The sequence below is a fragment of the Aphidius gifuensis genome, linkage group LG1, assembly GCF_014905175.1.
Source record: "Aphidius gifuensis isolate YNYX2018 linkage group LG1, ASM1490517v1, whole genome shotgun sequence".
Lineage (NCBI taxonomy): Eukaryota > Metazoa > Arthropoda > Insecta > Hymenoptera > Braconidae > Aphidius > Aphidius gifuensis.
The window spans coordinates 18,530,957-18,675,135 of NC_057788.1; the positions used below are offsets into that span (position 1 = coordinate 18,530,957).

General features: G+C 28.7%; 1 protein-coding gene and 1 pseudogene across 5 annotated transcripts; both read left to right on the top strand.

Moving 5' to 3' along the window:
- Positions 1–17,784: 17,784 nt before the first annotated feature.
- On the top strand, positions 17,785–88,038 carry LOC122850405 (low-density lipoprotein receptor-related protein 4). Of its 5 annotated transcripts, none has more exons than XM_044149567.1 (18): positions 17,785–18,189; positions 18,253–18,364; positions 19,093–19,284; positions 19,370–19,615; positions 19,721–19,944; positions 20,030–20,343; positions 26,600–26,709; positions 26,810–26,972; positions 27,065–27,218; positions 27,332–27,566; positions 27,645–29,231; positions 31,535–32,052; positions 32,129–32,422; positions 32,482–32,979; positions 33,856–34,650; positions 34,720–34,975; positions 35,084–35,490; positions 86,761–88,038. In XM_044149567.1, exons 2-18 carry the CDS (start codon positions 18,268–18,270, stop codon positions 87,193–87,195), a joined length of 6,525 nt encoding a protein of 2,174 aa, XP_044005502.1. In that variant the 5' UTR covers positions 17,785–18,189; positions 18,253–18,267; the 3' UTR covers positions 87,196–88,038. The 5 variants fall into 5 exon arrangements, with proteins under 5 accessions (XP_044005502.1, XP_044005496.1, XP_044005509.1 ...); XM_044149561.1 differs by having other exon boundaries at positions 18,266–18,364; XM_044149574.1 differs by lacking the exon at positions 86,761–88,038 and adding an exon at positions 36,528–37,194 and having other exon boundaries at positions 18,266–18,364.
- On the top strand, positions 46,653–48,194 carry LOC122850439 (annotated as a pseudogene).
- Positions 88,039–144,179: the final 56,141 nt, after the last annotated feature.

The following is a 144,179-nucleotide window of genomic DNA, read 5'->3' on the forward strand; positions in this document are numbered from 1 at the left end:
CCTGGATTATTGCTAGTATTTCAGGCAATGTCTATGAATATTTTGGAAATTTTTATCTGAGATTTTTATGGGAACAAAAAAATGCAGCCATTCGATTTTTTTTTTTTTTAACCGAGAAAACCTCACAGAAAATTTTTCAAAAAATTCATAGACATCGCTCAAAATATCTACAATTTTTTAGACTAAACAACTTAAATAGTACAAGACTTTGAACATTCTATATTCCAGTTTATTGATAAAACAGTTTTTTTTTTAACGATTGTAACGAACACGACTTTTTTACATTTACTTTAGGCGAATAAATCAAAATCGCGTTAGGCAGGTTCAGGGAACATCGAGTTTCCAGAGGAATTCGTCAGAAGAATCAGCAGCAAGTAATGGTAAAGTAAGTAATAGTAGAATTTTATTTAAAATACGTGATGAATCATCAGCATTGCAAAATGTTGATGAAGCGAAAAATGTTGCTTTTGAAAATGAAAGTAATAATGGTGAAATTACAATATCATTGAATACTCCAACTATTGATTATTCAATAGAAAATCAAGTAGCTGTATAAACCTTTGTACATGCGACGAAAAACATAATTTAAATAGTTACAAAGCATCTCTAAAAGATGAAAGTGTCAACATTAAATCAATGTCGAGCATTGAGAATAATATCAATATTTCAATGGGAATCAAATGTTTTTGTATAAACGTTTGCAGATGTGATGAAAAACAAAATTCAAATTGTTATGAAGCATCACTAAAAAATGAAAGTAATAATACCGTCAATATAAAATCAATGTTAAGCATTGAAAGCGACATTATACACATGAAACCGAGTGATATAGTCGAAAATAATAACGTCGAAACATGTATACATAAATCTTCAAATTTGGAGCAATCAGTCATTTTTGATTCATCTTCCAATAATAACTCGAATAAAATATCAAACAGTAATCATTCTAATCAATGTACAAAGACCATTGATGACTGTGTAAACGTATTATCAAATGATACATGTAGTGACTTGAATACATCTCGTGATGTTTTTGATAACGAAAGTAGTTTTGATTCATTAGTTTCACCATTACCGTATGATTTTGATAATTACGATAACTCGAGAAAAGTAAAAGAAAGCTTTAATTTATCAGAAAAAACAGTACCAGACGATATTAATTTTTGTACTGTTGATAAATTCGATAATGATGTGAATACTGTAAAAGAATGCAAGGATGTATTGATAGAAGATAGAAAACTAATTGACATCAACTATTTTATGACTGAGTTGCACCAAAAATTTGATAATCATGATAATGAGTGCCCATGCTCATTTAAAGATATGCGAATATATAGATATTATGACAAAGGCTTACGATCAAGACTTTATATACAGTGCAACCATTGCGGATATACAGATGATGCTTGGACTGATTCGCTTGATGATACAAAAATTCCACTCGATGAAAGTGCTGTTTTAGCAACTGTAACATCAGGGATCGGTTATAATACACTGCAAGAATTTTTATCAGGCATAGGTGTACGACCTATGTCCCATAAAACTTATGAAAGTATTCGTATAAAGCGAATCAATGATCTTATTCATAAAGCATCAGCAGCTAGCATGGAAGCAGCCATTGCTGAAGAAATTGAATGGGCAAGAAAAACGAAAAGTGTTACTGCTGAAGGTATTCCATGCCTAACCGTGGAAATCGACGGATCATGGTCAAAAAGATCATACAGAGGAGGAAGATACGATGCTTTGTCTGGAATGGCAATTATTGTAGGCGCTCATACCAAAAAAGTACTTTTTATCGGTATACGCAATAAGTACTGCTCAGTATGTGAAAGTCGAAAACGCCGCAACGTCGAATCTGATCAACTTCATAAAAAGTACTGTTGGCAAAATTTCGATAGGAATCGTCCTTCGACTGCAATGGAAATGGATATTCTCACAGAAGGTTTTAGGTCAAGTTATGCTACTTATGGTGTAATTTATAAAACAGTAATTGGTGATGGTGACAGCAACACTTTCCCGAAAATTCAAGAAATGGATCCTTATGGCCATTTAGGAATTCATGTTAGAAAATCGAATGTAAGAATCATTTATTTAGAAATTTTTGTAGGCACATGTTCGAAGTATCACTATTAAAAGTCGAACCTGAAATTAGAAAAAAATTGATAACATGTACCATTATGCAACTTCGAGACAAAGTTTCCACAATTGGAAAACAAATGCGAACTTTGATTGAAGACAAAATCAAAGAGCTCAATGCTGCAGAGGATATTGACAATATAAAAAAACTCGAAAAGTTATCGGCATTTATATCAGCAGTTCTACCCCATCTATTTGGTAACCATAAAAATTGTGAGTCTGTGGAAATAATTAACTGTACCAACGATGATGACGATATGGTCAATGACCTTATAACTGTCGGTATGTATACCGAACTTGCTAAGTACTTAAATGTCCTAAGAAAACACTCAAAGAGTCTTTTACATAATAAAACAACTAACCACGCTGAATCCATGAATTCAATTGCAAACAAAGTGTTAGGAGGACAAAGAATTAATAAAAGTATGCGCAATGGCTATGAAGTTGGAATTATGAGTGCAGTTGTACAATATAATAGCCTAGATGTATTAAGCCAACTTCATAAAATTGAAGGTAAAATAGTCCCTCGCCAAATTTTGAAAATGGAAGCTAGTAGGCAAGCTGCAGTTAGAGCTACGCAAGCATATAGAGCACGAAACAACTTTAAAAGACACAAATATCATAGCAAAACAGACACAAATTATGGTACTAATTGTGAAAAACCTGATATTCCACAAGATGAATATCAAATCTTCGTGAAACAACATTTTTTAAAAATGAAAGATAATCAAATCGATAGAATAAAAATCGAAGAAAACACAAGACCTCAAGCTTCATCTCTTTTATGGAAAGAGTATCGTAAAAACTTAATAACTGCATCAGTTATTGAAAAAATATTCCACTTACAACCAACTACATCTTGCACAAATATCGTTAAAAAAATCTGCTATGGGTTAAATCAACAAACGATTGAAATGAAACTTGGATCAGATTTTGAGAAAGATGCCATTCAAAAGCTGTCTGTTTTAATAAATAAAAAAGTGACTGCATGTGGTTTGATTATTGATAAAGACTGCTCTTATATTGGTGCTTCTCCTGACGGTCTAGTAGAAGGTGAAGATAGTTGTGCTGAAGTAAAATGCTTTGCGTCATCAGTTGCAATCGGTAAAACTGTAGATGAAGCAATATCAACTCCAAAAAGTTCCTATCGCCGTATCTTTGACAAAAAAGATATTAGTAAAATGAATAAAAATCATAATTACTATTATCAAGTTCAAATCCAAATGCATATAGCCGGAAAAAAATTCTGTTACTTTGTAGTATATACTTTGAACTGGAAAAACGAAAGTAACGACTCCAAAGATTATGAAAACATGGAAATATATGATTTAAAATATATCAAAGTCATGGAAGATCGTAGCTCCTGGATAATAGTACAACCTGTACTTGAAAAATTTTATATGCACTGTCTCCTTCCTGAGATAATAGATCCTCGAAATACGAGAAATTTACCAATCAGAGATCCACAGTATATCATGGAAGCACAGCAGAGAGTAGATGACAAAGAAAAAAAACCTAAAAAAAAATGTAAAAAACGAAGAGTAGAAGACGAAGATATCAGTGAAGTAATTCCTTCAAAAACTCTAAAATCAAGGAACGAGAAAGCATACTATCAATCTGAACTCAACAGATTGACGAAAGGCTATAATGTTTTCATACGTGATATATTACTGGGTAAAGAAAAGAAAAGAATCATTGACAATATTCTCAACGAAAAGGCGTACATATTTGATGATGCGATACAATGTTTTTTGATGATATTAGCAAAATATTCTGATTTTAACATATATCCCGTTTACTGGTTTATGAGTATTGAATATGTGCAGCCTTCTGCCACTAAGCGTGATATACAGATCATGGGTGGTACAAATGAATTTCGACATTGGGCATGCATGCACTACAATGGTACGGAAATTTTCATTTATGACAGTCTCTTACGTGATACATATGAAAAACTGACAGATGTTGAAAAGAAATATATTGCTAAGAGATATCCTAATATCTCCAAAGATAAAATTTTCTTCAAAAAAGTCACACGGCAACCAGATGGAAGTAGTTGTGGTGCGTATTCTGCTGCATTTGCAACAGCGATTGTATTGGGCCACGATCCAAGCATAGATAACATGCGTTTTTCACCAGTTGCGAAAGAAATTCGTGAACACATGGCACAAATAATTACGAACGATAAAATATCGCAATTTCCAATACGTTGAACAAACAAAATGCATATAGAGAATAAGTATCAGAAACAATAAATTCATTATTGACCTTCATTACGTAGCCCAACAAGCTATAAAATCAGATTTTTAAATCTGTAAATTTTCGTGAAAACCATGTTTGAAAATTTTTTTTTCCCTAGAAGTAGAAAAAAATATTAAAAATTCTATTGAAAATCAAAATTTTGAAAAAGTTGGACTCAAGTGCTTTTGAGGATCATGCCAGCTGTCACCAGCCAAAAAATCAGATTTTTAAATCTGTAAACTTTCGTGAAAACCATGTTTGAAATCTTTTTTTTCCCTAGAAGTGAAAAAAAATTTAGAAGTCTTTTAAAAATCGAAATTTTGAAAAAGTTGGACTCAAGTGCTCTTAAGGATCATGCCAGTTGTCACCAGCCAAAAAATCAGATTTTTAAATCTGTAAGTTTTCGTAAAAACCATGTTTGAAAATTTTTTTTTCCCTAGAAGTAGAAAAAAATATTGAAATTTTTTTTGAAAATTAAAATTTTGAAAAAGTTTGACTCAAGTGCCCTCCAGGGGACTATTTTACATTCACTGTCAAATTTTGAGAATTTTCTATTGACTCATTTGGGAAAAAACCATGTTTGAAATTTTTTTTTCCCCTAGAAATGAAAAAAAATATTAAAAATTAAAAAAAAAATGCGAATTTTGAAAAAGTTGGACTCAAGTGCTCTTGAGGATCATGCCAGCTGTCACCAGCCAAAAAATCAGATTTTTGAATCTGTAAGTTTTCGTGAAAACCATGTTTGAAAATTTTTTTTTCCCTAGAAGTAGAAAAAAATATTAAAAATTCTATTGAAAATCAAAATTTTGAAAAAGTTGGACTCAAGTGCTCTTAAGGATCATGCTAGCTGTCACCAGCCAAAAAATCAGATTTTTAAATCTGTAAACTTTCGTGAAAACCATGTTTGAAATTTTTTTTTTCCCGAGAAGTGAAAAAAAATTTAGAAGTCTTTTAAAAATCAAAATTTTGAAAAAATTGGACTCAAGTGCTCTTAAGGATCATGCCAGCTGTCACCAGCCGAAAAATCAGATTTTTAAATCTGTAAGTTTTCGTGAAAACCATGTTTGAAATCTTTTTTTTCCCTAGAAGTAGAAAAAAATATTAAAAATTCTTTTGAAAATCAAAATTTTGAAAAAATTGGACTCAAGTGCTCTTAAGGATCATGCCAGCTGTCACCAGCCAAAAAATCAGATTTTTAAATCTGTAAGTTTTCGTGAAAACCATGTTTGAAAATTTTTTTTTCCCTAGAAGTAGAAAAAACCATCAAAAATTTTTTCAAAAATCGAAATTTTTAAAAAGTTGGACTCAAGTGCTTTTGAGGATCATGCCAGCTGTCACCAGCCAAAAAATCAGATTTTTAAATCTGTAAACTTTCGTGAAAACCATGTTTGAAATCTTTTTTTTCCCTAGAAGTGAAAAAAAATTTAGAAGTCTTTTAAAAATCAAAATTTTGAAAAAGTTGGACTTAAGTGCTCTTGAGGATCATGCCAGCTGTCACCAGCCAAAAAATCAGATTTTTGAATCTGTAAGTTTTCGTGAAAACCATGTTTGAAAATTTTTTTTTCCCTAGAAGTAGAAAAAAATATTAAAAATTCTTTTGAAAATCAAAATTTTGAAAAAGTTGGACTCAAGTGCTCTTAAGGATCATGCCAGCTGTCACCAGCCAAAAAATCAGATTTTTAAATCTGTAAGTTTTCGTGAAAACCATGTTTGAAATCTTTTTTTTCCCTAGAAGTGAAAAAAAATTTAGAAGTCTTTTAAAAATCGAAATTTTGAAAAAGTTGGACTCAAGTGCTCTTAAGGATCATGCCAGTTGTCACCAGCCAAAAAATCAGATTTTTGAATCTGTAAGTTTTCGTGAAAACCATGTTTGAAAATTTTTTTTTCCCTAGAAGTAGAAAAAAATATTAAAAATTCTTTTGAAAATCAAAATTTTGAAAAAATTGGACTCAAGTGCTCTTAAGGATCATGCCAGCTGTCACCAGCCAAAAAATCAGATTTTTAAATCTGTAAATTTTCGTGAAAACCATGATTGAAAATTTTTTTTTCCCTAGAAGTGAAAAAAAATTTAGAAGTCTTTTAAAAATCAAAATTTTGAAAAAGTTGGACTCAAGTGCTCTTAAGGATCATGCCAGCTGTCACCAGCCAAAAAATCAGATTTTTAAATCTGTAAATTTTCGTGAAAACCATGTTTGAAAATTTTTTTTTCCCTAGAAGTAGAAAAAAATATTTAAAATTCTTTTGAAAATTAAAATTTTGAAAGAGTTGGACTCAAGTGCCCTCCAGGGGAGTATTTTACATTCACTGTCAAATTTTGAGAATTTTCTATTGACTCATTTGGGAAAACTATGTTTGAAATTTTTTTTCCCTGAAATGAAAAAAAAATATTAAAATTAAAAAAAAAAAATTTTGAAAAAGTTGGACTCAAGTGCTCTTGAGGATCATGCCAGCTGTCACCAGCCAAAAAATCAGATTTTTGAATCTGTAAGTTTTCGTGAAAACCATGTTTGAAAGTTTTTTTTTCCCTAGAAGTAGAAAAAAATATTAAAAATTCTATTGAAAATCAAAATTTTGAAATTCTAATGCTCTTATATCATGCTTGTGACCAGCCAAAAAATCAGATTTTTAAATCTGTAAGTTTTCGTGAAAACCATGTTTGAAATCTTTCTTTTCCTTAGAAGTGAAAAATAATTTAGAAGTCTTTTAAAATCAAATTTCGAAAAAGTTGGACTCGTGTTTTAAGGATCATGCCAGTTGTCACCAGCCAAGAAATCAGATTTTTGAATCTGTAAGTTTTCGTGAAAACCATGTTTGAAAATTTTTTCCCTAGAAGTAGAAATATTAAAAATTCTTTTGAAAATCGAAATTTTGAAAAAGTTGGACTCAAGTGCTCTTGAGGATCATGCCAGCTGTCACCAGCCAAAAAATCAGATTTTTAAATCTGTAAGTTTTCGTGAAAACCATGTTTGAAAATTTTTTTTTCCCTAGAAGTAGAAAAAACCATCAAAAATTTTTTCAAAAATCAAAATTTTGAAAAAATTGGACTCAAGTGCTCTTAAGGATTATGCCAGCTGTCACCAGCCAAAAAATCAGCTTTTTAAATCTCTAAATTTTCGTGAAAACCATGATTGAAAATTTTTTTTTCCCTAGAAGTGAAAAAAAATTTAGAAGTCTTTTAAAAATCAAAATTTTGAAGAAATTAGACTCAAGTGCTCTTAAGGATCATGCCAGCTGTCACCAGCCAAAAAATCAGATTTTTGAATCTGTAAGTTTTCGTGAAAACCATGTTTGAAAATTTTTTTTTCCCTAGAAGTAGAAAAAAATATTAAAAATTCTATTGAAAATCAAAATTTTGAAAAAGTTGGACTCAAGTGCTCTTAAGGATCATGCTAGCTGTGACCAGCCAAAAAATCAGATTTTTAAATCTGTAAGTTTGCGTGAAAACCATGTTTGAAATCTTTTTTTTCCCTAGAAGTGAAAAAAAATTTAGAAGTCTTTTAAAAATCGAAATTTTGAAAAAGTTGGACTCAAGTGCTCTTAAGGATCATGCCAGTTGTCACCAGCCAAAAAATCAGATTTTTGAATCTGTAAGTTTTCGTGAAAACCATGTTTGAAAATTTTTTTTTCCCTAGAAGTAGAAAAAAATATTAAAAATTCTATTGAAAATCAAAATTTTGAAAAAGTTGGACTCAAGTGCTCTTAAGGATCATGCCAGCTGTCACCAGCCAAAAAATCAGATTTTTAAATCTGTAAGTTTTCGTGAAAACCATGTTTGAAAATTTTTTTTTCCCTAGAAGTAGAAAAAACCATCAAAAATTTTTCTGAAAATCAAAATTTTGGAAAAGTTGGACTCAAGTGCTCTTAAGGATCATGCCAGCTATCACCAGCCAAAAAATCAGATTTTTAAATCTGTAAATTTTCGTGAAAACCATGTTTGAAAATTTTTTTTTCCCTAGAAGTAGAAAAAAATATTGAAATTTTTTTTGAAAATTAAAATTTTGAAAAAGTTTGACTCAAGTGCCCTCCAGGGGACTATTTTACATTCACTGTCAAATTTTGAGAATTTTCTATTGACTCATTTGGGAAAAAACCATGTTTGAAATTTTTTTTTCCCCTAGAAATGAAAAAAAATATTAAAAATTAAAAAAAAAATGCGAATTTTAAAAAAGTTGGACTCAAGTCCTCTTGGGGATATTATCTACATCTCTTGACAAATTTTTAGAATTTTTTATTCACTCATTTCCAAAAAAACCGTGTTTGAAAATTTTTTTCAATTACCGGCAAAAAAAAAAATTTTGAATTTTGAAAAAGTTGGACTCAAGTGCCCTCGGGGGTACTATTGTCTATTCCCTGTTGAATTTTCAGAATTTTATATTCATCCATATTCAAAAAAACCATGTTTGAAAAATTTTTTTTCATTACCGGCGAAAAAAAAAAAATTTCAGAATTTTCAAAAAGTTGGACTCAAGTGCCCTTGGGGGTACCATTCTACATTTCCTGACAAATTTTCAGGATTTTCTATTTACCTATTTCCAAAAAAACCATGTTTGAAAATTCAATTTTATTTATCATCCATGGTAAAACAGGAATCAGTATCATGTCCCCTTAATTCAAGACTTTTTTCTTTCTCTTTACAAAACAATTATAATTTATAAAAAAAAAAAACGATGCAAGTACGCGCGGGGGAAGTGAAACTTATTTTGGAGTGATTGCGGTTATGACTCTATAAGTTTCTTTTATTGATTTTTCTTTTGTTTTTGACTATTGAGGCTCCGGATTCTATAACACGCTGAGCGCTCGGAGACCTATAAAACGCAACGTTGTTCGCTTTATATTTAGGAAAATTTCGAAATAATTTTAAAAAAGAAAAAAAAATACCTTCATGTGAAGAATCAAAAATGACATATTTTCTTTTAAATAAATTATATTCAATTACAATTATTTAATGAATTAAAAAATAAAGTTTAATATTTTTTTTTCGAAAAAAACATTATTTTTCCAGGTCTAACTCGTCATAACTTTGTTAATTATTAAGAATCGACTTAAAGCTTGGCACATAGTTTTGTTATATGTTAGCGATAATAAAAATAACTTGAAAAAAAAGATCTGGTAACGTTTGTTGGGGCGTGTGGCCCGCGTTACCATTGAAAATTCAAAATTTTCAATACTCCGGCTAGGGCCGTATTAAATTTTATCTGTCAAATGATTTCTGAAAGTAACAATACAATAATAGTACATTTTTTTTTAATTTTCTCAAAATCAATTTTTTTTTTTTTTTTTTCGCTCAAATTACTAGCTATAACTTTTGTTAGAATCAACGGAATGACTTCAAATTAGGCTCAAAAAACGTGGTTTTCAAAACTCTATCGCCCCTCAAGAAGTTTATCCTGATTCCATTAATCAATTTTTTTCTATTTTTGAAAAAAAAATTACGAAAATATTTCAAAAATTCTATTTTTTACAATTTTAGAAAAACTATAATTTTTTTTGAAAAAAGTTTCGAGTAAAAGTTGTAGAATTTTACCACACATGCTTTTTAAGTCTTATACAAAGTATCTAGGACGATTTTATCGAAAGTTAGAGCGTTTTTCAGAAATTACTCGAAAATTAGAAAAGCAATAACTTTTGATCAAATTGTAGTAGAGACTTCGTATTAGGCTCAAACAACGCGTCTTTTGAAACTCCATCGCCCTTCATGAGAAAGAGCATTATCTGTTCAGTCAATTTTTTTTTTTCTAAAAACTAAATTTAAAAAAAAAAAAAAAACGGTTTTTTTTTAATTTTTATGAAAAATATAATTCATAGATCAAAATTTTCTCAGAGAGGCGATAGATTTTTTGAATACGCATGTTTTAAGCCTAATATGAAGTCTCTAACACCATTTCATCACGAGTTATGGTTTGCCGAAAAAATGAAAACGGCACAAGCTATAACTCAAAATAGAGTAGTCGCAGAGGTTTTATATTAAGCTTAAAATAATCGTTTTTCAAAATTCTATAACTTTTTCGAGTGAATTTTTATCGTACGAATAGTATTTTTCGGGCAAAAATAAAAAAAAAAAACACAATTTTTTTTTTTTTCGTTTTTTGGAGAAAAAAAAAAATGGCCGGATGGATGATGTTTTTTTTTATTAGGGGCGATAGAATCTCCAAATCCGCGTCTTTTGAGCCAAATCCGAAGTCTTTACGACAATTAGTTTAGAAGTTATGAACGTTTTTTTTTTGGGGGGGATAAATCCAATACTGCGGCTGAGCCTTTCGGCTCCTAGCCTCCGTAATAGTATTTACTTGTATTGTTTTTTCTTTAATTAATTTATTGAGTAATGCCGGTCGGAAAATACGTTTTTCAAACTTCAAGATAAAAAAGTGTCGCGAAAATTTTAGAATTGAAACACTTGTCAGTGGCAACATTGTTTATCTATATATCAAGAAGTTTTTTTCAAATATTCAAATTTTTTTAGCAATAATTAACCAAGTTATTAATTAATCAACATATTGTGAGCTGCCGCTGCGATTGTAGATCCCTAGCGAACGTATGCGCACTCTCCAGTCACTATAAATACTAATCTCTTGCGCATGAAAACATATAAATTGTGGCGGCGGCAGCTCACAATTTGTTAATTAATTCATAACTTGGTTAATTATTTCTAAAAAAATTTATTATTTATTATTTTATTAACTATTTATTATAAATTTTTTTGTTAAAAATTATCGTTGTCTAGAACGATATGGCTGTGAACGTTCAGTACTTCATAAAATGGTAGGTGTTAGTGCTGATATGGCATCGGGATTTTCCTCCAATTTGTTTTCACGTTGCTAGAGCACGGTATTGCCATGAACGTTGAGTGCTTGAAACAGGTGAAGATGTTGAAGCTAACGTTCAGTACTTAATGGTCTCGAATTCTTCGCATGATTTTCCTGGGATTTTCGATCAGTTGAATCAGGATGGGAAACTTGAGCCTCGACGAGTAATAGAGTTAGATCAGTTTTTGTTTTTTCAAGGATACCTATTATACATATTACCCAGGTAGGAGTTCTCGGGCTGCAACAACTGTGCCAGGCTTGTGCGAGGGTCGTGTATCGAGCCTGGGGAGCACAGGCTTGACACAAGCTTGTGCCCATTGTTTTCTCCGGCCTTACACGAGCCTCGTTAACACAGGCTTGACACAAGACTGTCCCCGTTGTCTTTAACCGGCCTCACACAGGCCTCAATAATTCAAGCCGGTGTCAAGCCTGTGTTTTTTGTTTTCCCCGGCCTCACACGAGCCTTGTTAACACAGGCTTGACACAAGACTGTCCCCGTTGTTTTCAACCGGCCTCACACAGGCCTCAATAGTCCGAGCCGGTGTCAAGCCTGTTTTTTTTGTTTTCCCCGGCCTCACACGAGCCTTGTGTCAAGCCCGTTTTACCAAGCCTCACACGGGACTTGACTTGTGCATATATTCAATTAAAAAAAAAAAATTAATTAATTAGATCTATAAATTGTGAATAGACATTTTAAATAAAAATTATTAGGTTTTGACTATCGTGCCAGGCTTTTACAAGGACTGTGTATTGACTCTCGAATAAATTCATCCATATAAAAAAATTTGACTGACTCTTTCATGAATCCCCCGTGGTCGACTTGATAGAGCATTGGAGTTCCACGTGAATGACCTAGGATCGATCCCCCGTTACGCCGTTTATTTTCGTTCATATAATCATCGTTAATTCAAATTGTATCGCGTAAAAAATAATAATGTCAAATTAATAAATTAATAATAATTGTTTATTTATATTTTTTTATAATTTTTTTTGCAAGCCGGTGTCAAGCCTGGGAACACAAGCCTGTGCCAAGCCTGATACACTAGTCCGACACCAGTAAATACATCGTGAACATTCCAGACTTGACACAGGCTTGTGTCACAGGCCTGACACAGGCCCAAGAGCCGGGTAATCAGGCTTGTCCCAGGCTTGTGCCCGTCGTCACTTCCTACCTGGGTAATAATATTTTTGAATCACAATTTAAATCGGGTGTTGAAGATAAGATTTTTCCAATTATCTTCAGGGTTTTTCTTATTAATATATATATATTTTCTAAAAAAGAGGAGATTAAAAATATTGCTTTAGTTTTCGACTTTCCGGTTCACCAGGATGTAAAAATTGGATGTAAAAAATCTCCTGGGTTTTTTTTTGATCAAACGACATATTTTTTGAAATTTAAAATAATTAATCTTAAAAATTACATTGCACCATAGCAAAGAAATGTTTTTTTTTTTTGCTTTGTATATTTATAAAATTTTACTCTGTTGTTGTGGAAAAAATTAAAATGATCCTCTGAAAACTACATTGTACCATAGTAAATATTTGACTTTTTCGAAAATCCTGTAGGTGTCACTAACAAATACAAAGCAACATATTTAAAATTATAATGGTTCATAGCAAAAATTTTTCCATTCAGAAATGTCGAGTGCCGCCACTTATTTTCAAATGGTTAATGTAAAACAAATAAAATATTATTTTCACATGCATTGTCGTGGCGCAGCGAATACCACGTAGGATTTGTATCCGGATGGTATGGGGTGCCAGTCCTGGTGTTAGGCAGTTTTTTGTGATAAATTATTTATTGTAGAAAAAAAACAGAAAAAAAAAAAAAAATGTGTGTGTTAGCAGTACGCGCGAGGGAAGTGAAACTTCTTTCGCAGTCTGTCAAGATATTTGTAACGACTTTAATAATATGAACAATCAATTAATTAGTGATGATATTATTAATATTGATAAAGTTCATAGTATAAATGATATCAATATGATATTTATAATAATAATATCAATCATATCGTTAATATTCAAAATATAAATATTGATAATATTATCAATATTATATCGTTATTGATATTGTTATTATTATTAATACCATTGGTATTATAAATTTTTAATATTATTAAAATTATTATCAATATTATTATTATTTATACAATGAATATATATAAATAATAATAATAATAACAATAATTTAAATAATATTATAAATTATTAACAATGATATTGATATTAATAACAATATCTATAATAATAATATCCGAAATATAAATACTAATAATTACTAATATTTATATTTGAATATTAATCACAGTACTATTATTATTGTTATTATTATTGTTATTATTATGGATACTATGAATGAATATATATATTAATAGTATTATTAATAACAATCACTTCAATAATATTATCCAGAATAATAATGACAATAATAATTTTGATAACATTATAAATTAGAAATAATATCAATATATATTAGTCATAATATAAATGATATTAATAATAACATTTATAATTATTAATATTTATACTTGAATATTAATGTCAGTATTGATCTTATCATTATCAATATTATATCGATATTATTATTATTATCATTAATATGATTCATACCATTGATATTATTACTAATATTATATTGATATTATTATTATCGATGATATTATTGAAATTATTGTTGTTATTTTCATTTATACTATGGTTATAGATATTAATAATATTAATATACTAATAATAATTTTTAATTGAGTATATTCATTTATAATTTTTTGATTCATCATTTTTATAAACGCTGCAAACAAAACAGATCAGCTACACTATTGGCAACGCACACACACACACACACATTTATTCAAAACATATCTTCTTTCTCGCTCATAGCCACTCACTCACTCTCACGAGTAAAATGGGCAAATGCTTGCTCGGTCTGAGCATTCGCTTGCGCCCGAGTGTTCGCTTGCTCCAAGCGGTCGCTTGCACCGAGCGTTACATGGCCGACACACTACTTTTTTTTTCACTACCCTGCGAAAAGAAGTTTCACTTCAAAAATTACAAATGTGTTAACATTTAAAAAAAAAAGCATTTTTTTATAATATTTGTTTACAAGCGTTTATAAACAAAGTAAATTTTGCGTTTAACTATTGCAAGAATTGCTATGACACACCGCGGAAGGTCGCACTGCCAGTATAGGTGGCGTTCTCCAATGAAAATTGCTATGGTCTATCTTAATTGTTAAAATGATGCTCTTATGCACACTGAGAGAATTAAAACTTAACTTTCACGGGGTAAGTTATACGTGATTTTGAGTGGACTTTACAGAACAACCCCGTGAATATTCCAGGGTCTTGCCAGATACGGTATTTACCGTATATATCAATAAAATTTTCGTAAATTATTCCGGTAGACAACGGTATATTCACGTTGTAAGCCGTGAAAAAATGAGTAATACACAGTTATATTCACGGATGCACGTGGAATTTGTGGGATTGATTTAATTCGACGATATAACACATGGAATTTTTCTACATGACAGATTATTTTTCACGTGAAGATCACGTGAAAATAAAAAATAATAAACTCGAGAACTACGTGGTTATCCCGTGAAATTAAATCATGAAAATGGAAAAAAATAAACAAAAAAGGGGGAATTCGAAAACTACGTGGTTATGCCGTGAAAATGAATCAAAACATTTTTGTTTTGTAATTTGATTTATTTTCACGTGGTTTCCCCGTCATGTTTGTCTTCAGACATTAAATTTATTTGAAAGAATTGCATTAATTTTAATTGTTGAACAAATAAATAAAATACCAAGGAAAAGCAGTAGTTAAGAAAAAGATTGCTAAGGAATTAAGGTCGCCAAAGAATTATGTTTCAAGGAAATAATGTTGCTTAAAATATAATTCTTTGGCAACCTTAATTCCTTAGCTACATCTTTTCCTTTGACCTTTTTATTTTTGAAAAAACAAATGACATGTATTTTATTTATTGAATAACTAAAAATGGCTAAGAAAAGCAGTAGCTAAGGAATTAATGTTGCCAAAAAAATTATGTGGTAAGCAACATCAATTCCTTAGCAACATCTTTTCCTCAACTACTGCTTTTCCTTGGTTTTTTATTTATTTGTTTAACGATTAAAATTAATGCAATTTTTTCAAATAAATTTAAATGTCTGAGGACAAACATGACGGGGTAACCACGTGAAAATAAATCAAATTACAAAACAAAAATGTTATGATTTATTTTCACGGGATAACCACGTAGTTTTCAAGTTCCCCCTTTTTTCTTTTTATTTTCATGATTTAATTTCACGGGATAACCACGTAGTTTTCGAGTTTCTTCTTTTCTTTGTTTATTTTTTCTTAATTTCACGTGGTCTTCACGTAAAAATAATCTGGCATGTTCATGGAAACTAAATTTTAAAAACGTACAGCTTGTAAAAATGGTCTCGCGCGTTAGGTCTTAGGCTTAGTAGTTAGGTAGTTGTAGGTTCGAACCCGGTTAGGAAAAAATTATTGTAAAATAATATGTCATCCTGGAAGATACACAGATATATAGATATCAATATGAATTACCATCTTGTTGAATTTTTTTTTTCTCGTTTTTTAATTTAACGTGACACGTAGAAATTTTCACGGGATACCCCGTGAAAGTTACTCAAATTTGAAGAAAAAACAACGGAATAAAGTACAATAATCAACGGTGCATCCCGTGAAAGTCACTTCGTTTATAGGGTCAAAACAAAAGTTTGTTTTTTAATTTAACGTGGCACGTAGAAATTTTCACGGGATACTCCGTGAAAACTACGACATTGTACTCAAGAAATAAACTCATCTTTTTAATGTAATTTCCCATGAAATCTTTGTTGTTTCCCTGTTAAGTTTCCATACTATCACGAGAATATTAAGTTGTAGACCTTAGAACGTAATCTGGCGATGTTACCCCGTGATTATAAAAGTATTTTTAATGATATTTCACGTTTCAATTCTCTCAATGTGGTACCAGCTTTATGTAACACAACACAAAAATTGCTATGGTATTATATTTAAAAAAAATGTAAATTTTTCTCCGTGTAACACCGACGTTCATCTATTCGTCATTAGAACTATTTTTTAAAATTGAATTAGTAACGGCTGCATTATCTTTGAAAATAGAAAATTTTCAAAACATCGGTGGGAGGGCGCGTTAATTGAAATTATAATTTTTATTTATTTTTTAATAATGAATTGTAATATAGTTTATTTATTATATTACAATTATTCATTAAATTAAATTTATTTATAAAACTTTAACCTCAAACTTTCAAAAAACAGGATAAATTCAAAATAAATAAACCAAATTGATTCCTAGAATTGTTGAGTGCTACCATCTGCCATCTTAAAAAAAAAAAATCTAATAGTAAAATCGAGTAGGTGGTATGCTCTACAGTCACAAGTGCGCGTGCGTACGGCAAAAAAAATAATGATTATTTAAGTCTTCAGTAATTGTTTAAATAATTAACTAAAAAATCTCATATTATAGTCAAAAAATTTGTTAGAAAATTTTCTACAAGCTTTTAAGCCAAATAATCTCATTGAATGATTTCTTTGTGGTTCTTTTTATTTTATAAACTACTCACTCTGATATTTTTTATAAACAATCACTAATTATAAAAAAACTAATTGTTGAAAAAATTTCGAGTATGGCTCTGGTGTAGATTTTTTGACGAGAAATCCATTAAATTTAAAATAAAACCTCTTACTTAATTTTTAAAAAAGTTATGTCTGTACCAAAAAAATGTCGTTTCAGTTTTTCTTGAATAAACAAACGAATTCGATTTTTAAAAATATAAATTTTTTTTAATCATCTTTATTTCATCATTTACTGTTATCTGTGAAATTTTCGCATACATGATTCGTTCTTAGTTTTCTTAATATTTCGCTTCGAAGATTTTGTTACATTTTTCTTTCGGCATTTGTAAACTCAATAATTACCCGAAAAATTTTAATTTTATCAGAGGCTCTAGAGCTCGTCAAGATCTTTAATTCAAGCCTAATACGAATAATCTAGCTAAATTATTATAGAAGCTATGAGCGGTATTCATAAAACATATAGTGAAAATAATACTATGGTGGGATGCTTCGCGTCTATCCCACCTCCGTAAAAACAGAAACTTGGAAAACGTAAACTTTACCGTTTCTTCTTTGTAAATTGTACATTTCTTGTCAACATTAGGACATCAATATGACTTGTATTCGTACAAATTTAAATTTCATATTTTTTTGATATCATGTCAAAAATTACAGAAAAAAATGTAAATTAAACTTCTGATTCTGTAATATCTACAGTTTTTTTTTTCCTCCGTGTAAAGTCCGATTAAATCGCCTATCGGATGCACCGGTCTAACGTTGTAACCATCGATTTCAATATTGTTTGAGCGATTGAGAATCGATGTTTGGCAGGTTTTTAGTCCACAGCTAACTTTATCTGGTAAAGTTCAACTTCTTTTCCTGGACCTGTATTATATCTCTCCAGCAGCTCATCCAAAAAAGCGATACGACGCATGAACGCCTGCGCTTGAATTTTCTCTCATAATAACAAAGTTCTAGTACATAGGTGTCAACGAAACTCAGTTTAACAAATATTGTACTCCTGTCTAGAACAGTTATTTAACTTGATAAATCTGGAGCAGTCTATTTTATTTTATAATTAGTAAACTATCGGATCATGAATTTTCTTGATAAAAAGTTGGTAGAACATAAAAGATATTAACAAACCATGTTTTATTTATATATAATACAAAAAAAAAAAATTGTTCAAATCAAGAAATTTTTATGCCTAAAATGAAAAAAAAAAAAACTGTGACATTCATTTGCATTTTCAATTTTCAAAATACACGTATATTTCTGAAATGTACTTATAGCAATAAAATCAAAACAATGAGTAATAATTATGATTAAAAAGTTCGAGATAAGTGTGTTATATATAACTTGAAGTAAGATTATAAAAAATTATTTAAGTTTTTTAAAAATCAAGGTAAAAAAAATTATGGTCCGAATAAATAGATAGTAAATCAAGTTTTCTCTCATTTAATAATAGAAATTTGTCATAGATATGTTCCTGGGAAAGTACTTTAAGAGAATCAATGGATTGAAATACAAAAATATTACAATGAACATTTTAATTCTTGCTGTATTAGTAGCCATCCTAGGTAATTATCGAAATGTCAATTTTGTATTATAGCTATTTTTATTTTTTTACAATAAACTATTTTAAGTATAATCGTGATCAATATTTCAGTTACCCTTAAAACATCTTAAGTCAATCAATACACTTTAATCCATGTGAAAGCTATTTATAATAATTCTACACCAAGTCACTTGCTTTTGCTTTCGAGTTCTATTTTTTCAATCCGGACTTGTTAGAGTCTAAATCACTCATAAGTCTTTCGACGTGGCAATTAAAAATAAAATTATTATAAATTGGTTATATCAAAATATTTGGTAAATTAATCTATGAATTCTATTTATTCATCTGTATTGAAAAGGGTGTGTGTCGCTTGGAGTATATCGATCTAGACAAGTGCGCAAACGTCAACACTGTGAATGAAATTTTATCGCCCACACAAACTCTTGATTCGCAAAAACCATTCATGGACCGGGGAGTATGTGCCCTTTCAAATTATAATCTGACTATATATGAATTCATATATTTATATCAATATATATACATATATGCCAACAATATCTTATAATAGATATGAACGAGAACTATCACAATTCACAGAATTTCATCAATAATTTCAATACGTCCATAAATAAAACCCAGAACAATTTCCATATCAGTGATTATATAATAGATCAATAATAGATTAATTAATCAGTCGAAGATTATAAATTTAGGTGTTTAGTTGATTTTATATTTTTGTTTTAATTTTAGGGTACTCAAATGGACAAGAGAAAACAACTTATCCACCACTTAATCGAGGAGCAGCTAGGCAAATGTTTGGCAGTGGAAAATTGCGTCAACCTGATCGAAATTTTATGCGATCAACACCAGCCACTAATGATACAGAAATTAAAAAATCACAAAAATCAAGAAACGACGTTAGCAAGAATAATAACAACAATGGCAATAATTATTTAAATAATTTATTTAAAAAAATAAAAGTATCATCCAATAATAATAAACATGAAAATTTTCATTTTTTATATAGAAAATCATCGCCTCCATAAATTTCGCGATCATGAATACTCAACTGATAATCACGATTCAATGGAATTTCTCCCACATTTTGATCCTAAGCAACCTCTGTATGTACCTGAAGACATTAGGCCAATTGATAGTCAAAGTTATCGAAATAGTGCATCAGTACCCGGAACGAGATTACCAGGAACAATCAACAATTTTCAACGTCGTGCTTTTGAACGAAGTCGAGATGAACAGAGTGCTGGGCTTTATGGTTATTATTCAGACAGTATATATTATGTAGTAACTAAAATAAAATATTTTTTTATTTGTCAGAAAAACAAGGAATGTATATATTAATATAACTTTCAATGAATAGAATATGATACGAAATTTGAAGACAGATTGAGGATACTACATGAACCAGCTCATGGAGGTGATGCCAAACCAATTGATCAAAAGACACTTATTCATGGCGTCGAGGATGAAAATGATTTCAACCCAATATTGACAACATCTTGCAAATATAGTTGTGGTGGTGATCAGTTTAAATGTATCGATACATGCGATTGTATCGACTTGTATCTTCGTTGTGATGGTTCAGTAAGTAACCAAGTATTAAGATTTTCCTAAAATCAATTGATTAATCATGAATTTTAAAATGGAAATATTTCTTCATTGTAATTAGATTGATTGTGAAAATGGTGAAGACGAACAGTACTGCGATGAAGTATTCGCAGCAAGAAAAAATAACGGTACTTGTCATGGGGAACGAAATCTCCTATGTCCCGAGTCTGGCTATTGTATATCCGAACAATGGTTGTGTGATGGTGACGATGATTGTGGCGATTACTCGGATGAATCTCACTGTGGTACTAAGGAAAATTGTACTAGTGATCAATTTGAATGTCGCAATGGTCTGTGTGTACAAAAATCATGGCAGTGTGATGGTGAAAACGATTGTAGAGATTTTTCTGATGAAGAGTATTGTGCTGAAAATAAGTAAGCGTAAAGTTATTATTGAAATTTTTAGAATCCTTTACTGTTTGATAACAATGTAATATGATAAAATAGAGAATTCGATAGCTATTTTTTTTTTTTTTTTTAAAAAAAGTAAACTGCGAGCTCAGTGAGAATCAAACCTACGATTATTGATTTCCGGTCAACTGCCTTAATCTGTGGGCTACGAAGACACTCATGTTCTGAGTATCTTTCTCAACACACCAGGGACCCATCCGTTCGAAACATTCTCATTCCATAACTTTAAGATGGCGAAAGTTCAGTAGTTATTCAAGTAATTCTTATGGTAGCCATTTGTTTATTAGTGTCCCGAGCTAAAAAATTTCAGTCTTAAAAATGTCGAAGTCTTAAAACAGTCTTTATTTGTCCAACTAGGAAGACTTCGGAAGACTTCCTATTAAAGACTTCAGCCTGAGGTCTTTTGGAGGAAGTCTTCCATTTTAAGACCGTAGGCTTCCGAAGTCTTCCATTTTTTCATTTTTTTTTTTTATTTTGAGCCGTAAAAAAAGCAAAAAAAAAAAACCTACGAAGGACCTATCGTAGGTCTCTGGTGTGAAAGTCAGATAGGCTAACCACTCAGCCATTTGTACAATTGATATTGATAGAGATTATTTACATTATAAACTTTTGACTTGTAATTTTTGTTATTTAAATCAATTTTATATTATAAATACTTGTATAAATATTTAACGTAGAATTTAATTTAGATCTATTAAAATTAGAAGAACTTGATTTTTTTTTCTTAAAAAAAATATATAAATTTTAAAAAATTATGTAATGAAATGAATTAGGTGATAAGAGCAATATGTTAATACGAATTCGTGGGATATAGTTGTTTTGAGATATAAATTAACCGGAAACTTGATAACTTTATATCGGGTAGTTTGAAATTTTTCTAAGTTCCTTAATTTTTGTTAAAATAAATTTTCAAATCTTTAATTTCAAGATCACAGGCTTTCAAAGTCGTTTTTCTTTAAAAATTTATTTTATGTTATTTTAATTTGAGGGTGCGCCCGAAAATAAATCCCGCTGTGATATGAAAAAATTTTAGAAAAGCTGGAGGCTTTCGAAGTCATGCAAATCAAGCGTTAACGATTGATTTGGAAGACTACGGCAGCTAGGGCTGGACACGAACCGAAACGATGCCGAATTTAGACAAGTTCCGTACCGGTTTCGTCTAAACTCAAAAATTGCTGGTTCCGTCCCGGTTCGGCTCCGGTTCCGTCAAACCTTGTTTCGTTTCGGTTCCGGTTTTGAGTGAGCTTCGTAAAATTATAAATTGTCAGTGTCGTTCCGTTTCGGTTTCGTTAGTTTCGTTTTTTTTTTTTTTTTTACTGGAAAAAATTTTTCATTAACAAATTTCAACTCTATAAATAAAATACGTAATAAATAAACAGGCTACAGGTGACTATTTTTTTTACGTTTTTTATTTTTTTAAATCACTGTAAAAAAATTACAAATATTTAAATTATCAAAAAGCCAAAGACATCAATATTTCATCATTTTTTTTTATTATTTATTTATTAGTTTATTATACTCAAAGTATAATGTTTGTTTTCAATATTTTTTTCACCAACTAAACATCGTACCAAGAATGGAGACACAATGTCATTCTTGCCGATTCATCATTCATTGAACTTCTTAACTTTGTCATAATTAAACCAGCAAGAGAAAAAAGTCTTTCTGATTGGACTGATGTAGCCATAATTGAGAACAAATCTCTTGCCATACGTGCTAATGTTGGAAAGGTTGTTCCGTAAGTTTTCATGGTTTTTAAATTATTACCCCATGTAGTAGAAGAAAAAGTCTCCACTTTGTGACGTGGATCAAGAATCAACACAGCACAATAAACCCAGTTGGTTAGATTATAATGTTTCAACATTTTATCACGTGCTGCCTGGAAAGCGAGTATTAAAGTTTCATCGACGTTAGACCTCTCTACTTTTTTATCTAACTGATCAACAATTGTGTCAATTTTATCAAATAACATGTTGATAGCAATAATGACCAATGGCAGAGTGACGTATGTTTGTCCTCCCAATGTTTTTGATACATGTTTAAAGTGTCCCAAAAATTCATGAATCTGATTTAATATATCCCACTCATCTTCACTCAAAGTAAATTTTTGCCATAAACTAACGTCACTAGTCCACATCAAGTTCAACCCTTTTTTTAATTTTAAACTATATTCAATCATATCATATGTTGAATTCCATCTTGTAGATACATCTAGTACTGGCTTCATATATTTAATGTTAACAAATTCACAACTACGATTGAGTGAATTTTGTAAAATCTCAGACCTTTTGATTTTAACCAAAGTCTTTCTTAATTTATAAATGGCTTTTGATGGATTTAATTTGGCAAAAAAATTCTTATCTGGATTGTCTGAATCATCTGTAGTTTCAATTTCAAATACAGAATCATTGTCACTTGAATATTCATCGTCATGTTCATCACTAGACTGCATGGTTGATGCATCATCATTATCATTTACAACTTCATCATCGTCATCATCATCATCATTTTTTACTTTCATAGCTTTTGAGTAGGTCTTGCACACCAAGATTTAACACGTGAGACATACAACGAAAATGTTGATTTTCGTTATCAAAATTAAAACCAGAATTTTCCATCAACGTCACCAATTCGCTCATGAACTTAATATTTGCTGATGCATTATCAAGTGTTATTCCCTCTACTTTGTCTTGGAGTTTATACTCTTTTAAGCAATTAAAAAATAGTTGTGCCATGTCAATACCTTTATGCTTGCCTTTAGAAGGAAGAAAATCTAAAGCAAAAGAATTTATTTTCCAGTTGTCATCAATAAAATGGCATGTTATACCAAAGTACGACTTTCCATTGAAACTAGTCCAACCATCCATTGTAAACGAGAATTTAGATTTATTATTTTGTATAATTGTTTTAATTTTCTCTTGTTGGTTTTTAAATTCAGCAACAAACATTGCTCGAGTTTTTTTTCTACGAGGCAGTTCTTTTTCTGTATTCCAAGACCGGAAAAGCTTTCGTGTAATGTCATCATCAAGAAAATTAAATGGCAATTTTTTTTTTGCCAACCAATTAATAAGAAGAACATCAAGCTCCTGATCTGTCATTTTTTCCTATAAAAAATAAAAAATTACAGAATTTTATAATTGCAATTTTTACTTTTTTTAATTTGTTAAATGTACATGTAAAAATAACAGAAAATAATTTAGAACTTGTATTGTTAATTTGTTACTGGCTAATTATTTTTTAACAATTTTATTTTTGTTCATAACCATTGCATTGCAGTATAAAATAAAAATAATATAAAATTAAAAAAAAAATAACAATCAATTTAATTTATGATTAATATGATTCTAAATTGTTTTCTAATAGTTATTAAAATATATTTTTGTTATTCTCAATAATTTTTAAAATATATTTTTATTATTTTCAATAATATTTTTATACTTTATTGACAATTTTTTTATTTCAATTTCTAAATTTTTTAGTATATCCTTTTATCAATATAAAAAAGAATAAAAAATTTAAATAAAAATACTAGTTAAATACTACACTTGATTACTTGTTTTAAATCATTGTCTAAATCTACTTTTTTACATACACAAGAAAAAAAAAAAATATTACCTTTATTTGGAAAAGTGTTTTCTGACCAGGTGGTGATTCATTTGTTTGGTTTTTTGTCCCATCGAATTCTTTTTGCCAAATCATGGGATGAGCTGATTTTAGGTGTTTTGTAATGCATGATGTACTTCCATCTTTGTGTGAAACGAATTTATCAAACTTTGACTTTTTACACACAAGACATTGGGCCTCTCTTTTATTATCACGCACAACAAAATCAAAAAACTGAGAATATTTAGAATGTTTTTTGCTTTTTTCACTCTGAGATACAATACTTGGTGTCTCACTCTCAGTTGGATTACTTTCGTCCAAACGTCTTTTTTTTGTTAGTTTGCCCTTATCAGACATAATTGTAAAATTTAAATTCACAATTTAAAACACAACGCAATTTATTAAGAAAAAAAAAATAGGTTTGAACTTGTCGACCACCAGCTGGTTTGTGATTTATAAAAACAAAATCGTAACGAGTTGTGGGCATATAACACTCACACCATTGCCGCACTCTCCTACGCTTAAAAGAGTAATAAACAATTGAAAAAAAAATATAGTTTTTTGTTTTGCTTTAAAATTTGAGGAACCATAGCATGATAAACTATTTTTGTTGAGAGCAACGGCTTCATATTTCAATATAATCTCAAAAATGTTTATATAAAATAAAATATATTTTTTAAAATTTTTTTTTATCGTACTAATATTGAATTTCAAAGACATTAAAACCAATAGAAGCATAAATATTTTTATGACCCATAAAATTTAAAAAAAAAAAATAAAAATTATCTATCCGAAGCCGAAACCGCCGAAACTTTCGGCAAGTTTCGGTCTGAAAAGTCGAGTTTTGTAACGGTTCCGTTTCGTGGACTAAAAAGTCAGTGTCGTACCGGTTCCGTCCCGAAAAACGAAACGAAACGGAACCGATACCGAATTGGTTTCGGTGTCGTGTCCAGCCCTAACGGCAGCTTTGAAAATTATCAAAAAAATTGTAATTTTATGTGGAAGACTTCGGAAGACTAATAAAGCGCGTTTTAAGATTTGGAATAGAGTTTAAGTTCAATGAAGCGCGTTTTAGGACTTGGAAGATCTCGGAAGACTGAGATTTTTCAGCTCGGGTGTACAGCAAATATTGGTATTTATCTGGGATAGGGTTAAAGCAGGGATATTGGAAGATACTTCATTTTTCAACTTGGAATCGACTATTTTAAAGCTCATTAATGGAGAGGGAATGAAAAGATCTCATATAGTGTCATCTCGTTAATAAAACATTAGGCCCCCAGGTAGAATCTAATGTCAATTTGACGTCAACTACTACCCGGGTAGGAATTGCCAAGACTCACAACACGGCCAAGTCTTGTCACAATAATGGCATATAACGCTTGGCAGCCAATCGTGCGCCATCCATGGGCTAAGGCTTGGCTGACTCATGGCTGGTTATTTGCTTTCCAAGGCTTGTATTCTAATTCTTTGCCGACCATTGGTTGAAGAAAAGGTGGCCAGGAGTACAAAAAAATGTACAGTGACAATTTAAAGGTATTTTTATGAGCTAAAAAATGAAACTAATATCAACTCTCTAGGATTAAAACTGACTGAGTTATGGAAAGTCAAAGATATACAGCCATACGCGCGCGTGTTAATCAAATGGGAAATACAAAAACCCAATAAGCAGGCTCAAAAAAAATCATAAAAAAAAAAATTTTTTATTTTTTTTTTTGTGTCATCATAAAGAACAAATTTAGACCTCAGGAGGGTACAAAAATAAAAATTCTTTTTTTTTTGGACAGGTCTAATATATATACCTATATATATGTGTATAACAGCTATACTCATTTTTTTCTTACATAACGAAAATTTCAAGAAAAAAAATTTTTTTTTTATAAATTATTAAAAAATATAATGAAACAAATAAAATTCATATATCGGCCGAGTGTCGGTTGATTCTTGGATTGCCATGATTTTAATGTAAATTCAAGTAGAACAAATTTTCCTCATCTCTAATTGTTGCTGACATAGCGTGTCGTCGTATGTAAGTAAGGCTCTGGAGTTTCAACTAGAAGGTAGCGTGTTCAAGTCCTGGTGATGTCAAGTATTTATGGTGTAGTTTTTTCAGTCAAATAAATTATCAATTATATAAATAACAAAATTAAATAGTTTGAACAATTAAAAATTTTTTTTTTTTTATAAAATTATTAAATTTTTAGAAGTCTTGGCCCAGTATTGGTAGCCAAGCTTAAATTGGTGTCAATCCCCGAGCCTGGTGCAACCAATGACCAAGACTGGCAGCCAAGACTTGGCAACATTTTGCCAGGCTTGGCCCAATTCTTGGCCATGTTGTTTTCTCCTTTACGGGTAGACTTCAGAGACATCAATTGACGTCAAATTGACATTAGTTTCTACCTGGGCTATTTTGTTTTAACTTGAAAATTCTAATTTTTCAAGAACCATCATACTCTAGTGGAAAAAATATCCCGGCATATTTAAATGGGCCAATTCTGGATAAAATCCGCAATAATACGAAGTGATTACGGATAATTCGGACAAACTATTTCCACCAGGGTATAAAATATACATGTTTATTCTTATAATCCATATGGTTTCATACATTTATTCATTACAGAAAGTGTGAAGATGATGAGCATACATGTCCAGATGGTACTTGTGTTCTTAAAATTTACATGTGTGACGGAGACCGCGATTGTGATGATGGTTCCGATGAAGATAATTGCCGTAAGCATCACAAAATACTGATAATTGAAATGTTTTTATTTCAAATATTATTTTATTATTCACATAGCTAATACATAAAAACAAAAAAAAAATTATTTAGATGGGCTTCGAGAGGTTCATTGCACTGAAAATTATTTTGAGTGTTCAACACCAAGATGTATTAGAAAAGAATTCAGATGTGATGGTAATGATGATTGCGGTGATGCTAGTGATGAAGAAAATTGCCCAAGTGTATTTGATAATTGTCATGGAAATCAATTCAAGTAATTTTAATTTTGATAATTATTATTTTGATTTGTTCCACTGATTTTATTATCATAAGTAATAAATTAATGGCGGTTTTGCTAAAATTAAGGTGTCGAAATAATCAGTGCATCAGTAAAATACATATTTGTGATGGACAAAATGACTGCAAGGATGGAGAAGATGAGACAAACTGTCAGGATCCAACGAGCCGAAGCTGTTCAGTAACTGATGAATTTATGTGTAACTCGGGAACTTGCGTACCGGTTTGTTCACTAATTATTTAATCCATATATATTTTTAAATGATATCTATCGATTTACAAATTTTCTAGTAACACTCAGTCGTTTTGATGAAGACTATAAATAATGTTTTACAGCGTAAATGGATTTGCGATGGTGTTCCTGATTGTTCAAACGGTGAGGATGAAGAAGGCTGTCCTCTTGCTTGTGATGCAACTCAATTTCTCTGCAAAGCTAAATTGGTATCATTAAATACAACTTCTCCAAGCTCTGTAACACATGACTTTGAAATTCCAACAGCTCACATTCATGCATTCTGCATTAGCAAAAAACATCAATGTGATGGTTTTCCAGATTGTCCATTGAAAGAAGGCAAGTTTTAATTGTTAGACTCATTTCAAAACTTTTCTCTAATTTATTTAAAATTTAATTTTTACAAATAAATTATAGATGAATACAACTGTCCAAAAAAGCGGCCATGTAAAAAAACTGACAAGTGCTCACAACAATGTATATTAACTGTCAATAATAAAAATGCATGTTCGTGTGAATCTGGGTATACACTAGGAAATGATAATGCAACATGTTACGACATCAATGAATGTGAATTTGAAAAAGAACCTGTTTGTAGTCAATTATGCAAAAATACAGTTGGTTCTTTTATGTGCAATTGTATAGTTGGTTACGTATTACGACCAGATTTACGTACTTGTAAAGCAATTGGTGGGAATCCAAGTTTAATATTAACAAATCGAGTTGATATTAGAAAAATAAACATATCACCAGCTACTGATATAAAATATACACCTATATTAAAAAGTCTCCACAATGCCATTGCAATGGATTATCATTATGAAAAAGATGTAATTTACTGGTCTGATGTATCACTCGATGTTATAAAAAAAGTTTATTTGAATGGCTCATCACAAGATGATGTAATACGCTGGGGATTAGAAAGTCCAGGTGGTGTTGCTATTGATTGGATACATGATTTATTATTTTGGACCGATTCTGGTACAAGAAGAGTTGAAGTTATTACTCTAGAATCGAAAATACGTCATGTTTTGATATCAAGTGATCTTGATAAGCCACGAGCAATTGCTGTTCATCCGCATTATGGGTACGTTTTTTGGACAGATTGGGGACCGAATCCTAAAATTGAACGGGCTGATATGGATGGTTCGGGGAGAATTTCCTTAATAACTGATTCAATAACATGGCCAAACGGTTTGACAATTGATTACCCAACTGAAAAAATATATTGGACAGATGCAAAACATCCTGCTATACTGTCTGCTAAACTAGATGGCACGGATAGAAGAAAAATACTTAGCAAAGGACTTCATCATCCTTTTGCAATAACAGTGTTCGAGGATTTAATTTATTGGACTGACTGGCATTTCAAAAGTATATCATCAGCCAACAAAATCACTGGTCGGACATTCAGAACAATTAGATCTGGACTACACTTTCCCATGGATCTACACAGTTATCATAAACAGCGACAGCCATCGTACAGTAATCATTGTGGAAAAAACAATGGAAAGTGTTCACACATGTGTTTGCCGAATAGTGCTGGCTACAGTTGTGTTTGTCCGGTTGGATTAAAGATCGAACACGACGGTAAAAATTGTGCTGCTACAGTAGATAATCTTTTGATATTTGCTAGAAAGAGAGATCTTCGATTGATACCGATTAATCAGTCAACGAGGGTTTTTGATACCGTTATTCCAGTCGATCATGTGCAAAGTGCTGTTGCTCTAACTTGGGACGCTAACGAAGATATGATTTACTGGACGGATGTTGAATCTGATACCATCAGTCGAGCGCATTTAAACGGAACTAATCAGAGCATTATTATTAATCATAATCTGGAATCACCAGCAGGGCTTGCTATGGATTGGGTCACGAAAAAACTATACTGGACTGATGCTGGAATGAGTAGAATTGAGTGTTCTAACATCGATGGAAGCATGAGGTCATTGCTGGTTTATGAAGGACTTGATAAGCCACGAGATATTGTTGTCGATCCAACTGGTAATTATAAATTTACGAGGGCTAGAAGCCAAAAGGCTCAGCCACAAAATTGAATTCTATAATGAAATAAAATAAACGTTCATAACTTTAAGACTAATCAACTGAGTTACTTTGTATACGACTTTAGAAGCATTTTTAAAAACTTTATAGCTCGCGAGACTTTTTTTGTACGTATAATAGTTATCGTGAAAAAAAAAATTACTAATCAATGTTTTTTTTCTTACTAGAAATAAATCGGATCTATCAATCTGAAAGTAATTCGCACTAGGGTGTTTTTATTAGTTATAGAATTACTTTTACATAATACATGTATATGCTGGTAATGATGTTTCAATTATTGGCATATAGAAACTTCAGAAGAAGTAATCATAGAATTTTTTTTTCATTCTATTTTGTAGGAATGAGAAAAAATTAATATGGAATCTTCGTATCAATTCTATCACGAGCTAGAGCTAAATGTTCTACATTGAAAGCCAATGTAAAGTTTTAATAATAATATATTTTTTTTTATATACGTTGACGAAGTAATTTAGCATAGAGAGCTGTTGAAGCTCACGCAATGGAGCAAGCTAGCGCATATTATCACCAGTAACGGCGCTAGTAAGGCGAATGCACAAAGTCACATGTTGTATTTGTTTATTCTTTTTTCCATCAAGTTAATGAGTTTTTTTTTGCATTTATATATATATTATTATTATATATATATAATATATATATATATATATATATATATTCAATTAATTACAGTTGAATTAATTTCTTGGTTAATTCTAATTTTTAAGTTTAAATTATTTTTTTAATTTTCAATTAATATTTATTTCAATTATATTATATTTTCATCACCATCATCATCATCATCAATATCATCTTGATTTTTAAGGCAGCCGAATATTGAGTTTGGAAATCGTTTTAAATGAATACTGCCATTAATGTCTGGCTTTTCTTCTAAATAATATGAGTCTGAATCCGTTGTTACAATGTAGCTGCAATGATTAGGCAAATCAGCACCATGTGTAGCATTAGCATTTATTGATTTTCTGTTATTAACTGATGGTGTTGATAATGAACTTTTTAATTCACTTGATGTAAATGTTTCATTGTTTTTTTTTCACAAACTATTTAATAATTCCGTAAATGTCTCATTATTTTCTATTGACATATTATTCGATAAACATGTATTAACAATTTCGTTATATTTTTTTGATAAAACATCAACTGGTTCAGTAAATGTGGCATTTTTTTTTTTACACAATACATTTAACGATTTAGACGTGATAGTATTATTTTTATTAGTAAGAGTTTTACTGGGAAAACTATTGTCAATTTCATCATTTGAATTATCCAAGTAATCTTTTGAAATCAGATTACTTCCAGAAACATCAGTAAACATACTGATTTGCATAATTGATTCAGTTAAAATTTTTTAATCAGCCATTGCTGAACAATTACCAAAATCTGTTGATGATGAATCTAAAAAAAAATGGTCTTGATGTGTTCATAATCGTTGCATCGTTAAAATCAGTTGTTGAATTGACAAAAGAATTGATACCATTTGATTGTGACATATTTAAAAACGCATCAAGACTTTCTTGACCATTTAATGATGACAATGATGTTAATAACGTGCCTGACACTGATGGTTTCAAAATTGCTGGTATATATTCATTGTCCTCTTGATTTTTATTATCATTTTCATTATTCATTTTTATTGAAGATTCTTGTTGATAATTTACTTTCCAAACATTTGTTGGTCACTAATTTGTTGGTGATGTTTCTTCATTATTGATTCCTAACTCATTCTTCCATTTTTTTCAGTCTCGTAAAAGTTCTTGTATCAATTGTTTTTGTTTTATTTTTACTGTTACGACTTATTTTTACTGGCACGATAACGCTTGTGATACATGTTAATAATATTATAATAAAAAGCGCCTAATTTTTTTTTTTTTTTATCCAGCAAATTATTCAACTTTATACTTCAAAATTTTTCCATTTTTCTTTATATTTCACGTCTTTTGATTATTAATCTTTTTTGATTATGATAAAGAAATAAACAGCTTATGTAAAATTAAGGCTTTTGGGTACATAAATCGTAAATTTATGTTTTGTTTTTATATTGTTGTTTTCTGATATTGTTATTTAAGGAGTCTATTTTCACATGAAAATCTTATTCGTTATAAGAGACAATGTTAAAAATGACTTACTTTTTAATAAGTATAGTGGATCACAAGCCCCAACGAATATTACTAGGTATTTTGTTTTTTTTTTTTTGATTAAATTTGATTCAAGAATTCTTCTGATTTTAGTTGGCTGGATGTACTTTAGTGATTGGGGAATAAAACCAAAAATTGAAAGAGTAGCTATGGACGGCCATAAAAGATCAGTGTTGATTGGTGAAAATGTAATTTGGCCAAATGGTTTAGCAATTGATTTTGAAACGCGACGACTTTACTGGGCAGACGGTGGCATGAAAAGTATTGAATACATCAATATGGATACAAATACTAAACCTACGCGTGTTCGATTGCAATCAGACCTGCCACATCCATTCGGTTTGGTGATTCATCAAAACAAAGTTTACTGGACGGATTGGGATACTAAAAGTATTCATCGTGCCAACAAGGACAATGGCGAAAATTCAACTGTCGTACGATCAAATATATCCGGGCTTATGGATGTTAGAACATTTCATAGGAATCGACCAGTTGTTACAAATCCTTGTGCTCGTGGAAATGGTGGGTGCTCACATTTGTGTCTTCTTGTACCAGATAAATCAGTGGGAAGCTATTCTTGCGGTTGTCCTACTGGTTTAACATTCAATAAAGTTGGTTTTTCTATTTTATATAAATATTAATTTTTTTATTGTTCTTTTTTTCAATTCGACAACATTAATTTTGCAGAATCGGAAACAGTGCCGATCCATGCCAGCTAGTTTTCTTATTTTCGCACATCGAGTGGACATTCGTGTAATATCATTTGATGTTGCCTATAAGGTGGATGTTGTATTGTCTATTGATTTTTTGAAAAATGCAAGTGGTGTAGACGTCGACTGGAAAAAAGGTGATGTTTATTATACTGATCCGGGATCAGATATTATTGCAAAGACAAGTTTTGATGGAAAGTCATCGCAAATTATTATTAATTCAAGTATTGATGCTGTTGACAGTCTTGTGGTAGATGTGATTGGTCGAAAGGTAATTAGTTGAATAAAACTTTTGACATAAATTTTTGATTTTTTCTATTTTTTTTTTAGCTTTACTGGACTGATGCTGGTTTAAACAGCATCGAAGTATCTGAACTTAATGGAACAAACCGAAAGGTTTTAATTTGGTCTGGTCTTGATAATCCTCGAGCAATTGCTTTGTACTACGCAAAAGGTCTTATGTTCTGGACAGACTGGGGTAATAATGCAAGAATAGAACGAGCCAATATGGATGGTGAAGAAAGATCGACCGTCATTACCGAAAATCTTGTCTGGCCAAATGGTCTGACAATCGATATACAAACAAACAGACTCTACTGGAATGATGCCAAGAAAAAAGTCATTGAAACATCTGATCTTGATGGATCAAACAGGAAAGTGCTGATGAAAGGAGTTCAACATCCATATGGTCTTTCTATAATGGGGGATCTTTTGTACTGGAGTGATTGGCAAACAAAATCAATTCATCAGGTCAATAAATATACCGGAAAAGATGCTAGAGTTATTGTTAACAAACTCGATGGAATAATGGATGTCAGAACAATAAATGTGAGTAAAAACGAATTGTATCGAAATAACTTTGAAGAATTAAATTTGAAATAGTACATTGCTTTACACCCGTGTGGAAGGGCGGAACCCCCCCAGAATTAAAAAAAAAACAAAATTGATATGATTTAAATAAACAAAATTATATGATTAAACAAAAAAAATTAATATAATCACTAAAAATAAAATTAACATGAATACAAAAAATAAAATTGATATTAATAAATAACAATTGCTTTGAATAAATAAGAATAACAAATAAATCAGATGGCCTCAATAAAAAAAAAAAAAAATAATAGTATTCTACATTTATAAAATATCTATCTGTTTTGATATATCTCAACAATTTATTAGATGTTTTTTTTTTTTTTTTTTTTTGAATTCCACGTATGCTTTTTTATATAACTCTTTTGATTTTTTTTAGCATTAGTTTCACTGTCACATATGACATTATCACACATTAAAACAGTTTTTGAAATTTTATTTAATTTTTTTTGTTAATATGATATATTTTAATTATTAATTTTTTGTTTAAATAATATTGTATTTTGTTGTTAAACTGTCTCAACTCTCAAGCTGTCACTTATATTCAGACAGAATGTATACAAAGCCATGGTTATGTTTAGTTATGTTCAGCAAGTTTAGTCGTCAGAGGGCTGCACCAGTTTATAAAAAAAAAAAAATCACACCGTCATACAATGTTTAGTTGGGTTGGTAGTTTTCTATTGAAAATTGAAAAACTACACATTATTTTTATTAATGTGTATATTGAAAACTTTACACATGAAAATACGGGTGTAATGTAGTCTTTTTTAAGTACGAATGCCAAAAATCAGTTGTATTTTTACTACACTATCATTTTTTCAAACAATTTTCTAGACACAAGATATAAAAGGTCAAGACGATGTTTGCAAAATAAAAAATGGTCATTGCTCTCACCTCTGTCTCCGTAATCCACGTAATTATAGTTGTGCCTGCCCAACGGGGATTCTTCTCAAAAGTGACCAAAAAACATGTGAAACAGGTCCACTAAATTACCTTCTTTTTGCTGCTCGTAAAACCCTTGCTCGAATGTCATTTGATACTCTAGAAAAATGGGAAGTCAGTCTACCAATTAAAAATATTCACAATGTTTATTCAGCTGATTTTCATTGGAAAAAAAATTTAATTATCTACACGGATATTCATCTTCACGTTATACAAACAGTTAACATGCGTAATTTTTCTGATGTCAGAACAATCATATCAGAGTCTGGTCATGCTGATGCATCACCTTTCAAATTGGCTATTGATTGGCTAGCTGACAATGTTTACTGGACAGTGACAAAAAAAAAAATTATTGAAGTCGCAAAATTAGATGGCAGTTGTCGAAAAATACTCTTAACAGATTTGGATGATCCTTGGTCGATTGCTGTTTTTCCCAAACTTGGATACCTCTTTTGGACTGAATGGGGAAATCATCGAAGTATCCTACGATCTTATCTGGATGGAACAAACAAAAAAACCATCATTTCAACTGATTTGTCTTATCCAAATGGACTTAGTATTGATTTTGATAGTAAAAAGATATATTGGGCTGATACTATGAAGAATAGAATTGAAATGGCAGATTTAAATGGTAACTATCGTGTTCAAATTGTTCCTGTTGCGAACAGACCTTATGGATTGTCACAGGTAAATAATTATTTTAAAATTATTTTAAACCGATCATTATAAGTAACTATTATTATTACTATTTTCTAGTATGGAGAATATATATTTTGGGCTGGATGGGATCAGGACATTATTCAACGAGCTGATAAAGCAACTGGTAATGGCAGAATAAATATGAGGATTTCGATGAAAGAAGTCACTGGAATAAAAGCAGTATCAAAAGATCGTCAAAAAGGATGGAGTCCATGTGTAGTTGATAATGGTGGATGCAGTCACCTCTGTTTGTTCGCTAGAAAAAATTATACGTGTGCTTGTCCAGATGCTATCGATCAAAGTTGTTCAACAAGTAAGGATCAAAAAATTTGATATTAATAGTACATAATTTTCATGAAAAATTCCTTAGTAAGTATTAGTATGGAAAATGAACATTGACTTTTGTAAAAATAATTTATAGAATCTAAAATGCTGGTTCCGATTAGAAAGCCGGGAACTGAAAATGATCGTGAATATGATGAACACATTGAGGAAGATAAACAACAAGAAATAAGTAACAAAGTAACCCATCACGATAGTGATGATAAATTTAAAAAATTTAAAACAAATAAAGAGAAAAGTTACACAACAATAACAATATCAATTATCATTATCGCAATAATTACAATCATAATGATAATTGCCATCGTTTATCTTGTTTGTCAAAGAAAACCAAAACAGGACAAATATATGTATCCTAATCGAAGAAATGTACTGACATTTTCAAATCCTAATTATAGTGCATCAGATCTTGACACTGGAAATAGTAATCCGTTGCCAGAAAAAAAAGCATCAATATGGAAAAGATTTAAATATGATAATTCACAGGTATGTTAATATTTTTTTTTCCAATATCAATTAAAGTTCATTCGATTCATCAGTTTAATTTAAAGATGAATTTGATAAAGAAAAAAAATTGAGAAACACAAAAAAAAAAATTTATTCTTTTTCTAATCATTTTATCAAGTTTGTTTTATAAAGAACTGCTGAACCGTTGAGACTTGATAAAGCTGACTAATAATTTAAATTTGAATATTAACGAAACGCGCTATAATTCTTGCGTTTATCCTTTCTTTTTCATTTTTTTCTCAAACTACCAAAAAAATAAACTAATAAAAAAAAACTAAAATATATAAATAATCAATGACTTTCAATAATTGAATAAAAACGTGTTTAATAATAAACCAAAGAAGAAAGGAAACACGTCAAAAGTTGAATGCCCAATAAAGCTCCAACATCTACCGCTGCATTTTATACAAATAAATGAGACTGAAACAACGTAGTGGCGGCTTGAGGAGGTGAATTTAGACGAGTCGTCAACGTGAGCCTTCTACCAGGAAAAAAAAAACTAATCAATTTTTAAACAAAGATAGTGACAATATTCTAAAAAATCAGCTGAGTTTAAAAAAAATAAGACAAAAAAGATGGATAAAAAATTAAAATGAAATAAAAATTTATTTGAAGAAAAAATTAATTAGAACTTATCGAAAAATTAGTGTACCTGAATTGGGCTATGGGATCGAACAGTAAAAGTCACACCAATGATTAATATGATACTACAAAGACTGACACGTAAACAATAAAAGTATAAAAGTCGTAGATGATAAAAAAAAAACTAATTAAAAACGTCAATATATATATAATATAATCTCTTATATAATTATATATTATATAATCTATATATATTATATATATATACTTATATATGAAAAAATTAATAAATAAATAATTAATTATTGCTTAATGAAATTAATGAATGAATTGTATACATAAAATGAACAAACAAAAATAAGATAACTTAATGGAAATTTAAGGAAAAATAAAAATAAAGAAGTTGAGGGAATGAATTGTTGATTATTTTATAGGAAAATGTGTACGAGAATAATGGTCAGACACCAAGTCCAGAAGTCGTCTCATTGATCTTTCCCTCAGCAACAGCGGATATCAACCGTGCATCCTCAATAATACCAAGGGATTTATTTTGATCGTTTGACAATAAAACTCAACTTGATTTCACTATCGCACGTAATCCTATCATTTTTGATTAATTTTACAATTTAATATTAATGATTTGATTTAAAAGACTCAATAAAAACAAAGAAAGGTTTAAATCATTCAAAATTTATTTTAATATCAATAAGCTCAAATAATTTTAATTACAAAAAACTAAGTTTTTAAGGGAGAACAGCCCCCATTGAAGGAAATTATTAACTTCTTTTTTTATTGTGTTTTTAGATAGTTAAAATTATGATGAATCTATTAAAACAAACTTCTAAGTCGCTTACAGAGTTAGTTTAAGAGTTATAATGTTGAAAAAAAAAAAATTTAACATGGGGTCTTATGGAGTAATGAAAAAATGACCCTCCAAAACAGTAGTTATTGCAAAAAAAAGTATAGACCGGAATTATTTTGTATAGTGTTTTTTTGTAAATATAAGTAAATGAAGTTATTTAGAACAGATTGTCAGTTTTAGTTTTGTCAGTTACTATCTAATTGATTATAAAAAATAGCAATTAAAAAAAAAAAAACTAATTTTATCATTTTTTTTTTCTTGTCAACAAAAATCCGGCTACTACGCATTGGATTCGTGGTTCCCATCCATTTTCCCGAATCTTTTTTCCCGAATGGCCGTTTTCCCGAACGAATTTTTTCCCGAATTTTAAAATCCCGAATTTTTTTTCCTGAACGATTTTTTGCCGAATGAATTTTTAAAAAAATATTTTTTTTATTGAATTTTTATGAAACAATGTTGTGCGCCAATGCTTTTAAAAATTCCATTTCATCGTAATCAGCATATCTCAGTGTAATTGACGTGATACGATCTTGAAATTCGATCTATTTTTTTTTGGGCTCTGCCTTGACCTATCGCCCAAGACTCAATTCTGCTACAATGATTTCTGTATCAGCTTGTTCTTTTTGCAACTCTGTCAGGACTGAATATAAATCAGGATGATGTTTTCCAATAACTAGACGAAATCTATTATGCCATCGTTCACTGACATTGTTGGTTTTGTGCAATTTACTTATATTCTTGATTTAATTTTCTATTTTAAAAAATACTAGAAATTTTAATACAAATTTAAATACAAATAAAAATTTTGCAATAAGCAATAAGCAATTTTGCAATATGCCAAATGATTTTATTTATCTGCCAAATGAATTAACAGTATGAAGCTAGCTCGAACAAAAACAAAACAAAAAATAAAAAATAAACAAAATAAAAAATTTTGAAAAATACCAGAAATTTTAATATTCGGGAAAAAAGTATGCGGGAAAAAGTCTATCGGGAAAATCGTCTTCCGGGAGTAATTATTCGGGAAAAGGTATTCGGGAAAAAAGATTCGGAATTTTAAAATTCGGGAAGAAGGTCAATCGGGAAAAAAGTCATTCGGGAAAAAGACCGGTAATCTATAAATTTGATGGTATATTATCGACTGCGTCTCTAAAACGCGTGTTTACTTAGACCAAACTTTGCCAAATCGCTTTTGTTGTGTAGGTGTGAATTTTTTTTTATTAGATAAATCCAATACTACGGCTGAGCCTTTTCGACTACTACACTGTGAACAATGTTTTTTTTTCCTAAACTTTTTTCGAACCCTCGACCGACGCACCCACACGGAAAAAAAATATCTATAAGGTTAATTTTGTTAACAAGTCAAAAGAAAAATGTTTTGCTTATTTTTTTTTTTACGTATACGAGACTGAGCGCCCACTTGTGTGGTCGTTTTTATTTGAATTGAAAGGTTGGTGTCATATGTTTGGGAATAGTTACGTTTTTTCATATGTTTTTTTATATACATACACTAATTTGATATGCATTTACATACTTTCAGTTTGTTATTGTATCAATGGCCTTTTTCATTTAACTGTACATATATATAAAAACAAAAAGAAATATGATGAATATTCCGATATTCAGTGCAAATATTTTATATCAATTTCATTAATTTTAATTCTAAATGAGTGACAGTATTTTATCTTTCACTTAAATCCAAGCTTAAATCATTAATATCTATAAAGTTCTATTTCAATAGATAATTCCAATAATTGTAATGTTGATCAACATGCGAAAGAAAATCAAAAAATGACGTGTAGATCGTGCTTTTCGGGCACTCAACTTTGACTGTCTATTATTCCTTTTTTAAAAAAAACTATTATGTGGATTCAAGCTTTTTTTGTTCCAAATTGTATTGGTGCTAATGGTGTTATTCAATGATTATCGAATCAATTGATACAATTTGACCATTATTTTGGCTCCGTATGTGTGTAAATATTCATTACTTTCTCATTCATGTTTTTCGACAAATTATAACTTATCTTAATTTTTTATCAACTGATGGCATTACTGATATGTATACCAAACGTTGCTTTAAGTTCACTAAATTATTTATCGATTGTATTTGATTTGATAATATTTGCAATTAAGTTTTGACCATTTTAATGTTGTACATGCTGTTGTTGATGTTTCAATAGTTGGAACAATATGTTTACACCTTATACAATGACACTTGACATTGATTTAATTGTTGCACCTGGTTAATGTTTTAATAATATACTCCAATGGCACTTTTATTGAAAATATTTCATAAATACATCAAATATTAATTAATAACGATAACGCTTGCGATACATGTTAATAATATTATAATAAAAAGTGCCTAATTTTTTTTTTTTTTTTTTTTTTTCATCCAGCAAATTATTCAACTTTATACTTTAAAATTTTGCTATTTTTTTTTATATTTCACTTCTTTTGATTATTAAAGCTATGATAAAAAAATAAACAGCTCATCTAAAATTGAGGCTTCCAGGGACATCAATTGTAAATTTATGTTTTGTTTGTATTAATAAATATTACAGGTTCAATAGAACGTTAGTTTTTTAATTCGAATATGACTTAATCTTTTTTCTTAAATGTCATGCTTTAGGAACCGAAATTTTTGTCCCGTCACGTACATGCGCTCGTGGCTCGCCCGTGTAAGAATTGCCAAGACTCACAACACAGCCAAGTCTTGTCCCAATAATGGCACCCAATGCTTGGCAGCCAATCGTGCGCCATCCATGGGCCAAAGCTTGGCTGACTCATGGCTGGTTATTCGCTTTCCAAGGCTTGTATTCCAATTCTTGGCCGACCATTGGTTGAAGAAGAGGTGGCCAGATCTTATCAAGCCATTTATTGACCGAGTCTTGGTAAATTATTGGGTGGCCAAGACTCGAAACAGATGATTAAGCCAAGGATGATTAAGGGCTGGCCAGCCATTGAACGACCGTTCATTGGCCAAGTCTTGGTTAATTATTGGGCGGCCAAGACTGGGAATATACGAATGAGCCAAGAGTTGGCACATTAAAGATTGGTGAACTTGACTTGCCATCCGTCGGCCGAGTGTCAATTGTTCTTTGGGTCACCAAGATTGATTATTTTTTATTCTTTCGACATATGTGAATATATATCAAGAGCCACTGTTATGTATTTAATTTCCAAAATTTTTTATTGAATTGTATACTGTATAACAGCTACTCATTTCTTTGTTACATAACGAAAATTCCCGAAAAAAAAATTTTTATTTAGAAATTATTCAAATATATTCCAGGGTTAATGAAACAAATGAAATTTATACATTGGCCGAGTGTCGATTAATTCTTGGATTGCCATGATTATAATGTAAATTCAAGTAGAACAAATTTTCCTCGTCTCTAATTGTTGCTGCTATGGTTAAGTAAGTAAGGCGCTGGAGTTTCAGCTGGAAGATACCGTGTTCGAGTCCTGGTGATGTCAAGTATTTAGGGTGTAGTTTTTTCAGTCAAATAAATTATCAATTATATAAATGCTTGGCCCAGTATTGATAGCCAAGCTTAAATTGGTGTTAATCCCCAAGCCTGGTGCAAGCACTGACCAAGACTGGCAGCCAAGACTTGGCAACATTTTGCTAGGCTTGGCCTAATGCCTAGCCATGTTGTTTCTTCCTTCACGGGCGGTAGGAAAGTCGTTAGATTCAAGTTATTTTGGATTATTTCCAAGAAGCCTTGTTCTAAAATTTAGAACTGTCCTGATCAGCAAAAATTGGTTTTTAAAACGCTTTTAATACGTTTCCAAGAACTTTAGATATGTATTTGAATCGTATTTTAATTGCTTACTAAAGCATTTAAACTGGACTTTAGTCAATGAAACGTCTCGTTTCCAAGAACTTTAGATATGTATTTGAATCGTATTTTAATTGCTTACTAAAGCATTTAAACTGGACTTTAGTCAATGAAACGTCTCGCAACGTTCCAGATATCTTCTAGATACGTTTTACGGTGTGTATTGAGAGTGCATCTAAAATATATTCTGATCTGCTTCTAAAAATATAAATAAATATCTTAATAAAACGTTAATAAATAAATAAGTTAACAAATAAATAAAAATGTTAATAAAACGTATGATAAAAATGTTTCCAAGATATTTTCTGAATGCATTAAATTATAGTATTTGTAAAACGTTATGAAAGTCACTCGAGTTTTTAAATAATTTAAAAAAAAATTACGGACAAAAAAAAATATTAAATCCAATTATTTTTTTTGAACTGAAATTTACATTTGATTCGAAAAATGGTGAATTTTGCGTTGAAAATTGATGTTTATGTGTGGACTCGAACCTGTGCACAGACGTTGACCCATTATCTGCAGTCCAGCGCAGTATCATCTTAACCACGTTCAGTTGAACATGTTTTCTGAAAAAAGTTGTTATGAGTGTGATGTCTCTCCGTTGACCAAATTCGTTTTTAAATTCTACTTATTATTTGTTATACGAATAGAAATACATAGCGATTTCGATAAAATCTATTAAATGTTATTGTGAATAAAAAGTTCTATAAATTATGTATGTTTAACTAAACATTAATAATATACAGTAATGCACCGTCTTCTTACAATTATGTGTATCTTAAACGTTTTTTTAAAATGTATCTCAAATATTAATGCATAGACATTTTTGAAACGATGTAATCACGTTTTATGTGTTGAATTGTGTAGTCACTAGAACGCATTGGAAGAGCAATTCGTAGACTGTTATGTCTATTTTTTTGACGTTGACACACACATTTTTATTCTTGTCTATAACAATTATGTCAATTTGGCTCCAATGTATTGAAGACGTTATTTCATGACGTTTTTTTGCTAATCGGGGTTGTTTTTGAAGTGAAAACAAAAAGATTTTTTCGAAGAAGTATGCGTCTCAATTCAAGGCCTTGTTAGCATTTATTTCAAGAAGTTTTTTTGTCATTACAAGATAAATTTTCCTTTTTAAAAAACTAATTAAGTTTCATTTCAAATCTGAATCAGTCATGTTTCAAGAATTTTTTTCTCTTTTAACAAGAAGTTTTCTATTCATAACAAAAACTTTTTTTTCTTCTTTCAACACTAAAAATTTCCTAGAACAAAAGATCTATCTGGTAGAACTTTTTTTTCAGTGTAGCCTCCGTAATATTTTTTATGCAACAAATATTTGAAAGATAACAGAAATTTTTTATAAGCAATCTTCGAGTCAATCGATTTGAAAATAAACGAAAATAAATATAAATTTTCATCAACACAAATTACATAAAGGCAAATTTGGCTATCGCGCTAAGTTTTGAACCTTGTATAGTTGATCTCTGTATTAAATCGTATTGTATAACGCGTTACCATTAGACTTCGAGTCGATTTTGAAAAGGAAAAATATAACAAGAAGTAATCTGAAATGAGGAACAGTGTCTGCAAGACTGAGCACGTAAGCCACTCTTTATCGCATAATTAAAATATCGCATAATTAAGAAATTCACTTCAGAATAGGATCAAAAGTTGATCAGGCAATTCTATCGAAAACTGATAAAAACGTAATGCAAAAAGAGATCAAGACTCGATCAAGGTTTTGGATTCATTTTTCATGAAACATTATCAAAAGTCAATAAAAAAAAATTATTTGTCAGGTAAGGTTTTTTTTTCCTTTTTTTTTATAATTAATTTAATTGCTGATTATTACTGATAAAGCTAACTTACTGATAGAGAGAAATATAAAGAAAGATAAAGGATATAAATCAAATAATTAAAGTGCTCGCATCTATACTGGTTCAAACTTATGATTAACGCGTTACACAATTATGTTTATCGAACCGCACACTGTAAAAAATTTTTAGCTGCAGCAACGAGCTAGATAGTTGTCCCTCCTATCCACGGCTAACTAACCTTTGGATAGTTAGCAGATAATTGTTATTTTGGCAATCCAGGTTACTATTCTTGAGAAAACAGCGCGCCTACTCGTTACATTAGCTATACTTTGGATAGCTGTGGTAGCTATCCAAAGCCTGAAGCTGGTATCACTGTAGTAGCTATTTAGAATTGCGTATATGCATAACTATAAGTATACACACATACGAAGTAAAAACAATATATTAATGTACATTTATTAGTTTTAAAATTATTAAACTGATTAACTTCATACTAAATTTGATGCACCAAATAAACGCCAACTTGAGTAGAAAATCTTATGCTAAATTTTTAATAACTAAATGGATTATTTTATTCATTGTTAATAGTAATTTGGTGCATCAGTTAATAAAGAGAGGTTATGAATACAACAGCTGTTGACATTGAGATTATGTCGAACCTGACGAGCTGGTTAGCCACGCTAGCTATCCAGCCGGCTGAAATAACTAACCGATTGTCTTTTTTAGTATAACGGGCTTGATTATTAAATCAACAATCTTATTTCTTGTATTAACTATCCTTTTTCAACTATCCAATGCCTCGTGGCTACAGCTAAAAATTTTTTTCCGTGCATGCTTTAGCCTGCTCAGCCACCGAACAATCAATGCACAGGATGATTATTTATCCATATATTTTCCGTTCAGTCACAAGGGGAGGAACAAAATTATAGATTTAAAGAAAAATTAATATACGAAAAAAAAAAAATAGGCAAATAATATTTATTCTTCGATATTAATTAAGAGAGTAACTCCGTCGATTAGTTTCCTAAACGATTTTTAAATATTTTGATAGATAAATCTTAAAATTTCTCTGCATCCAACGATCCTAATTTTGTAATTATGTCCGATCTAGTTTTAGAGATAATTAGTTCTAAACAGATGAACTTTTCAAACAGTTTAACATTGCATGTATAGAAATTTTGATGAAGTGAACTTTATTTAAAATGGGTAGTTAGAAAAAAAAAAACAAAAGATGGGTTCAACGAAAGTAACGCAATGAAGGTAGTCAATTATAATTAATTCATTAATTTAATTGTATATTTATCTTTTGTTTCTTCCTATTTAATGTTTATTTCCTTGCCTACAATAGATTGAATTATTTTATTGAACATCAGACAAATATACAGGTCAGCAATACTTCTCTTTTAATGTAAATTATTTTAATCAAAACATTATGGATTCGGTTCAAAATAATTATTCATTACAATTAATGAGAGATAAATTGAAACAATAAAAAAAAAGGTGTGTGTGTTGTTGTACGCACAGGGAAGGGAAACTTCTTCAGTAATTTTATCGAAGAGCGATCAAAGGATTCCTAGTTACATTATTGTATTTCAAATTAACGGTCATTTTCGGTTCCCTTTCAAGTCAACTAACTCGTTCATCTATTCATTATTAATTATCAATCTCAAAAAATATCTGGAAAAACGAGTTTGATTTTCGCATCGTTACAAGGGTAAATAAAAAGACAATCTGGAAGAAAAGTTTAATTAATACATTATAAATAAAACAGCATAATATTCTTTTATAAATATTTATATAAATAGAACATGATTATATTAATAGAACAATTTTTTTTTTTTTTCAATTGAACACGACCTGTTTTTTCATTAACATAACTTGGAAATAAAATATTAAATTGAAAATAACCGTTAAAAACTAATAATTTTAATTTAATTCTAATATTAAATTGTTATTTTTTTTATTGTTGTTGTTGATAATGATGAAATGAATCATAAATAATTTCGACATCAAACTCAAAAGGATCATACAAATCATGGTTTTGCTGTTGTTGTTGTTGTTGTTGTTGTTGTTGTTGTTGTTGTTGTTGTTGTTGTTGTTGTTGTTGTTGTTGTTGTTGTTGTTGTTGCTGTTGCTGTTTTTGTTCTTTAACTGATAATAAAAATCAATATAACATTTATATTATAATATTTGTTATTGATTGTTATTAATTTGTTGTAATTAAAAAAAAAAATAATAATTACTATTTGAGAAATATTGCTCTAATCTTCGATAAATATTTCAAGAATATTGTGTCTTCTCAGTCACTTAAGGATCATCAAAATTTTTATCAGGATGAAAATGCTTGATATTTCCCCTATATATCATTTTCAGATCCATCACGCTTCCGACGTTGTTAAACAATGCTCTTATATCGTTTCTAAAATCATCATGTGACATGTTGAAGCCGGAAGAATATAAATAATTATAATACAAATTTTGATTGAGTACACTAAATTTGTTTCATTTGGTTTCTCAATGACTACTAGAACAACTGAACAGTAACAGGAGCAATACTAATCATATGATTGTGATATAAATCATGGTTCATAACAAATAGTTCACGTATGTATACACCAGATAAATTTGATTGCTTTCAAACACTACTTCTGTACTGGATGAAACAGTTTTTTTAAACATATGTACACTCTAATAGTAACAACTTGGTGCATCATCAACACTTGTATCAAGAAACTCGGTAGAGTCTCGCCTCAATTTAACTCTAGCGCGAGACCTGACTATATAAGTATTTTAAGTCAGCGGTCTGTGACGTCACGATTTTTAATTTCTGTGTTATCTCCATAATTAATGTAAAAAAAAAAAAAAATAGGTTCATCATATATTGATGCCTCTCTTTCCAATAAGCATGCTCTCGATTTTTTCTACTAAATATTAAAAAAGATGTACAACTCAATAAAAGCTAGGTAACAAATCTTAATAAAAAATAAATTTGCAGGTTGAAATGTCCACATTTCTTAGGATACGTCGCACCATACCCCGCGCCTATCCCTTCTACTGGATTTTTCTCTCAATGCATATTCGTGCGTTTATGGAAAGCTATGTGTTGGTTATTTTACCATTGATGGTACAGCAGAATTTTTTTATTTTTTTATTTTTTCTTAGCTATACATATAATATATATAGTAGGGTGTTTTTTTTTTTCGATATTTTTTTTTCTCTTCACCCATCTTTATACAAGTTTATACAAATCTAAATCATGCCCAGAAATAATTTGAAGTCAATTGAAAAATATTTAGAGGTGGTTCAGGGGTCATTTGTTTTTTCCATTCGATTAACATGGGGTTAATACACTTCTTTCACTATTTTGATCATGGAGGCTTTAATTTTCGACCGTTCAAGTTCGCGTTGGTCTCATTTTATAGAGTATTAAATTTTATAGCATATAATATTTATAGTTTTGATCATTTACAATTTTGTTTTTCAGAAAAATTGGAAATACTACCTTTTTGAAGCATTATTTCACTATTTTTTTTAATTGTAAATGATCTAAACTATGAATATTATATGCTATAAAATTTATACCTATGAACAACGCATGCAGCGATTCATGATGTCAAAAAGCAATGATGAAACAACAACCATGGCCTTTGTTCCATAAATATTTTCAATGAATTCAAAATTTTTTTCTGGGCATGCCCAGATTAACAAACTTTATAAAATAATTGGCGAGAAAAAAATATTGAAACACCAATATAGTGTATCCAGCAGGAGCGTGCCACGACAGTTTTCATTTTTTTAGCCGTATTTCCATGTGATGGTTCTGAAGGCACTCTCGCAAATGTAATTTGACGTGTCTGTGTAATTTTTCTATTCAGCTATCGTCGGCAAATAAAAAAAAAAATAAAATGAAAAAAATAAATAAAACATATGCTTTTAGGTTATGTCAAGTTGTTGTTGTTGTTTGTTGTTGTTGCTTTATAAAAAAAAAGTTACAAATAAAATTAAGATAATAATTGAATATTAAATAAACAACTACAAAGTAATGCGATGAAAATATTTATTACTTTAATTAGTATAAAAAAAAAAACAAAAAACTTGTCGGGAATTGTTGAATACTTCCAATGCTCTATGCAGTTGTTAAACAAGCATCTATTTTATTTTTTTTATGAAACAAATATATGAAGTATTTATTGAACTGACAATTAAATATTATGATGTTAGTCCAAAGAAGAATTGGGCAAACAAAAACGATTATTAGCTGAAAAACCAGATATTATTGTTGGTACACCAGGTCGTGTATTTCAACATTTAAAAACAAATAATTTAAAATTAAAAGAAACACTTGAAATACTTGTTATCGATGGAGCAGATTTGGTAATTATATTTTTATTGCTCACAATTAAAGTGTGTTGATAACAAAAGCTTAACTTTTATTGTTACAATTTACAGATGTTTTTATTTGGATAAGTTAAAACAGTTATTGATTATTTACCACAAGTTTATCAAGTTGCATTGGCATCAGCAACATTATCTGAAGATGTTTTGACATTACAAAAATTAGTACTACATGATCCAGCAATATTAAAACTTGATGAAGAACCACTTGCTCCACAATCACAATTATCAGCTAAAGAAAATGATAGAGCTGCTATTTTATATACAATATTGAAATTACATTCGATCAGGTGATTAATTGTTAATAAAAAATGAATAACTGATGCTTATTTTATAGAATTTAATTTATTTCCAGAGATAAAAGTATTATATTTGTTGATGCTGTTGATCGTTGCTATAAATGAAAATTATTTTTGGAACAATTTGGAGTTCCAACATGTGTACTAAATTTAGAATTACCAGCATCATCAAAATCCAGAGCTGTAACACAATTTAATACTGGTACAAAATGAAGGAACAGCATTGAGTTTAATTGCAATTAGAGAAGGACCATTGATGGAAAAAGTTGAAGAAGAATTGAAAAAATATTATGGACGTTCAAATTTATTTAAAACATCAATTCAAAGTCTAAGAAGTTGAAAAATTCATGCAAGCTATTATTACTTTTTAAATATTTATTTAAATTAATTTCAAAATTGTTCTATTTTTGTTTAGATATCGTGCTAAAGATGCTTGAAGAGCAACAACGAGAATAGCTGTACGTGAAGCTACGGAAGCCGGGTAGTGCCACCATGTACGTATGCACGTATGCATGTACGTATGCATGTATACTTGTACGTATTTGTACATGTTTGTCTACATGTCCGTTTATATGTTCGTTTACATGCATACACGGAAAAAAATTTTTAGCTGCAGTCACGAGGCGTTGGATAGTTAAAAAAGGATAGTTAATTTAATAATCAAGCCCGCTATATTAAAAAGACAATCGGTTAGTTATTCCAGCCGACTGGATAGCTAGCGTGGCTAACCAACTTGTCAGGTTCGACATAATCTCAATGTTAACAGCTGTTGTGTTCATAACCTCTCTTTTTTGACAGATGCATCAAATTATTATTAACTATAACTAAAATAATGCATATAGTTATTAAAAATTTAGCATAAGATTTTGTATTCAAGTTGGCGTTTATTTGGTGCATCAAATTAAGTATAAAATTAATCAGATAATAATTTTAAAAATTAGTAAATGTACATTAATATATTGTTTTTACTTCGTATGTCTATATACTTATAGTTATGCATATACGCAATCCTAAATAGCTACTACAGCGATACCAGCTTGTCAGGCTTTGGATAGCTACCACAGCTATCCAAAGTATAGCTAATGTAACGAGTAGACACGCTGTTTTCACAAGAATAGTAACCTGTCAAATGTGGATTGCCAAAATAACAAACCTCTGCTAACTATCCAAAGGTTAGTTAGCCGTGGATAGGAGAGACAGCTATCTAGCTCGTTGCTGCAGCTAAAAATTTTTTTCCGTGTATGCACATGTAATCGAACATGTAAATATTAAACAGCGTTCTTATAAATATAATATATAGCAGAGAGTGAGAGAGACGAAAAGAGGCTGTATTCAAATGTATATCATGTATATTCGCAAGAAAATTGAAAAAAATACAATGGCAAGTCAGGTTCCTTAATTTTATTTTTTATTCAATTAATTAATGTAAATTGCAATGAAATTTGGTTATATTATTTTTCAAATATCGATATTTTTTTTAGTATAGGTATAGTATTTTTTTTTTTATCTAATAACATTTTAAATTTACATAAAGATTACATTTCAGTTTTTTTTCTCAATATATTCAAAAGGATCAGACGAATTTTGATATAACTTGTTATTTATATAAAAAAAGAAATGAAAAAATAAAATGTTGAGTTCATTATTTTGTTGACATTGCTCACCTCACATTTAAATTTATGTCATTAGATAAAAAAATAATACTATATACTAGAAAACATATCGATATTTGAAAAATAAAATACACAAATTTCATTGCAATTTACATTAAGTAATTGTATAAAAAATAAAATAAACGAACCTGACTTGTCATTGTATTTTTTTGCGAATATATATTTAAATATTTTTAAAATAGCCTCCCTTTAGTCTCTCTCACGCCGCTATAGCTATATGTATACATTTTATTAATAAAAACGTGGCTTAATATTTACATGTTCGATTACATGTTCAATTACATGTTCGATTACATGTAAACGGACATGTAGATGAACATGTAGGCACACATGTGCAAATACGTTCATGTATACATGCATACGCACATGCATACGTACATACGTACATGGTGGCACTACCCGGCTTCCGTATGAAGCAAACTTGAAAGAAATAAAACAAGAAGTATTAACAAGTGATGAATTAGAAAGTTACTTTGAAGATAATCCACGTGATTTACAATCAATAAGACAAGATACAGCACTTCATACTGTTAAATTACAAGCTCATTTAAAAGATATACCCGAATATATTGTTCCAGCATCATTAAAGCATTATTAAAACAGCATACAATAAACTTTCTTGAATTAAAAATAAAAACTTAAAAAAATAAATATATATAAAAGCATATTTTACATAAACACCAACAAGTCTATAAAATTTTTAAAAATTAAAAAAAAGTACATCGTATAAAGATGAACAAATAATAATAATAATAATAATAGTTATGTACTGATTATAAATGAAAAAAGAAATATTGTTTCGAAAAATTATTTTTGTTATCTACTTGAGCATAAACTTTATTCTAAAATCATTTTTTTATTATTGACATAAAATAAAAATTCAGAGTGTGTGTGTGTGTGTTTTTTTTTTTTTTTTTTTTTTTATTCAATAAAAATGTTTAATCAGGTGATTGTTTGTTTTTCTGCACGAGCATTAAGTTTAGACTTTTCTTGAAATTTGAAGCATACGTGAAAATCGAAGATATTTTTTTGCATTACGTAAACGGAACAATGTCATTTTTTTTAAATATTCAATTTATTAACAATTTATTTCATCTTATTTTACAGGTATCCAATTAACAGATTTTTCATCAAGTCTTACTTTTTTCTATTAGATTCTTCTCCAGCTTTTCAGTTTTTTAGTATATTATCATTAAAAAATGAATATTTTTTTTATTGTAGTCTCATAAAATTTTTTGCATCAGCAATTGCTACAGTCTTTTTATTGGTGTCATTTACTTATTTATGTCTTTTTTATATTCGATAAATTTTGACAATCGTCATTTATAGATTTTTTATGAAATAGCATTATGCTTGCGAATATTCTATGCTTCAAGTAGAGATTGATTTAATTGATTGTTGACCTGCTCATAATATTGAATATTGTAACGTAGATTACAGAAATTAATTGATTACTATCCCAGGTAGAAAAATTCATTCTGTGTCCGAAGTAACTACTTCGGAATTACTCCGGAACATTACTTCGATTTAATGTATTACGCTACGCCTCCACAGGCTAGAATCAAAGTCAGAGAAATTAAAAAAACAACGATAAATAGTATATTATATAACTAGTACCTGAAGTATGTGATTGTTGCACGATTTTGAAAGTGTCAATACGAGTCACCAGGAGTTGAGAACGATCCGAAGGCGAGTCGAATACGACCTGGTGACGAGTATGACATTTTCAAAGTCCACGTACGAGTTATATACAATACTTTTTGACACGAGGTTTGTAATACAGACGCCATTTTGCGCCAATATGGTGCGTAAGGAAACACTTTTACGCACGATTTCTCGTTAAAAAATGGTGCGTAAGAGTATCTCCTTACGCACTATAATTAGTATGTAATGGCGTCTTTTACAAACAGAGTGTCAAAAAAAATATTTTGATGAATTTATAGAGAACAAAAATAGCTTTATTCAGGTTTTTTTTTTCTAATTCAGTTAATATTATTTATTAATAATAATGTTTATTTAATTTCTTTTAATGATTTTATTTTTGAGGTGGAAATAAATATTACAATTGAGCATTTCTGACAGCCGAATGACCATAATAATTTTCACCATAAAAAAAGTCCTTAGATATTACTGGTATATAACTGGTATCCCGTAATAACATATTACGTGTTGATATGAATCGAAAAATTGTATTTTATTTTAAAATTAATGAATAGTACACGTTCTGGTAGTGCATCATCAAGATCTTCAACTTAAATAAAAATTAAATAATCAAAAAAAAAAAAAATATTCAAAATTAAATGGAACTTTAAAAACTCAGTCGATAAGAAAGAGATACCAGTAATATATCCACGGAAAAATATTTTCGGTAACTTTTACTTATATTTTAGTACTTGAGGCATCCAATTATAATTTGGCAACTTCCATTCCTTATATAATTTTTTCGATAGCTTTTTGTATATTTAAAAAATTAAAAAGCTATAGTAAAAATGTTCTAAGGAATGGAATTGGCCAAATAATAATTTCTATGGAAAAATTATTTTTTTATAAATTAACATTTGGCAACTTCCATTCCTTAGAACATTTTTCCCATAGCTTTTTAATTTTTTAAATCGACAAAAAGCTATCGGAAAATTGTTCTAAGAAATGGAAGTTGCCAAATAATTGGATTCCTCAAGTACTAAAATATAAGTAAAAGTTACTTAAAATATTTTTCCGTGGATATATTACTGGTATCACTTTTTTATCGACTGAGTTTTTAAAGTTCCATTTAATTTTGAATGATTTTTTTTTTTGATTATTTAATTTTTATTTAAGTTGAAGATCTTGATATCACTTTTATATTTTTTTGATCACATTATGTGATTATACTATCAATGTGATCAATATATATAATCATTTCTAATTCAAAATCACATCTGTATTTTTTAACACATTATGTGATTTATTTATTGATCACATTGATAGTATAATCACATAACATCAAAACAAAAATTGTTAATTTTTATACACAAAAGCAACTCATTTTTTCCCTTTTAAATAAACAAAATATGTGAAATAAAAATATAAATAAAAAAAATGAGATGGTTATATCTTACGATAGTTTGTAAGTGTGATTTTGTGATTTTAAAAGAATAACCTAATTTTTTTTATTTATATTATTATTTCGTATATTTTGTTTATTTAAAAGGGAAAAAATAAGTTACTTTTGTATATAAAAATTAACAATTTTTGTTTTGATGTTATTTCACTACTTTTGTTCAATTTTTAAAAGAATAAAATTCTAAAAAATTTCTTAAAAGAAACAAATACGCGCTGAACTATCCCGGCTAATACACATGCGCGTTTATACATGCATATGTGAGAATATGTATATGCATTTTTATATGTTGTACAATATAAGGCGAGAGTAAATTGACACGGTAAACGCAAGAAAGAGAAAAATGCAGAATGTGACAATTTTGATTAAAGATTTATTTTTTAGACAAATCTAGTACCTGGCTTTTACGAATTATCATATCTATTTAACTATACATCGGAAAAATTCGAGACTATGCTCATTGGATAGGGAAATATTGATATTAATAAGGAAAGTAATTTTAGTTTTTATTTATATTCAATAACAAGTAAGTTATTGGGCAATTAAAACTTCGTGACGTCATACCCATGCAACCTATTTATACTCTGTAAGTCTTACGCTGGAAAAAAATGACTTGAGACTCTACCAAGTCTCTTGATAATGTGATCGAAAAAATATAAAAGTGTTCTTAAATTAAAATGTGATCAATAAATAAATCACATTATGTGATCAAAAATATAAATGTGATTTTAAATTAAAAATGATTATTTTGTTATGATTAGTGTGAGTGCTGTGTGTGGGAGTTTGCAACTGCACATTCATCTAGCGAACTTATGATGTAGCTACATTTTGCGTTCGAATTTTGAATCAATTAAAAAAACAAAAACAATTCAATCCATCGCGCGTAAACACACGTGGATTCAGACGCCATGATGATAATAATTTTTGACGCTCGAATCTGATTGGTCAACTTGAAACGTTAATAACTCAGGCACAAACCGTCGTAGACCCAAAATTTAAAAACATTTACTATTTAAAATTTCACATACAATCTCGTAGTATACCTACAGTCCGTGACTTACGGTTTATCCTGTATATGAACGGAATATATATCAGTAGAGTATAGGGAGAGATAGCGGGCAGCGTGCTGTTAAATGGTATACGATCCACGAAAAGACCGGTTTTGGGAGTCGTTTTTTTACCTGCCCCCTTTCCCTCTGTGCCGCTTGCTCGCGTTCCTCTCTCGAGCACCTACAAACTCCGCGGGGCCCATACGCGACTACCCTGATAAACTTCCCTCAAAAAAACTACCCTTAAAAAACCGCCCCTATTATTTTATTTATTTATTATTATTATTTATATTTATTTATATTTACAATTATTATTTTTTTATTATTTATTTATCGTTATTATTATTTATATATGTACGTATGTATATATATGAATAATAATATTATTTTTTAAAGAATTATTCTGTGATGTGTGCGCGCGCATAGGTGCAAGCAGACTGCAAGCAAAAGTCCCAGCAAAAGTTTGAATGGAGAATGTGTGTGAGGCAAGTATGTGTGTCGAGAGAAAGAGAGAGAGAGAGAGAGAAAGAGAGAAAGTCGAATATGTGTGAGTGTACAACCGTGTTCTGTAAAATGTCTATAGCGCTCCAGCGGCAGCAAAAGTCCCAACAGAAGTTTGAATGGAGAATGTATGTAAGCCAAGTATGCGTTAGTGTAGGGCGGCCATGTTTGTAGTGCTAATGTTCAAATCAGACTCTGTGTATTTGTATATACGAACATTATTTCATAAACAACCCTTATGATTATAAACAACTCCTATTATTGAAACATTGATATTAACGGAAAATTATTGAACAACCGTTATTATAAACAACCCTATGATTCGAATATCTTTATTAATTGCACTTGTTATTTCATAAGAAAATTCTTTCATATAACCATGTATTTGAAAATTTAATTAATTTTTTATTATTGAATGACTTTACTGTTTATTTTATTATTGTCATATTATATACTACTCTACATCTGACATAGAAGTTCTAATGGATACTAATATATCTATGTGACATGCAAGCAAAGCAGCAACTGACTTTTAAATTCATGCGCACGCACCCAAAAAAGCATGAACAATATATAGATCTACTGTCACTGTAGTATAAGGCATGGGAACCCATATGGTTTTTTACATATTTTTGAATGTAGAACACAAGTGTTTTAAAATATTTTTATAAGAGTTGAGACATCGGTAAATGACACTTAACATTAATAAAATATTATTCAATGATATTTTAAATACTTATTATTAAGTTTTCCAAACTCTCTCTACTATTTAAATAATATTATTAACATTATTCCTATTATTATTCGATGAATATTATTATAAAAGTTATCTTTTTAACAGGAGCTATAATTTAAATATAACAATTACTATATATGTAATATCATTTCAATATTTTTCAATTTATTATTTTATTATTATTATTATGAATATCGTATTTTCACTTTTATCAATGTAAATATGCATATAAATAATGTTATTTTTATTTTGAATACATTGGAGTTTATTATGATTTAATATTATTATTATCATTATTATTGATAATATTATTATTTATAAGCATCAAAGTGAGCTTTTTATGAACTAAGACTATAATTCAAATATAATAATTATGTTATTATTATTTTGATATTCTGAAATGCTTCATCATTCAATATCATTAAGATGATTATTAATAGAGTTACCTCACCAAACTATATTTTTCATTTAGATAAAATAATTATTACATATCTGATATTTTTTTATTATTTTAATATTTTTAAATTCTTATCATATGACTTTGTGTATATGTGCCATCCCTCAATCAAGTCGGAAGATACTTGTACACACCATGCGACGAAAAACATAATTAAATGTCTATAGTAGTTTATGAGAGGTAAGTGTATAGTGTTCAGGAGTGTATATACTGTGTAGTCAGGGGCGTACATATAGCTGAATGTACAAATTAATGTTTTTCATTATCACTTTCATATAATTCATGTATAGATGTAGCATAGTGAACCACCTTTTAAAAAATATATATTCGGCGCTCGTGTCATATTGTGTCATACGCATTCATTATTGAATTGTTGATTGACGAAATAAGTATATATATATATATGTATAGAGGTATATATATATATGTATATATATATATGTTTATATATATTTTTTTAAACACGCCGGCAAGGTAACAAGATTGTACGCTGCCAGTCCTAAGCCTAGATAAAATGTGAAGGGTATATGTATATAATAATGGATAATTGGAAAATACCATTAACTCTGTTGTCGAGACGTGTGTAGGCTTTAAATTTTATTTGGGAAAACCGGGCGGGGTCAAGTATAAAAATTTTGTCAAAGATTAAGACTTAATTATATGCGTTAAATATTTCCTTCTTGACTTATTTTGGTATTATATCTCTTTGTATCTAAAAAATTAATAAATATCAATATAAAATAAAATTACTATAATCACATAATCAGTGGGGATTTCGAATACTTGACGCTCCTTTTTGTAAAAAAAACTGTGTTTCTTTTTTTGTTTAGATCTGAACATATATTGAAAAAAATTAAAATATATTTATAAATATACCAGCGTAAAAAAAAAAATTATTATACATTTCTATTTATACTACCTTCTATTTGAATTTGTTAAAAAAAAAAAGTCAATAACCGAAATAATGATATGTTAAAGAACTTATGTCGAGCAGCTGTCATTGTTTGATTTAATATCAAACATGTTCCATTATTTTATGATTTTTTAGGTTTATTATTTACAAGTTTAAAATAAAACAATTATTTTATAATTATTATTTAACTTGTATTACTTTATTATCAACAATTGTTCAATTCATGAAATGTTTAATATGTAATTGTTTATTTGTTCAAATATATTCACTTGAAACTTATAATTTTCAAAGTATTAAAAAATTAGAATCAAAACATATTAAGTTTTTAATATTCAACATTGTAAACTTTTATTTTAATTTTGTTCTAACTTTTTTAGTAAAATCGTAAAATATTTATTTTATAATTTTTATAATGAAAAACCATTCACTAATAATTTTTGAAGGAAGAAAGAATTTATTTTATTTATAATTTTTATTTTTACTTTTTCAAAACAATTTTTTAATAATTTTTAGAAAATAAATTTACTATAATTATAATTTTCTTTTTCAATTTTTTAAAACTATCCATTAATATTTTCTAAAGAATGAATTTAATATATTTTTAATTTTTAAAACAATTCAGTAATATTTACCAAAGAATAAATTTAAGATAGTTAAAATTATTATTATTATTAATTTTTCATAAACACTTACTAATATTTCAAAAAAAAAAAAATTGTTACACTTATTATTATTACGTTTTTTATTTATTTATATTAAAAAATATTATTTCCAATATTTTAAAAACATATATTAATATCTTCTCGAAACGATTTACTACAGCGATAATTTTTATATCTTTATTTGATTTGAAAACATTTACTTATATTTTTTGAAGAAATAATTAACTACAATTGTAAGTAATCCAGTTTTACTTTTTTATAAATGAAAAATTTATTTTCAAAATAAAAAAAACTACAAGTAATATTTGAAAAAGAAAACAATTTACTACAGTTATAATCTTTATATCTTTACCTGATGATATCAAAATTATTTTTAATATTTTTAAAACATTATTATTAATATTTTTTCAAAGACAATTGTAAAAATGTTTATTTTTCTTTCTTCACATAAAAAGATATTTAATATTCGAAAAATCATTCACTAACATAATTCCAAAAAAAAAAAATATTATTAAAATAAAAAATAACTAAAATAAAAGTAAACAATTTACTACAGTTAATTTTTATATTTTTTATTTACTTACTATTTTTATTTTTTATTCGCTTAAAACATATTATTAATATTTTTTCAAATTGTGTGTCGTTTACATTAAAAGATATCTAATATTTGAAAAATTAATCTATTACTGTCATATTTTTTAAAAAATATGTCACTAGTTTATTTAAAATAATGAAAAATTTTGTTTACAATTATCAGCTATTGATATTTTATCTGATTATTATTTGACAAATCGCTTCGAGGCTGAGGTGTTTTTCAAAGTTTGTTCTGATTTAATTTTTTAATTTTATAATGTTAAATGAGCAGCTTCTTCATTTTGTTCGAGCCGATGCGTACAGGTATAGTCTTGCTAAAGTCATTTCGATTAAGGGATAACGGATCGGATAAGTTACTTTATTGTAAATACGGGATCATGCTGTGGACCTTCAATATTTAACTGTTTATATTTTAAATGCATTCTATGACAGTATTTGTTCAATACTGAACACCCAGTATCATTTTTATTTTTATTATGTTGATTTCATTTCGCGCACTACATCATTCATCATTGCTTCATTACGCTTGTGCCATTTAAACCATTAGTAATATTTTCCAATGAGTAAACATATGTTTATCTCATCACGCATTGCCGTAATTTCGTTGTTAACAAGCAAAATTCTTAAGTCCCAGCGTTCATTGCCGTTGTTGTTGTTGTTGTTGTTGTTATTGTTGGCTGTTGTTGTTGTTAAAATTATCTATAACAAAATGATAATTAGTACTACGTTCAGTATATTATTGTGATTTTATTATTTTGTTAAATATGCCATCTCATGAAATAACTGTACCGAATCATTACCAAAAAACGCCATTTCAACATTCTACTTATAACTATTGGGATAAATTGTTTTTCATATTTATTGATATGTACGCTCAAAGAAAAATATTTTAAATATTAGCGATTTGTTAAAATATTTCATATATAGTTAAAATGAGTAAATTATTTTTTATAGTTGAAAATATAGGTAGTAAATAAGCTTACTTTTTATATATTTAAGTATAATTACAGAGAAAAAATTATTATTTTATTGTTACTGATGTTTTTTATAAATGTTGATTCAACAATTATTTTTTCAAAGAATATACCTACTGAATCAATAACTATCATAAATATTTTATAATGCAACAACTTTATTATATTATTATACTGAATAGCGTAACATTCAAAGAAGAAATGATTTTGAATGTTACTGTTCTCCATTAATATATTTATATACAATTTATTTAAAATTTTCTTAAATCAAATGATTGACACTTGTAAAAATTTTCAATAGAATTATGAACTAAACGTATATGTATTATAAATAAAAAATATAAATAAAAAAACAATTAATACTTTATTAAAAATAATTCCATTCAACATTCAACTTTAGCTGTAACCAAAATCTCTCTCATTTAACCATGAAGCTTACATTATTGTCTTATAGTAAAGTTTTTTTCGTATGTTTCAAATCTACCTTCCAGCATTTGAATCCTAAAGTATAACTATTATAAGTGGTATACTTCTTTTCATTTTTTATTTCAAATATGATTAAGTTTTTGAATCATTCTATTTTAAAACATTTTTGTCTAAATTATTATATTTTATTAGAGCTATATACTTATAATTATAATTTATCCATTTTTTCTTTCAATTTATTCACATTTTAACGATTCTATTTTTCTTTACTTTTCTATTTTGTTGGTTTAATTTCATGTTTCTTTTGCGGTTTATTCATTTATAATTATAATTTAACTTATAATACTATAAATTTATTTTCATTGCTTTTTATTCAAAATTGCAATAGAAACTTTTATTTTGAAATTTTATAACAATTTTATATTTATAAAATTTTTTTTATGCATGTAATCATAGTATTATTTACAATAAATTATTATGTCATTTGGTAAATTGAAAAAATTATTTTTATTCCTGAAATATTTCATTCAAAAATTTTCTAAACTTTATTTTCAATCGATTAATTATTAATAATACTGATTAGAATTATTTATAATTTATAAAAATTATCTTTTAAAATATTATTTTTATTTTGAGAATTAATATTAGTTTATCTTTATTAATTTATTAATAATGTATAAAAGATTTTGTTGTTATTTATAGATTGAATTTTTATGAATGTAATATTTGAATTATACAAGTGTTTAAAAACTGATAAATTGAAAAAGATTTTGTATCTGTTTTTTTAATGATGGACACATTAATTTATAATATTTTCAGTTGCCTTCGCGAATAAATATCAATTTATATACAATCTACGTTATAGCTACTACATGTTTATTCAGTATATTGATAACAATTTCAAAAGAATGTAAATATCTTTAAATTTATTTAAAGTAGCAACTTCATTCTGTAAAATGCTTTACTAAAAATTATTGACTAAAGAATCTATTTTTATTTGTATTATAACCAAATTAAAATGCAGTGCAAGTTTATTCTCAAATATTTAATTTTTTATTAATTGTTGATAATATTTTCATAAAACAATCGAATAATTTTGTTAATTTTATCTTACCTTCTCTCCCACTTTTTATTATAATTATAATCCTACTATTAAATTTATTATAAATATATAAAAAATACAAAAGAACATTATGGAAAAATATTTTTTATGAAGGTAATACTTTTGTTAATACTACAAAAATTCTTGAATAAAATAGTTTATGTCAAAAACACTAATAGATACACCTCATAAATGTCAAATGTATTATACTTACTTTTGATAATTGAACTTTGTACGATAACACACTGATAACTGATAGTAACTTTTTATAACTGTTAATAGATAAAAAAATATTGATAATAGGATATTTAAAATCTTGAATTTACTGTGATTTCAAGTAAGGATAATATGTGACTACCTTAGAAACAAATACGAAAATGCAATGTAAATTGTGCGGTATAGGTGAGTACGGTGCGGTCTGCTTAGATCAGTTTTATGGAGTATATAATACTTCTCTATGATTGGATGGGATTAACTACACGCCTTCTCACATACGCTTGCCATGTTTTGCAAAATGTTAATTTGGTTTTGATATTTGTCATTGAAATTGTTTAACGTTGAAAATAAGTTGATCCATTTTGCTTTTATTTTATTCTTTTGTTTTATTTTTGTATAAAATATCATAAATTTATATTTAAATTTATATTATAAGTTTTTTATTATATTTAATTATTAGAATATTATGACAATTCATTCTCAACTTTAACTATTTTTTTAACTTTTGGTTGAGTGTTAACTATATCAATACATTTTTTATTTTTTATTTTTTTATTTATAAAATTATTATTTTTTAATATTTTTCTATACAAAATAGTTAAAGTTATAAAATTATTATTTTTTAATATTTTTCTATACAAAATAGTTAAAGTATTTTGTATAGAAAAATATTAAAAAATAATAATTTTATAAATAAAAAAATAAAAAATAAAAAATGTATTGATATAGTTAACACTCAACCAAAAGTTAAAAAAATAGTTAAAGTTGAGAATGAATTGTCATAATAATTCTAATAATTAAATATAATAAAAAAACTTATAATATAAAATTCATATAAAAAATTTTATGATAATTTTTATACAAAAATAAAACAAAAGGTTTAATAAAAATCTATCGGAATGGATCAACTTATTTTCAACGTTAAAATAATTTCAATGACAAATTATCAAAACATAAATTGAACTTATTTTGCGAAAACATGAGAAATATACCAAGCATGTGATGAAGGCGTGTAATTCAATAGTAGATCCCATCCAATCATAGAAAAAAGTATTGTATACTCTCCAATAAAACAGTCTCAATAAGCTAGACCCTTTTCCCATTACTCACCTATCTACCTGCCCTAATTTACATTGCATTTCGTAACTGACCTTTCTAAGGTAGTCACATATTATCCTTACTTGAAATCACACGTAAATTCAAAGTTATTTTAAATTCCTAAATATCAATTAATTTATTTTATATATCTATTAACCTAGTTATAAAAAGTTACTATCAGTTATCAGTGTGTTATCGTACAAAGTTCAATTATCAAAAGTAAGTACTAATTTTTTACATTTGACATTTATTTATGAGTGTATCTATTAGTGTTTTTATTTATAAACTATTTTATTCAAGTTTTTTTGCTGGAAATATTATTTTAAAAAGTATTACCTTCATAAAAATATTTTTCCATAATGTTCTTTTGTATTTTTTTATATATTTATAATAAATTTAATAGTAGGATTATAATTATAATAAAAGTGGGAGAGTATAAGGTATTAGATAAAGATTAACAAAAATTATTCGATTGTTTTATGAAAATATTATCAACAATTAATAAAAAATTAAATATTTGAGAATAAACTTGCACTGCATTTTGTTTGGTTATAATACAAATTAAAAATAGATTCTTTAGTCAATTGTTTTTTGAGTAAAGCATTTTACAGAATGAAATTTTTGTTGCTAGCTTTAAATATAATTTACAAGATATATTTTACATTTACTTTTGAATTGTTATCAATTTATACTGAATAAATTTTCATGTAGTAGCTATAACGTAGATTGTATGTATATTATTAGAAGTATTTATTTATTCGCGAAGGCATAACTGAAAATATTAACTATTATAAATTAATGTGGTCCATCATTAAAACTAAACAGATACAAAATCTTTTTCAATTTATCAGTTTTTTAAACACTTGTATAATTCAAATATTACATTCATAAAAAATTCAATCTATAAATAACAACAAAATCTTTTTACTATAACATTATTAATAAATTAATAAAAGATAACTAAATTATTAATTCTCAAATAAAAATAATATTTTAAAGATAATTTTTTATAAATTATAAATAATTCTAATCAGTATTAACCAAATAATAATTAATCGATTGAAATAAAAGTTTAGAAAATTTTTGAATGAAATATTTCAGAATAAAAAATAATTTTTCAATTTAAAATCAAATGACATAATAATTTATTGTAAATAATACTATGATTACATGCATAAAATAAAATTTTATAAATATAAAATTGTTATAAAATTTCTCAAATAAAAAGTTTCTATTGCAATTTTTGAATCAAAATAATCTACAAGAAAATAAATTTATAGTATTATAATAGTTAAATTATAATTATAAATGAATAAGTACCAAAGGAAATTTTTTATGAAATTAAAACCAATTAAAATAGAAAAAAAAAGTAACAAATAAGAATCGGTTAAAAATATGTGAATAAATTGAAAGAAATAATTATGGATAAATTATAATTATAAGTATATAGCTCTAATAAAATATAATAATTTAGACAAAAATGATTTTAAAATAAAGAATGATAGTCTAAAAAACTTAATCATATTTGAAATAAAAAAAATAAAAGAAAAGTATACCACTTATAATAGTTATACTTTAGAATTCAAATGCTGGAAGGTAGATTTGAAACATACGAAAACTACTATAAGACTTAGTATAGTAGAGCTTCATGGTTAAATGAGAGAGTGTACACTTTGGTTATTTTAGCTAAAGTTTGAATGTAGATAGGTTATTTTTATGTAAAGTATTAATTGTTTTTTTTATTTATATTTTTTTATTTATAATACATATACGTTTAGTTCATAATTCTATTGAAAAATATTTTTTACAAGTGTCAATCATTTGACTTTAAGAATTAATTTTTTTAAATAAATTGTATATGAAATATATTAATGTAAGAACAGTAACATTCAAAATCATTTCTTCTTTGAATGTGTATATTCGAATATAATAATATAATAAAGTTGTTCTCATTATAAAATATTTATGATATAAAAAATTATTGATTCAGTAGGTATATTCTTTGAACTTTAAAAATTAATTGTTGAATCCAACTTTCATTTATAAAAAATATCAATGTAACAATAAAGATAATAATTTTTTTCTCTGAGTAGTTATACTTAAATATATAAAAAAGTAAATATTTTATTTACTACCTATATTTTCAACTATAAAAAAATAATTTACTCATTTTAACTATATATGAAATATATTCATGTTACAATAGAATCGCTAATATTTAAAATATTTTTTCTTTGAGCGTACATATTTAAATAAATATGAAAAAGTAGTTTATCCAATAGTTGTTATAAATTAGAATGTTAAATTGAGCGTAGTTTTTGGTAATGTTTATTTTTCTAGTTCAGTTTACTTGTATATTTTTCATGAGCATGGCATTTGTAAAAATAATAAAATCACTGTAAGCTATACTAAGACGTAGTACTAATTATCATTTTGTTATAGATGAACAACAACAACAACAACAACAACAACAACAACAACAACAACAACAACAACAACAGACGCTGGAACCTATTAAAAGAATTTTGCTTATTCAACAACATTAAATTACGTAAGGAGATTGGTGAAGCAATGCGTGATGGAAGTCAAAAAACTATATGTTTATTACTCATTGGAAAAATAGAAGTTACTGTGGTTGGAAATACAACAGAAGAAGTAATGGAAAAAGCCAGTATAGAGATGATGGATAAAATAAAGATGTTAATTAATAAAGACGAAAATGAAAATCAACACCCAATAAGAAATAAAAATGATAGTTACTTGGGGTATAATCCTGTTTCAGTATTGAACAAATACTGTCATAAAAAAAATTCATTTCCAAAATATGAACAATTAAATTGTGAAGGTCCACAGCATGATCCATTATTTACAATAAAAGTAACTTATCCGATCCGTTATCCACTTAATCAAGTATAGCTCTATTGCATCAGCTCGAACAAAAAATGAAGCAAAAAGAAAAGCTGCTCATTTAGCATTAACAAAAATTAAAAAATTAAATCAAGAACCAAAACCTTGTCCACCTCCAATACCTATCAAGTATTTGAATTCAAATGCATAATCAGATTAAAATGTATCTGCTTGAATGAATTATCGTAAAATGTTTCATTATTTTTTTTCTGTCATTTAAAAATTTTTTATTTTAGTAATATTTTTTTAAAAATATGTTAGTGATAGTTAATGAAAGATTTTTCAAATATTAGATATCTTTTAATGTAAAGAAAGAGAAATAAACATTTTTACAATTATCTTTGAAAAAATATTAATAATAATGTTTTTAAAATATTGAATAAAAAATATAAAAATTAACTGTAGTAAATTGTTTACTTTTATTTTAGTTATTTTTTATTTTAATAATATTTTTTTTTTTTGGAATTATGTTAGTGAATGATTTTTCGAATATTAAATATCTTTTTATGTGAAGAAAGAAAAATAAACATTTTTACAATTGTCTTTGAAAAAATATTAATAATAATGTTTTAAAAATATTAAAAATAATTTTGATATCATCAGGTAAAGATATAAAGATTATAACTGTAGTAAATTGTTTTCTTTTTCAAATATTACTTGTAGTTTTTTTTATTTTGAAAATAAATTTTTCATTTATAAAAAAGTAAAACTGGATTACTTACAATTGTAGTTAATTATTTCTTCAAAAAATATAAGTAAATGTTTTCAAATCAAATAAAGATATAAAAATTATCGCTGTAGTAAATCGTTTCGAGAAGATATTAATATATGTTTTTAAAATATTGGAAATAATATTTTTTAATATAAATAAATAAAAAACGTAATAATAATAAGTGTAACAATTTTTTTTTTTTTGAAATATTAGTAAGTGTTTATGAAAAATTAATAATAATAATAATTTTAACTATCTTAAATTTATTCTTTGGTAAATATTACTGAATTGTTTTAAAAATTAAAAATATATTAAATTCATTCTTTAGAAAATATTAATGGATAGTTTTAAAAAATTGAAAAAGAAAATTATAATTATAGTAAATTTATTTTCTAAAAATTATTAAAAAATTGTTTTGAAAAAGTAAAAATAAAAATTATAAATAAAATAAATTCTTTCTTCCTTCAAAAATTATTAGTGAATGGTTTTTCATTATAAAAATTATAAAATAAATATTTTACGATTTTACTAAAAAAGTTAGAACAAAATTAAAATAAAAGTTTACAATGTTGAATATTAAAAACTTAATATGTTTTGATTCTAATTTTTTAATACTTTGAAAATTATAAGTTTCAAGTGAATATATTTGAACAAATAAACAATTACATATTAAACATTTCATGAATTGAACAATTGTTGATAATAAAGTAATACAAGTTAAATAATAATTATAAAATAATTGTTTTATTTTAAACTTGTAAATAATAAACCTAAAAAATCATAAAATAATGGAACATGTTTGATATTAAATCAAACAATGACAGCTGCTCGACATAAGTTCTTTAACATATCATTATTTCGGTTATTGACTTTTTTTTTTTAACAAATTCAAATAGAAGGTAGTATAAATAGAAATGTATAATAATTTTTTTTTTTACGCTGGTATATTTATAAATATATTTTAATTTTTTTCAATATATGTTCAGATCTAAACAAAAAAAGAAACACAGTTTTTTTTACAAAAAGGAGCGTCAAGTATTCGAAATCCCCACTGATTATGTGATTATAGTAATTTTATTTTATATTGATATTTATTAATTTTTTAGATACAAAGAGATATAATACCAAAATAAGTCAAGAAGGAAATATTTAACGCATATAATTAAGTCTTAATCTTTGACAAAATTTTATACTTGACCCCGCCCGGTTCTTCCCAAATAAAATTTAAAGCCTACACACGTCTCGACAACAGAGTTAATGGTATTTTCCAATTATCCATTATTATATACATATACCCTTCACATTTTATCTAGGCTTAGGACTGGCAGCGTACAATCTTGTTACCTTGCCGGCGTGTTTAAAAAAATATATATAAACATATATATAAATACATATATATATATACCTCTATACATATATATATATATACTTATTTCGTCAATCAACAATTCAATAATGAATGCGTATGACACAATATGACACGAGCGCCGAATATATATTTTACAGTGTAAAAGGTGGTGTCCACTATGCTACATCTATACATGAATTATATGAAAGTGATAATGAAAAACATTAATTTGTACATTCAGCTATATGTACGCCCCCTGACGACACAGTATATACACTCCTGAACACTATACACTTACCTCTCATAAACTACTATAGACATTTAGTTTTGTTTTTCGTCGCATGGTGTGTACAAGTATCTTCCGACTTGATTGAGGGATGGCACATATACACAAAGTCATATGATAAGAATTTAAAAATATTAAAATAATAAAAAAATATCAGATATGTAATAATTATTTTATCTAAATGAAAAATATAGTTTGGTGAGGTAACTCTATTAATAATCATCTTAATGATATTGAATGATGAAGCATTTCAGAATATCAAAATAATAATAACATAATTATTATATTTGAATTATAGTCTTAGTTCATAAAAAGCTCACTTTGATGCTTATAAATAATAATATTATCAATAATAATGATAATAATAATATTAAATCATAATAAACTCCAATGTATTCAAAATAAAAATAACATTATTTATATGCATATTTACATTGATAAAAGTGAAAATACGATATTCATAATAATAATAATAAAATAATAAATTGAAAAATATTGAAATGATATTACATATATAGTAATTGTTATATTTAAATTATAGCTCCTGTTAAAAAGATAACTTCTATAATAATATTCATCGAATAATAATAGGAATAATGTTAATAATATTATTTAAATAGTAGAGAGAGTTTGGAAAACTTAATAATAAGTATTTAAAATATCATTGAATAATATTTTATTAATGTTAAGTGTCATTTACCGATGTCTCAACTCTTATAAAAATATTTTGAAACACTTGTGTTCTACATTCAAAAATATGTAAAAAACCATATGGGTTCCCATGCCTTATACTACAGTGACAGTGGATCTATATATTGTTCATGGTTTTTTGGGTGCGTGCGCATGAATTTAAACTACCGTGCCTCTTGATATTAAAATTGTATTATTTACTATATAGTACCCAGGTAGAATTTAGTGTCGATTTTCGACACGCAGTGTCCATTCGACGTCGAAATTCGAGCTCGAAACGACATCGAAAGGTGACGTTTTTCGACGTCGAACCGATGTCGATCCGACTGTGGCGCGTCATACGGTGATAATATTAACATATTTATGATAGGGCTCAGTAGATGGCAGAGTGAGTGATTTTCATCAGATTTATTTACGTATCATTAATTTGAGCAGGGATGGGCATACTGTGAGTTTTTGAGTTGTTTACAATTATCCAGAAATGAAACGTTTAAAACAGGATAAATTACATGTATTTCATTTGTTAAATAAATAAATGACTGAGGACCAGCAGTAGCTAAGGGAAAGATGTAGCTAAGGAATTAATGTGACTAAGGAATTATTTCCTTGAAACATAATTCTTTGGCAACCTCAATTCCTTAGCTACATCTTTTCCTCAGCTACTGCTTTTTCTTGGACATTTGTATTTTTAAAAAATAAATTTACATGTATTTTATTTATAAAATAAATAAAAAATGTCCAAGAAAAAGCAGTAGCTAAGGGAAAGATATAGCTAAGGAATTAATGTGACTAAGAAATTATTTCTCTGAAACATAATTCTTTGGCAACCTCAATTCCTTAGCTACATCTTTTCCTTAGCTACTGCTTTTCCTTGGACATTTTTTATTTATTTTATAAATAAAATGCATGTGAATTTATTTTTTAAAAATACAAATGTCCAAGATAAAGCAGTAGCTAAGAAAAAGATGTAGCTAAAGAATTGAGGTTGCCAAAGAATTATGTTTCAAGGAAATAATTCCTTAGTCACATTAATTCCTTAGCTACATTTTTTCCTTAGCTACTGTTTTTCCTTGGACATTTTTTATTTATTTTATAAATAAAATGCATGTGAATTTATTTTTTAAAAATACAAATGTCCAAGGAAAAGCAGTAGCTGAGGAAAAGACGTAGCTAAGGAATTAAGGTTGCCAAAGAATTATATTTTAAGCAACATTATTCCCTTGAAACATAATTTTTTGGCAACCTTAATTCGTTAGCTGCATCTTTTTCTTAGCTACTGCTTTTTCTTGGACATTTGTATTTTTAAAAAATAAATTTACATGTATTTTTTTCATAAAATAAATAAAATGTCCAAGGAAAAGCAGTAGCTAAGGAAAAGATGTAGCTAAGGAATTGAGGTTGCCAAAGAATTATGTTTCAAGGAAATAATTCCTTAGTCACATTAATTCCTTAGCTACATCTTTTCCTTAGCTACTCCCTTTTCTTGGACATTTTTTTATTTATTTTATAAATAAAATACATGTAAATTTATTTTTGAATAATACAAATGTCCAAGGAAAAGCAGTAGCTGAGGAAAAGATGTAGCTAAGGAATTAAGGTTGCTAAAGAATTATATTTTAAGTAAATAATATTCCTTAGGAAACAACATAATTCTTTGGCAACCTCAATTCCTTAGCTACACATCTTTTTTCCTCAACTACTGCTTTTCTTGGACATTTGTATTTTTAAAAAATAAATTTACATGTATTTTATTTATAAAATAAATAAAAATGTCCAAGAAAAGCAGTAGCTAAAATAGCAATGATAAAAGTTATTTCTCTGAAACATAATTCTTTGGCAACTCAATTCCTTAGCTATCTTTTCACTTTGCTTTTCATGGACATTTTTATTTATTTTAAAATAAGAAATGCGTAATGAGTATTTTTTAAAAAATACAATGGTAACAATATTTCAGTCTGATGGTAGCTTTATTTTCATTACACTGTTTCGCGGACATTTTTTATTTATTTTATAAATAAAATGCATGTAATTTATAAAATACAAATGTCCAAGGAAAAACGGTAGCTGAAAGAACAGGTAAGGTTATAAGAATAGCAGTATTCGAAACATAATTTTTTTTGACGGCTTAATTCGTTAGCTGCATCTTTTCTTAGCTACTGCTTTTCTTGGACATTTGTATTTTTAAAAATAAATACATGTATTTTTTCATAAAATAAATGTCCAAGGAAAAACTTTCTTAATTATGTTCCAATACATTATAGTCTGATAATTCCTTAACTACATCTTTTTCATAGCTACTCCCTTTTGGACATTTTTTTTTATTTATTTTTTATAATAAAATACATGTAAATTATTTTTTAGAATATAAATGTCCAAGGAAAAGCAGTAGAGGAAAAGATAATGTTAAGGTTGCTAAGAAATTATATTTTAAGCAACATCATTCCCTGAAACATAATTTTTGGCAACCTTAATTCCTTAGCTACATAGCTACATCTTTTCCTTGGACGATTGTATTATTTTAAAGATACATTACATATAATCAAAAGGTCCACTGTGCCTGCATGTTAATTTCTTTGGCAAAATTAATTTCATATAAATTAACATGTGACTACATCCTTTCCTTAGCTACGATTTTTCCTACAGCTTTTTATTTATTTAAATTAATAAAAAGCTATTAAAAAAATTTTAGCTAAGGAAAGGAAGTTGTCTACATTTTACTTCTGTATAAATTAACATGTGGCAACCTCCTTTCCTTAGCTATCCCTTTTCCTATAGCTTTTTATTTATTTAAATTAATAAAAAGCTATGGAAAGGAGGTTGTCTACATGTTAATTTCCATGGCTGAATTAATTCTGCATATATTAACATGTGACAACTGAAAAATTTGAGCTACTGAGAGATCACGTGGGTTTTATCCGTTTTATCCTGTTTCAAACGTTTCATTCATGGATAATTGTAAGCAACTCAAAAACTCTCAGATGCCCATCCCTGCGTATGAGGCATTTTTTTTGAAATTTATTGCTTTTAATGATATTGCTAATGAAAAAAATTGCCTTCTTTACCTATATGTAGAACTTGACTCTACTGCCACCTATCAAAATTCAATGCAAGCGATTATTTTATGAACAAGTCCGAAACGACGTCGATCCGACATCGAATAGCGTCACCCTCCGACATCGTTTCGAGCTCGAATTTCGACGTTGAACGGAGCGTGGGCCTCGGAAATCGAGCGCTATTCGACGTCGAATAGACATTAGATTTCTACATGGGTATAATATATTAATTACCTTGACAGTTGTTATCCAATTTACACCAAATAAATATATAATTATCTAATATTTTTCACATCAATCGAATAATATATTCCAAAAGGCACAAGAAACAAGGGCACGATAAAGACAAAAGGATGTATAAACAAAAGGTTACGTTTATCGGTAAGCATGTGTATGTTGTATATTAGCACACATTAGCACTCCTGATGAGTAGAATTCGCGCCTATATCCCAACGGCATATGGCGCGCGCACCATCGCTGCGATATTGAATACTGTAGCACCAACGATGCGATATTGAATACTGTATATGATATAAATAAAGGTTCTTTCACACCATTCTACTATTATTACTCAATTTTTATTTTATAAGGTTGTGAATTGCTCTGGACTTGGCAGCCATAATGCTTTGATCTGATTTTGGTTTTATAATGTTTATCAGAGTGCGGTAAGGTTTTATAAGAATTTCAAGAAAAGCGCAATTTCTGAAAATGATTTTGAAGTTTAAAAGAAAAGTATACTTCTAAAAAATCTGTTTTTTTTTTTTTATATAAAAAAGTGTGATATTGATTTAATAAAATGATCAGAAGACATAATATATTTATCTGTTCGATCATATTTTAAAATAATTTCCCGAGGAATTGGAGGGTTAGGGTTAGCTTTGTGTCGATAATATATAGGCACGGTTGTTAAATCTCGTTTCTCCCACTTTTTTTTTTTTTCTCATACTTGACGCGAGGCACTACCGTGCCTCTTGATATAGTGAATATCAATGCCTTAAACGTGAATAATTCGGAATACAACGTGAAAAGAGCAGGGTTTCACGTACTAATTTCTACAAAACTAAATAATAAATACTGGAGTATACTTAAAAATTCAAACATAGTCATTTTTATGATATTACAACGTGAATTTCATCAATAAATCATTTATATTATCCCAGATAAATAAGTAATAAATGCGGGGTTTGCATTTTTGTACACTTTAAAAGTGTAATCACGTAAAATTTAATGAAAATTTCTTTCAGTATATGGTTGTTGGCTTCCGAGATAACTAATGTGCCCCCCCCCCCTCCGGTGATTAAAAAGCGGATAGTAAGAAATTCTTGTTTCTAACCTTGGCTGATAGTTCTCGCCGTGCAGGTCAGAAAATCGGCTGCAATATATATATATTTTATGAATCATTATTTAGTTTTACAAAGGAGTGTACGCACAGGTAATTTTAAATTATTTAGATATACTCTACTCTACGCATAATACAAATGCAATAAGTGCTCGTCAACGATGGGCTCGAACTTATGGCTTTAGAACATCTATTGTAAGTCATACACTAACGTTAAGCGAAAAGAAGATATTACAAATGACTTAAAAGAAAGTGAAATAAATAAAAATCGCATTAAACACAACAATCTGCATAATATATTGAAAGAAAATATAAAATTAGATAAAAATCGTTTGTAATATATTGCTTCAGGGGTTCCAGTATCAGATGAAATCGCAAATTTTATTTTTTATGTTGAGATAAAAGGAGATGAATTACGATGCTCTTTTGGTTCTGATATTGCTGAATCAAAAAGTACGTTAAAAACGAAGAAAATAATAAAGAACAAGAAATAATAATGCAACGTGATTCATTTGGACGAATGGTAGGTTTATCATTACAAGAAAATTTACAAAGTGATGAAATTGATGTTGAATGAATTTTTGCATATCCACTAAGCCTACACCTTTGTCAATGTGCCATATGGATAGCGTCAAAATCAGCGAATAAAATAGTACCAATTATTTAAATAGTATTATTATTATTATTATTATTATTATTATTGATGTTGGAGTTATTCATAATTTACAAAATAATAAATCACTATATTTAAGCTAACTTTACAATAAACAAAAAAAATAATAACAAAATAAAAACTTTTCAGTGTGAAGTTAGCTGAAATGAAATGATTTTTTTAAATAGGATAAATCTATTCATTATTTTTTTTTCTGTTTTTATTTTAGAATAAAACAAATGAATTAAAAGAGAACATTGATATTAGAGCAAATAATTTAAAAAAATATGGTTTATCAGCACAAACAATAACAATCGTAGTTGGACAAAGCTGAGAAAACATCAGTCAATTTTTTTTGAAGTGAAACTTCTTTAGAATGGGCAGTAAAAAAAAAAAACAAAAGATGGATGCAACGAAAGTAACGGTATGAAGGTAAGTAATTTTAAATTATTTTTTATTTTGTTTTATTTATTTATTCCCTTGACAACGATACGAAAAAGTTTGTTTAAAATTTGTTTCAAAATTTTAAATAAATAGTTTCATGAAAGATTCAAGAGACAAAGGTGAATATTAAGGTTAAAACTTTTATTATGTAAAATATATAATTTATTATATTATTTTTGATCAAATAATGAGTATTTAAAATTAATCTGTTAAATAAACGAATAATACACAAGATAATGGTTATTCAAGTGCTTGACATAATACGACAGCAACATCATAATCACAATACCAAACAACAATAAACAATATGTGGATGAAATGTGGTACCACGTGAACGTAAAGATAGTAAAGATGGTATTTTAGATTGTATAGGATTTCAAGAAACAATTAATGACATTGAAATATTATCAGAAAAATGTGACAAATGTACTGGTAATCCTAAATCAGTAAAAATTAAAATACGACCAGGTGCTATACCAATGTCTGTTAATTTTCATGAGACTTGTACTGGTGGTTATAATAATATTTTTAAACAAATAATGAGTATCTAAAATAAATCTGTTAAAAAAACAATTAATACACAAGATAGTGGTTATTTAAGTGCTTGACATAATACGACAGCAACATCATAATCACAATACCAAACAACAATAAATAATATGTGGATAAAATGTGGTACCACGTGAACGTAAAGATAGCAAAGATGGTAATTTAGATTGTATAGGATTTCAAGAGACAATTAATGACATTGAAATACTATTAGAAACATGTGATGAATGTACTGGTAATCCTAAATCAGTAAAATTTAAAATACGACTAGATCCTATACCAATGTCTGGTAATTTTCATGAGACTTGTACTGGTGGTTGTAATAATATTTTTAATCAAATAATGAGTAGCGAAAATGAATTTGTCAAATAAACAAATAAAACCCAAGATAGTGGTTGTATCGCACCACGTATCCAAATATACCACGATAATTTCACAAGGGTTGTAAGGCCTTATGTTTGATACAGGGCTATCAAAGGATGTGGAGGATAGGTTGTAACTTGAAATAATAGGAATAACGCTTTAAATAAATCCAAACACTGTGGCTTTAATTCTATTAATATATTCACTTTATTATTTCACTGAAATTATAATTAATTGTATTGTATATTGTATATTGAGTTGACTCTAACAAGTGTTGTCATGGACAGACACTACTATTTTATATTGTAAGTATAAAGAAATCCCGTTGTACGCGAATCAATATTAATTAGAGATGTTACGTAAACGAGTGTTGAAGAGCAACTGATTTCTCAGTTTGTTGAAAATTGTTGAGTCCAAAAAATGGGTGTGTACTTAGTTAAAATTAGTTTTAATTGGTCAAAAATTAGTTCAAGAGAGGGTAAAAAACTAGGCGTAGGTGGTGGGATTTTTAGACATAAAATTGGGCCTTGTGTGGTCCAAAGGGTGACCAAAGTACATAAATTAAATCGTTGTTTAAAATATTTTAGAAAAAATATAAACCAAAATTGTTAGTCATATGTTATTTGAGATTGTATGATCTTGCGAAGTTAAAAATAATTCGAAAAAAATTCAACTATTGAAGAGGTCAAACAAAATATTTGTAGTTTATTCCATGTCTTTACTACTAGTTATGTCGAATTTAATACTGATTATAAACGTATTAAAATAATAAAAAAACAAAAAAATTATATATATCGAGTTGAATTAGTATTAAGATAGTTCCTGGTAAACATCATCAATCCTTAAAACGTTCTTATGATGGTACTTTTTCATCAAATAATATTTCAAAAGTATATTTTTTTCCACTCAATAAAATTTTTAAAACTTTTCTAGAAAACCAGGAGTTTTTTAATACACTCATGAAGTACAAACAAAAATAAGACAATGACACATCAGTAATTAGTAGTTTCATTCAACGTAGATTATGAAAACGAATATCAAGTAATTTTCATTCTAATCAAATTCTACCTTTATTCGTTTATTATGATGATGATAAAACTGTGATGCTCTTAGTAGTAATGCAGAACACAATAAAATAGCTAGGGTGTACGTTTAAACTCTATGTTTTTTTTCTGAATTTTCGTCATCACCCAATACAATTTTTGATGACTTTATATTTAAAACAACGATAAAATTATTCATGGAAATTATGCAGTATATAGACCATTACATTAGCTAGAATTATTAGAGACAAAATGAGTGGTAATAAAGTTACCTCAAACCACTACAACTTTGTACTCTAAACTTGGTTTAATATTAGGTGATAATTTGGGCCTCCATTTAATACTTGGTTTTATTGAAGGTTTTTCTAAAAGTTTTTTATGACGGTTTTGCAATCTGAATAAAATACAACGCTCTCTAGCTACTGCAGAAGATAAATATAGCAGCCACGTGGAATCAATGGTAAATGTATTTTGAATCTCCATTACAAAAAGAATCGTCATTACTTTTAAAAAACTTCGTAGCACAACATCATTACTGAGCAAAAAATCTAACCCAAATTATCGAGTGAATTCTAAAATTTTTCCTTGATTTGGAAATCTATATCTTGCTTCTGATTAACTTGTTCACTTGGCTTAGACTTTTTGAACTTTTTTTTTTCAATTTTTAGATTTGATTGATTTTTAGTTAAGCTTTTTCGGCTAAATTAATTATTTGGAAATTAATTGGGTAGCAACATCCTTTCCTTTGCCATGTTTTCCATCGCTTTCAATTTATTTTAATAAATAAAAAGCAAAATGGCTAAGAGAAAAATGTAGCTGACCAATTAATTTTTTAGCTATTACAATTAATTGCAGATTAATGGGTAAGCAACATCAGTAGAAGGTGGCTCTTCTGGGCGACTTTATGGAATGCGGTTTCCCTCCTTCCCCCTCGAGTGTATGTTGTGCCGGGGTGCGTGGGCCTATAGTACAGGACCCATGTAGAGTAAAAATAAAATAGTAAGGGTGCGAGTAAAAGGTATGTGTGTGTGGGGGTGTGTAGGTTGCATGGAATTGTATAGGAATAGGTTGCATGAGTAAGGGCGCGTAGTAAAAATGCATGGGTGACGTCACGGGGTAACGGTAAAGTACATATAGAGCATAGGCCAAGCGTAGGATAGTATAGAATGAGAATAGAGTATATGCAAGCGTAGTTTTTTTTTTTTTTAATTTTTTTTTTTTGGCTGAAAACAAAACTTAAATATAAAATAAAAATATATTATATTATTCTTAACTTATGGAAATAAATTTCAAGACTTTTTTTTAGATATGAATTAAATTTTTATTTTCTCAAATTTTTTACAATTTTTATTTCAAATATCAGTTTCATCCACACCGTGTATACTTCCCGAATAATCTATTCCAGGCTCACGAGGTACACGTAAATGATTTGTTATAGCAACAGCCTCCTCATAATTTCTTTGTTTAACAAATTCATATCTATTCTTCATCTACTTTTTTATTTGACGCACAACTTGAAGGGCGCATCCTGTTTCTTTCTGAAGCCCATAGTGAATACAGATTGTTGACGGTGGTAATTGAGTGATATATTCAGGCCGAAATCTCTTTTTATCAACATCTCGGATTGCCGTACATAGTACTTTCTCGAGATATTCACAGGATTCATTACCAGAACTCAAAATAATTGTCGCTTTTTGATGCGATGGCCCTCAAAATTTTGATGACTTGTGCTTCCTCAGATTCACAATCGAACCAATTTATTTTCAGTCTACGGATACGTGTCAGGTTTTCATAACGGCCATACGCTGAGAGTGTTGTGAAGTCACAAGGAGGCGTTAATAGCCAATGACCATTTATGGCAACTATTTGTACCATATATGATATATTTATAAATATATATTTCTTCTTCTAGAATTTCACATTAAGCAAACATTATTGTAATTAATTATGGCCAAAGCTAAAGAAGTATCTTGCAACAATCTGTACCAACTACTCGCCACAGATAGAAATGTTATTCAATTACCAAACAAAGCGTGGGAAAGGCTTGTTACATCAGGAAATACTATAATTTATACCAAAGGCCAACGTGATTTTACTTTTCTTAGCTTAGTTGTTTACCCTAATTTAAAAGTAAAAATAACTCATGGTAGAAAGGTTATTGATTGGATGAAATTTGGACCTTTAAAATCACCAAGTGATGTTCAGAAAATTGTAAATATTCTCGATAAAATATCACTATCTTAAGATACTAATATGTGATTCAGGATTACATATCATTCATTAGCTTTTAATTGTCAATAATACGTAAATAAAGTTTATTATAAAATCAATTGTATATTAATTTAGTTTTTAAGTGCACACAAATGGAGTTTATGAAATGAATTGTATATTAATTTAATTTTTAAATGGACACAAATGAAATTCATAAAATCAATCATATATTAACTTAATTTTTAAATACACAAATGTATGACATTATGTACCATAACATATTGAATCAATTGTATATAAATTACGACATTAACAATTATTTAAATAGTTTATGTATCTCAGAATATAAAATAAGATTAAATAAACAATTTTTTATATCATAAGTGAAGATACACTATTTTTTTTTATTTTTCAGTCAATGTTAGTCAAAATTTGATATTGATTAATATTATTAAATTAATATCAAAGTGAGCTTTGATTATTTACTACTTCTCGATGGATTTTTTAATGATATTTTGAACTTTGTTTATTTTTCTTTTTATGGCAGATGTCTTTTTTATTTTTATAATTGTTGGTTTTTTTTTAATACTGTTTTTTTCTTGCATTTTACTTGTACGTAAAAGTTTGACTCTTTTTCGAAGTGCTCTTTCTTCTTTCTTTTTTTGGTCGTATAATTTCCTATACTGTTTGCTAATTATTTGAGCTCTACGTACAGAATAAATATTAATTACAGCTTTTGTCAATGCTTCCCTATGTTTGGGACAACCAACAAATAATGTTTCTTCTTTCAAAATATTTTCAACTATTTCTAAAAAACTATAACAACTCAGTTTGCCTCCAGCAACTATTTTTAATATTGCTTCTTCTACAGAATTAACAAGCTTATACAATGAGTCTGATGGATACTTTAAATAACCATTATTCAACTTATCTCTCTCCAAATTTCCATGATCTTTGGCAGTTGATGCAATGCAAAGTGAGCACGAAGTAATTGCTTTAGTTTTGAAAGCTAAGAATCCAGTCATGTATTTACCAACGCATTCACATAAGTGTCCAATGTTGTAATCATGTTTATTTTGATCATCATTTATCCCAGGTTGATTGTTACCTCTATTAATTATGTCATCTGGTACATCATTCCATTTCAATTTATTTTCGTTCATCTCGTTATTAATTTTTGATGAATCAAACAGAACCCCCCTTCAAATACCCCTATTCCTTCTACATTAGATCCCTTTGGTGGTTTAACAAGTGAGTAAAAACTCAATAATCTGTACACTTGTATAAACAGTAAACTATCAGGGTGATCAGTAGATCCACATGCAGACCGTACCATTCCAAAAAATGCCTGAAATTTTTAATTAAAATATATATATATATAAGTAATTTATAATTTAAAAAAATTTCTATTTAAAAGTATCTAGTGATTTGTGCAACAATTTTATGGAAATAAAATTTACCTCTAAAGCATCTCGATTGAGACGAGTAATCATTAAATGAGTATATCTGCATTCTTCACTTAAAAAATCCATAACACCAATTGTTGTTTGCAACGTTACCAAAAAACCGTCCTATGTACTATCTGATAAAAATTTACAATTATTTTTATTAGCCATTGACTTCCATTGCAGCATGTATTCTCGAAAATCCAGAAGAACCTGTGATGAATATGCAACACAGTTAATATTAATGATAAGTGATAATATATTAATTTTAATACATATATTAAATACAAACATTGTAATGCTCATTGCCATATTCCAATGAATTTTTAATGTTGCGTGAGGTCATTGCAGTAATGACCTTTCGGATTCGTTTTATGAAGTTAGTTGTTGGATCACAGTCATGAAGATCAGGATGTGTTGCCTTATTCATAATCATGACAGCAAGTACTCGTTCTGAAAAAACCTAATTAAAGAAATTTAATTTTTTAGTACTTAGCAATCGAGTTAATTATGAAATTTGCATGAATATACTTTAAAGGCCATGGCAACATTCATTTTTTGCCAGTATTGAGGGTCAATGTGATCAGCAGTTAATTTGTGGGCAGCTTTTGAGCCGAAGTTTTCTTTTCCACCATCCAATTCAATCACTGCTTTCCAGTGTTTTTTCTTTATCTTGCCATCAGGTGTCTTAAATAAAAAATATAAAATTAACAAATTTATAATTATAAAAAAGTAAAAAAGTAAATAACCAAAATAAATATATACCATTGTTTCATCGTCTTTAAATATGAAATTTCTTAATAGTTTATGTAAATGGGAATAATCTGAGCAAAAATATGGACGCTGGTCTTTTTTTGATTTTTGAGTATCTATATTACGACAAGGATGTATGCAGCTATTTTATTTTCATGATCTTTTAGTCCAAAATGTTTCCACATGTACTCCTGTTTCATGTAGCCCCGTCTGTAGTAATAACATCGACAAAAATCCCTGAGTTTTCAAAAAGAATACACTCTAATATCAAGTGGTGTAAAACTGTTCCACTATCACACCCTTTGCTTAAAAAAGCTTCAACAGTTTGGACCCATTTTCCAACAAAAGGTTGAAACATAAATACCAAAGCATGATCTCCTTGTTCTGTTTCCTGGTGTTTAGGAGTGTATTTGCCTAAATCTACTAGGCCTTTAAACTTTAACGAATTGCTATCAAACGAATTGCCCTCACTTACTTTCATTTCGTCAACAATTAAAGTACCTGCACAAATTATTAAGAAAATGTAATACCCAAGAAGACAAAATAAATTTGAAAAATGAAAATAAACTCATAAAAAAAATTTAACAAACCTCGTCTACAATATGGATTCATTTTTAATGCTTTACACTTCAAATAATGATTCCTGAAATCCATATGACGGTTTCATGGAACTCATGTATTTATTTAAGGTATTAATTGTAGGATCTTGTAACATATGATGAGTCCGGATGTGCTCATATGCTCAACGACTTTTTATACGTAGAAGAATGCATTCTAAAATCCATGCATTAGAGTACCTTATGCCAGTTGGGCCACTACAATTAGCTACATCGATACAAGCTTGTACAGCTTCTCGCTGACTTGCAGGTAACTTCGACAAAAATTTTTCAACTGCTTTATCTCCATCAGAAATTAATTTTTCTTTAAATTTTTTCATATCATCTGACATTCTGGTTAACTAAAAAAGAACAGTCAATCAATAATATTGTATACATTGAATATAAAACTATTTATTACAAAAAAATTACTACATAGTTTTAAAAATCCAAAAAATGTTTAAGCAAAAAGTTAATTGAATAAAAAAAATTATCTACATTATTTTTTTAATAAACTAAATACGTAAATTACGAACGTTTCTGTGGGAACGTAAAACTTGTCGTTTCATATTTTTTAATAATTTCTGGGTCTTGACACGTTTTAATTCAGCTCTTTTAACTGCTTTAGATTGTCGGTCCAACTTCTGTTTGCGTTTGAGTTTACAAATTTTATATCGCTTGCTTTTTTGTAATATGTTCCTTTCCATCAATGGATTGTCACAGGGAGTATTGTCATCTACTCCTTGGCACATCTTCAATCCATCAACAGTCGTCATTGCTGACAAAACATCGTTGATTGAGTGTACATATTTGGCTACATCGAGATTTATTATTTCATTCATACCATCTATCTGTACCTGAAAATAAAGTACTTTGATGGTATAATTTATGTAATGGCATTCATTAATAGCTTCACAATTTTAAGAAATAAATCTTCATGCTCATGTCTGGGGCAACGAGTAATAATCGTGAGGACTCAAAAAAATTATCTCCAAAATAACTAATGCGAATAATATTATTTAATTGAACGAACGTCCAATCAAGAGGCATTGATGAAGATACCTTTAATTCAATTAAGTCTTTTCTCAGAGTGAGAAAATCGTAGGGAATAGTTGAATCATGAACCCTTTCGTCTATCTGTACATCTTCATTTAGAGAATTGGAGTTGGTGGCTTCATCCAAATTGTGGTTGTCAACAGTTTTCAAAATGTCAACAACAACCTTTTCCTTAAAATTCTGTAAAATAAAAAGCGATATATATATCATTGTGAACTCAATTGGATATAAATATATTCGTACTGTATAAAAGGTAAGAATGCTACCACGTCGTAAAGTTATGCGTCCCTGAGGAATTTTCGTTATGTTACCACCTCCAAGATCAGTGACATGATAACGTTGAATATCTTCTTATTTAAAATGCAATTCACATACGTGATTTTCTTTGCGACTTTTTCTACCTTGAATATGTGGTAAAATAGTGGCAAGCCATTGCTGTCTCATACTCAGCTCCTGTAATTTTTATTGTTGAGTCATATTAAGTTAACAATTTATTAAAAAATAGAAATTTGTTTTTTTATAACCTAGAAAAACCAATGTGACAACTTACCTTTGGAATGTCAAAAATTGCACATTTAAAGTACGGATGTGGATTTCGAGTGTGACCGGTTAAACAGCCTTTTATACAACATGCACGAGGCATTTTTACTTATTTTGTATGAATAAATAACAGCTAAATATATTTTGTATTCAATAAACTATCAAACATCAAATTTGTATATTGTATATGAAAATAATCAAAATGTAAACACAAATATTATTCATATTATTATTTCAAGTTTGGAAAGCCCGGAAACAACCGAACAATTAGCCGAATTTCTGTCTGGTAGAGTAGAGTGGCTCCACCTGGATCCTGACGTATATGGTCCCACCCCCACTACCGAAGTTTACTCTCCTGGTCTCTAGTCTTCTTGACATAGAATCTTATGGAGAGTCCGGTTGAGTTTTTAGAAACCTGGTTAGCCATTTTATGAAAAATACGGCTAGCTTTATCAAAAACTAATATAGATGGAAGAAACAATAAGGAAACTTTTGATATAAAATTAATAGGGCTTTGAGACTTTTTTATTTTACAACAAATAAAAATAAATTTTTGTCTTTGTCTAAATACTTAAGTGAAAGTGAGAAACGAGATTTTCTCCTTTTTTTTGATCTCGTAGAAATATTATGTTCCTAAATGCCACCTGCAAGAGGTCTCTAGATATGCGCGGGTAACACCTTAATAAAATTTCACTGTTTAACATGAATAATCTTATTTAAGACATATATTAGTCTGATTTTTTTTTGGATGTATAATAATGAGTAAATAATAATAAAAGATGCTAACTTTTGACGTCTTACAAATAGCCAAGATTAGCATTTTATATTTAAAAAAAAACTAATTATTTTAAATTGCTTTATTTACATTATTGTTGTCTATTTGATTGACAATAGGTCCATTCAAAGTTCAACATTTTCTTGTTCCCTCGCTTCTTCAGCATTGTTGTTGCTTATTCCATCAACAATTTCATTTACATGTTCAACATCGTCACGATTTCTTGGTTCTACAGCTGGGGTATAATGTATATTCTACCTATCAGGAATTGATGACACGTCTGATACTAAACCAATAGCTTCTGAATGTAGCGATTTTTGAAGTTCATACACCAACTTTTGAATTAATCCATAATGAACGAAAGGAAATTGTAATTCAAATGTAAAAAATGTATCAATACAATTTTCTCTTTATATCCTTCTGAATTTTGTAAAGAAGCCCAATTGTTAATAAATTTTTCAAGTGGAAATTCTTTACCATTTTCATGTTTTTTTTTTCTTTCTACGGTAGACTATTGGTGTATTGAGCTCTTTCCTACAAATTTCACTGGTTACTATCCAAGAGTACTCCACTCAGTTCCATGGTTCACATTTATTTTCATCAAAGAAGGCTTTGCATTCAGCTACATTTGATTCTACTTCTAGATTGATATTAAATATAAACATTAATTAATAAAATACGTTTTTACAACAAGCAATTTGAAAATTAATTTTGAAGAAGATATTACCATGTGGTACCACAGCAGCTGTCAAGGCTGATGTTATTTTTTTGATTCTTGTAATTGTTTTACAGAAAAATTTGATGAAGTCGATACTCTTTTGACTGTCAAGGACCCTAAATTATTTGGTACAGGTGTAAAGTAGTGTAGGCCTTGAGTACCTTTTATAGTTCTAGACGACGGAGCTCTTGAATCCAATTTTTGTTTTGCTACAGAATATTCTGCGTTGTCGATATAAACAAAATTTATATTTGGCAATGCTTTAATTGCCCATTGAAATAAATCAAGAGGTGTTAAAATTTGATTTTGTATGCCCATTTGATTGAGCCAGCTAAACCATCACAGGCCCCCTTACCATGTGCGGTAGCGAAAAATTCCATTCAGCTTCAATTTTAAAATCATCTTGGTGATAGCAAAGATTGGTAAAAGCATTTTTATATCTTAAATTGTTGTGGTACCCCGTCTGAGAAGTAATGAACTTTGTTCAGATTACTATTGATTTTTTTTTTTAGAAAATTCATTAACTTTTCTTGAAAAAGATGAACTACAGCAAAATCATGCTTTAAGCATTCGGTAATACCCACAAAACTAAGATGTTTAGTTTCATTATTTTCAGAGTAATATACCACTATCGGTAATAATGTAGCTTGATCATTATTGTAATGAAATGCTTGAACAGCTTCCTGCACCACGAATGCAAAGTTCTCCGCAAAATCTAATGTTACTACCATTTCATTTTCCTTTAAATTCTTTTTTAAATTTGAAAAATATTTATTTTGACATGCTTTAAAAGCTTTTCCAATTGCTCAACGAGTAAATCAATAAATTCATCTGCAGGAGAGATCACATTCATTGCAAGAGAACCACTCGCAGCCGCAAGAAAATAACTGGAAACCCCCTGTTAACATTTTTGTCACATGCCCTTCGCCAGAGGATCTCGGAGCTACATCCAGACCACCTGGTGAAGGCCGTGTTCTTACTCCACCTATTCAGAACGCGGCTCAAGGTACTGACCAAGATTCGCCCTCATTAGTCATTACTAATGAGCCCCCTAAAAAGACTGCTACTAAACCACCCCCAAAGCCAGTTACCAAAGACCCTGCAGTCTATCGAAGTACAATTGGGTCTAAGTATTCGCCACCCACAAGAATATTGACCCATTTGCTTTAACCCCTAGCCCTGCAAACGATCACGAGCTTCACGCTGGCGGTGTTTATCGCAGTGATTGCCGCTTATGCGTAACCGTTTTAATAATATATTGCGTACTCGGTATGCAGGTTTAGATAACGATGCCCCGAACCATGAGCCTGCCTCACCCACTCGTGCCAATCTACCTCAGGGAGGATTAAACCTCAATCCACCCACGCGTAATGTAATGTAACCCCGTTATCCGGCACCTAGACGCGTAATTACACCCTCGGTTGAAGATCTTTGGATTTCAGAAAACAGCACCCACAATTACAGCATGCCCAATTTATTACGTATTTTGGGAAGCTGGAGGTTGACTCACTCTGGACATCCAGGCGAGGATGTAGAAGAATTTTTGTATCGAGTGGAACAAGCGAGGTTGTGCACAGGTGCGAGTGACCGTGAACTGTTGCAGACTTTGTCCGTCTGTATGAAAGGTCCGGCCCTGACTTGGTATATGACACATGAAGCTGAGTTTGATTCTTGGTTAGCCGCGAAGGCAGCTTTCGCGCCAGTTTTTCTGACCCTGATTACCAACGAGCATTGCGCGAAGAGATCGACAAGCGCGTTCAAGGCCCAAACGAGTTAGTTCGAAGCTTCATATCATGTATGCGTTGTCTATTTCAAAGAACGGATCCACCTTGGTCGGGATCAGAGCGCGTACATTATACTGTCTGTAATATGTTGCCCATCTTCTAACGCCAAATTTCACCCCGAGATTTCCCAACAATGTGGGAAGTGGAATTGGAAGCGTTGCGTCAGAAAAAGATCACACAATCTGCCCAACAACGCCGATTACCATCTCGACCTGAGCAATCGTTGTGTCCATCATTCCGTTTACACCCAAGCCCCCTTCCACGTCAAGGTGTTCTTCGTTCCTTGGTAGAAGAAGAGTCATCCCTACAAGGAAAAGAGGAGCACGGTTTGTTGATGGAGGATGAATTACTGTCCACCATTGGTGACTTACTCCAGAAAAGGAAGGAAGTCACCTGGCCCAAGGCCCGCAACGTCACATTAGCCACCCGAATCGCGGATTTTCCTGAATTAAGTCCAAGTCCTCCAGTTGCATCTAACTTCCAGCAATTTAATAGAATGTTGGAACTGTAAGCAACCTAGCCACATTTTCAGGGATTGTCAGGAACCCCGAAGAAGATTTTGCTATCGCTGCCGTCGACCGGATGTCACGCTGATTACGTGCCCATTTTGCAATCCGGGAAACGACAGCGGGAGAGCATAACTTCGGCACATGCAGCTCCCGTTTTGAATTCGCCGATTAAACACTCGCCATTAAAATTAACTGAAACTACCCAGGCCCCACGGATATCTAACGCGGTTAAAGTCGATTTATCACCCAAGGAGTTGGTGAAGTTATTGCTTAAACTGTCCGGCCTGGTAGAAACTCCGGCCGAGAGGCTCTCAGCTCCACCAACCCCGATTCCTAAACTCCGCGCCTTTCACCTTAACATCATAGTTGGCCTCAACCCTCGCATGCCCAGATTTTACCCGTCCCTTTACCCTTCAAACAGACGCAAGTAGTGTTGGACTTGGAGCAGTATTAACCTAAGAATTCAATGAGGTCGAAAAAGTAATCGCGTATGCTAGCCGCATGATGTCCGAGACACGTTACTATGTTACCGAAGGAATGTCTAGCGATGATTTGGACCATACGGAAATTTCGGTTTTATTTAGAGGGTTATAAATTCACCGTTATCACAGACCACGGTAGTCTCCGTTGGCTTAACAACTTGCGTAACCCCACCGGTCGATTGTCCTGCTGGGCATTAGAATTGATGCAATACAATTCCGCAATAATTCACCGCAAGGGAGCCCTCCATCATGTCCCAGATGCTCTTTCACGGATTCCCGATCAACAAATTGAGGACCAAAACTTGACTGATGTTGAGGAAAAGTGGTACTGCCAAAGGTATCGCAAGGTAGAGTCATCCCTGAACAGTTACCTCGACTGGCTGATCATTGGTGGCCAACTATATTTTCATAAACCTTTATCTTACATATCAGTTGAGATTCCGGACCTGACTGCCTGGAAATTGGTAATGCCCCGTCATTTTCGCGAACGAGTCGTGTTGGAATGTCATGACCCCCCCCCCCCTCCCCCATATGAGCCACATGGGCATTGATAAAACTTATCGGAAAGTCTCTACCTTGTATTATTGGCCTAATATGTTCGGTGAAGTAGCGTCGATAGTAGCCCGTTGCAAGATTTGTCAAAAGACTAAGTTTGACCAAGGCAAACTACGCGGTTTGATGTGCACTTGCGTTGTACAAAAACCTTAAGGGATTGTAGCTGCCAATATTGTTGGTCCACTTCCCCGTTCTCGAGCCGATTATGTGTAGCTTTTGGTTATGCAAGACCAGATGACCAAGTTCATAGAACTTGTTCCCCTCCGTCAAGCCACCGGAAAGGTTGACCGCGAAAAACTCGAGGACCTCGTTTTATTTGGCCATGGTACTTCCCGGATTTTAATTACTGATAACGGCACAGAATTTGTGAATAAGGGAATTAAATCCTTAGCTAACTGGGCCGGTATCAAGTTACAAAATACCCCCCCATATCACCCCCAAGCAGATCCAGTGGAACCAGTCAACCGTAGCCTCAAGACTATGCTTCGTGCATTTCTTGATGGCAATCACCGTGACTGGGATCATTATTTGCCCGAGTTCAGATTTGATACAGCTTACCATGACTCACCCTTCGTTTGCCAACGCTGGACGCGAACCTTGTCAGCCCCATACCCTTCGTAACGAGGTCAATGATGGCCTGCTTGTCACCCCCATCCCCATAGCCGAATGGAATAAGAGAATGAAAAGACTCAATGTCCTACGCCAAGCCCTAATCTATGACCGAGGCGAGGCTGAACTGAAGCAGTCCACCCAATATAATACCCACCGCCGCAAAGTTGAATTTGACGTTCGAGAATTAGTGCTCAAACGTACCCACCCCTTGTCTAATGGCCCTAAGTTTTATTCAGCCGGCTTAGAAAAGCCATTTGAAAGCCCTTTCATAATCACCCAAAAATTCTCAGCCACCCGTTATGAAATTTTCGATTTTTCTGGTGTCATCTGAGAAGAAGTATCCATATCAGACTTGAAGCCTTGGGTGAAGGCAGTAGATCGGAAAGTAGTTAAAGGCCCACCCGCACCTAGTAAATAACCCTGTTATACCCCGCTTTGGGAAACCCAGTAGGAGACATCCCGGGTGACCCATGAAACCTGATTATGCAATTTACTAATTTCTATTGTTGATGAAATGTAGATAGAACAAGCTAAAGAGGGAGTATTGGAACCAGTAGTACTCGCCATACTTGAGACCACAACACCAGCACCACTGGTTGATGAGATGCACCATCAAAAAAAGACCACATCACCAACTTTGTCATCTGCAGAGGGTTTGATGCTGCACGAGGTGGTCACATCAGCTGATATGGATACTGTCACAGCGTCTACCATCACATCACGTCAGCTAGTTGCTGGCAAAGATTTAGCAAGGCTTGCAGACAGCGGAGCTGGTATCCTCAGTGACATTAGTGAGTCGGAGTTTAGTTTTAGTGACGAAGAGGTAGAGGATATTGCGTTCGAACATAGCAATGATGAATTGATGTGGCCCAGTAATCCACCCCTTCCTAAAGCGGTTGTGGAGTCATCCCCTGCAGGCCTTCAGCCAACCCCCCCACATCTCACCAGACACTGATTGTCTTGACCTCGACCTTGTATTTGAAAAGGATTTCAAGGAGTTGTTAAGTTCGGAGCCATCCGCTACCCAAATGCCTGCCTTGAAATTCGATTTGATGGACCCACGACCAGGTGATAACTACCATTTTACCTTTGGTAGATTCGATAAGCCCCTCGATTTTGGAACCGCCCGTCGACTCAATGATCCCGAATTTTATTTGGATGAGAATCTCAAGATCGTCCGTAGAGTCTAAACCCGTTACTGTGTGGAGTCATCCCCAGTAAGTTCCCCCGAAAAACACTCAGAACCCCATAACAGTGTTCCTACTCTTACTGTGGAGCAGTTACCAGCTGCGAGTTTATCCACTGGTGATGGTTCTCAAGGAACTTGTAGTGCTGTTAGTCACCCTTCTGGTGCGATTCCCAAAGTTTAACCCCTACCCCCCATCAAAACCAAGAGGAAACGTATCCGCTGCAGCTTGTGTTACGGCCGTAGCCACCTCCGCAACAATTGCCCTAACCGTCCAGCACTTGAGCTTATTGATGAGGTAAGCTCACCCCGATCAGTCGACTCAGGTGTGGACGCCCGTTCGGTCCTCTCAGACAAAACATCATCAAGCCCCACTCCCCCTGCAATCCAAGCCCTAATGAGCTTGAAATTACCATCAATTTTGCTCAACCTTTTCGTAGCCAAGTCATTGTTGCCTTCAAACGTACGAAAAGGGTCAGGACGAGGTTATCATTCAGGACGTTGGCGTCCAACCGAAAGATCTGATAATCCAAGGGCATATGAACCCAAATGCAGGGATTTCGATTGCCTTTGGAGAAATCCAAAGTATCCAGGGCCTGGACCAGATGATCTCGCTCCGTGTCGGGACCCCAAGTGTAGATTGCGTCGTCACTAAGGATATCCTTATATATATATATTTATTTGTTCAGTCAGTATTGTGATAAAGGTGATACGTGGTTGGTCCACGTATGAAAAAAAAAAGTACAAATATTGAATAATAATAATATATAAAAATAAAAAAAAAAAAAAAAAAAACAACAAACAAATATGTAAGACTGATAGGCGTCAAGGGGGAGGGAAAAGGGAGAAATTAAGGTGGATGCTGTGACGAGTTGCACTCGCCCACCTTAAAATCATACTTTATTATTATTATTTTATGTTTTATTATTACATTATTAACGAGTGGGGCTGGCCAAATAAGAAGGGGAATGTTGCTGGGGAAAGGGAAACCTCTCAAGCTATTTAAGTTGGCGATCCAGCTGGATACACACACTTCGGTTTCTGCCTTCAGACTTGTAGGTTCGAGGTTCTTGAGAAGTTATCCCAGAATCTCGAATAGTCTTCTCCCCACCCCGGTATTGGAGTCATCCATAACCAAACCCAAGGAGCAGGAGTCATTCTCTCCTGAAAATCCCCCTCAATTTATGTATAGTTGTTGGTCAGTCTTGACTCATTTTTCTTTAACTATTATATTATTAGTTCCTTAATTACTTTTTGTATTATTATTTTTCTTGTTTGTTCCATGACTTAAAGTCAGAACTCATAATTTTTATATTTGTGTTCAATTTAATAATATTTAATTATTTTTGATAAAACTCAACTTCGTGCCTAGTAATAATTTTGATACTTAAACTGATTATTTAATAGATAATCTTGTTAATTGTGTGCCATAATTATTGTCTTGTTGAGTACTTTATTGTGTTTCCCTTGATTTTACATTTTCAGTGACTAAATTTTAACATTCTTTACTCGGCCCTCTCTCCACGAACCAGCATACTGAACCCAGGCGAACCCATCAACTTAATTTTTAGAGTTATATTTTCAGGTCCGGATTGATGTCAATGGATTAGTTGGATTAATTGGATTATTCGGATTGTCGTGATCTCCGTGATTTTTGTGATTATTTGGCTATTTGGTTATTTGGTTATGTGGTCAGTTTTAAGTGACGTTTTTGGTAAGTTTTAGCGTCGTAGAATAAAATTTTCCGTCCCCCCTTTGTCGGTAAAGCTCGTTGATCCGCGACCCGAATTAAATTCTAAGATTGAGTGAGAAGGTAACATGCCACGTTACAATACATATCTTGGATACATTTCTAATCCAGCATCTCCAGCACAGCATGTTTGGCACATAACTTTGACAATATCCAGATTCTCAATCATTGTTACTGACTCTTCACGAGAGTATTGATAAAATTGCATATTGATGTGATCATCTATATCTTGATCACTATTGTCAGGATTCGTTCGATCATTATCTGCCTATTTGTATACAAAAAAATTACAAGATATTATATTGCAACGTTAATAAACTTCAAATACCTTATGCTGTGGTCAATGAAAATTTTTTTTATGTAAAATCTTAAAAAATAAAAAATAAAAACGGTTTCACGGCAATTGATTGTAAGTTCTAAAAGACAACGTTTGCAAATGGTAATATAATAGTAGTAATATCATAGTAGAATAATATAAGTTGGATAATTAAGTAATGAACATCATATTGATAAAAATAATATTGAAAAATAAGTTGATGAAATAAAAAATCTTTTGTTTATACATAATGACTTTTTTTTCATCTCTTTCATTATTAATTTAATGTTCAAAATAATAATTATATAAGATAAAAAATAAAGTGCGCTTTATAATAATTAATTGTAAATTATAAAAGATAATATCAGGAAAATGTATATATTGAGATATACAGATTTTTAAATCGAATAATAAATAATATATTAATAAAAAATATATTGATAAAAATCAAAAACTAACGATTATTTTGTTTACACATAATTAACCGTTTTTCGAACTGTTTTTCTTGAATTTTTCACATTTATATTAATTTAGGTACTTAAATATAAAAGTATATAAAAAAAACCACTTACCATTTTGTTATTTGCAAAAACTCGTTGTTCGTAAAACTATTTTAAGAATAGACCTGAACGCTTTTATTTCTTGTGTCGCACTTATGATGCGGTTTAACTCAGTTTGTTGTCTTACAAGATTAAACTTGTCTCAAGTGCTATGATACCAATATAATAACATTACTCACACAACTATAAATTTATATTTTTTTGGTATTTTTAATATCCAAGATTTTGAAAGTTTTTGATTAGTTAAAGTTCAAAAGTAATTTAGAAAAACTTAAAAATAGTTATTTTATTAATACAATTATTCTATCGATAAAGTAATAAATATAAAAAGAAAAGATATTTTTTTGAATATTTAATAAAATACACGACTGCATGCATATTATATATGTGTATGTATACGGTTGATGCGCTGATAAAACCATATTCAACACAAAGACGCGCATTTGAGCCTTAGATTTTCTATCACTTGTGTTAAAAAAAAAACTAAAATATATAAACTAATGTTATTTTTTCAATAAATTTAAATAAAATGTTGAGTCATTTTGACGATATTGAGATTGAAAAGAAATCACTTCATGAAAAAAAGTTCAAAGAACATAAATCAAGACGAAAAAAAAACAGTAAGTTTTTTGTTTTACAAGTGTTAAAAATACAATAATTTTCAGTAAAATAATTATATCAAGAAAAAAAAAATTAAACAACAAATAATTTGAAGGGTAATCAATCTTATATTTTTAAGAGATGTTTCATTATGGGTTACAACAAATTTTTCATTGAAAGGAAAAATCATATATACAGTTCATGTAAGATCAACATGTGAGTTGAAGTAGGTTAGAAAATCACTAAACCTGTCAACTGGGGATCCAAATAATAATTTTTATAATTATTTTCTAAAATAACGTAAACATGTCAAGTAGAGACACTAATTTTTTTTACTTTTTTAGAAATCGAATGATATAATCATTGTTATTTGCCTGACGCTGTTGTTGTACCATCAACAATTATCAAAACTGTTGCTGATTCAATGTCTATTATTTGTCTACATAAAAGAGTATTTGACATATTTATTCATTTATTTATCTATTTATTTTTTTATTATGGCACAGAAGTATGTAAAATACTAATATTGGGCTCAGGTTAAAATTGCATGAGCAATTTAGCACAATTTACAATAAAATTTACATTAGTAGTTATGAATTAAAACTAATATGATATAATACATAACAAAGTTCTCTTTGAATAATTTTTATACTTCAACAATCAACAATCAACTTCGTTGATATATTTTTAAATGACATGATAATATTGAAAAGCGAGGTGTTTCTAGACTCACGATTAGTTACGTTTAACATACCGTTTAGGGGCGTAATTAATTTACAATCAATATTATTTTTTTGAATAAATAGGAGAGGCCTTTCGGAGTTTAGTGGCCAGAGTATTGAATCTGACATCAGAAATGAAGTCAGGACAATCAATCTGGCCATATAACAATTTAGTGAAAAAGACGATTAACAAAACATCACGTCGAATTGATGTAGGTACCATGTCGGTCATACTATTAAGGGCAAGATCATCACAACCTTGTATTGCTTCAATGCCTTTAGTTTTAAACAATAAGTATTTTAAAAATTTTCTATGTACTCTATTGATTAGATTATATTTTTTTTTTCGTACGCAGAGGGTATAAAACAGAGGAGTATTCTAATCTAGAGTTAACGTAAGCATAATAAAGACATTTGATTGAATCAGACCCCTTAAAGTACCGACAGCCTAATTACAAGACCAAGTGATATTTTATTAAGACACTCTTATCTTATATAATATTTTTTCAAAGATTTTTGATAATGTTGGAACAATTGATATTTGTCTATATATATCCATATGTAATTTATTACCTTCTTCGTATAACGGAACGACTCTAGATCGCTTCCAGCATGAGAGAAAGACACCTGATTGCAATATCATATTAAACAATATATAAAGTGGATGAACATGTGCATCGGGACATATTTTAATTATGGCAGCTGATAGATTATCCAATCCCATTGTATCAGTATTTTTTAGTGTTATTGATACTTCGGCAATGTCCTCTTCAGAAATAATCGTTTTGCAATCATTGTTACAATTATTCAAAACCACATCATGAAACTTGTTATAATATTTATCATCTAATGGAGTGAAAATATTAGAGAAATAGTCAGCAAACGAATTGCTAATAATACTGGTATCACTGGTTACAGTATCATTAATTAACAATGACGAGATTTTACTAAGATTATTTTTTTCTTACTATTAATGTGGTTCTAGAATTCTCTAAGCTTAGATGTAAGACTATTTTCAATATTATTATTATCAATAGCAAAATCTCTTTTAATGAGTCTTTTAATTTGTTTAGTTATCTCTCTAATTAATAGTAATATTCGTAATTGAAATATTATTGCTATTAATCGACAAGTATTTATTTTTACAAATTATCAGTCTAATAAGCTCTTCGAAAAAACTTCGAAACTTAAATTTACTAGATATATTAATCTTTATTGTGTAATTCTTACTCAATATTGAAAATTTTATGATAAAATGTATCAACCAATTCATCAATATTAACAGTATCCCATTTTAATATATTTGACCATTCAACATTTCTTAAATCTGATTTAAAGTTATCTATATTATTAACATAAAATTTTTTATCATTACGAGTAATGCTTGTAGCAAGAGCTAACTGAGTAGTTGTAACAACATTCATTCTTTTAGCAACATTGAGTAGTTACAGCAATAATGGCGGATGGTGGTGATCTATTTGTGTGATAGATTTACATGAGTTTATATCACTTACAAAAAATAAATCGAGTGCATTATCATTGTTATTTTACAAGTTATCAACTTGTCGTAAGCCAAGTGACCGACTTAGTAGTAACAGAAATAGTATCATTTTCTTCACATTAAGCATATTATATACATTATAGTTACAGTAACCACGTAGATTAAAGTCACCAGCCAATATTATTTCACCTTGAATATACATACCATAACATACCGAGAGAGTCAATTTCAGACGTATTAGCAATCCCAGTTGGAAGAATAAGCTATTTCTGTCACTCCTAAAAACAACAAATTGACCACTGTAAAAGTAGTGATAGGAAAATATGTTGTTAGTAAGCCAAGTCTCTGTAATCAAGATAATCTCATAATTCGTTGCCAGAGTGTTTAAATATATATCAGACTTTTTATTTTTTAATAAACTTTTTTTAATAAACTTAACTCATCCAGTCCACCATTTAGTGTCTCTTTTTCATGTCCAGAAACTCCTGGACAAATGAATCTTTGTAATAAGCACTGATGTATTTAATTTTAACCATACGTGGTTTAGTATTAACATTAGTAAAAGGATGAATTCTTGATGACGTATTTTTAATGTTCAAACTGGAATGCTTGCAGTATCATGCACTACAGTATTTACTAAGGCATCAAACTTACCTCTATCACTATCAATACGCTGTTTGTTGTTCAGATTATTATCAGCATCTTCAGGTATATTATATAGTATAATATTATTTGCTCTGACCAATTCAATTCAATTCATGATTGTTACTAGTATTAGTTTAAAACTTAGTTATACATTCAGAGATTTTATTCTGAAGACTTTGAAGCTGATTAATGTTATTACTGTTTTCAGTAATTTGATTTTTGACTAGAAGTAGTTCATTGTCAATGGTCTTAAGTTTTTATTTACAAACGCAGTAAGTGATTAAACATCATTAGAGATTACGTCCAATGCACCTAGTTTACTTTCTACAACAGACACATTGTTAAGTAAAGTTGATTGTTTCGCATCCAAAGCAGTGACATTATCAATTAGTGTTTTTAACATATCAGATATATTGGAGCCACTTGTTGAATCAGATAAAAGAGAGTTTTTGCACGGACGGCCTGGCCCTATTTCATCCTGGCTGACATGATTTTTTATGGGCTGCGTAAGAGCACTAGATGCCATCTCATTTGTGTTTACAAACACTTCATCACCAGAATCCTTATTATTGCTTTATTGATATTGTCATCAGCTGATTTAGACATTGAGCGCTTTATCAGTGAGTGCAACATTGTAAATTAAGAAAAGATGGTAGACAGCATCTATTGACACACTTGAGAACCAATTCGACATAAATAGTAGAAAACACCGTCTGTCGTACACCCAGTAAGTGGTAAATGCGAGAAGTAAAATGTGCGCCAAGTTGAAGAACAGGGGCTCTAAATACAACTCATTTTGAAAATATAATGAAGAGTAATGATGATTATAAATAAGTCCTTTCATAATATTAAATAAGAATGAAGAATTGTATGAGTATAGTTGATCAGTAAACAAAAGGCTGTATAATTTAAAGTGAGCAGATATTGTTGATAATAAAGAGTCTATTACGAGATCGGGAATAAAGGTCATGTGTAATTTACGTAGAACAACATTTTTAAAGAAATAAAAAAAATTGACTTTCTAGATGATGCATCATTAAGGAACTTGAAAATGTATTTTTAAATGATTTTATTGGGCAAAGTTGACATTTTTTTTCTTTTTTCATACGTTAGAAATACTCAGGGAGCCAAAAAGAACAAGTAAAGAATTTTATTTAAAGTTTTATAGCCAGGTTAACAATTTTAGGGACTGAAAAATTGACTTTCTAGATGATGCATCATTGAGGAACTTAAAAATGTATTTTTAAATGATTTTATTGGGCAAAGTTGACATTTTTTTTTATTTTTCATACGTTAGAAATACTCAGGAAGCCAAAAAGAACAAGTAAAGAATTTTATTTAAAGTTTGAGAGCCAGTGTGACGATTTTAGGGACTGAAAAATTGATTTTCTAGATGATGCATCATTAAGGAACTTAAAAATGTAATTATATATGATTTTTTCGGGAAAAGTTGACATTTTTTTTTATTTTTTATACGGTAACAATACTCAAGGAGCCGAAAAGAACCAGTAAAGAATTTTATTTAAAGATTTAGAGCAACGATTCGAGACGATTGAGCTATTGATACATTTTCTAAGGTTCTACATATTCTGAAAATTATATACAAGATTAAACTTTTTTTCTCATTTTATATTTATTTATTCATACTATTTTACATATTTTAGTTTCCTTCAAGCACATTCATATTTCTTCTATTAGTTATGTAGTAACGGAATTACAAACTTTCTTATTCCTTCATTTCCTGAAAAAGTCAGGTCAAATCTTATCAATTTATTTTCCACGACCCTTAAAGGCCACATAAACGTTCCTGGTATTGGATTTTCATTTAGTTCGTGAATGTTTTGATTTGCAGAATTGAATGAATTACCGTTATATATTGAACATTTAGGTGTCCACCTGCATCCAGAAATAAAAATATCATCACCATGTTGAATGATTTCTTTTATTTCTACAATATTACCATCTTTCAATATTATCATGTTGTCTGGACTCTTAGTTGTTAGGCATTTTCTATGGTATTTTATTCGGGTAATATTATTTCCATTTTTTTTTTCTATTTCGAGCTCTGTGATAAGTTTAGCTATTGTATCGAGGTTCACTGCTTCTTTATAGTTTCGCCGACAAATCTGAGCCAACAGACGATATGGTGAACGTAATTTTCGTTTTAATGTACCAAGTTCATTCTCAAAAGAAAAAGCATTTATTTCACTTAAACTTAGTCTTGTATGTTCCACATCATCTGCTACATGATGTAGGTTGTGCATGTTCATTGATGCTGACCTAAAACCATAAATACTCTTACTCAAGCTGAAAAAATCTAGCATCATTTGTCTGGCATAGGTCAATTTTTTGAGTGCAGTCTTCTCACTCCACAATAGACGTGATGCGAAATGGAACAAGATAAAAGGGTTACACTGATTTTCTTTTATAATATTTTTCATAAGAATAGGTCCTGCATAAAATAAAAAGAATTTATTCTCAACAGCTTTGTATTTACTGAAATCACCTATTTCTCGAATTTTGCGTTGAAATTCTCGAGGAATTTGGTTTTTCATTCGTTTCAGTAATTCTGTAACTTGTGTTTTTTGTTGCTGACTAAGTCTAAAAGTTGAAGAAGATGAAAACCAATATTCCAGTAATTTCGATGTTACACCCAAAAACCACAAATGCATCACGTCAAGAACAAATGTTAGGACCATATTGATAGGTGGCATAATATATTGTAATATTGAAACTCCTTTATGATGATTCTCATCGCTGTATTCCCGAAAAGATTCGTCTGTTTTCGCCTCTTGACTTAAACTTGGAAATATTACCTTGGCTTTTTTTTTCCACGTCTTTGGCTTTGTTCGTCTCTTTGACTCAAATTTCTTTGGCTTCCATCTTCCACTAGAACATTTTCTTCAATTTTGTCATCTACTACATCCCGTGTTGATACTCCAAGAGCTGTACATCTTTCACAACCATGCTTTCCCGTGTGACCTTCTATTGATTTTAAAAATGCACGAGCAGGGGTGTCAGCGATTATACACTGTATATGTATTTGGTAATTTCTACCCAAGATATTGACACCGTGTTCGAGTAATTCATTTATTTCCAATACAAAGTCTTCCAAGTATTCATTAACGTTCATTGGCTTCGACTTTCCATGAAACATTGAAACAACAAACGGTTTATATTCAGCTGACTTAGAATAGACCTTACATAAAAGCGGCCAAACATCTGAATTACTCGATTTGGACACGGATAATCCATCGCAGTAAATTTGTAAATCAATATGACCGGTTACGTGAGCTGCTGGGTTAATGCAGCTTTCTAATCCTGATTGAACACCAAGGTAAGTATATTTACCAGTCTTTCCGTTAATATCATTCATTGGTCGAATATCATATTTCGCTCCTGCTGTTTTTGATGATTTTGGCAACATTTCTCCGTCATGCCAATCACGCCTTAGAACAGCAAGCAATGCGTCTAAACTGGCATGTGATATTTTCTATCGGATAGCCTATTCAATCAAACCTATTTTTCGACGGATATTAGCATTTATATCATCATCATCATCATCATCATCATCATCATCATCATCATCATCATCATCATCATCATCATCATCACGATTTCTTAGACGCTTCAATGTCTTTTCCATGGTTAGTGAGTGAATATAATTTAGTCTATATCAAAAAGGCCACTAACCTAATGAATGAAATATTTGACATAATTATACCAACTGTGTTTTTAAACCGGCTGTTTATCACTTTATTGCCTAGTAATTACTATGCAATCACTGCTACCAACTGTTTATCATCAATTTTCTAGTAATAGTTTATAAATGGCGTAATTCAGTCTTACCAACTTCAATAATTAAAATTTAAAAACCCCTGGTGAAAATAATATGGCGGATTATGTCATAATATGCCATAATATGCCATAAAATGACAGGAAAATTATGGCATATTATGACATATTATGGCATAATATGAAATAATCTGACATCTTCTGTCATTATTACTTTTCAGAATTTGTCGGAAAATGCCGGAATTTCTGAGGTTATTTGGACTTCCGACAAATTCCGACAAATTCTTACAAGATTTTTTTTTGGGGATTATGTCATAATATGTCATATTATTACATCATACATCATATTATTACATATTATGACATATTATGACATAATGCGCCATTTTTTAACGTCAATTTATGGTATTTTATGTCATAATATGACATAATTTACCAACTTTTTATGGCATATTATGCCATAATATGCCATAATATGACATAATCCGCCAACTTTTTATAGCAATTTATGGCACATTATTTCTTAATATGGCATATTCCGTCGCAACTTTTTATGGCATTTTATGGCATCTGGCGAATTTCTCATATTTATTAAACATAACTATTTACGTATTATTCATTTTTACTTCTTTCAAACAATTACGGGAAACATTGATTCTTTAAATTTTTGTATTATTATATCGTCATATTTTTTGGATATGAATCCATATCGTATATATAAGAAGTAGTTGTGAGATGACCACATGCGAGAAACTTCGAAAAGCAATGTACAAGAAGAAATGTAAAAAAAATGGTATCACTCAAAAAATTTCTTGCATAATAATTTAATAACAAAGTCACATAATTAAAACAACGACGTGACCGAGAAAAAAATAATATTTACTAAAAAAACTATTATCAAAATGATTTTGCCATTACAAACTTCTTAGATGTCAGAATATGCCATATTCTGACATATTCTGACATATTCTTATATAATTTTTGGATGCCAGAATATGACATTTTCTGGCATATGAATTTTGTCGGAATATGTCAGAATATGCCATATTCTGACATATTCTTACATGATTTTTGGATGCCAGAATATACCATTTTCTGGCAAATGAATTTTTGTCAGATTATGTCATATTATGCTATATTATGACATAATCCGCCAAATTATTTTCACCAGGGACGGTATTAAAATACATTTTTCAATTGCACTTATATTACAACACAAAAATTACGAAAATTTTATTGATATTTATTTTAGTTTATAACAGTGTTCTATGAAGAAAAAAGTGATTCAAAAAAAAATAGAATCACGGAATTGAAGAATTGATACACTACAACGAAGAAAAATAAGCGAAGAAAAAAATACTTTCTTAAATCTTTCTTAAATTTTTATTTCTGTTTTCCTGAATCATATTATCTATAAATAATTTATTAATAAAAAAAAATTGTGATAGTATAACAAAATAAATGATTTAAAAATACAAGTAAAAAGAAAAACAATATAAATTTCTTAAACTTATGCATGTGACGATCCATATCATTCATTATAACTATCATCTAAATCATCTGATAAAGTATTCGATATTTTCATCTGACCCCATTCAGCTGATCTTGTAAAAATATTGTCTAAAAGGCTCAAAACACTGTCTTCTGGAATACTATACTCTTTTTTGATAATACCTATAACGAGAAAAAATTTATTTTTATCACAGTAATAGTTAACGTTTATTTTTCATTAATTGGATAACTTACTTATTATGCATTCAAGAAATTTTGAATGTGTGATTTTCAAAATTTGTTTAAAATTCGTTTGTTTATTATTTAAATTTGTAATTCTTTGTACAACAAAGTTAGACGTTACATCATGTGTCAAAAATTTTTTAGCAATGTGTCTTATGCTTTTTTTCGGATCAGTTATTCCTGTGATTAAACTTTTCATTACAATTTTCTGAAATAAAAGTTAAAAATCCACAAATGAACGATGGACCGATAGAATTAAAAAAAAAAATAATATTATGTTTGAATTTAATATATTAATATTCACCGTTTCTCTGAAGCAAGCCTTGTTTTCTTTTAAAACATTTTCATAATTTTTAAAATTATCTAAAGTCTTTACTGGTATTTCAAACAATTTTTCTTCACTAGAATACTGTTTTACTAACGATTCAGAATTAATTTGACTTGATGAATCTTGTTGATTTTTTTTAAAAATAACCATTAATTTTTTTAAATTGTTAATAATAATCGAATTTTGATCTTTGCACTCAGCTACATCTTTTTTCAGTTCGGACATACCAAGTTTAAGAACTTGAATATCTAAATATAAACAAATAAATATAAATATGATTAAAATTATTATTTTATTGAACACAATATGATAGAGAAAACATTTAACTTTTCTCGACTATGAAAACAATTACCTGCTTTAAGAGATAAAACAACATCTAAAGTCTAGCAGGATCGTTGTTGAATGATGCATCTATGTCAATACTATCATTAACTAAGCTTTGGTAAACAGGCAGTTCTATTTTTGAAAAAACAGTAAAGATATTTTTTTTATGTAATAGTTTTAAATAATTAGTTTTTCATGATATTTATTGAATCATAATACAAGAAATTTATATCTAAATTTGCATACCCTGTGTTTCTGATGTAGCTGGACCATCTGAAGTATTATCAATCACATCATTGTTTAGAATTTTATATATTTTATTGTGAGGTTGATCATGATCTACTGCAGTAGATAAAGCTCTTTTCTTTTGATATTAACGTGTTTTTTCTGTAAAAAAAAAAAACGTCAATAAATTGCAATATTTATAAGAAATAAAAAAATAAAATTAATAAATGAGCATAGTATGACTCACTGTTGAAGTTGGAGGACATTTCTTCTTGTCGTTGTTTTAATTGGTTTCTTTTTATACATGTCTCAAGTTCTGTTCCTTGAGGTCCTAAATCAGATTCACTGAATGATGGAAACGTAAGATCATCAACGTTTTTTTCTTTCAGTTTTTCTAATAATTTAAGTGCGTCATTAATTTATTTAGAAATAGAGAAAAAATATTTATGAAAAAATCTTTAAAAATAATTGTAATTAAATTCAATTTAATTTTATAGAATGACTACATATTGCAGTCTTAAAGGTTAAACGAACTCACCAGCATTTAATAGACACAGAACTGTGTAAGACTTCCATGATTCTTTATCCGGGTCATCTAAATTTTTGATAATATTTTCCAAACCATCATAAGGTGGTGGTGGATAAAAACACTTCATATTTGTGCTCGCGGATTTATCTTCGTAAACCCAAATACATGGCACAATTTCTAATATTTTTATTTTCGCCTGCTTTCCTCGATTTATAAACTGGACAATAACATAGTTTTTCAACGTTTTTTGTACGGACATGATCGGATATTTTTTTTTTTAATTTATAAAAAAAATAATAATTGTTAGTACTTGTAAAAAAGATTATACTTGGGATCACACTGCGAGCAATAGCTTAAGTATACACAGTTAGAACGTAAATAAACAGTGAAACATCCACAACACAGACAAAAATTCAACATAAAAGAATGAAAAGATGCCTGATTGGCTAATACAAGTAACATTTTATAAGGTGGCTGCCTTCATAGAAGAGTATAGCAGAAGAATATGCCCTGCCCTCTGGAGGCTCGAGAATCTAAGTTATAAATTTTCCCACATTAGAATCATTCAGAGATCCAGTTCTAAGTTCCTTAATAATGCATCATCTAGAAAGTCAATTTTTCTATTTCTAAAATTTTAACTCTGGCTCTCAAACTTCAAACAAGATTCTTTACTTGTTCTTTTTGGCTCCCTGAGTATTTTTAACGAATGAAAAATAAAAAAAAATGCCAACTTTGCCCAATAAAATTATATATAATTATATTTTCAAGTTGCTTAATGATGCATCATCTAGAAAGTCAATTTTTCAGTCCCTAAAATCGTTAACTTGGCTTTCGAACTTTAAATAAAATTCTTTACTTGTTCTTTTTGGCTCCCTGAGTATTTTTAACGTATCAAAAATAAAAAAAAATGTCAACTTCGCCCAATAAAATCATATATAAATACATTTTCAAGTTCCTTAATGATGCATCATCTAGAAAGTCAATTTTTCAGTCCCTAAAATCGTTAACCTGGCTCTCAAACTTTAAATAAAATTCTATACTTGTTCTTTTTGGCTCCCTGAGTATTGTTACCGTATAAAAAATGAAAAAAAATGTCAACTTTGCCCAATTAAAATTTATATATAATTACATTTTCAAGTGGCTTCATGATGCATCATCTAGAAAGTCAATTTTTCAGTCCCTAAAATCGTTAACCTGGCTCTCAAACTTCAAATAAAATTCTATACTTGTTCTTTTTGGCTCCCTGAGTATTTTTACCGTATAAAAAATGAAAAAAAATGTCAACTTTGCCCAATGAAATCATATATAAATACATTTTCAAGTTGCTTAATGATGCATCATCTAAAAAGTCAATTTTTCAGTCCCTAAAATTGTCACCCTGGCTCTTAAACTTTTAATAAAATTCTTTACTTGTTCTTTTTGGCTCCCTGAGTATTTTTAACGTATCAAAAATAAAAAATAATGTCAACTTTGCCCAATAAAATCATATATAAATGCATTTTCAAGCTCTTAATGATGCATCATATCGAAAGTCAATTTTTCTATTTCTAAAATTTTAACCCTTGCTCTCAAACTTTAAATAAAATTCTTTACTTGTTCTTTTTGGCTCCCTGAGTATTTTTAACGTATGAAAAATAAAAAAAAATGTCAACTATGCCTAATAAAATCATATATAAATACATTTTCAAGTTCCTTAATGATGCATCATCTAGAAAGTCAATTTTTTTTATTTCTTTAAAAATGTTGTTCTACGTAAATGACACATGACCTTTATTCCCGATCTTGTAATAGACTCTTTACTATCAACAATATGTGCTCACTTTAAATTATACAGCCTTTTGTTTACTGATCAACTATACTCATACAAATCTTTATTCTCATTTAATATTATGAAAGGACTTATTTATAATCATCATTACTCTTCATTATATTTTCAAAATGAGTTGTATTGAGAGCCCTAGTTCTTCAACTTGGCGCACATTTTACTTCTCGTATTTACCACTTACGCCATCTATACTTCTGTGTTTCAATAACCCAAAAAAACGCAGAAACCGTAGACGACGTCCTATGGGCATCTATTAGCGTTACATTTCGATGTCCGATGGATGTCGATTTTCGATGTCTATTGGATATACAATGTCGAATTCCGATTTTAGATTTTTACCTGGGTAAGGTTGTAGGCAATCTTCAAAAATCTCATTCTTCATCATTGTTCTGATCTGTGGTATGTGTGCATCTTTGAAATTACATATTGAATCTTTAACTATATGTAAGGCATACATGCACACATATACACCACAGTTATACTCATTGTTTTGAACTGGTCCACTCTAATTTAAAGAATAAATATGGATATATTAATATGGTGTTGATTCAACAGCAACGTTAAAAAACAAGTTGTTTCAATTCATAAATAAAAGTTAAGATATGTACCTATACATTATGAACAGTCCATTTAGAAATATCCAAAGGAAATTTCTTTTTGCCTTGGTGCTCCAAAGCCAAATAATTAATGATGTCCTAGATATAAATATAAAAATTACTACAGTACAGTGAAAAACTAGTTTATTTATTGATGCATTTTGTACATGACGAATAACTTTATATGTATACTCACATAAACAATGTATGGATCTTCGCCACGCGGACTATCATAATAATATACTCTTTTTCCGTCAAAGCTTATGTAACAGAGCGTCCAGTGTACTTCCAAATGAATTGGTATAAGCACAAAACTTTTCGAAATTATGTCTACCTACGATATTTAAAAAATACTAATAAGAATATCTTAAATGAGTTGAATAAATTTGAACAATAGTTAATAAATTATTAACAATTGTCAAATTTTATTAAACTCATCAATTCAAATATATATTTATTTTATATATACGTACGTTTTTTGTCCACGATTTCACGCCGTTTTCGTATGGCCTGCTCCGCAAATTCTTCAAAAAAAATGAGTTTGTCGAGTAAATCGAGCTTTCACCAGTTTTTTCGATTAATTTGAAATATACATTGATTATCTGAAATAATATTTATATAAACAGTAAATATATACAATTTAAATAAATGTTGTATAGGTTCTTTATAATACAGTATTTTTTGTTCACAATATATGTACATATTTATATGTATACAAACTGTTTCTGATCATTAAGCCACATGGGTGATTCCAAAGTTTTTAAATCGTGTGCTGTCAAGTCAATACCAGAGATTTTTTGAATTATCGATTCTTTTTCTTTGTGACATACCTGTAGATTGAAAATAAAAAAAATAATGTTTACAATACTATGATATGTATAGTCATAAAAAAATTATTCATACCGCTAGTTGTAAAGAAAGAACAAATTCATTTTATTGATAATTTAATTCATTATTGATTTTCAACTCTTCTGGTGGTTCATCATCAGAAATTTCAATAAGCTGTTCATCGATATAACACAACTTTTCATCAACAATTATTTCATCAGCTGGTGGAATGGTGTCAGAGAGATCAACTATCATTTTAACATCACTAATGATGTCAGATGATGTCAGAGATTCAACTGACATTTTATCTAATGATCTTCCTCTAAAAGTTGTAGCTGAATTACATGTTGCTGGTAAAACTAATAGTGTTTGTTGATTGTCCATCTTTTTTTCGTCAACAATCTGCATGAAAAGTAATAGGTGTATCAAAAGTCAATTATATTTTATTCTATTGAAGTTCATTATATTGTATATAAAAAAAAAAATTAAACATTCGTACGATTTTCAATGATGAGTTTTGGAATTCAGATCTTTGAGCACATATCTCTATTTCCACTTCTTCATCCAACCATGGGAAAAGTTTTAAAGCAAATAAATAGGAAATATCATTTGCTTCAACTCTATCGTTGTGAAAGAAATGATATGGTGGCAAACAAACGACTTTGTGGCTTGAAATGTCTTCGACAAATCGATCAATTATAAAATCTTTTGCTTCACACCTGGTTTAGTTAATTTAGGCAATATTCGTCGATTAATAAATTTTATGAAGACTTCGCCATTCATATCAGAATGATAATCACGTGAACAGCCGAATTGTTTTTTGATGAACGCCAAATAAGTTCAGCTCCAGGTACAAATCCTTCTCGCCCTCCAGCATGAGCAATGATGTATCTTGCCACATTTGCATCACTTTCAATAGAACAACATCGAGCGTTTCCAATATTCCACTCCAGTTTTGTGAGACCCACGTTAAAAATCCAGGTTACATCCAAATATATGATATTGTACTCTTTATCATCAAAAAGTTTCACAAAAGTTTTTGAAAATTGTATTCTTTTTTCTTTTATATCCGATCTTTTCATCAAGAGTGGTATAGCAGTTCGTCTTGTCCATACAAAGACTATGTCATGCAGCAACAGTCTTAATGTCTCATTTTCTCCAGTAAAAGGAATTTAGTTAATTCTATAACATTCGATTAGAAATGAATCTATAGTGATATTTTTTTTAAATATATAATAGACAAAATTTTTTTTAAATAAAAATAACACTCACTTAATAAGCTCATGAAGCTTTTTCAGAGTAATAGACTGACCTAAAAAATAATATATACGTCACACATACCCGAAGAAAAATACAAATAAATTATATTTAAAAGATAATAAAGGCCTGTCGTAGCTAAGCTCAATCATACTTGAAAAGTTCGAGTTAATTATAATTGTTCTAGCATTATATTTTAGGATATTCCATGTCAATATATATAATATATATACATACTGTCTATATATATTTATACTTATTAATTTATTTAATTATAGATATAAGTAGAGTATAGGGAGAGATAGCGGGCAGCGTGCTGTTAAATGGTATACGATCCACGAAAAAACCGGTTTTGGGAGTCGTTTTTTTACCTGCCCCCTTTCCCTCTGTGCCGCTTGCTCGCGTTCCCCCCTCGAGCACCTACAAACTCCGCGGGGCCCATACGCGACTACCCTGATAAACTTCCCTCAAAAAAACTACCCTTAAAAAACCGCCCCTATTATTTTATTTATTTATTATTATTATTTATTATTATTATTATTATTTATTATTATTATTATTTATTATTATAATAATTATTTTTTCTATTATTACATATATATAATATATATATATGAGCAAAAATAAAACAACTGAGCCCCCCTCAAAATGCCTTACCCGGGATTATAACAATAAGTACTATTTTTTTATAGTTCTTAAGGATACAAGAATACGTTTTCGTTGTTTTTTGAAAATTTCGATTATTTTAATTGTTATTAATAAATGAATTTTTTGCTAGTGTTAATTGAAAAAAATGATATCTATTGATCTGCTAGAAGGAAATAAATAATTTTTATACAGAATATTGAAAATAAACCGATCTTTTTAAAAAAAATAAAATAATAAATTTAAATCAAAAATTAGCAAAAGTTATTAACAATTTTTATAAACAAATGGAAATTCTACTACTTTCTCCCTCTTTTTTTACATTTTTTCATTTTATCTTTTTTATTCTCCATTTCATTACGCAACTTTTCACGTTAAAAAAACTCATTAACATTAATATTTAAAAAAGTTATCAATATTTTTCTAGTGCGTCGCGCGACAATTAGTAAGAAAAGTACTGCGCGCGAAGCCTTAACGGTGGCTCTCAATTTGTTGTTAAATTAATAACTCAATAGATAATTAATAAAAATACCCAAAAATTTGCATAAAACTTCTTGATATACTGCTCAACAATATTGCCACTGACAAGTTACTCGATTTTAAAATTTCTTCGACTTTTTTTTCATTCGAAGTTAGACAAATTAAATTTTCCATCAGCACAATACAATAAATAAAAAAAGTTAAACAATATAAATAAATAAGTTTTTTAATATCACTATTGCCATCGCTAGCCTATAATAAAGCTACAGTCAAATTTTCAAGTCAATTTATTAATTTTTAAATAAGTTATCACGAGTTAAATGTTTAAAAAAAAAGATTTTTTTGAAAAAAAAAAATTTTGTTTTTATTTTTTATTGCATTAACCAATTATGATACAAAAAAATTTATTTGAATGAAAATGTATATTTTTTAGTTTTATATATCACTGTATTTTTTTTTTTTTTAATTTTCCAATTTTAATTTTTCACCGAAACAACGTCGCGTTTTCATGTCTTCGAGCGCTCAACGTGGTATTGCATCCAGACCCTCAAATGTCGCGCGACGCACTAGAAAAATATTGATAACTTTTTTAAATATTAATGTTAATGAGTTTTTTTAACGTGAAAAGTTGCGTAATGAAATGGAGAATAAAAAAGATAAAATGAAAAAATGTAAAAAAAGAGGGAGAAAGTAGTAGAATTTCCATTTGTTTATAAAAATTGTTAATAACTTTTGCTAATTTTTGATTTAAATTTATTATTTTATTTTTTTTAAAAAGATCGGTTTATTTTCAATATTCTGTATAAAAATTATTTATTTCCTTCTAGCAGATCAATAGATATCATTTTTTTCAATTAACACTAGCAAAAAATTCATTTATTAATAACAATTAAAATAATCGAAATTTTCAAAAAACAACGAAAACGTATTCTTGTATCCTTAAGAACTATAAAAAAATAGTACTTATTATTATAATCCCGGGTAAGGCATTTTGAGGGGGGCTCAGTTGTTTTATTTTTGCTCATATTATTTATAATTATTATTTTTTTAAGAATTATTCTGTGATGTGTGCGCGCGCATAGGTGCAAGCAGACTGCAAGCAAAAGTCCCAGCAAAAGTTTGAATGGAGAATGTGTGTGAGGCAAGTATGTGTGTCGAAAGAAAGAGAGAGAGAGAGATAGAGAGAGAGAGAAAGAGAGAAAGTCGAATATGTGTGAGTGTAGTACAACCATGTTCTGTAAAATGTCTATAGCGCTCCAGCGGCAGCAAAAGTCCCAACAGAAGTTTGAATGGAGAATGTATGTAAGCCAAGTATGCGTTAGTGTAGGGCGGCCATGTTTGTAGTGCTAATGTTCAAATCAGACTCTGTGTATTTGTATATACGAACATTATTTCATAAACAACCCTTATTATTATAAACAACTCCTATTATTGAAACATTGATATTAACGGAAAATTATTGAACAACCGTTATTATAAACAACCCTATGATTCGAATATCTTTATTAATTGCACTTGTTATTTCATAAGAAAATTCTTTCATATAACCATGTATTTGAAAATTTAATTAATTTTTTATTATTGAATGACTTTACTGTTTATTTTAAAAAAAAACAAAACTAAATGTTTATAGTAGTTTATGAGAGGTAAGTGTATAGTGTTCAGGAGTGTATATACTGTGTCGTCAGGGGGCGTACATATAGCTGATTGTACAAATTAATGTTTTTCATTATCACTTTCATATAATTCATGTATAGATGTACTTACACACCTATGGTTAAATATATATTTTTATCCCTTTCAACTAGATTGACTATCAATAATAATATGTATTTACAAGTTATCAAACATGTATTACATAATTTTTAAAAAACTATAATTGATAAATATTTTAATTCAAACTTTACTTTAATATCAAAGTCCAATAAGAAATGAAATTTAATCTGATACTGAAGAATGTGATTGTTATTATATATTTGAATATTCTTAATTATTCTTTTTAACAATTATTTTTTCTTTTCTGATAGATATGTATGGGAAATATTTACAGACACACACACACACACACACAACGTGTATTCACTTGTTTGCATTTTTGAATGAAATAATTTTAACAATTTTTATTTATTACTAATTATTAAAATAAATTGCTGAAAATTTTTTTCAAGTAATTAAAAGGTGAAAATAAAATTCACTACGATTTTGTTTTTGTTATATTATATTTATTGTTATTATTATAATTGAGATATATTTATTATCATATCTATAAAATTCAAAATGAAATTAATTCTTATATTTGGAAAAAGAATTCACTGTTTTTACATCATAAATTTCTTAATTTAAATGCTTTATAAAAACTTGAATAGAAAAAAAAAAAAACATTTGTTATTCTTAAGATGACTCATCTTTACATGAGAGAAATTGATATTATTTTTATGTAATGAAAAATTAAATAAAAAAAAACAATATTCACACTTGAAGGAAATCGATATTATAGACATGATATTTTCATAGATTAATTTAAATTTTGAAAAAAAAAATCAAATGAAGAAAAATATTATCATAAACTACTTGTTAAGAGAAATTGATATTACCAACATAATATTCCATATATTAATTTAAATATTTTACAAAATGAAAAACAATAAATTATTATAAATTATTACTCTCAAGAGAAATTGATCTTACCGACATAATACTTTCATACCCTAATTTAAATGTTGTACGGAATTCAAATGAAAAACAATAAATTTTTATAGATTAATTATCTCAAGAAAAATTGATATTACCGACACACCGATTTATATATATATATATATATAATCAAAAAAGTAATACAAGAACTAAACCAAACACAATTATCATTTGAAAATAAATTCCTTATTTATACGTTAGAAATAAATATAAGCATTTTATCAAGAGGCACGGTAGTGCCTCGCGTCAAGTATGAGAAAAAAAAAAAAAGTGGGAGAAACGAGATTTAACAACCGTGCCTATATATTATCGACACAAAGCTAACCCTAACCCTCCAATTCCTCGGGAAATTATTTTAAAATATGATCGAACAGATAAATATATTATGTCTTCTGATCATTTTATTAAATCAATATCACACTTTTTTATATAAAAAAAAAAAAACAGATTTTTTAGAAGTATACTTTTCTTTTAAACTTCAAAATCATTTTCAGAAATTGGGCTTTTCTTGAAATTCTTATAAAACCTTACCGCACTCTGACAAACATTATAAAACCAAAATCAGATCAAAGCATTATTGCCGCCAAGTCCAGAGCAATTCACAACCTTATAAAATAAAAATTGAGCAATAATAGTAGAATGGTGTGAAAGAACCTTTATTTATATCAGTACAGTACAGTATTCAATATCGCAGCGATGGTGCCTCCGCCATATGCCGTTGGGATATGGGCGCGAATCCTGCTCATCAGGTGTGCTAATGTATTAATATACAACATACACATGCTTGCTGATAAACGTAACCTTTTGTTTATAGATTCTTTTGTCTTTATCGTGCCTTTGTTTCTTGTGCCTTTTGGAATATATTATTTGATTGATGTGAAAAATATTCTGTCTTCTGATCATCTTATAAATTAATTGAATCTTTTTAATAAAAATAAAAACAGATTTTTGAGATGTATACCTTTTTTTTTAAACTTTAAAATCATTTTTAGAAATTGCGTTTTTCTTGAAGATTATTTATAAAACCTTACTGCACTCTGACAAACATTATAAAACCAAATCAGATCAAAGCAATATGGTTTCCGAGTCCAGAGCAATTTGACAACATTATAAAAATGAAATTGTGCAAGGTAGTACACGGAGAAAAAAATACTGTAGATATTACAGTTTTGTCTGTAATTTTTGGTACAATATCGATATGTTGTAAAAAATACTGGAAATATCGTATATTTTGCATGACAAAACTGTAAACTAGAATATTCATTAGTTCTCGTTAAGAATTACAGTTTTTCGCTGTGAATTTAACAAATCAAATTTGTTATGAAAACATTCAAAGATTTACTTCCGAAACAAAGTAAAGAGCAACGTTAAAAACTGTAATTTTTACGTTGTTGAAACATTAAACGGAATTTTACATTTATTTGTTGTAAAAGTAACACATTTTTGCTTAGCTTCTTTTCCCAGAAATCGGGTTAACAAAATCAAGAAAAAAATTTACATTTTTTCGATAAATATTTAACAGTATACTTGACAATAGATTACGGTGTAAATTTTATTATTCTAGAATAACGTACTCGTAGTGTAGATTTTACAGTTTTTGGTGGTAAAAAAAATAAAAAAAAAATGGATGAAAAAAAATGTAAAGTATACAAGAAGGATGATGAAAACACATGATACGACTGAAAATTTTTAAGTGCAATGAAAACATAAAGCATTTACAATAATGATATTTTAATATTTAAATAAATGGGAAAAAATCCCAAGGAAAAGATGTAGCTAAGGGAATGATGTAGCTAAAGAATTGAGGTTGCCAAAAAGTTATATTTCGAGCAACATTATTTCTTTCAAACATAATTCTTTGGCCACCTCAATTCCTTAGCTACATTTTTTCCTTAGCTACTGCTTTTCCTTGGACATTTGTATTTTTTTAAAATAAATTTACATGTATTTTATTTATAAAATAAATAAAAAATGTCCAAGGAAAAGCAGTAGCTAAGGAAAAGATGTAGCTAAGGAATTAATGTGACTAAGGAATTATTTCCTTGAAACACAATTTTTTGACAACATTAATTCCTTAGTCGCATTAATTCCTTAGCTACATCTTTTACTTAGCTACTGCTTTTCTTGGACATTTGTATTTTTTCAAAATAAATTTACATGTATTTTATTTATAAAATAAATAAAATTTCCAAGGAAAAGCAGTAGCTAAGAAAAGATGTAGTTAGGAATTAATGACTAAGGGCTTGAAACATTTTTTGACAACATTATTCCAAGTGCATTAATTTTCCTTAGCTAATTTTTTTAGCTTAGCTACTGTGTTTTCCTTGGACATTTGTATTTTTTCAAAATAAATTTACATGTATTTTATTTATAAAATGAATAAAAAATCTCCAAGGAAAAGCAGTTATAAAGATGTAGCAGTGAATTAATGCGACTGAATTAGTGTTGCCGTTGTGTTTCTTAATCAATTTAGTCGCATTAATTTTAGCTACATCTTTTCCTTAGCTACTGCTTTTCCTTGACATTTTTATTTATTTTATAAATAAATACATGTATTTTATTTTAAAAAATAAAAATGTCCAGGAAAAGCAGTAGCAAGGAAAAGATGTAGCTAAGAATTAATGTGACTAAGGAATTATTTCCTTGAAACACAATTTTTGGCAACATTAATTCCTTACATTAATTTTAGCTACATCTTTTTAGCTACTGCTTTTCTTGGACATTTTATTTATTTTATAAATAAAATACATGTAAATTTATTTTGAAAAAATACAAATGTCCAAGGAAAGCAAGTAGCTAAGTAAAAAGATGTAGCTAAGGAATTAATGACTAATGAATTAATGTTGTCAAAAATTGTGTTTCAAGGAAATAATTCCTTAGTCACATTAATTCCTTAGCTACATCTTTTCCTTAGCTACTGCTTTTCCTTGGACATTTGTATTTTTTCAAAATAAATTTACATGTATTTTATTTAGCAGCTAAGTATTTTATTTAGCAGTAGCTAAGGAAAAGATGTAGCTAAGGAATTAATGCGACTAAGGAATTAATGTTGCCAAAAAATTGTGTTTCAAGGAAATAATTCCTTAGTCACATTAATTCCTTAGCTACATCTTCTCCTTAGCTACTGCTTTTCCTTGGACATTTGTTTTTTATAAATAAAAAATACACAATTATTTTAATAAATAAAAACCATGAGTAGTTAAGGAGATAGAAGAATTAATGTGACTAAGGAATTATTTCCAGAAAAACACAATTTTTTGGCAACATTAATTCCTTAGTCGCATTAATTCCTTAGCTACATCTTTTCCTTAGCTACTGCTTTTCCTTGGACATTTTTTATTTATTTTATAAATAAAATACATGTAAATTTATTTTGAAAAAATACAAATGTCCAAGGAAAAGCAGTAGCTAAGGAAAAGATGTAGCTAAGGAATTAATGCGACTAAGGAATTAATGTTGCCAAAAAATTGTGTTTCAAGGAAATAATTCCTTAGTCGCATTAATTCCTTAGCTACATCTTTTCCTTAGCTACTGCTTTTCCTTGGAGATTTTTTATTCATTTTATAAATAAAATACATGTAAATTTATTTTGAAAAAATACAAATGTAGCTAAGGAATTAATGCGACTAAGGAATTATTTCCTTGAAACACAATTTTTTGGCAACATTAATTCCTTAGTCGCATTAATTCCTTAGCTACATCTTTTCCTTAGCTACTGCTTTTCCTTGGAGATTTTTTATTTATTTTATAAATAAAATACATGTAAATTTATTTTGAAAAAATACAAATGTAGCTAAGGAATTAATGCGACTAAGGAATTAATGTTGCCAAAAAATTGTGTTTCAAGGAAATAATTCCTTAGTCGCATTAATTCCTTAGCTACATCTTTTCCTTAGCTACTGCTTTTCCTTGGACATTTGTATTTTTTCAAAATAAATTTACATGTATTTTATTTATAAAATAAATAAAAAATCTCCAAGGAAAAGCAGTAGCTAAGGAAAAGATGTAGCTAAGGAATTAATGTGACTAAGGAATTATTTCCTTGAAACACAATTTTTTGACAACATTAATTCCTTAGTCGCATTAATTCCTTAGCTACATCTTTTACTTAGCTACTGCTTTTCCTTGGACATTTGTATTTTTTCAAAATAAATTTACATGTATTTTATTACAAAATAAATGAATAATCTCCAAGGAAAAGCAGTAGCTAAGGAAAAGATGTAGCTAAGGAATTAATGCGACTAAGGAATTAATGTTGCCAAAAAATTGTGTTTCAAGGAAATAATTCCTTAGTCGCATTAATTCCTTAGCTACATCTTTTCCTTAGCTACTGCTTTTCCTTGGAGATTTTTTATTTATTTTATAAATAAAATACATGTAAATTTATTTTGAAAAAATACAAATGTAGCTAAGGAATTAATGCGACTAAGGAATTATTTCCTTGAAACACAATTTTTTGGCAACATTAATTCCTTAGTCGCATTAATTCCTTAGCTACATCTTTTCCTTAGCTACTGCTTTTCCTTGGACATTTTTTATTTATTTTATAAATAAAATACATGTAAATTTATTTTGAAAAAATACAAATGTCCAAGGAAAAGCAGTAGCTAAGTAAAAGATGTAGCTAAGGAATTAATGCGACTAAGGAATTAATGTTGTCAAAAAATTGTGTTTCAAGGAAATAATTCCTTAGTCACATTAATTCCTTAGCTACATCTTTTCCTTAGCTACTGCTTTTCCTTGGACATTTGTATTTTTTCAAAATAAATTTACATGTATTTTATTTATAAAATAAATAAAAAATGTCCAAGGAAAAAATGTAGCTAAGAAATTAATGTGACTAAGGAATTAATGTTGCCAAAAAATTGTGTTTCAAGGAATTAATTCCTTAGTCGCATTAATTCCTTAGCTACATCTTTTCCTTAGCTACTGCTTTTCCTTGGACATTTGTATTTTTAAAATAAATTTACATGTATTTTATTTATAAAATAAATAAAAATCTCCATGAAAGTAGTTTTAAGGAAAAGATGTAGCTAAGGAATTAATGTGACTAAGTTTAATTATTTCCTTGAAACACAATTTTTTAGCAACATTAATTCCTTAGTCACATTAATTCCTTAGCTACATCTTTTCCTTAGCTACTGCTTTTCCTTGGACATTTGTATTTTTTCAAAATAAATTTACATGTATTTTATTTATAAAATAAATAAAAAATGTCCAAGGAAAAGCAGTAGCTAAGTAAAAGATGTAGCTAAGGAATTAATGCGACTAAGGAATTAATGTTGTCAAAAAATTGTGTTTCAAGGAAATAATTCCTTAGTCACATTAATTCCTTAGCTACATCTTTTCCTTAGCTACTGCTTTTCCTTGGAGATTTTTTATTTATTTTATAAATAAAATACATGTAAATTTATTTTGAAAAAATACAAATGTCCAAAAGTGAGAGCAGTATAAGCAGGATACTAGTGGGATGACAAGTTGCCAAAAAATTGTGTTTCAAGGAAATAATTCCTTAGTCGCATTAATTCCTTAGCTACATCTTTTCCTTAGCTACTGCTTTTCCTTGGACATTTGTATTTTTTCAAAATAAATTGACATGTATTTTATTTATAAATAAAATACATGTAAATTTATTAATGTAGCTAATTTACATGTATTTTATTTATAAAATAAATAAAAAATCTCCAAGGAAAAGCAGTAGCTAAGGAAAAGATGTAGCTAAGGAATTAATGCGACTAAGGAATTAATGTTGCCAAAAAATTGTGTTTCAAGGAAATAATTCCTTAGTCACATTAATTCCTTAGCTACATCTTTTCCTTAGCTACTGCTTTTCCTTGGACATTTTTTATTTATTTTATAAATAAAATACATGTCAATTTATTTTGAAAAAATAATAAAGCAGTAGTATGAGCTGTAGCGAAATTAATGCGACTAAGGAATTATTTCCTTGAAACACAATTTTTTGGCAACATTAATTCCTTAGTCGCATTAATTCCTTAGCTACATCTTTTCCTTAGCTACTGCTTTTCCTTGGAGATTTTTTATTTATTTTATAAATAAAATACATGTAAATTTATTTTGAAATATAGTCAAGCAGCGATACCATGCGACTAAGGAATTATTTCCTTGAAACACAATTTTTTGGCAACATTAATTCCTTAGTCGCATTAATTCCTTAGCTACATCTTTTCCTTAGCTACTGCTTTTCCTTGGACATTTTTTATTTATTTTATAAATAAAATACATGTAAATTTATTTTGAAAAAATACAAATGTACATGTCAATAATATGTACATGTCATAATGCGACTAAGGAATTAATGTTGTCAAAAAATTGTGTTTCAAGGAAATAATTCCTTAGCTACATCTTTTCCTTAGCTACTGCTTTTCCTTGGAGTTTTTTTATTTATTTTATAAATAAAATACATGTAAATTTATTTTGAAAAAATACAAATGTCCAAGGAAAAGCAGTAGCTAAGGAAAAGATGTAGCTAAGGAATGAAATTGTGACTATGAATTTAAAGTCACATAATTCCTTAGTTGTTATCTTTCTTCCTTAGCTACTGCTTTTCCTGGACATTTTTTATTTATTTTATAAATAAAATACATGTAAATTTAATTTTAAAAATACAAATGTCTGAAAAGTAGTAGCTAAGCAAAAGATACGTAGCTAAGGAATTAATGCGACTATGGAATTAATGTCAAAAAAATTGGTTTCAAAGGAAATACCTTGTCACATAATCTCTAGTTGCTATCTTTTCTTCTTAGCTAATAAGCTTTTCCTTTTTGGAGATACCTTTTTATTTATTTTATAAATAAAATACATGTAAATTTATTTTAAAAATACAAATGTCGAAGGAAAAGTAGTAGTTAAGGGAAAATGATGTATTGGTGAAATTAATGCGACTAAGGAATATGCTCCTTGAAACACAATTTTTGGCAACATTAATTCCTTTGTCGCATTAATTCCTTAGCTACATCTTTTCCTTAGCTACTGCTTTTCCTGGAGATTTTTTTTATTTATTTTATAAAATAAAATACATAAATTTATTTTGAAAAAATACAAATATGTAGCTTAAGGAATTATCAGACTAAGGATTATTTCTTGAAACATTTTTTATAAACATTAATTCCTTAGTCGCATTAATTTTAGCTACATTTTTCTATTACTGCTTTTCCTTGAGATTTTTTATTTATTTGTATAAATAAAATACATGTAAATTTATTTTGAAGTTTTATAAATGTCCAAGGAAAAGCAGAAGTTAAGGAAAAGATAAAGCTAAGCAAAATTAATGCGACTAAGGAATTATTTCCTTGAAACACAATTTTTTGGCAACATTAATTCCTTAGTCGCATTAATTCCTTAGCTACATCTTTTCCTTAGCTACTGCTTTTCCTTGGACATTTTTTATTTATTTTATAAATAAAATACATGTAAATTTATTTTGAAAAAATACAAATGTACATGTCAATAATATGTACATGTCATAATGCGACTAAGGAATTAATGTTGTCAAAAAATTGTGTTTCAAAGGTAAATACCTTAGTCACATTATTCTTAGTTGTTATCTTTTAGCTACTGCTTTTCCTTGGAGATTTTTTATTTATTTTATAAATAAAATACATGTAAATTTATTTTGAAAAAATACAAATGTCCAAGGAAAAGCAGTAGCTAAGGAAAAGATGTAGCTAAGGAATTAATGCGACTAAGGAATTATTTCCTTGAAACACAATTTTTTGGCAACATTAATTCCTTAGTCGCATTAATTCCTTAGCTACATCTTTTCTATTGCTTTTCTTGGACATTTTTATTTATTTTATAAAAAAATACATGTAAATTTATTTTGAAAAAATACAAATGTCCTGAAAAGCAGTGAAGCAAGTAAAAGATGTAGCTAGGAATTAATGCAAGGGACTTAAGGAATTAATGTTGTCAAAAAATTGTATTGCTTTGTATTCCCTTTAGTTTGTTATTATTTCTTAGTTGTTATCTTTTTCCGCTACTGCTTTTCCTTTATTTTTTATTTATTTATAAAATACATGTAAATTTATTTTGAAAAAATACAAATGTCCAAGGAAAAGCAGTAGCTAAGGAAAAGATGTAGCTAAGGAATTAATGCGACTAAGGAATTAATGTTGTCAAAAATTGTCCTTTAAAAATATTATTTTGAAGTTGTTATCTTTTTTCTAGCTGTTGCTTTTTCTTGGACATTTTTTATTTATTTTATAAATAAATACATGTCAATTTATTTTGAAAAAACAAATGTCCAAGGAAAGCAGTAGCTAAGGGAAAAGAATATAATACTATGACTAAGGAATTAATGTTGCTAAAAAATTGTGTTTCAAGGAAATAATTCCTTAGTCAGTTCTTAGTATTTTATTTATAAAATAAATGAAAGTGCCCAGGGAAAAGCAGTAGCTAAGGAAAAAATGTAGCTAAGGAATTGAGGTGGCCAAAGAATTATGTTTGAAAGAAATAATGTTGCTCGAAATATAACTTTTTGGCAACCTCAATTCTTTAGCTACATCATTCCCTTAGCTACATCTTTTCCTTGGGATTTTTTCCCATTTATTTAAATATTAAAATATCATTATTGTAAATGCTTTATGTTTTCATTGCACTTAAAAATTTTCAGTCGTATCATGTGTTTTCATCATCCTTCTTGTATACTTTACATTTTTTTTCATTCATTTTTTTTTTATTTTTTTTACCACCAAAAACTGTAAAATCTACACTACGAGTACGTTATTCTAGAATAATAAAATTTACACCGTAATCTATTGTCAAGTATACTGTTAAATATTTATCGAAAAAATGTAAATTTTTTTCTTGATTTTGTTAACCCGATTTCGGGGAAAAGAAGCTAAGTATACACAAAAAATGTGTTACTTTTACAACAAATAAATGTAAAATTCCGTTTAATGTTTCAACAACGTAAAAATTACAGTTTTTAACGTTGCTCTTTACTTTGTTTCGGAAGTAAATCTTTGAATGTTTTCATAACAAATTTGATTTGTTAAATTCACAGCGAAAAACTGTAATTCTTAACGAGAACTAATGAATATTCTAGTTTACAGTTTTGTCATGCAAAATATACGATATTTCCAGTATTTTTTACAACATATCGATATTGTACCAAAAATTACAGACAAAACTGTAATATCTACAGTATTTTTTTCTCCGTGTGAATTATTTGTTCGACGCCACTGTTCTCTCTTCAAGTTTGCATGACATACGCATGTGCATGATCATGCGCATTAACGTGAAAAAAAATAAATACACAAAAGAAAGCACCTAATATCGCATCGATGGTGCGTGCGCCATTTGTTGTTGGGATATAGGCGCGAATCCCAGGTCTGTAAAGTTAGCACATACATTTATAGCACAATCAAACCAGACTATAAAAAACAAAAAAAAAACGCACAAAAATTGCGGATTCCGCACAAAAAACGCATATAATTCGCACGTAACTCCTGATATAGTCCGGTTTGATTGTGCTATAATGTATGTGCTAACTTCACATACCTGCAAATCCTGTCATGCTAATTATGCTAATATATACGACATACACATGTTTCCTGATGAACGTAACCTTTTGTTTATATATCTTTTGGGAATATATATATATTATTATGTTATTATATAAAAAATATTCATAATTATATATTTATTTGATTTGAATTTGGATATTAATTGTCAAGGTAATTAATATTATAATAATACAATAAATAAATAATATCAATATAGATTAATGCATATAGTAAATTTTATAAATTTGTATTGTGTGCAATTGTGTGATATTTTGGTGACAATACATTTACATTTACAAATGAAAAACAATAGAAGAAAAGAATGAAATTAAATGTAACCAGTGCAATAAAATTTTTAGTGGAAAAAGAAGTCTTCATGCTTATATAAGTTGAATTCATAAAATTGAGCTGGTTAAGACAATAACTGAAAACGAAACTTGTGTATACTGTGATGAAGAATATGCAAATAAAACAAACTTGTATTATCACTATTCACATTGTCATCAAGTCTCAGAGTATCAAACTATAAATTGTCCATTCGTAGGTTGTGATGAATCTGTGAATATATATGAGTATACTTATTTAAAACTGAGAAAACACATTTGAAACAAGCATCATTATCCAGTGAAGATGGAAGAATTCGCTTTTCTTAATGATGATAGTGATTACAATGTTATTTGTTCATTTATTCATTTAATTAATAATAATTAGTGTGATATTTTGTAATATAAATTATATTCATTCATTGTAAAATATATTATTTATACAGATTTCATGGATTGGAAGGGTAGAGTTAAAACTAAAAAAACTGCACCTTTATAATAAAAGATACGAAAAGCAGAGTTTTGGTTATTTCAACACCAAAAGACAATACATCTGCAACTGCAACTTTGAAAAATTCAATACCACTGTATGTCCATCTATGATCCTGACAATAATAATCAAAGTAAGGGTGCGAACTCACGACAAGCTAAAATTTTCGCTTATAAACATGGCAGCTATAAAAATAACCAAAAAGTAATTAAATTCACTAAATTATCACTGAATTAACTACTATTTACTGAATTGACTGCAAATCCGTGGTGTCTCTCCGTGACTGCAGAACAAGCTTGACACCACCAAGCTTGTTCTAAAATCACGGATTCGCGATAAATTTAGTAAATTTAGTTACTTTTTGGTGATTTTTATAGCCGCCATGTTTACAAGCGGAAATTTTCGCTTGTCATGAGTTCGCACCCTAAAATTGATGTCAAGTATTGGTTATTTGATTGTAGAAAACCTTTAATTTTCGAAAAAAAACTGTTTTTGAAATATTTCCATGTTAAATAAAGTGTATTTTATATTTTGTTATTTTTGGCTTATTAATATTATCTTATTATTGTTTTATCAATTATCGATATTTTATATATTTTTCTATTGTTGTCAAGTGTATTCAATTTTAGAGCTGTGTGTTCACACGCAAGTTTTTGCTGCAATGCTTTATGCTTCATGAATGAGTGCCCTCACCGGTAAGTTTTAGCGCTCACAGACGAATCGAGTCTCCGCTCGGTCTCTACGACTTCACAGCTCTATGGTGTTATTCATTTTTCATTAGCAATCTACAATTGTAGCTACGAACAAAAGTATTTAGAAAAATGTGAATCGTGTTCATATGCGAATGTTTCCTTGTCAAAAGAATTTATGATAAATCTTTTAATACCAAACAAAAATAACACATCCACTTTACAAGAAACTTATCGATCAATCACTATCATTGTGGCACGAAGGGGTTGGTACATGTGTCGATTGTTTTAGATCAACGAAAATTCTAAGAAAGATTGAAGTCCTCAAAATTAATGATATCATTGTTTTAAGTCTACTCTACATCAATAAATTTAAATGGTCAAGTAAAAATGATAAATGCTTAATCAAAGGAATACCCACTTCTAAAATTCACATTTGTGGTTCTACCAAGAAGACTAGAAAGAAGAAGAGTCAACTCCGTACATTGGAAATGGGACAAAATATGTCCTGTACCTCGAGCTTCTTAGATTTGCCAATTTGGCGCTGATTGGGTTCTACGTATAAAGTTAGTTATTTTGTCAGTTATTTCCGCAAAAATACTAGCTGGATAAAAATTGATAATTTGTTCGTTGCTAGCAAAAACTGGTGAAGTAATGCAAAAAATGCTTACATATTTTTTTTTTTAGAACGAACAAAAATTAATACGGATGGTACCAAGTAATTTTATATACTTCTTAATATTATAGTTTTTTCTATCGAATGATTGAAGGACTTTACAAAAAGATGTGATATCTAAACAAAAAAAGAAACACAGTTTTTTTTACAAAAAGGAGCGTCAAGTATTCGAAATCCCCACTAATTATGTGATTATAGTAATTTTATTTTATATTGATATTTATTAAATTTTTAGATACAAAGAGATATAATACCAAAATAAGTCAAGAAGGAAATATTTAACGCATATAATTAAGTCTTAATCTTTGACAAAATTTATACTTGACCCCGCCCGGTTTTTCCCAAATAAAATTTAAAGACTTTCACACTAATGCAGATCTACTGAAATTTAGTAGTCGTTCACTTTCAACACAAATATATGCGCAGTCACAACCTTGCGACTTTATTATAGTAGTTTCATATAAAAAAGACAAGAATAGAGCGTGACAAGTGTGATTTTTTTGAAAATCTATGAAAAGTATTTGAATTATATTAAATTAATGTCTTAGAGCTCAAACGCACGACAAGCTAGCTTTTGCTTGTAAACATGGCTGACGTAATTCTGAGTGATCTAAGCATGCGCAACACGTAAAATTACTAGAAAAACCACGATGGCTGGGAACATATTACTAGTTTCATGGGAATTAGGACGGCCATGTTTACAAGTTCGACACAACCCAACTTGTTGCGCGTGCTCAGTGCACTTTACAAGGCTTATCGTGAGTTTAAACCCTTAGCTTATTAGCATTGTAACTGAATTCATTTAGATTTTTTGGTGATATCTGGGAAAATTGCATAGTGGACACCACCTTTTACACTGTAAAATATATATTCGGCGCTCGTGTCATATTGTGTCATACGCATTCATTATTGAATTGTTGATTGACGAAATAAGTATATATATATATGTATAGAGGTATATATATATATGTATATATATATTTTTTTAAACACGCCGGCAAGGTAACAAGATTGCCAGTCCTAGGCCTAGATAAAATGTGAAGGGTATATGTATATAATAATGGATAATTCGAAAATACCATTAACTCTGTTGTCGAGACGTGTGTAGGCTTTAAATTTTATTTGGGAAGAACCGGGCGGGGTCAAGTATAAAATTTTGTCAAAGATTAAGACTTACTTATATGCGTTAAATATTTCCTTCTTGACTTATTTTGGTATTATATCTCTTTGTATCTAAAAATTGAATAAATATCAATATAAAATAAAATTACTATAATCACATAATTAGTGGGGATTTCGAATACTTCACGCTCCTTTTTGTAAAAAAAACTGTGTTTCTTTTTTCGTTTAGATCGACATATAGAAGATTAAACCAGTTTAATTTTACTGAGCACCACGTGAACTGATCAAATTTTTTCATTGATATAGCGGAAAAAAAAACTGAAAAAAACGTGGTGACCCGGTCAAATTCAATTACATCGAAAAAAGCAACGTAAAAAAAAATCTCTTTAATTTTAACGTGTTACAACGTGATTGTTTATTTGTGCTTGTCCTTAATAATTTAATTAATAAACATAAATTGCATGTTAATGATTTGTTAAATAAAAAAAAATGTCCAAGAAGAAGCAGTAGCTAAGGAAATAATGTTGCTTAAAATATAATTCTTTGGCAACCTCAATTCCTCACCTACTGCTTTTCCTTGGACATTTGTATTTAAAAAAAATAAATTTACCTGTTCTTTATTTATAAAAGAAATTAAAATGTCCAAGGAAAAGCAGTAGCTAAGGAATTGAGGTTGCCAAAGAATTATATTTTAAGCAACATTATTTCCTCAAAACATAATTCTTCGGCAACCTCAATTCCTCAGCTACATCTTTTCCTTAGCTACTGCTTCTCCTTGGACATTCGTATTTTAAAAAAAGAAATTTACCTGTATTTTATTTATAAAAGAAATAGAAATGTCCAAGAAAAAGCAGTAGCTAAGGAAAGAATATAGCTAAGGAATTTAGGGTGCCAAAAAACGATATTTTTCGCAACATTATTTCCTTCAAACATAATTTTTTGCAACCTAATAAATTAAAAATGTTATCATTTTTTTGGACACTTGCCGAAAAAAGTTTAAATAAACCAATTCGATTCCGATATTTCAATATTTGAAATGTTCAATATTTTTATTCATATTAATCTTTCAATGTAAATTTTTCAAACGTTTTTACGTTTAACAATGACGCGCGATGGCTTAGGAGATAGGGCAGTGGCTTTTAAAAGAAAGGTTTAGATAGGTTCAGATAGAGACGTAGGTTCGATTCCCGGTATGGACACGCATCAACAAAATAGAAAAAAAAAAAAAAAAATACACAACAGATTTTTCCTGTATAAACAGAATATTATTCTTTTTTTTTTGTCGATTAAAAAAATTTATTTTCACTCTGTAAACCTGTATTAAATCTAATGTTATATTCTAACCAAAACAAATCAAATTTATTTTCACTGAAAGACCCAGTGAAATCACAGAAATATAATATCAAAAAAAAATAAATCTTAAATTTATTTTCACTCTGTGCCTTGTAAATATTACTTTGAGACAACACGAAAATAAATTCACAATTTGCTGTCATTTCATGTGAAGTTAACTTCATAACAGAGTAATATTTGACTTGTATGCATTTGGGTACACTTTAGCGGTGTAACAGAGTGATTATAAAATGATTTATACGGTATAATTTAATGAAAAAATTCTTTCAGTGATATATGAGTCTGATAGGATTATGAAATACGTAACCAAATCTAAAGGAAGCTATCGTGAAGTATAGTGTATTACATACGTCTATACTGCATTGCGACTATACTGTAGAAAAATACTGACGTCACAGTGTAGGAGCAAGTATTCTACATATAAAATGAGTATTTTGTATAGGAAACCACACAGCGAGCCATCGTGACCAGGTCTTACATATATGTTGCCATTGCAATAATAATATATCTCAATATTATTATTATTATTATTATTATTATTATTATTATTTACAGCGATACCTCGTAAACTACAATCACATACATCATTATGTAGTAGTAGTATAATAATTAATAATTCTATATAGCGTATTAGTCTGTCATTGGGAAAAATCAACTTGGATTTTTCTTCCTTTTTTTATATTTTTTTGTTTACAAATTTAACGGTTCTTTGAGATTGATTGAAAATGATATAGATTATTATTAACTTCATCCTTCTCAATTTAAAAGAAAAATAAAAAAAATAAAAATCGTAGTAGATCAAACTGATTCTCTATGATTGACTTTTGAGATTGTTAGGTCATCACTTTTTGTGCCCTATTGAATAAGTTGCATTAAGGTTTTTCATCTAAAATAAAAAATGAGATTCGATTATATTCGATTTTAATCTAAAATTAGGTTATTCTTCTATTCTTTTCAAGTTAGATTATACATTTTTATAAAAAATTCATTCATTCACATACAAACAGTGCCCCAGTGAAAATGACAACACCAATCCGACAGTCGGTTTTTGCACGATCTTATACAAAAATGACACAGAACTGACACACGAATATAAGAATTTTCGAGTCATGAAAATAAATCGTAAAAAGTATTTGAAAAGTAAAATATTATGTCTAAAAATTTCTAAACATTATTCTCATAAGTTAAGACACATTAGAATTTTTTTCAAATAATTTCTTTTTTGAAAAAACTCAATACTGTTTGCAACGTGTGGTTTTAATACTGTTTGAATATTCAAAATATTCTAACGTTTGCCATCAAATTACTTTAATTTATTATTTAAATATGTTATTCGAAAATATTTAAATAAAGACACAGTTTTTTATATTTAATATTATTTAAACTATTTATTAAATACTTAGACTACGTGGAATATCATTGATTATTGTACAAGATATTTTTTGAACGATCCTTGATGTGGCAAGGCCACGTCACCAAGATATATTTTTAAGCAAGTTTTATTTATCGGACGCACTCAATAGTGGACGGACTTGAAGTAAATTTTATATTTCACAAACTAATTTATGAAGCAGCACCACGTTGACTACATCACACGAAAGATAAATGTGGTGGGAGCATCGAAATATGCGTTGGAGCATTTCATCTCGTTACATCATCCCTCTTTTTGTCTATTTTTGATATAAAATAAAAAATATACAAAACAATACAATATGATATTTTGGTGAGCTCAATACATAGTATACAGTAATTTAATGCACATCAAAACAATTAAAAATAACAACAACGAAAATTAACGACATTACAAATCAAAATTTTACAATGTAGCGAGATAGAATTATCCTGCGCATATTTGATGTCTCCCACCAAATTGACCTGTCATGTGACATCGGCAATGAGGTGTTACCTATGTGTATATATGTATGTCAGAGAGAAATCTTTCTTTTTCTTGTTGCTTGAGAGTTCTCTCTCTTCGCTTCGAGTCCGGCCACCAAGCTAAACGGTGCGTCCGAACTATCTTGTAAAAGTTGTATTGGTGATGTGGCTATGACACCTCACAAACTCACAAATAATAATATATATTTTGTCGTCTTGTATTTGAATAATTTGCATCATATTGATACACTTCGTTTTTTATAAATAAATTGTTATTAAATAATATTTAAAAAGTAAAATTGTGTATAAATGTTTCAAATAATATAAACGTAAAAGACAAAATTCATTAATATCCAAAAGATAAATTTAGTCTTCTTACAACAATAATAATAAATGGCTATATTTTTTCTTTAAAATTAAATTTAAATTAAAAATTTAAAAATTTAAAATACTAACAAATAAGCTCAGAAATCAAATTTTAAAGTTTTTTTTAAAAAATTGATTCGCTGCTTCTTGAAGATCGGGAACATTCATCGAGTTACACCACAATTCCCAAATAGCATATAACTGGATGCACTATTGAAGCTCAGAGATAAACATAACAATTGGCATGCCACCTGGCCCTTGACATGAGGCAAACGACAACAGCCAATTGGACTCTCCATCATTATCCTTGAGTCGAAAACCCAAGTCATATTTATCACACTAATGATAGAAACATATCTTCTTGCATCCAAATTAACTATCAAATCTGGATTTATCAGCATGCACATTATTATTAATCATTGAATACAAATATTTTATTTTCATTTTGCACTTAATCTTATCATTATTTTCAATTTTATTATCTACAATATACGTTGTATATTGTTGATCAAGATTTATTTTTTTACAACTATTATTGTGATTATTATTTACAACATTCAGTTTATTTTTATCTTCACATATATTATCAACAACTTCTGATTTATTTTGTTGATCAAGGTAATTATTCATTTCTTCAGTCCGATTGGTGTGATTATTTTTCACATTATATTCATTTTTATTTTTTTACAAGAACGACCCCGCGCCTCCGGCGCGTGGCTGTATATATTATTGTGTATATGTTTATTAATACTATTTTCTTCATCATAATTATAATTTTTATTAATTACGTGAAGTACCTTTTTTATCTATCATTTCCATGAATTACTATATTTATTTCAAGTTAATTATCAATATTATAATTATCATAATGAACAAAAATATCATTTGATCTAATTATAAACAATTATTAAATCTTTTAGTTGTGTTGTTGTTCAATCAAAGTATTAAAGTCATATTACAGCTTTTTATAAACTCAATTGTATATTATTGTATTTGATGAAAAAATATAATAAGCAATCATACGTAGCAACCACACACTTACTTTTTCTATTTGTTTACTTATTTATATAAATATTTATACTTCATATAATATTTAAATCTGTATATCATTTTAATTAAGTAATATTAATAAATATAATGAGGTTTTCAATAAACGTAGTAACCATAACGTAGTAACCATGACGTATAGTAACCACCTTAACTTTTTCATCAAATATTAATTTAGTAATATATATTAGTTGTATTCATAAGCATAAATAAATATAACAATACTTTTTTTATTAAATTCGAATATATAGAACTTAATAAAAGTTGTAATATGACTTTTGATCTAGGAACGACACAACTTAAATCAATTAATTGCCGAAAATAAACAAACATAGCAACCATACAACAACACGTAGCAACGTGTTAGTATGAGAGAGAAAGAGAAAATAATAAAATATTAGTTATAAACAAATGCTAAAAATTTTTGATCAATCACTTCACGAATAAAAAGCGGTCAAGTGTCCTTTTTATATAAGGATATATTATCACCAACGTTTATTTGATGATAATTATCCGCCTCTTGCTTATGCACTTCAAACAAACTGCCTCAACAAACAATCTCTCTCATTTCTGACATGACTGAGAGTTTGCTCAACCTGCATTCGTGCTTCTTTGGCATGCTCACGCACCTGCTCAGCTGGTACCCGTGCACGTTTTAACTTCTCAATTTCCCATTTTAATTTTAATACTTTTGCCTTTTCAGCCGCTATTTTACACAACAATATATTTTTATTTTTACGTTTACAATCAACATTTATTTTATTTTGCTGATAATTATTATCAACAATATTCAATTCATTCTTGTGTTCAGATTTATTACCAACAACATTGATTTTAATTTGTTGACAATTATTGATTTTTTTCATATGGTTGTTGTGATTGTTTTTCACAACTTTCGATTCTTTCTCATCCTCACATTTATGAAAATCTTCTGAGGTATTACCTTGTTGCTCATTTACATTGTTTATATTTTTCAATTTTATTGAAAAATGTAGCATTTCGACGTATATATCAATGGACTTTTCATATTCATATCTCCTGTGATTTTCTTCATCAAAATTATGTCTATCGATATTACACGGTCTGAATTTTGATCTATCAAATTTTGCTTCACGTAGTTTCATGATGATATCTGGCCAAATTTCACGTAATAATTGTAGTTCACTTATAATCGCTACAATTGAATTAATCTCTTCTATGAACTCAATCATTGCTTTCGTAAACTTTTTGATATCAGTTGTTTTATCACTTACTTCTAACAGTTCATCGATAATATCCTTTTTTTTAAACATCATTCTATTTTGAATATCATCTTTCCCAGTTATTATGGATCTAAATCTGCTGTTAGTTTTTCCATTTTTATCGTTGATTCAATACAACTAATTTAAATAATTTATTATATATTTGTGTGACAACGTGGTGACTCCGTTAGCCATGCCTACAACAAATTTCACAATTATAAATTTATTCCAATGATTTATTTTCTCTTTGAAATAAATTAATTTTTAAATATTATTAATGTAAAAATATTTTACGTCATAATGACTACATAATGACTTTATATGAAATGAAGTCATTTTTTGAAACAAATATGAAGTCAAATATGAAGTCACAATCAATTCATATGACTTCATAATGACTTTATATGACGTCTACTGTATAACCAACTTTTCAATCATTTTTATAAAGTTTTGAAACTTAATTTGAAAAAATTATTAAGATGATGAACAAACAGTTAACTAAAAAATTTACAAATTAACAAGATTTTTAAATAATCAAAATTCAACTTTTATTACGATTTCTGAACAAACCTTTTTATTATTTTTATTTTAAATATTTCATTTTATCATCAAAATTAAGAAATGAGTAATTAAATTCAATCAACAGTCATATTTGAATTACATAATATTTTTCAAATAAACATTTTTTATTTTTTTTTTAAATTTCTCGAGATTTAAAGTCATCAATAGTTGCTTCAATAAAATAAATTATGCCCATGACATCTGAAATCATAAAATAAATTTGTAATATGTAATATTTTCATTTTTATAATTAATTTTTTTTTTTCATTGAACTATACCGAAGTTAAATTTTTCAGTAAATGATTTCTCCGGATGATACTGTCGACCAAGGACTATTACCAGGTTTTCTAGAAACTGAACAATCATTGATCCATCTGTTTTTTTATCATGGATCGTTTTTTCACGTATTTTAAAACGTTCTTGATGACATTTTGCATTAACAATAATTATATTATAACACATATCATTGGGTTAGCTTGAAGTTCCATTTTTTTTATTGTGAAATGAATGTAATTATTAATGACATTAATATCTAAAAAAAAAAATATGAAGGTGAATTAAAAAATATTTAATATATTTTCAAATTATTTTAAAATAATGTCTTACCATTGAGTGATGTTTTCGTATTTTTTAAAGCCTCATTTACGGCATTATCAATATCAAATGTAAATTCTTCGTCGAGACACTCAGGTGAAGAAACATTGTCAATGCTGTCAAATATATTTATGTTATTAACAATGTCAGCATCGAGAGTATTATGAGTTTGACATTTGTTGGGTGTTTTGAAATCTTTTAATCCTGTTTTTTTTGTTTTATTCATTTTTTGTGATAAAGATCCATCCTTACCAACTTCAATACATTCGAGCCAAGTCTTATCATCTATTAAAAACAAAGAAAACAAAGAAAAATCTTACGTCAGAGTATATTTGTTATTTTCAATATTTTTTATATTATTTTGTTTAATATTTTTTGTATTGATATTTTTTTTTATTTATATATTTCTATATTTATATATATCTTCATATTTATTTAATTTTTTAAAATGTATCTATATATATATATATATATTTTAGATAATCTTTTACATGCATAAAAAATTTTTTTTCAACTTACCACTTTCCAATAAGACCCGGGCAGAATAATACTTATCTCCCCATTTGGCACTAGTAATTCCCTTCTCGTTTTTTTTTATTTGAGTGATCGGCACCACGTCACTTTCTTGTGAAATAAGCCACAAAATCAGGGCATATCGTTCTTTTGAATTCGACATATTACTACTTTAAAATATATAAATACGGCTATCTACAAAAAACCGTCAAGCAACGTTTAGCTTCGTTACGGAGTAAATAAAAGTCGTTACTACGTACCACTTATCAATTGTTTTTTGAGTTGCTGCTCAGACAATAACAGTTACTTGACAACGGCTCACATTCAATTTTTCGTTTAATTTGTTTTGGTTTTTTTTTTGTTGTTGATAAATAATAAATTCATAATAAATAAATATAAATTTTGTTATCTACGTATAAATATTGATTTCTTTGAATTCTCATGGATTACACTTTGATAAGACATTATTCAAGGTACGTTTATTTTATTTTTATATATAATTTGAATACATGTACTTATATATCTATTAATATTTCGACACAGAAATATTACTTGTAAATCATGTCGTCATACGAAAAAAATTTTGGTGAATTGTCGCGAAGTACTCGATGGAGACTTTCCAAATTTATAAATAGCGAAGTGAGCGTTGAAGATAAAAGACCAATAGCTACAAGTGACAGTCTAGACATTGACAATGGTATAATATGATTTTAATTATTATCTATGATAACACCTGAATAATAAATTTAGTATATTGAATAACAATAAAATTTACTTGTCATTTACATTTTTTTAAGATACTATATCCATCAACCAAAATACAATTCTGGATGCGACTAACTTTGTTAACACTGATTCTTATTTAAATCAATCAGACTCCGATGGTTACGAGAATAATATATGCGACTTTTTTGATGCTGACTGTCAATCGAATCAATCATCAATAAATGGTAACGAGGACAATAATGATTCACAGTCATCTGGATCCGATCGTGATTCTGATACTGATTCAGAAAGTGACATCAGCTCAGATAATAGTGAATCGAATGCGGACCCGAATGATGTTATTTTTGATTGTATTGATGATTTACTGTATCCTGGATCACCTATTACTCGAGGTGAAAGCATTATTGCAATTTTAACATTCATAGTTCGTCATAAATTAAGTGGTAGTTGTTTAAAAGATTTACTTCATCTTATTCAGCTGCACTGTATCAAGCCAAATTCTTGCATTACGACACTTTATAATTTTAAAAAATTTATGTCCAATATAGGTAAAAATTTTATAAAAAAACACTATTACTGTGCAAATTGTTATACCGGTTTAGCAGAAAAAAAACAATTGTGCTCACGATGTGAGATCAATACAAAGCACAATAATTTTTTAGAAATTCCTATCATACCACAACTAGAAAAATTATTAAACCGCGATGATATTGTTCACAAAATTCACTCTCGATTAATGCGACAAAAAATTTCTCCAAGTAATTACGAAGATATTTATGATGGATCTTCTTGGAAAAAACTTAATTTAGAATTAGGATATTTCAATAAGCCATTCGATCTTTCGTTAACCTGGAACACAGACGGAATAAGTCTCTTTAAATCGTCTAAGTTCAGTATCTGGCCATTGTTTTTACAAATAAACGAATTACCGTTTATTGACAGATGCAAACAAGAGAATATTATTTTAGGTGGCATTTGGTATGGACCAAAAAAACCACATGGTAATTTATATTTAAGTGTTTTTCGAGAGACATTTTTAAAATTATATCGTGGGATACCAATGAAAATTATTGGTAATAATATTACTGTCAGAGTTATTTTGCTATTAGGAACAGCTGATATTCCCGCCAAAGCTGCTATGTTGAATCTGAAACAACATCTAGCTACTTTTGGTTGCATGGTATGTACCATTAAAACTGAATCAATAGGCAACTATCGTTATTACCCTTAAGTAGTATATATAGGAGAGTTCTGGCTCACCCCCCCGTTGTGCCCCCCCTTCCCCCCGCGAAACCCGCGACCCCCACTGTGATTCGCGGGTGATTTCCCGGAATCCGCGAGGCCTCCCCCAGGGGGTCCGCGAATTAATTAATTAGGTCAAATCACCGCAGGGGGTCCTTGAATTAATTAATTAGGTCAATTAATTAATCAGGTCAGATCGCCGCAGGGGGTCCTCTAATTGATTAATTAGGTCAAATCGCCATGGGGGGGTTCGATTTTTTTGTAAGACGCCATATTGGTTGTTCTATATGACGCCATATTGGATTTTTTTTGATGTCATTTTAAATTTTGAAATTCCCGCGAGTCTAGAGGTTCCATTTTTCATACGACGCCATATTGTTTTTCGTAAGACGTCATATTGCATTTCACAAAGGTAATTATTGTTATTATTTTTATTTATTTTATTGATCATAAATTAAGTAACTTTAAATAATGTTTTTATTATTATTGTTATTGTAATATATTATTATTTTTCATCAATAATAATAATAATAATTAACATTTTAAAATTCTCGCAAAATGTAGGTAATGTATTTCCCGTTTTTATCTTTGAGTTTATATGATATGTGTAAGAGGGCGCCTCAGACTCGTTCTATCAGCGTTCTATGTTTTGCGAATATCCACGTTTTTCTTCAAGTTCGAATCCTTGAGTTATGAGGTTGGTTCATAAAAGTTATCAAGAAAAATACAATATGAGATTCAGAGTAATTAGAAGAACGGTAAGTAATTTTTTTTTATTTAATTAATCAATTTATTTTTTCTATTATTTATTGTTTTTGTATTTATTTATTTATTTATTGGTGAAGGTTTTTACGATAACATTTTTCTTTAGTGAACGTGTGCTTGAGAAAATTGCATCACTCAAGCACGTGTTCTCACTAATCTTTTTTGTTTTGTTCTTATTAATTTGTATTCTATTGTCTTTTCTTTTAATTTAATTTATTCTATTCATTTTATTAATAAATTAGTGATGTGGTTTTTCTTTTATTATATATATATTTTTTTTTTTTTTCGTTAAACATGTGCGTGTGATTGCATGATTCGCACATGGTTTAACCTATCTTTTTTGATCTTTTTTATATTCTATTTTATTTATCTTTTTTTCTTATTAATTTGTATTCAATTATCTTTTCATTTAATTTAATTTATTTTATTAATAAATTAGTGGTGTGGTTTTTCTTTTATTATATATATATATATATTTTTTTCGTTAAACATGTGCGTGTGATTGCATGATTTGCACATGCTTTAACCTATCTTTTTATTTATACTTTATTGATTCTATTTTCTTTCGTTCGCTTTTATTTCATTTGTTAGTTGAAGGTTGTTTATTTTTTTTTAATTTATGGGTTATTTAATTAATTTTATTATATATTTTTAGAGGGATTCACTGTGGAAAAGGCCGGTGATGATGAATTTGGAGAGGATGGTTAGGATGTTGCCTGCTGCAGTAAAAAGACAGCTGCGTAGGGAATTTGCAGAAGCAATGAATCCTCCACGTGACAATGGTAATTTTTTTTTTAAATTTTCATATTATTTTAGCATTCTATTTTTTTTTTTTTTTACTAATTTTATTTTTTTATTTTCAGATGATTATGATGCTGATGATGAGGTAATTTTTTTTTTTTTTTTTTTTGTGATGAAAAAATAAAAAGAGCTGCAGTGGAAAAAAAAAATCATAAAGTTAAAGTTCAAACAATTTTTTCATAATAAATATTTGTTGCATAGTATTTTAATCATAATTTTATAATTTATATTAATTATATTAATCAATTGAAAGTCATTTTGAATATGTAAAATATATTTTTTGTGGAACTATACTGATGCATTTTTATAACAATAATAATTTGTTATGAACAAATGCATCAGTAGAAATCCATAAAAAATTATATATTTTTTACTTCATTGAAATCTTTTTTTATTTAATGGATTTTTTTATAAATACTGTGCAACAAATTTTTACTGTGAAAATACAAAAAGCTGCAGTTAAAAATTATAAAGTTAAAAGTTATAAGTTTAAACAATTTTTTCACAATAAATATTTGTTGCATAGTATTTTAATCATAATTTTATAATTTATATTAGATATATTAATCAATTGAAAGTCATTTTGAATATGTAAAATATATTTTTTGTGGAACTATACTGATGCATTTTTATAACAATAATAATTTGTTATGAACAAATGCATCAGTAGAAATCCATAAAAATTATATATTTTTTACTTCATTGAAATGTTTTTTTATTCAATGGATTTTTTTTTATAAATACTGTGCAACAAATTTTTACTGTGAAAATACAAAGAGCTGCAGTTAAAAATTATAAAGTTAAAAGTTATAAGTTTAAACAATTTTTTCACAATTAATATTTGTTGCACAGTATTTAAAAAAAATATCTATTGAATAAGAAAAAAACATTGCAAAGAAGTAAAATATAATTTTTCATAGATTTGTACTAATGCATTTTTATAACAATAATAATAATAATTTGTTTATCATTGTTATGAACAAATGCAACAGTAGAAATCTATGAAAAATTATATTTTACTTCTTTACAATGTTTTTTCTTATTCACTAGATATTTTTTTTATAAATACTATACAACAAATATTTACCATAATGAAAATAAAAAGATTTATTTATTTTTACAGAATGATGGTGATGATGAGAATGACGAGTCACTGATGGATTTTGAGGATGAATCTAGTAATGAAGATTCCAATGATGATGATGATGATGATGATGATGATAATAACGAGTTGTCAGATCTGGAGGTAATCATCATAAATATTTTTTAATTATTTTAAACTAATTATAAATTTTTTTTTGATTTTTAATCATTTTTTTAATTTTTTTAGGATGGAACCAGTGATGATGATGATGATACTGATGATAATGATAATGATAATGATGATAATGATGATGATGATAATGATGATAATAATGATGATAATAATGATGATAGTGATGATGATAATAATGTTAATGATGATGATGATGATGATGATGTAACGATGCCTCCGGTAGATAATAGAATGGAACCATTATATTGTAATTTTTTTAATTAATTTTTTTTCGTTTAAAATTAATGAATCTTTTAATTAATTGTTTTATTTTTCTTTTTTTAGTAATTAAGGATACTCGTGATCAGCCTTATGAAGATGACTTGTTGAGCGATAATGATGATGATGCTGATACAGTAATTTTGGAAGAAGAGGAGCTGATTGGGAGGTTAGGGGATTGTGACTTTTACAATTGCTGCTACAGCCCGCTTGAGATGACCCGAAGAGGTCGAATCTGTCGTGATCCGATGTGGACTCGAAATTATGTATTTTTTTAAAAAGAAATTAAATAAATAAATGATTTTCCAATTTTAAGTATGTTGTTTTTCTCATTAATCCATATCCTAAGTTTTTTTATTTTCACATTTTTTTCTTGTTTCCTATTCATTATTTTTTATCATTTTTTTTTTCAGTCACATTAATTATTTTTATTGTTTCCGATTCATTATTTTTTATCATTTTTTTATTTTTATTATTCATTATTTTTTTTTTCAGTCACATTAATTATTTTTTATTGTTAAATATTTTTTTTTCAAGTAAATTTTCCTTTCCAAATATATTAGTTTAAATCATTTTTGTAAGTATGAATAGTAATCATTGAAAATGACGTTGTGTCGCTAAGAGTTAATGAAAAAATGAAATGGTGGCGCTAGTGTGATGATGTCGCTAGTGGTCATGAAAAAGTGAGGAAAAAGCTAAATAATCGTCAGTACATCTAGCTCATTCCTTTAACACATATCATTGTGATCTGCTGCCAGGACAATTTGAATAAATAAAAATATCAGGTGAGTCTTAACCACAATTCAATAATCAATTAGTATTTTCATAATCATTAGATATTTTATAAAATTTCTTAATAAACTAACAGTAGATTTTCACTAGCTATCAATCTACATAAATATTTTTTGCATCTGATTAATATTTTTCAAAAAAAAAAATAACCTCAAAAAAAAAATTTTTTTCTTTTTTTTTTTTTAGTAATCCATCATTATCTTGTCAATTTTTGTTTAATTTTCGAAAGTTTTAAGTTAATTATTCTCAGATTTTCACTAGCTATCAATCTACATAAATATTTTTTGCATCTGATTAATATTTTTCTAAAAAAAAAATAACCTTAAAAAAAAAAAATTTTTTTTTTATTTAGTAATCCATCATTATCTTGTCAATTTTTGTTTAATTTTCGAAAGTTTTAAGTTAATTATTCTCAGATTTTCACTAGCTATCAATCTACATAAATATTTTTTGCATCCGATTAATATTTTTCTAAAATAAAAATAACCTTAAAAAAAAATTTTTTTTTTTTTTAGTAATCCATCATTATCTTGTCAATTTTTGTTTAATTTTCGAAAGTTTTAAGTCAATTATTCTCAGATTTTCACTAGCTATCAATCTACATAAATATTTTTTGCATCTTGTTGATATTTTTTTAAAAAAAAATAACCTCAGAATAATTTTTTTTTTTCGGTAATCCATCATTATCTTGTCAATTTTTGTTTAATTGTCGAAAGTTTTAAGTTAATTATTCTCAGATTTTCACTAACTATCAATCTACATGAATATTTTTTGCACTAGGTTAATTTTTAAAGAAAAATAACCTGTAATCCATCATTATCTTTACAATTTTTGAATATTTTTTGAAATTTTTAAGTCAATTATCCATAGATTTTAGCTTGCAATGATTCTACATTAATATTTTTTGATTTTTAGGTTAACCAAACAAATATTAAAATAAAAAAATTTGATCAAAATGGATTTAAACGCACAATGCAGACTACGACGAGAAGAATATCGAATAATAGTTGAACGTTTACACGAGGCTCCAGATTACAATCAAATCAATTCTACAATTATTTCTTTACGCAGAGATATTGCAAATTATAACAAATCATGTGCAAGTCTGTCAGGTGCTCATAAAAAATGCACTCAGGCAACAGTGGCAATACTGACAACTTTTTTATTAAGATTACAAAGTTTTCAAGTTCGAGGTGCAGGTGTATCTTCAACAGTTGATGTATCAAACGCTTCTACTGAAAATTACATTGAATGGCAAGACTTAGAAAATGTATTCAAAAACAGGATGAAGACTAGCATTCTAATTAATTGAAAGCATAAAGATGTAAAAGACTTTCTTTCTGTTGCTAAAGAAATGTTAGTTAGTCAGATGGCTCTTATTTTACAAGATAAAAATGCACTTAAAGTCAATACTGTATTAGCTTTGAACTATGAAATCGAAAAACCATCGAATAAGTGTAGAAGTTGAAACAAAATATTTTAGTGAAGGCAGTTTTGAGGTTTTACAATCATCAGATCTAAATAATTATTTAAGAAAAATTTTGAACATTTTATAGAAGATGTTGAGAAAGCTAAATTAAATGGATCTGGTTGGAAACTGCATGAAATTCTTCATCTTGAAATCCAAATAAATGATTACATACCACTGCAAGGTGGTAATTGAAATGCCATCATGGATAATTAAAACTCATTCAGTTGTGAACATTAAAAATTCTGATAATCTTTGTTTTATATGGTCAGTTTCGGCATGTTTATACAAAGTGTCTTACCATGGTGAGCGTGTAAGTCATTATGAAACATCTTGATAAAATAAATTTAGGGAATAACTTTCCCAATAACATGGGAAAAAATCAAAGTTTTTGAAAAACAAAATAAGTTGAAAATTAATATTTATGGTATAGATGATGATGATGATGATGATGATGATGATGATGAAAGTGATGATGAAAGTGATAATGATAATGAGAAAAAAAATAAAAAACGTAGAAAAGAAAGAGTTGTACCATATTATATAAGCAAAAATGAATCAGATAGGGAAACGATTCATCTTTTAATGGTTGAGAGAGAAGTAGAAGTGGAAGACGATTATGATGATGATGATGATGATATTGTTGTTGTTAATAATTTCAATTCGAAAAATTTGGCACAATATCATTTTGCATGGATCAAATCAGGGTAATTGAGCTCACAAATTTCTAAACATAATGGGAAGAAAATAATTTGTGATCGTTGCTTATGTCATTTTCAATCTCAAAAATCACGGATAATCATGAAAAACTTTGCAGTGAAAATGTAAAAGTGCAATGAGATTACCGACTGCAAAATAATATTTTACAATTTAAAAGTTATAAACATCAATTAACGGTACCGTTTATAATTTATGGTGATTTAGAATGTTTATTGAAAAAAGTGCAGAGTGAAGAACTTGAAAAATCAAATTTATCAAAAACATGTTTTCAAGTAGTGCAGCATATTATTTAAAGTGTAGTTATGATGACTCACTTTCCAAGTTCAATCTTCATAGAGGTAAAATTCAATTGAATGGTTTATTACAGAGCTTGAACAAATTGCTCATCAAGTCAATAAAATAATAGATGATATTAAACCAATGTCTCTCACACGAGATGAAGAATTACAATTTTTGAATGAAAAATGTCATATTTGTGATAAAATTTCACGAAAAATGACGTAAGAGTAAGAGATCATTCGCATTGGACTTCAGAATACCGAGGTGCCGCCCATCAAATATGCAATATAAATTATCAAGAATCATGTATCATTCCTGTAGTATTTCACAATCTCACAGGCTATGATGCACATTTCATCATCAAAACTAAAAACCAGTTCCGAGGTAAAATTGATATACTTGGAATCAACAAAGAAAGGTATATTTCATTCACAAAATCTGTCAAAGGTACCACGCATAAAATTCAGATTCATCGACTCATATAGATTTATGGCTAGTTCTAAAGATTCATTATCAAATAATCTAGATGATAATAAAAATCGATAACGAAAAGTCTCTGTAAAATGATGATGAATTCAATTTAATTACAAAGAAGGAGTATTTCCATATGATTATCTTGATAAATGGGAAAAATTTGATGATACAACACTTCCATCGAAAGATCAATTTTATTCAAAATTGAATGAAGAAAATATTTCAGATGAAGCATATGCACATGCTCTGAATGTTTGGCAAAAGTTCAAAATAAAACACTTGGGAATATTCTGATTTATATTTACAAACTGATGTTGCCACTTTTAGCTGATGTTTTTGAAAGCTTCAGAGCTGATTGTTTAAATACATATAAGTTAGATCCAGCACATTATTATACACTACCTGGACTTAGTTTTAGTGCAATGTTGAGATATACTCAGATTGAACTAGAATTGTTGACAGATCCTGAAATGATGTTGTTTATTGAGCAAGGTATAAGAGGTGGTTTATCACAAGTCTCGAATCGATATGGAAAAGCAAATAATCGATATATGGGCAGTGAATATAATCCTGAGGAGGAAGAGTCATTTTTAATGTACTTTGATTTAAATAATATGTATGGAGCAATGAGAGAATATCTTCCAACTTGTAAATTTGAATGGATTGATAACTTTGATATTTCAATATTAAATTCAACTGCTGATAACTCGAAATATGGATACATTCTTGAAGTTGATTTAGATTATCCTGCAAGTTTGCATCATCACCATAAAGATTTTCCACTAGCACCAGTACGCGAAAAACCACCTCTAGAAACCAGTAAAACTCCAAAATTATTGGCAACTCTAGATAATAAAAAAAATTATGTTATCCGTTACCGGAATTTAAAACAATATTGTTCTTTGGGGATGATTATTACTAAAGTTCATCGTGTTTTAAAATTCGAACAAAGTGCATGGCTCAAATCTTATATTGATCTTAATACTGAGTTACGAAAGCCCGTAGTGCATTTGAAAAAGATCTTAGAAAATTATTCATCAATGCAATTTATGGTAAAACACTAGAGTCTGTAAGAACTCGTAAATCCATAAAACTTGTAGAAAAATATGGTGGTAGAGGTGGAGCAAGATATTATATCTCAAAGCCAAACTTTCACAGTCATTTAATCATTGACGATCTTGTAATAATTGAGATGAAACCAACAAGTATACTTTTCAATAAACCAATTTATCTTGGATTTTCTATTTTGGAAATGTCAAAAACATATATGTATGATTTCCATTATAATTTCATAAAACCAAAATATGAAGATAAAGTCAAGTATTTATATGGTGATACTGATTCTGCTGTTTACCACATATTTAGTCATAATCCATACGATTTAATACGTAATAATCCTGATAAATTTGATACATCTGATTATCCAGAAAATAATCAATATGGAATTCAATTAAAAATAAAAAGTTATTGGTATTATGAAGAGATGAGATAATGGAAAAATAATGAAAAGAATTCATTGGTTTACGAAGTAAATTATACTCTTATGTTATAGCAGATGAAAATAATTCATTAAAAAACGTGTTCATATGAGAGCAAAAGGGCGTCAAAGATCAACTGTAAGACAAATAACTTTCGATGATTATAAAATTGTTTAATTAATCATGTTATTTTAAAAAAGCAACAAAATATTATAAGATCACATAAACATGAAGTAACAACAAGAACAATTGAAAAAATTGCTCTCAGTTGGCAAGATGATAAACGACAGTTAACTAATGGTGAAACTGACACTCTGCCTTGGGGATATATACCTGTTGAACGAATGTGTTTGAGTAAAAGTATATTTAAAAGAAAATATGAATGATGTAAATAAAAATTGTATAAATGTATATAATAAAATTATTGTTAGAAAATAAATACACGTTGCTTTTTTTATTTATTAGTTTATTGATTATTTATCCATTGATTATGACTATTGTCAAATCCAAGATATTTTACATACATCTGATTCCCTCGTCGTTTCAAAACTTTTTCAATCAAATAAATGTCGGAATGTCGAACTTTTTGTAGCTCTTCAGTATAAAAGCTTCCCTGTATTGGATTTCCTTGATAGTCTTTAAGCTTATACGTTACAGGTGATGTTTTATTAATTTTAGTAATTGTGAATATTTCGTTTGTCCAATTTGGTTTATATCCTTTATCAAAGACATGCTTATATTTACTTATTCTTACATGTTGATTTAATTTAAATTTGATTTTAACATGACAATGATTTAAACTTTTAAATACAGTTTGTTTTAATATTTTAATATTTTTACCAACAACTTCAACTGGTTTCATTTTAATTGTGCGATGTTTTGTATTATTATATTTTTTAATAAATTCTGGCAGCAATTTTAACCATTTATAATTTGTGATTTGTAATGAGTAAATGTTGAATACATATGAACATTATATTTTTTTAACATTGTTTTGAATGTTGAATTATAAAATTCTTTTCCTTGATCCACATGAAGATTTTTGCATATTCGACCTTTTTTGAATATTGATTCCATTGCTGCTGTTACCTCTTTTCCAGTTTTATTTTTGAGTCCAACAGCCCAGCTGAATTTTGAGAAAATATCAATGACTGTTAAAATATAATTATATCCAGAATTGATCTTTGAATGTTCAATCATTTCAACAAGATCAGCTTGCCACGTTTCATCCTTATCACGAATATCAACTTTACGTCGTAAAAAATTTTTTCTTGCTGGTGTAACACACAACGTCTCTTTTATAATCAGTCATAATTCACTGACGGATGTATACAGACTGATTTTTATATTAATATATTAATATATTAATCCACATTCTCTCAACTCTTCAATAATTGACATGATCTCATTATCATGATTCGGATTACCAGCTGTTCTTGATGCTACTAATAATCGTAATCGATCAACAAGTTCATTCGGATCGTCCCAATAGATATAATTGACTCTAGTTGGATTATTTTTTCTAAGAGTCATAACCGTTGGTAATAATCCAGTACCATAATGCTCATTATTAACATTCTTATGAGGCGCAATAAAATCGATGTATTTCCGAGATGCTGAATTTTTTATTGGCATATTAGATCTATGATATTGATGATGTGCATTTGTATTATTAATAATTTCATTATAATTTTTTTCATCAATATCAGTAATAGTTCTTCTGTCTGGTGATTTCATAAATAATAATTCCATTAATCCAGGTGTTATTTTTGTATGGTGTATCAAAAATATTTAATTCATCATCGTTAAAGAAAATTTTCGCATTTCCAATTTTGTAGTCAGATTTTACTTTTTTTACACCATAATCTTTATCCCACTGTATACTATTGATTTTTCCTAAGTAATCATCTATTAAATCTTTATTTGATTCTTCCACAAATGTTTCCTCGCCTTCATCAGCAGTATCATATTCAGCTTCTTGTTCATAAACTGATTCTTCAATATCAGAAGTACTAAAATTGTCCTCATGTGTTGAATTATTTTTTATCATTCGTATTTTTTCATCTGGAAATGATTTATCATCATCAATTAATGATTTTAACCGTTGTTGTTGGCAGTTGTGCAGCTAATTTGTTGAGCGGTGTGACAACAGGTTTAAGATATTCATTTGCAGCATCTGATATATTTTCTTTCCTAATTTTATCAATTGATATTTTTCGAATAACGTCTTGTACTTTTTCAATTTCACTTAAAATTTTGTTTCATCGTTCTAGTTCTCACAAAGAGGCATGTTGTTCCTTTGCGATTTTACAATTAACTGAGAAAATTTAACAAATTGTTTTGTTATTTATAGTTATAAAGCAGTCAAAATTTTTTCTATATCTCCCTTTATCTATATCTCTATCTTTATCGATACACAGGAAGCAATATTTTTCTTTCCAACAATCCACACACATCTGACGGAATTTACTATACTCCATATCAATATTAACGTGATCGTGATGTATATGCTTTAAATTTGTATCATCTTGTGGGAAGACTATTAAAAAATTGATATTATCACGTATTAAATGTTTTGGTATTCGTGCATATGATTGACATAGATAAAAAGAATCAACAGCTTTGTGCCTTCCCATACAAAAAAATGCTTTTATATGATCCTGCTTTTCAGTTGCAACATCATCAAATATAAACAACGAATTTGGTTTTGCTTCATCAACTGGTACGACTTGATAATTTATAATAATTTATTTCTTCAAGTGGTTCTAGTAACTTTTCTAAATATTGATATTTTGGTTGGTATAATGATTTACTATAAATATAAATATTTGCAAATCGTAAACCATTTGGAAACTCATTAAAGCGTTCGTTTTACCACAATTACTTCCTCCAATTATCGCACATCTTATTGTATTAGGTAGTAAATCCCCATGTCGTTTTTCTATCAAACCATCACCACTTTTTGATGTAATTATATCAAAGTTTATAACTGGTAATTTTAAAGCTTGTTTCTGGTATTCCATCGTGATGAGCACTGAGCTCAAATCATATAAATTCAACCGTTTTATACCAAAGCAAATCAGTCTGTTATAAGCTATGATTGAGCATACATCAAAAAAGAAAAAGAACAAAAAACGTTGTGGAAAAGGAATACTCAATAAAATAATCAACAAGTTACCATTCGAACTCCATCTGCCTGGTTATACATATTGTGGACCAGGTACCAAGTTAGAAAAACGTTTAGCAAGAGGAGATCCGGGAATTAATCCTTTGGACGCAGCCTGTAAAAATCACGATATTGCTTATTCAAAAAATCGCAACGATATCAAGGCAAGAAACGCAGCTGATGATATTTTAGCTCGTGAAGCAGCTAAACGTATTTTTTCTAAAGACGCAAGTTTAAGTGAGAGAGCAGCAGCTACATTCGTTACTGGAGCAATGAAAGTAAAATCGAAATTTGGCATGGGTTGTGTTACTAAAAAAAAGAAAAAGAAATGTACGAGAAAAAAAAAACCATTATCTTCGTTGAAAAATAGAAAAATAAAAAAAAAGACCGGAGGAAAATTAATAAAAAATAAAAAACGTGCAGTTAAAAAAGAAAATAACAAAAAGAAAATATCATCTTCAAAGGTCGTACAAGCAGCAAAACAAGCAATGAAGGGATCAAATAATTCATCAGTTGCAATTAAATCAGCAATAAACGGTGCGAGAGCAGCTATTTAAAAAAATGGTGGCAAGAAAGCTATTACAGTACCTAGAGTTTTACCAGTTGCTAAACATATCGGTGGTGCACTACCACTTTTAATCCCGATTTTCTCAGCTATATCAGCATTGGGTGGATTAGTTGGTGGAGCATCTGGTGTTGTCAAAGCTATCAATGCAGTAAAGACAAGTAAAGAACAATTAAATGAAAATAAGCGACACAATAAAATGATGGAATCAATTGCAATAGGAAAGGACTTTATTTAACACCACATAGAAGCGGTATGGGACTTTATCTCTCTCCAAAAAACTTCAACTGATGCTACCACAAAGAGCTTTAACTGACGGTGATTTATTAAAATTTGCTAAACAATCAAAATTGCTAATTTCGTGGAGTTTTTATGCGAAATGATATGCCAAAAGATGGACCTTGGAAACAAGAGTGTGGAATCATTAATTTAGATGATAAAAGGAATCCTGGAACACATTGGGTAGCATATAAAAAACTCAATAAAAATTCAGCAATATACTTTGATAGTTTTGGCAACTTACAGCCACCGAAAGATCTTGTCAGTTATCTTAATGTTGGTAGCATCAATTATAATCATAAACGTTATCAAGATTGGAATACGTATAATTGTGGACATTTATGTCTCGCATTTCTCACAGGAAAACTATAAAAGCAGAAGAAAAGAAAATTTCCAATCAGTTATTTATCAACCTTGACAATGAACGATACGTTTACTTTAACTCTCACCGGTAAATCTTCAGTCTTAGAAACTGATTACTTTCCACCCATACAATTATCAAGTGAAAAAAATTATTCATTAGCACTTATTTCATTTTTATCATTTAATTCATTACCAAATATCGATCATGAAAATAATATGATTACATATTTGAACAGTTATGATACAATTGAAATACCAACTGGAAGTTATGAAATAGATGATCTAGCTGCTTACTTAGAAAAATATAATATCAAAATTACATATAATAAAAATACTCTACATTCATATATTACAAGTGAAAGAGACA

Excerpts from the sequence above, each read along its gene's own strand:
- LOC122850405 (XM_044149567.1), top strand. The coding sequence starts at position 18,268 with ATGTTCCTGGGAAAGTACTTTAAGAGAATCAATGGATTGAAATACAAA. Across the intron at positions 19,285-19,369 it reads CAAGAATAATAACAACAATG|AAAATCATCGCCTCCATAAA; the intron begins GCAATAATTATT and ends TTTTTTATATAG. Across the intron at positions 26,973-27,064 it reads TGTCATGGAAATCAATTCAA|GTGTCGAAATAATCAGTGCA; the intron begins GTAATTTTAATT and ends GCTAAAATTAAG.